This window comes from Sceloporus occidentalis, unplaced genomic scaffold (assembly GCF_023333645.1).
Source record: "Sceloporus occidentalis isolate IW3139 unplaced genomic scaffold, rSceOcc1.0.p SCAF_4, whole genome shotgun sequence".
NCBI classification, from domain to species: Eukaryota; Metazoa; Chordata; class Lepidosauria; order Squamata; family Phrynosomatidae; genus Sceloporus; species Sceloporus occidentalis.
Window position 1 is genome coordinate 147,745,262 of NW_028316984.1, and position 122,612 is coordinate 147,867,873.

The 122,612-nt window shown below is 40.1% G+C and overlaps 2 protein-coding genes across 5 annotated transcripts; one reads left to right on the plus strand and one right to left on the minus strand.

Moving 5' to 3' along the window:
• Positions 1 to 58,422: 58,422 nt before the first annotated feature.
• SRP14 (signal recognition particle 14) lies at positions 58,423 to 64,638 on the plus strand. Its single transcript, XM_089521971.1, has 5 exons — positions 58,423 to 58,541; positions 60,912 to 60,984; positions 63,651 to 63,763; positions 64,113 to 64,145; positions 64,255 to 64,638. The coding sequence occupies exons 1-5, from the start codon at positions 58,518 to 58,520 to the stop codon at positions 64,339 to 64,341; spliced, it is 330 nt and encodes a 109-aa protein (XP_089378097.1). The 5' UTR covers positions 58,423 to 58,517; the 3' UTR covers positions 64,342 to 64,638.
• A 433-nt stretch (positions 64,639 to 65,071) lies between these two features.
• On the minus strand, positions 65,072 to 120,772 carry EIF2AK4 (eukaryotic translation initiation factor 2 alpha kinase 4). Of its 4 annotated transcripts, XM_089521972.1 has the most exons (39): positions 120,525 to 120,772; positions 111,460 to 111,575; positions 111,040 to 111,142; positions 108,899 to 109,072; positions 107,735 to 107,815; positions 105,261 to 105,403; positions 104,008 to 104,123; positions 102,989 to 103,146; positions 101,878 to 102,413; positions 100,660 to 100,769; positions 98,148 to 98,305; positions 96,469 to 96,896; positions 95,128 to 95,197; positions 93,116 to 93,199; positions 91,957 to 92,079; positions 90,162 to 90,266; positions 89,118 to 89,178; positions 87,685 to 87,764; positions 86,279 to 86,380; positions 85,748 to 85,798; positions 85,142 to 85,378; positions 83,660 to 83,735; positions 83,062 to 83,183; positions 82,308 to 82,357; positions 80,697 to 80,865; positions 78,977 to 79,093; positions 77,133 to 77,198; positions 75,283 to 75,453; positions 74,582 to 74,716; positions 74,388 to 74,495; positions 73,785 to 73,913; positions 72,943 to 73,029; positions 71,597 to 71,709; positions 70,944 to 71,002; positions 70,107 to 70,204; positions 68,418 to 68,486; positions 67,399 to 67,443; positions 66,603 to 66,721; positions 65,072 to 65,390 (listed from the first exon to the last, which is right to left on the minus strand). In XM_089521972.1, the coding sequence occupies exons 1-39, from the start codon at positions 120,660 to 120,662 to the stop codon at positions 65,327 to 65,329; spliced, it is 4,971 nt and encodes a 1,656-aa protein (XP_089378098.1). In that variant the 5' UTR covers positions 120,663 to 120,772; the 3' UTR covers positions 65,072 to 65,326. The 4 variants fall into 4 exon arrangements, with proteins under 4 accessions (XP_089378098.1, XP_089378101.1, XP_089378099.1 ...); XM_089521975.1 differs by lacking the exon at positions 93,116 to 93,199; XM_089521973.1 differs by lacking the exon at positions 77,133 to 77,198.
• Between the last annotated feature and the right edge of the window lie 1,840 nt (positions 120,773 to 122,612).

Here is a 122,612-nt window from a genome sequence, read left to right on the forward strand (position 1 = left end):
ATTTCAATTTCTTCATTGTCTAGCTTGAATTTGTGTATTTCTTCTGTGGTCATTATTTTTGTTTTCTTTATGTTCAGCATCAGACCTGCTTTTGCACTTTCATCTTTGACCTTCTTTATTAACTGTTTCAATTCCGAATGTCTTCTGCTAATGATATGGTGTTGTCTGCACATCTTAGATTGTTAATGCTGCTTCCTCCTATATTAACTACTCCTTTTTTCTGATTCTAATTCTGCTTTTCTTATTATATTTTCAGCATACATATAAGTTAAACAAGTAGGGTGATTGGATGCAGCCTTGCCTGATCCCTTTGTCTATTGGGAACCACTCTGTTTCCCCAAATTCTGTTCTTACGGTGGCCTCTGGTCCTAAGTACAGATTCATCATCAGGACTATCAGATGTAGTGGCATTCCCAGTGTCTTTGATTGTGTTCCATAGCTTTTCATGTTTTGCTGTAGTCTATGAAACAGATGCTGGTTTTGTGGAGGAATTCTTTGGTGTGCTCCATTAGCCATCGTATGTTTGCAATGTGGTCCCTAGTGCTCCTTGCTTTTCTGAAACCTACTTGTACCTCTGGGATTTCTCTCTCCATGTATGTTTGGAGTCTACACTGCAGAATTTTGAGCATTATTTTGCTTGTGTATGAGATTAGTGCTATTTGTCCTATAGTTGCTGCACTCTTTTGTATCTCCTTTCTTGTGAATTGGTATGTATTGAGCATTTTCCAGTCTGTTGGCCACCCAAATTCTAAGAAGTGGAGTGGAATTTGCAATAAAGGAAATGGGAAAAAATAAATCACCAGGAACAGATGGTATTCCAATTGAAATGCTACAGTGCCTACAGACAGATGCAACTTAGTTGCTAACTGAATATGCCAACAAATATGCTCTCAACTTTAGAGAAAGACAGTAGCAACCCTCCTCTAACTAAATCTCACCAAATACAAAATACAAACCCTATGATAGGTTTGCCATAAGTCAGAATTGACTTGAAGGCACACAACAACAAGAATAAACTTGATTAAGAGTTCTGGATAACTTGAAAGATTAGGCTGAAACCACAGGATTCTTTAAATGTATGGTTAATTTGTGTGGAAAGGCAGTTAACAGTTTATTGACCCAAGAACATCCCAAGACATTTTGTTGTCAGAGAGAGCAGCAAATGACACTCTCAAGTTATTTTGGCATATGAGGTAGAAAGATCCGACAAGTACCTCTGAAAGTAAAACTATAACAATGACAGGATGAATAATTAATAATTTGCTTCCCTTTAAAATCTGGTGCTTAAAATTTGTCTAATGTTAGTACTGGCCTGGTGTGTGTTTCAGTGACTGCCATGCAACCCACTGAACAACAATGACAAGTTTCCAATGAAAAATGACAAGAGCAACACACAATGATAAGAAAACTCTTAATTCTGAAAAACAAAATGGGGACTCATTACAGTTTGCTCATATGTCCATTTTCTCTGCAATTTCTATAGATCAGTGTAAAAGTACATGTGGATATACAAGAAGTAAATTTGCACAGCTGGAATTCACAACCTGCAGTACATGGCCCATTACACGATGGATATATTTACTTGTCAAACAGCAAGTGTACAATCCAATAAAAACCAAGTGGTGGATAATTCCTCCAACTATTCCCTCCAAGTTTGCCTATTAACCCACTGCCTTCTCACTGTTTGGTTAAGAAGTGTTACTGCTAATCATTCACAAAATGAGACCCAATGGGGCAAACTGTGGTCTATGTGAAGGGCCATGGGTTTCTCAGAACAAAACCAGAGGACACAACATACCTACCGTTTTGTTTGCCACCACAGAGGGCTTTTCCCTTGCCAGACTCCTGGGACGAAGGTGAGTTTACAGTGCAGTGCATGCTAATCTAGTTACTGTTTAACCTTATTATTACCTCATCTTCCAGGGGCTCCTTCTAAGCATAACAAACTGATGACAGGCTCCTGATAGTTCAGAGGAGATGGGGCCCAGGCCTGAGGCGATGATGAACATAACTCCCCTTCCCCCTGTGTTTTGATTTTCTGCTCAGTTACTCCAGAGCTTTGGCTGGGCATGACCTCTGGCTGCTTTTTTCCGTAATTACCAGCTCCTGCCAGATTTACTGTGGAAGTTAATGTCTGTTCCAGCCAAGTCAACCCTTGCTGTTACACGACACATCAAGACAGTAACCCCTTCATGACAAGGCAAACAGATGGCAGAAAGAAAGGGCATCAGCTATTGGTGGGGTGGAGAGAGACTGAAGGAAGCTGTGATGCCATTCCAGGAAGCCACTGGCCAACTGCTGACATTTCTCTAAAAAGATTTCGCAGAGCAGATGCATTTGGCACAATCTTGCCCAAAGATTTTCTAATCCTGAACAGCACTACTTCTGAATGCTGATAAGTAAGGACAAAAGTCTCTTGTGTATTAAATCTCTGGATTCTTTTTCTTCCAGCCACAGGATTGTAATATTTTTTTCCTGGCGTTCCAAATGTTTCTCAGACACTTGTCTTCTAGCCAGCACAAATCCATGTTGGTTTATCCTCCAAAAATAGCCAACTAAAAAGTCCAGGCAGCTGGCTTCCCAACATAATTTAATATACAGGATTCTTGAACTTTCTCATGTTGCTTTTGCTTTTCTTGACAATGACACAGGGATTGTCACCACCTTTGCACCAACATATTGTGGGAATGCACAACCTGAAAACTCTCCACTTTTTTTCAAGACTGTTTTATTAAGTCAAGTCAGTTGGAATGAGGGAACAGTGAAGACCTGTGGCATTTTTATGATATCTGTATATTGTCATACTCACCCAGTTCTCTCAATAGTAATTTCAGGGGCATAACAGTTACTGTGTTTGGTTTTCTTTGAAAGGCAGTTGCTGGAGGTTCATCAATGTTTTATAATATTTGTCTTTATTTACAAATGTATTGGTTGTGCATAGGTAAAGAGACACAGCTTAAATATGTTGACACCAAAAGTCCACTGCTTTCCATAGGAGGAAAATGCTGCTCTCCAAATTGTCATTCCAGCCAATTTTAGCTGTTTTGTATTTTTGTGATTTCTCTTCCTTAAGAGTCAAACGGGAGCCTATGGTTTTCTTTCTAAATAGGGACCTAATTGCATGATCTTTTGTGGGAGGGGATAGAGATAGGCTTTGTTTCCTTTCAGTTATTTCATGAGACTTAAGGAAAATAGTCTAGCAGTTAGTTCCCATGGAAACACATTGCCAGACTGTTAGTACACTTTTGTCAAGTCCAGGCTTTGGATCTGATGTTGCCCATTGGCAAGACAAACCAGTTGCCCTCTTTACAGAACTCTGATAAGAAACCCATGACTATATTTATAAATATACTGGTTGAATAGAGAAATAGGAGGTAACCATTCACTATGGCTAGCTGTTTTGAGTGTAATAATGTAATTCTGATATGCATACATACTATTTATTTATTCATGCTGTACTGTTTTTTAATGTTGTAAGCCACCCTGAGTCCTAGCCTTGGGAGAAGGGTAGGATATAAATAAATAAACAAATAAACAAACAATACACACATACATAAGGTAGGACCATAGGCAAGAAGTGCTTGTCTTCCAAGCATTAGTGTCCCCAAAATGATTTTCAGCCAACCAGATCCAGTATTAGAGATTTTTCACTACCTCACTGGATAAATACATTATAGATTCTCTCTTGTCTGTGCTTTGGGCTTCATTTCTAGGAAAAGCTACATTACAGAAAAGGAGGCTGTTTTTAGACATGTGATGAAGAAGCCACTGCTCAACCTCTTTGTTTGGAAAATTATAGGATAGTTTCAAATATGTCATTTTCAGCTTATCAGATTCATGTGCTTTTAAATCCATTTAAGTACAGTTTAAGGCCAAGGTCTGAGCTGAAAACTGTCTTTGTTGTCCTGAATGACAGTTTTTATTGGGGGAGAGCAAGAAAAAGTATGACCCTTTTACTTCTCTATGTTCTTTTTATCTGGTTTGATGGCACTGTATACCATGTATACAGTTGGAGTAAAGGGGAACTACTTTGCAGTGGTCTTGCTCCTCTCACATTTGGTTGTTATTGTTGTTTTTCCTTTTCCTTTTAGAAAGCTTATCTGCAGCTCAGAAATTATCTTGTGGAATATGATAGCATTTTATTGATAGCCATGCTTGTTTGTTGTTAACTGCCCTCAAGTCGACAATGACTCATGGTGACACTATGGATGAGACATCTCCAAGACTCCCTGTCCCATGCTACATCAATACCCATGCTACATTAACATAAAGCTGTGGGGAGGAATATAAACATAAATTCAGGGAGTGTCCCCACCCAACATACCCATGATGGTGGTAGGACCAAGGGAAAGTCCTCTCCTGAAGATCTTAAGATATAGGCAGATAGTCTACATCCCAACCATGTGAGGCTATACGGGGGCTTTTCATAGGCGCGTTACAGACGAGCCTAAGAGGCGCCGTCTTCGCGCCGCGATTACGCGCGAGGGGAGGTGCTTCCAGATGCGCCTTGCCCCTCGCGCGTAACCGATACATCAAGATAGCGGCGCCCTATACAGATGGGTACCGCCATCTTGACGTAGCGGACGCTCTGCATCCGCACGTCCAAACCCAGAAGAGACGTTGCGAGTGCGCGCTTTGGCACTTGCGACGTCTCTTCCGGGTTGCCAGAAGGAGCGCGATTTTCGCGCTCCTTTTGTGCAGCACGGAGGAGTCGCGCGGTTTGGCTGCTGCGGCTCCTCCACGCTGCAACCGGCAGCGGCCTGAGATCGCCCCTTTTGGGCGGTCTGTAACGGGCCATAGTCATCATTTTGAATTATGCCTGGAAACATCCCAATAGCCAGTGAAGCTGTTGCAACTAGGGAATTATATGTTTCCTGTGATCAACCCCAGTCAGCATTTTGGACCCAGTGAAGATTCTGAACTGCTTCCAAAGGCAGCCCTATGCAGCATGCATTACAGTAATCCAAGCTGAATGCAATCAAGGCATGTGTCATCACAGGTAGATTTGACATTTCCAGAAATGGGAGCAGCTGGCACATTAGTATTAGTTGTGCAAATGCACTTCTGGTCACTGTCAAAGCCTGGCATAGGTCTGACTCAGACCTATGTCAATCAACTTTATGTGCATGTAGCATGAGTCCAAGAGTCTGCCAAAGCTGCTAAACTATGCTTTCATGGCGAATGTAAACCATCTCATGTAAACTGAATCCTTATTCCCGTATCTGCCTTTCAGATGAGCAGGAGCACCTCCATCATGTCTAGATTAAACTTCAGTTTGTTCATCATCGTCCATCCAGTTCATTATTGACAACAGACACTTGTTTAGTATTGAAATAGCTTCCTGGTAATTACATGGAAAGCAGAGACAAAGTTGGGTGTTGTCAGCATACTAGTGGCATTCACAGATCTACTTGCCCAGACCTCCAACCTTCTGCCCAAGGCACAGAGTACAGGGGTAGGGGTAGTTATGATCCCGATTCCGACTTAGCATGCTCAGTGAGTGCATTTTCCTGAAGTTAGTAAGGTTTGAAAGAAAATTTAATACAGCAACAACCTTGGGTCCCACTTGTTGGATAACAATTTCCATTATCCATAACGAGTGATAAGAGATTATGGAAGCAGTAGTCCAATAATATCTCCAAACAAAAAAATGAGAGTTGCTGGTATAAATCTTCATTATGAATTTCTTATTAGGCTGGAAATGTGAATCTGAAATAATATCTTTCTTCCACATATAGTCCATCAATCAGCCAGTTTGTCATAATTTATTACTGTCCATAGACCCAAACTTTAAGCATGTAATGGCATGTTCTAAAGAAAAGTATGATTAGTTTTCAGAGAGATAGCTGTGTTACTCTATTTCAGTACAAAGAGAAGAAAGACTAACCACTTTATTACAGCATAAGCTTTTATGGACTCCAGTCCATTTACTCAGAAGGAACCAAAGCTTCTGATGAAAAGCTTATGCTGAGATAAATGGTTATTTCATTATTATTTATCTTAATGGCACTATACAACTTCTTCCTTTTTTCACACTGTTGGACAACTGCCTATCTATTTTCCAAAACTCTTAATTCTCATGGGTTGAATACTTTTAAATCTTTACATAAATATATAAATTGTAACAATGTAGAAACTTGGAACCAAGGATTATTTTGGTCCTCCAGCTTAGAATTCCTGTTTTTATAAGAAACTTCAAATACTTACCCACATATGTGTGTGTGCACGCACATGGGAGGGTAAAACTACTAGGCCTTTTCAGTAACAGAACCTTAATTATGGATTTTTTCTCTCTCTCAAAGTGGCATATCTAGCGCCCAATGCCGTCAACAGTGGGGATCCTGCACTGGTTGTCACCTGGTGTGGGGGGCAGGACTATTAAGGATGGGACTTCCGGGTGGGATTTCCAGTGGGACTTCTGGGGCTGGGGAAATGACCATGCAGACTGGGCTGGGGAAATATCACGTGGGCTGGAGAGGTGCCCGTGCAGGCTGTAGAAGATTAGAATTTTTCTTATAAAATTTTCTTTATAAAGATTACCTTTTACCCAGTTTTCACTTCAACCACATGAAACTATGCATATGTAAATGCACTGAGGTTGTGCATATGATATTGTAATTTAAAGGTAAAATTTTAATTTTGCTAGTTGTTTTATACCACTTTTCATGATATGCAGGAATTATGGTTAATGAGTAACAGTAGTACAAAAACTGTTCCAAAAATTTTGTATGGTGTGGTAAGGGAGGAGGTCAACGGGGGAGGGGGGAGGTGACACCATGAGTTACCGCACCGGGTGACACCATCCCTAATGACGCCACTGGTAGCACCAACCCTGTTATCTTATCCTCAGGCAAAATGTGAATTAGTGAGTACTGCTGAGTTCATTCATCAAAGAGATAAAGTGTAACTGTACACTAATGGAATTATGTGACAATTTTGCTCGGGAGAATTGCAACACCATACAACTGAATATGCAGAGAAATGTGAAATGCTCTACAGTACTGTGCAGTGCACAACTGCTTATATGCAATGCACAATGTACAATGTCCATCTACATATGCAGTGGCTCCACATCTACAATGGCACTAGATGAGCCTATGTGTATCTGCACCCTTTAGCTGTGTACTGCTATTCCACATCAGACCAAAATGTCCCGACACTTCTTTAGGGGAACTTAACACATGTATAAGTCACAAACATAATGACAACCCACACGCTATCTATTCTGTTGCATTTAAATGGTGCTGTTCTCATTTGTGCTCATGTACATATGATTCTATGTTGATGATCTTGTACAAAATTGGGATTGTATATGATTTTATTATACACTATCTTGACAGTTCTACTGAAGAAAGACTAAACAGTTGCAATTGAGGTTTACTAGTGTTTTCTGCCTTCCTCTAGTAAGAAACAGGACTTCTTAAAGTAACTTGTTTCTTTTAGTACAAAATATATTTGAGTCCCAGAGAATCTAATAACAACTAGCCATATTAACATTAACAACCTACAACAAGGCTTTATCTTTCTATCATGCCTCTGAATAGCAGAGGGCCCCATCCTACAAATCTTTGCCATACCAACGTTCCTTACATTTTACAACACAAACAAGTATTTTGCAAATGGTAAAGGAGAGTTGCTGGACTTAAAACTGAATCTTAAATAAGAAACTCCACTCTTCTGAATGAGATTATCAGTCTATCTAACCAAGTGCTGTTATCTATAACTGGTCGTGTCTTTCCAAGTTTTTAGGCAGGATTCATTCCAAAGCCCATTTGGACATCCCTGGAATTTTCTCATGCAAGTACAACCAGGCCAACCCTCCTTGGCTTCCAAAATCATATGGAATCAGGTGTGTTCAGGAGGATATGATGACACTGAGTTATACTCAATGTCTTAGGAAGTTCCTCTTCTGCAAAACCATTCTATACATATAGACTGGAATCCTGCATGGCTGAACATAGTACAGTAGTTCCACATGCAGAGCTATGCTACACTGAACCATTTACCACCCCAGACTCTAATACTCGGGATATGCTCTGATACATTTATCACTTTAGATATTATTTGATGCAACATTACAAGTGCTAGCATGAGCAAACATGGTATATGATGACTCACTGGACATAGAGGGTGTGCATGGCACATAGCCACAACCATGTGGAATGTGTGAGAGGAAACTTACAAGAAAGAGCACAGTCATGTGCACAGTGCACAAAGTCCATGAAGTATCATCAATCAAAATCATATATTCTCATTCTTCCAAACATTCAAAGAAAATATTCAGTTTGGAAACCTTCTCAGTTTTCATCAGAGATAATCATATCTTTGGGTTTCCCACAGAACTGTTATGGGTTAAGAGAATAAATGCATGTGTGTTGTTTGCCTTCAAGTCGTTTCTGACTTATGGTGACCCTAAGGTGAACCTATCACAGGGTTTTCTAGGCAAGTTTCTTCAGAGGGGTTTTTGCCATTGCCATCCTCTGAGGCTGAAAGAGTGTGACTTGCCCAAGGTCACCCAGTGAGTATACATGGTGAGCTGGGATTCGAGCCCTGGCCTCCAGAGTCATAGTCCAACTTTCAAACAGTGACAGTGGCAGCAATCACTACAGTTCCTGTGTGCTACAGTTGTGGCAGCTTGCCCCCCCCCCACCTGTTATCCTCAGGCTTTTGTCTGAGTCCTTTGTTCCTGTTCCCTCCTGAAACTTGCATATTCAAGCCTTCTAGCTTGAGTCTTCATTCAACCAACCCTCACTTTCCACTATTCCCTTCAAATTATCTGCATTTTGTTAGCTCTATATGCTATCATTTGAATGTGTTATCTTAGTATGTATGCTATTTTCTATTTTTCTTAATAAGCGTATGTGTAGTTCCTCATACCTGGGTTCTCTATAGTGAGTACTGGTTTACTGGTAATACACTACTGGTATACTGGTAATCAGGTGCCTGATTTTGCAGATCATGTTAGCCCCCTCTCCCATAGGCAAGTTGAGTTCTTTCCCCAAATTAATTCAGATAGATTGCAACGGCTAGTCAAAACTCTACTACCTCTCCCCCTCATTTAGGGTAACAAGACTTACTGTGGAGTTGCTGAAGTCCCATCCCATGGCCATTCCATGCCTGGTGGAGAGTGGAGGGGTCACAGAAGAATCTATCTATGTTCCCATAGCCAGGAAAAAGCAAGTATATCAACTGCTGAGGTCTGCCAGGGTCCTTGAGATGTGTCAGGGCTTATATAATCATTTTGCACCTGTCTACAGGAACATAGCCAAGCACATCTCCCATCTCCACTCCCCTGCTTTCCACCAGGCACTGAACAGCTACATTAGGTCAGGGGTAGGTGGCTTTGAGTGCTACAGAGAAATGAAGGGAATACAGTCCAAAAACAGGCTTAAGCAGGCGTAAAGTTAATGTATGTTTATGTATACCACTACCAAGATACCACACATACAGTGGATCTCTTCCCACAACAGCCTATTGTATCACTTGAAAAACTATTCCTCTTTATGTCAAGAGACCCTCAGGAAGGCATCTGATTATGTTCAAATCAGATGTGGAAAAATTGGGAAAGTCCCTGTTCCTGTTCATGTGCAAAGCACTTTGTGTGTATGTCCATACCTCTTTGATTTTTTAAAACACACACACACAAGTTGTCCATGCTGCCACATCACATAAAGCTTTCTGGATGATTCTGGGCCTTAGCATTAGCTATGCTGTATCCCACACTAGTTAATAAAATGAAAAGGATCTTGCAAAGGCAACCAGCTGTTGGCACTTGGGTTCTGTTCCAAATTTTATTTGGTGAGCGTATAAAGAGCCCAGCCACAAGGTTAAAAATGTATATCAGAATTAAAGACCTTTGCAAGTTTATGATGTTCATTTTTGATCCATACTCACATTCAGATGTTGATTTGAGAAATATATTCACTTTGGTTTTCTTATGGTGACTGTTGTAAACAGAGCAGGCAACTTATGTTGGAGGCACTAAACATGATTTAAGTGATTCCTGTCTGGGAATCAAGCCAAGCAGCAACTCCTTCTGTTTGCAGTGGGGGTTTCTGCCCTGCTTGTGGCTTTAAAAACACAAACACACACACAGAGAGACTTGACTTACAAAACTCTGAAAGACTATCCTATGAGAGTTTTTGCATCTCTCTCCCAAACAAGCTGCAACTCCAGATGGACAGTTGGCCAGTGCTCCTTTTGATGTTGCTTTTATCTTCCATGCAGCTTTCTCTTTCATTCTCTCCCTCCTCCTTTTTGCCTCAGGCAGTGTTCCATCAGGGTCTCTTGGGAGCTTTGTCTTTCATATGTATTTAAAAAGAATTACAAGGCTGGTCCAATGGCTCCATAGCTTGACCTTTCACCCTTCCTAATTATGAAGGGCCATAAAGTGGAGGTGGTAACAAGGCAAGTTTCTAGGACAGATCACAGATTTGGACACAGATTGAGTTTCTGGGGATTTCGTTGGCCCAAAACAGGCATTGTTTTTCATTGCCTTTATATTGGAATTATCACAAGTCACTAATATACTGTAAATGACGCCTGTATAATGAAAGGTCAGGAAAGCTACAAACTCTTCCCTGGCTATTTTCAAGAACTAGCATTCATATTGTGCCCTGTCTAGACTCTTGAAGTAGCTGGTGTAATTACCTATTTGACTGCAATCAAAACACCTGGAATTCTGTCATTCTAATAAAAGTAGAAGGCCCAGAAATCTAAGAATCAGAGCAGATAGACAGATATATAAAGAGAGATAGATAGATTTGTTGTTGTGTGCTTTCAAGATGTTGCTGACTTATGGCAAGCCTAATTAAAATCTTTCATGAGGTTTCCTTGGCAATATTAGTTTGCCTTTGCCAGAGAAAACAGAGATACTTGCGATAGGTACCTCAAGTCCAGGGATGGAGATTTGTCAACTTGTCCTGGACAGGGTCACACTTCCCCTAAAGGATGAAGTTCACAGTTTGGGAGTACTCCTGGATCCATCTCTGCAGTTGTCATCTCAAATAGATGTGATGGCCAGGAGTGTTTGGTATCATCTGCGGTTGATACGCCAACTGCGTCCCTACCTGGACCGAAATAACCTGGAAGCAGTGGTACTTGCACTGGTAATCTCTGTAATGTACTCTACATGGGGCTACCCTTGTACCAAGTTCAGAAGCTTCAATTGGTCCAAAATGCGGCAGCCAGATAAGTCCCCGGCACATCTAGGTTTGACCATATAACACCAGTGTTAAAATCACTTCTAGCTGCCAATTAGCTTCTGGGCACCGTTGGTCATTACCTTTAAAGCCCTACATGGCTCGGGCCCGAGTTACTTGCGGGAACGCGTCTGCCTACACATTTTGCCCCGCACTCTCAGAACATCAGGGAAGTACTTATTGGAACATCATAATGCTAGGTTCTGCCTGCCTGAAAGAAGAAAAGCCCTCCTTCCGACCACCATCTTGAGAGGGAGAGAGGCCTGGCCTGAAAGACTAAGAGCCCTCCTTCTGACCACCATCTTGAGGGGGAGAGAGGCCTGTCATGTTTTATTTTGAGTTTGTATTGTACTTCCTGTTGTACACCGCTTTAATCTAATTTGGAAAAGCGGTATATAAATAAACATTATTATTATTATTATTATTATTATTATTATTATTATTATTATTATTAGGTTAATAACTTCCCATAGGGCGTTTACAGCTGCAGTTCCAAACTTATGGAATAGTCTACCGGAAGAGATCTGTCTTATCAATACCTTAGAGACCTTTAAGAAGACACTCAAAACGGATCTCCTCCAGCGGACTTATCCATCGGACTCCGTATAAAAGATTATGATGATGTTCCACTCTTGACTGTGATTATTGGCTACTGTTGAACTGTTTTTTAGAGAACTAATAGGGATCTGGTAAATTCAGTATTAGTGTTTTATTTATTGTATTTATATTATTTTATAGATGTAATCCCACCTCGATCCTTGGGAGAGGCGGGAAATATAAATAAACAGATAGATAGATGGATAGATGGATAGATGGATAGATAGATAGATAGATAGATAGATAGATAGATAGATAGATAGGACAATAATATACATATACACATATATTTAATGTGTGTCATTGGCATGTTGTTTTTCATTTTATTTCTGCTCTTTCATTATTTATCATTAAAGCAAACAGCAGTTACACAACTGTAGAGTGATTTGATCCTAAATGGTAGATCATGATGTAATCCCAGAATAGCAAGCCATTAGCTCTCCAGACACTGTAGACGACATCTTCCATAATTCTCCTACCACTGACCATGCTGCGCAGGGTTGTTAGAAGTTGTAGAATTAAACATCTCAAAAATGTTTTGTTCTAAAGAAAAATACATTAAGTGTACACTGTCACTTGAAGCAGTGGCATCATTAGGAGGGTGCGGGGATTGCAGACCACCCCAGGTGCCACACCAGAAGAAGTGTGACACCTGACCAAGCACACCTCCCCTCCCTGCCATGCACCATTCCATTCACAAGTAGAGTGGTATATGGCAGAGTAGGAGAGTGCACACATACACACCCCTCCCTGCTACACACCATTCTATTCACGAGTAGAGCAGCACACTGCAGCGAGGGAGAGTGCACACATTCTGCTCCCTGCCATGTACCATTCTACTCATGAGTAAAGTGGTGCATGGCAATGATGTGAGGGGTGTGCCCTTTTGGCCCTACCCCCAAAGTCCCGTCCCCTGCACCAGGTGACACCTTGGACAGTGGCTCCACTGACTTCAGTGATAACCAATACTTGTGCAGACTTCCACAAAGGGAGTTCATACATAATCAATCAATGGAAGCAATATTTCTATCACACAAGCAAGTAGCACCATCCACCTGGTCCAGCTACACAAGGCAAAGAATGGAAAAAGTATAATACCGTTGGCCAAACACATTTGCAGCTTTGACTTTTGCAGATTTATTTATGATTTTTATTAACATATTATGTCTAGGAATCTCTAGGTCCTCCAGGGCAACTCTGCCAGAGGTTAACTGCAGAGCTGTGTTGGAAAACCTAGAAGTTCCTAAAGAAAAGACTTCTCTAGGCATTTGTAGGTCCTCCAGCATGATTCTATGATCAACCTCTGGCAGACGTTGACCATAATTGAACTGGAGGATCTGGAGATTCCTAGAGAGGTGTTCTATAAGGTAAAAAGTATTGTGGTTTTTTTAATTTGCATTTTTTCCACATTCATGGGGGGGGGGGTCCTTCACCACTAACCGGAGTGATGTGGAGAGACCACTGTATATCCTGCCATATTATGAGCAGAGACATTGAGAGAAATAGAATTCAAAGATATAGCCATGTTAGTCTGTAGAATCTGTTGTAGAGAGATCTTGTAGCACCTTTGAGACTGAAAGAAATTGGCAGCATGAGCTTTCGTAGGCAAGTCTACTTCCTCAGACGCATTTGGTGGAGTGGTAAGCCAGGGACAGACCTGTATATGCCCTTGGTATGTGGTTAAAGTGAAAATTTGGTAAAATGTGATGTTTTTAGAGAAAAAATTATAAGAATAGTTTTTTTAAAAAAATAAATTAAAAAGCTTTAAATTTTAAATTTATTTTTTTAAAAAAACCTGGGGCCTCTTATTTCTTCTCCCACTGAGCCTCACTCCACTCACACCACCTCTTCAGTGTTTTAAAGGGACACAGGTAAATGTCACAGGCCATTTCTGGCCAAAGGTAGATGTTAAAGTGGTGGTGTCACCCTACCCCCTAAGGGTGCCACCTGGTGTGGCCCACACATCCATAGTGATGCCCCTGTGGTGTCCCTTATGTGAATCGTCAGGACAAGGCAGACAATGTTAACATTTTAGTCCATGTTGTGGTCCCCAGTAAAAACTAGAGCCTCAAGTGGCTACATATATAGAAGACACAAGAAGACAGGTGCGTCCATTTCTGTTGCAATGTGTAACTAATTTGACCCTGTCTTTCTGCCAAGTGCTATTTCATGTTCTCTTGACCCATTCACAAAGCCCTGTTTTTGTTACACTGAACTGTGGACTCCATTTACTCTGTATACCTAAGATAAAGCACCTGCTACTGTTTACATATTCACTTATATCCTGAAATGAAGCAGAGACTCAAGATCCGCTTGTTAAGCAGGGTCTCTTTTATTTGCTGTATCTTCCTATTAATTTCTTACAGACTTTAAAACACACTCAGAGATAGCAATGAAATAACCTTGTGTAGCAAAATCCAATACACACTTATATGAGTGTAATAAGTCCTGCTGTGGAGCAATTCCTGAAGACTGCAGCTAAGAGGAACAGGTGGGCTTGCATCATCCCCTCAGAAGCCAGTTCTGTCAAACTGATTTGTTTTTCAAAATCAGATTTTGCTGTGTGTATCAGGAGGTTTTAATAAGTATCTTAGCTGAAGACACTTTCTATAGCACTGTTTCCCTTATTCAAAACCTGTTATGTATTAATTTTTGCAATTTATTTTATTCCAACCTTTAGGATACAAATCTTTATAAGGCAGCTTACAAGTAATGTCAAAATACATCAATATCATGGCAAGAAAAAATAACATGGATCACTTTCACACTATGCAGTTATGATTATGATTCCACTTTAAATGCCACCTGTGGAATCCTGGGCTTTGTGGTTTGGTGAAGCTCTAGAGCAGCAGTTCCCAACCTGTGGCTCGCGACCCCTTTGGGGGTTGAACAACCCTTTCACAGGGGTCGCCTAAGACCATTGGAAAACACATATTTTTAATTACAGTTATGCAGTAGCAACAAAAATAATTTTATGGTTGGGGGTCACCACAATATGAGGAACTGTATTAAAGGGTCATGGCATTAGGAAGGTTGAGAACCACTGCTCTAGAGCTCTCTAGCTGAAAATTCTAAATGTGTGTGTATGTCTGCCTGTCTGTCTCTGTGTATTTTCAAGTCACCTTTCAACTTATCCCAAACCCAGGGTGTCCAAAGACATGAGCAGATGGATTCAGGTGCAGGAAGGAGCCAAATAAATTTGCTTTCACCCTGGATGAGGCAGCACTCCTCTTAAAGGCACAAGTGCATAACAGATAGACACTTGAAGGTGGTCCAGAAACTATATCTAATTTGGAATGCTGTAGCCAAACTGTTGGTAGGATCAAAAAGAAGGGATCCTATCATCCTGATTCTGGGGAACTACACTGGCAGACAGTCACCCAGTGAATCTAATTCAAAATCTTGTTTGAACTTATTAATATTTAAAGCACTAAACTGTTTGAAAACCAAGTACCAGAGGGAGTACATCCCCTTCAATCAATTGACATATATATTCTGACCAGGACTAGATGCCTTACTCATTCTCATGCTAACAGCAGAGTCTGTGAAGATGACAACATGAGACAAGGTATTATCTGTGGTGGCACCCCATCTATGGATTTCTTTCCAGGGATGAATAGATCTGCCTTCCCAATCCAACCACTATAACAGCACGTGATTACACTTTTTCAGGCTTTGAGACTCAGATATACAGGGTGTTTGGTGTGGCCCTAGATATTTTTGCTGCCACTGTTTCAAATCAATAAATAAGCATACCAAAGGCATTTGGTTTTAAACACAACACAGTTTAAGGGCCCAGGGATTATTATTGTTAGATATCTTAGCCAAAGGGTTACTCAATAGCTGAACAAAGACTAAATACTATGAATGTGAGTCATCTTATTAAAATGATGCGGAGCTGCCTTTAGTATTTGACTTTTCAATGTGACTGAGGGGGTTAAACACAACTTGCTTTTTAGACAGGATCTGGCTGTATTATATCTGTGGACAATATTTTGATAAGAGTAGAGAAGTGCACTTTATGGAAACTGCTTAACCCACAAAACCTCTTCTCTGTGATGACAGTGGTTTTGTTACCACAGCAATAGGTCTCTAGGCAGCCTTCGTGCTGTAGTGTCATGTCACAAACTCTCTATTTACAGTTTTACTGCCTCTCATCTCCACTGTAGAATCACAGACGCAGCTGCTGGCAGAAGAAACCACACACCACAGATCTGCAGGTGTGCCTGGCCCCTGTGGGAAAGAATATTAACCATTTCCTGTTAAATGGAACGGACACAAAAACCCTAAGAACAGACAATCTCTGTGCAGTTCTAGCTTGAAGTTGTAAGGGGTGATTCTCATGAGCAGCAATGGCCAACTTCCTAATTCTTAGAGGCCCCTCTAGCCTGTTCTCTTAACACACTACACTGTTATAGCAGTACTTTCCACTTTAACTGTCGTGGCAACACACTGCATGAGATTTGCAGTTTAGGGAATAGCACTTTACAATCTTCAGCTAGAAAGATCTTTTTTTCTGTCCCCTGGATTAACTTTTGTAGGGTTTGTTAGAAAACAGAAAATAGCTTTAACGGAATTCATGCAACTACTGGTGTCAATATTTCCCATTCCAGACCAGCCTGTAAATGTTTTAGATTATGGTGAAGACAGCTTAGAATTGGAAAGGCACACATTCATAAACCACTGCAACACTGAAGCTCACCTGGCGACCTTTGGCTAGCCATATCTCAGCCTAATGTAACTTAAAGGACTGTTATGAGGATAACTGGAACAGGGGTGACGTATACTACCCAAGAGCCTTGGAAGTAAGACAGGGTAAACACTTAGCTAGTTGACTGAATACCTGAAAATTTCTCTATGCATGCCCACAAGCTCACTACTCTGGCCCTATTGACTGGCATAATTATATTGGTAGCACAAGAAGAGGGCCTGCTAGCAATGGAATGGCAGTGAGATGTCAGTGAAAGCCATCACTGCCAGGAAGCCCATTTTATTTCCTGCAAGGGACGTCTTTCGCTGCAGTTCTCCCAAGCCATTACACTCTGGGACAAAAATAAAAATTAAAAAAAACCCTTACATCAACAAGATTCCAGTCTTAGTTTGGACATTATGAACATGAGAACAATTGAAAATATTCGGGTGCCTGAATCTAGTAGCCATGTATTTTAACCTGGTAAAGGGTGAGAAGAAAGGAAGATGGTGGCTTTTGTTTACAGAGGGAGTAGAATGAAGGCATTGCCCTCTCCAAATATTAATTCTGCCCCTTCCTTGCAAAATTTTCATGTCTAATAAGGTAGTGGTTTTAAATTGCAGTCGAGCATTTAGAAATAAAGTTTAGGCATCCAAACAAAAAGATTAGACAAAGCTATCAAAAGAATGTGAACCCAGCAAATAGAGTTCTAGGTGTGAATGATTTTTCAGAGACTTAGGACTTTATCACACCAGGTTGCTAAGGTGTCACAACTGTGTTAGTGTAGGAAACTGAAACATACCGATTTGGGGACAGTTATTTTTGTACAGCTCTTCAAAAGTGCCATGGTGCTGCTATAGTACTGGGCTGTGCCTTCTGCATCCTGGCCTTTATAAACTTACCTTCTTTCTCTGTGCCCTTCCCAGCATGCCTTTTGGTCTATTTTTTAAAAGTTATTATTTTCAATTGCTCAGTCACAGGTATTGAGTTTCACTTTGATATTGTCGTTTTAACTGTTATCTATTTTTAGGGATTTTACATTTTTAACTTGTTATATTAATGTGGTATTTTAATTGTGTTTTAAAATTGTAGTGTTTTCTTGTCATTGTTGTTTATAATCATCTTTTGTGATCTGCCTTGGGTCCAATTTGAGAGAAAGTTTGCATACAAATAAAATAAATATGCAATAAATAAATAATCATGACCACTTGCACCACATGACCGCCTGCATATCACAACTGCAGTGGCAGAAACTTATCACTCATGAATCAATAGTGGAAAAACAACACAACTGGGAGGCATTGACAGATCTTGCCTGTCAGTGAAAAGGAGTGCTTCAGGAATGGACAGAAGATGAATGAGTTGCAGGAGAGACATGAGGCTCTGTGATATGATATGGCTATAGACACTGGTATCCTGCTGTACATATTTCTGCTCTGGCAGCCTCATGTGATGAAATCCTCAGTTTCTGTAATGCTAGAAATCTTGGGACTGGAGGAAAATATCATTGGCAGAATTCCTATTGGTAAGGCAATGTCTTCTTTTTGCCCTCCATCATTGCTACACCCCTATTTTGTCACATTGTGCCCCAAAGAGGAAAAAAACAGATCCAAGAGTCATCTAAGTTTCAATTTGCTTTCATATAATGAGAGAATCAAAGAATTATAGCATCTTAGAGCTGGAACTAACCATGAGGGCCATCTAGTTCAACTCCTGTCATGCAGGAAAACATAGGCGCGTTACAGACCACCGAAAAGCGGCGGCCTGCACCCGCCCCTTTCCCTGCCGGATCGGGGCCTCAGTGGCCAGAGCGGCAGCCGCTGAGACCCCAATCCGCTGTTTTCCAGGCTGCAGGAAAGCGGCAAAAGGCCCCTTCCCCAAGGCCTGGAAAGGGGTGTCCTTGGGGCTTCAAGCCCCAAGGACACCCCGCGGTGGCGGGGAGGAGGAGAAAGGGGCCGCTTGGCCCCTTTCTCCTCTGCGTCACTGGGCACAGCCATCTGAAGGCTGCGCCCAGCAATGCAAACAGCAAAAGGAGCTCCGTTTCAGAGCTCCTTTTGTGGCCAGGGAAGGGGCGTACTATGTGTCCTGGCGCGGCGTGACGACGTCACGTCCGCGCCACCCCGTATAGAGGTGGCGCGGTCGTGATGTCGTAATGGCGGCGGCCGTGTGGAACGGCCGCCGCCATTTTGTGCACGCTCTGCACGTGCTAGGGTTGGGGGCGTCTGGAAAGGACGCCCCTTTCTAACCCTAGCACGCGCAGAGCACGCACTTTAAGGCCCATCTGTAACGGGCCATAATTAAAGCACCCCTGAAAGATGCCCATCAAAACTCTGTTTAAAAACCTCCAAAGATGGAATTCACTGTCAAACAGCTCTTACAGTAAAAAAGTTCTTTCCAATGTTTAGGCAGAATCTCTTGTAATTTGAATCCATTGGTCCTTTTTAAAAATCATTTTTATTAAACTTCTACATTTACTAAAATTTAAATGCAACATATAAAAACACACTAAAATATGTATCAACAAAATACAAATAAAAACACTAAGTACACCCATTTAGCCTTGATTGTATTATTAGCTGGATTATCCACAAGCCCACAGGTCTTCGTTCCTTTTCACCTGGGAACCTTACCTAGTGTTCCTAAAGGTTATCATGACCTCTCAAGAATATGCTAGTTCAAAAATGAAAAATAAAAACATGAGGACCCCAAATACAGTGCGGGGGATGCAGGGTGCATTGACATATATCCCCTTCATTATTTCCCCAAAGGTTAGTCAGGGGTTTCCAAACCTTCAAAAAAGTTATTGACTTTTCTCTAATCAAAAGAGAAAATAGTTTCCTTCATTTTTAACAGCCATTCTTCTCAGATAAGCAAATTCTTACTCTTCCATTTCTGAACATACAATAATCTTACTGCAGTGATCATATGCTAAAGAATTATTCTATGATTCATACTAACTCACCTTATATGTTAAAAACATTAGCTACCTTTAAAACACATAGAGCCAATTTATCACAATTTACAAACCCTTTCCCTATATATACTATAATCAGGAGGCATTTTTATATAATAATTTCTTTTTTGTCAAATCCAACATCTAGCATCTACTAATGAAAAGCCATGCATACCTGCCCTTTACATTTATCCTTTATCAATATTTAAATTTACTGTTTTTTTTTCTCTCAGATTTCAACCAATATAGAAACTGAACATAAAGCATCCAAGCCAGAAAGTCTAGAATGGGTTGTTGTTGTTGTAATGATGATCCTAAGACAAGCTTATAATGGGGCTTTCTGAGGCTGAGTGTGTGCAGCTCACCCAAGATCACCCAGTGGGATTTGATGGCCAAGTGGGGAAATGAACCGTGATCTCCAGAGTCATACTCCAATGCTCAAACCACTACACCATGCTGCTTCTCAGCTGCTGGCTCTCACCTGCTGGGTTGGGTGCAATCTCCTATAAATGCCCTTCCTCTTAATTTTGTGCGCTCTGTCCCCTTCTCCATCATCTTCATGGACAGAGTGCTCCCAGTCACCACATCTCTCCATGTTTATAATTCTTCTAACCTCTGAGTTCAAAATCTCTTCTCTGATGTAAAGGCCTTTACTTTGGACAAATCTTTCCAAATCCACACTCTTCCCTCTAATGTTAACTCCCATGATCTCAAAAGGTTTCTCCAAATCCTTTTTGAAATTCCAACATGGTGGTGGGGATGGTGGTGGCAGGGAGGTAGCCGAGGGGGGGGGTGTTCTTGGGGTCCGCCCCCCCTTCCATTAGAAAAATGAATGGTGCATGCTGCTGCGCTGCTGTATTCAAGCCCCAATATAATGGTGGCACTTAGTCTGGACCCCCCCCCCCTTCCTAAAATCCTGGCTACGTCCCTGGTGGTGGTGCTGCTGCTTCTTCTTCCTCTTCCTCTCCTCCTTCTCCTTTCTCTGAAAATAAAAAGTCAGCCCAAATATTTTCTATCTCAGAAACTATTATTGTAGATTGGACTTCCATCTTTTCCAGATCCTCATCCTTCTGGCTGGATTCTCCAATGGTGTTCATCGCATTTTCTTCTGAAATACTGCCTCTCCACCATTCCCATTTTACCAGCGTCTGGTTTATCTTGTCTCTCATCAATTTCAGTATTATCTTCTGCTACATTACTTGACCTGACAGATTTTCCAAACCTTCCTCTGAGTATACCTCCTCAATTTCTTTAAGCATTGGCATCTTCAATTTCCCAATATCCAGAACTTTTTTAAATTGTCAGAGTGTCCATCCAAACAGTTCATTTAGCCACTGGGTGGCAGTGATTCTCCATAAAAAGTTTTTTGCCTGTGATTTTTCTGATGTCCACTAGATGATAGCAATTCTTCTGGTATCCCACTAGATCAGGCCAGTACAACATATGGCCTACAGGCCACAAGTGGACCACCAAACTATTTCCTGCAGTCTGCATCTTCAAGCTCACCCCAAGCATCCTCCACTGTTCGGCCTTCTCCCAAGAAAAAACCTGGGCTGTAGAGGAGGAGGATGGGAGAATACTCACCCCCAAGCTGCCTCCACAGACCAGCGTTATCCTGAGGAGATGGCTGGGCTGTGGAGGATTGGGGGCACACATTCACCTGTCCTCCTCAGCGCATCCATCTCCTCAGGACAAAGCTGGGCTGTGGAGTAATGGCATCACTAGGGTTAGTGTCAGCCAGTGTGAAAGGGGGAGGGGCAAACTGCCTTACCCTCCCTCCAGCCCAGCCAGACTCTGCCTCCCCCAAAGACCATTGGAGTCCCACATGGCTGTTGCAGTGTGGGACTGCAAAGGCATCTCCACCCCCGCAGCCCCTCGGAGTCCCACATGGCCACTGCTGCACAGGATTACACCCCCACCTGCATGCCATGGCCCCTGATTTTTCCCCTTGGCCAGAAATTGCACTGGTGTCATCCCTGGGAGCCAAGGCTCACCCAGAAGTGTCCATTAACCATTTTTTCTTGCCTGGAAGTCATCATCTCGATCCGCTGGTTTGTCTTCTAGTGTCTGAAGCAGCAGAAAAGAAACTTGCTACATCTTCTACATGACATTCCTTCAGATGTTTAAATATAGTTATCATGTCACTTCTCAGTCTTCTCTCCTCCAGACTAAACAAACCCAGCTCCCTCAGTAGTTCCTCATAAGGTTTGATTTCCAGACCTTTGATCATTTTTGCTGCCCTTTTCTGGACACATTCCACCTTGTTGTTATCCTGCTTGAATTTTGGTGATCAGAACTGGATACAGACTTCAGGTGAGGTCTGACCAAGGCAGATTAGAGTGGGACAGATACTTCCCTTGATCTGAACCTATGCTCCTGTTGATGCATCATAGAATCTCATTGGCTTTTTAGGGTGCTTCATCCATCATAATGTCTCTACTTACTGTTCTAGACATGGCACTTATTATCTGTCTCAGTATGTTCCGAATCTTGATCTGAAGTTTTTAGATTTACATAAAAAATGATGAGAAGGAAGGAAGTCAGGTGGTTTGATGGAAGTGGGATGGTTCTGTGAAAGGAGGACAGGAAATCAGGATAGTTACAACAGACTCAGGGGTGAAAATAATCCAGGATGAATCTGGGTTGAATCTGTTGTTCACACGCATCCTGAATGCACCTGAATAAATTGGGGGGGGGGGGGGGGAATGCTGTCAAAAACCCACTTAATCTAGGATAATTGATAATGGATTTCCCCCCGAGTTCTTAAAAAAGATCTGCATCATTGGCAGTGTGAATAACTGATGTGAATAGGCCCGAATAGGCCCAGGATAAAACAATGCATGCTTTGACTGTGTGCCAAATGCATTTGCATTGTTGATTCCATCTTTATTTGAATGCTTGCATGTGTGAGCAATCAAACTCTCAGAGATGCACATCGATGTGGACTATAGTGTGAATAACAAACTTGGAATTTATGAGTGAGATTATTTGCATCATCATGCTAAAAGCAACAATATCTGATGGGGTGGTTTCTTTTTCCTCCCCATCTCCTTTTCCTTTTGTGCTGATTCTTTTAAAACATTTTTTAAAAAGATTACAACAAAATCCAAAATGCATAAAGATGGTAAGCCTAAAAGAAGGGACTGTTGTTTTGCTTTTAATTGTATAAGCCACTGTGAGAGGCTTTCCAACTGCAGAGGGAATATAGTTGCTATAAATCAAATTTAAAAAATGATTATAGGTCCACCTGAAAAGACGTGGGATAACTGTTCCCTTCCTCCCTAGTTGGAGCACTTCTTATGTAAATAAGAATGAGCTGAAAGTCTTCATATACATTTTGTGCAGAGTTTTACATGTGTTTGACAACTGTGTATAAACACTTCATTGACCCACTCTAATTTGTTTATTCAGTATATAATTTGTTGGAATTGGAAGCTCTGCCTGTTTCATCTGGTTTCATTAGCTGTCTGTCCAAGAGGGAGAAATGGAGCAGGTGAACCTTTCTGTGGCTTGGAGACAAAGTTCTACCCAAAGAGTTACCTGCTGAATTTCTGCCTGTTAGGCTGTGGCAACTATAAAGGGCCTGGAGACCTCCAGGGAAAAAGAAGAAGAGTTGGCAACACCGAACTGGCCTTTCCTCTGAAGGTGAAGTAATGGTTTGCATTCAGAATATGGCTTAGTGTGGTAACTGATATATAAAGATATTTTCAGTAAATGGGTTGTGTTTATGCTTTGTTGACAAACTATTTACTTAACTGAAACTATTCAGGATTCTAATTTGGGCTCGTAGGCTTGGGAAATGGTATTGATGACACATGCAGGCAAACTATATGCCTTGGGTCTATTTGTTGACTAAGCTGGGCCTGGCTGTAAGTCACTGGTTGCAGTGGATATTTCTGTCTTTTTGAGATGAATATCACAGAAACATCTGACAATAAAAGACCAGTAAAAACTGGCTGAGAACTCTAACAAGAGAAGAGATAGCCTGTCAAACAATAAATCCACTATAAATCAGGAGGAGCTACAAAAGTGGAAGAGCATCGCAGCAAACACTGCTTGGAAAAACCTTGCTCAGTTGAGGAATTCTGGAAGCTGCCCTTTAAAAGTAACAAATAACCAACAAATAACCTGCCCCAGTTTTTTAAACAGGCTGGGAAAATAGAAATGTCTTTATCTAGTACCAAAAAGACATAGGAATAGGCCTCAGATGAGCATCCCTTGGTATAGTATTTTAAAGACTGAATGCCACAGCTAAAAAAGAGGCAGCAACCACTTTTGTTAGTACCCACGCTGCAAATGCATTTCTGATGATATTGACTGCAGAGGCAGGTTGATTTGGGAAAGGGTTATTTCACTTTTTTCCTTTATCATATAGTGATTTCAAAAAATCGTAGAGTTGGAAGAGACCACAAGGGCCACCGAGTCCAACACCTTGTCATAATTTAATAGTGAGTACTACTTTGAATTATCTGTTGAAGTGGATTAGCAGCAAGTATCTGGCAAATTCTCTATTAATAACCAAGCAGCTGTATTTTGGAGGAAATCAAGAAACTGGAAACTGTGGTCTTCCCAATGTACTTAAATTCTAGTTCCAATTGATCATAGCCAGTCTGACCAGTGCTATGGTATAATAGGAATAATGGTTCATCAATGAAGAATATCGCACAGCGTTCTGAGAACGTTCTGGGAACCCAATGGCAACGGAACGCATCACAGTTTACTGCACGTATGTGTTCCCATCGGGTTCCCAGAATGTTCCCAATGTGTTCCACATGCGTTCCAGGGTGGGGACGGATTAGATGTGTTCCCAGCGAGCTGTAACATTCTCAGAACGTTCCATAAGAAGTCCGTGCAGTATTCTTATCTGTTCCCAATTCCGTTCTCTCATTCCTCTGTCTCCTGATTGGCTGAAACAATGCCCTTCTCTTTAGTCCTCCAAAGTCCTAGTGCGTGCAAAAATGTTTATTGCTTTCCCAGGTATGATGCGGCACCCTCTTTGACAAAAGTAACATAGGTTTTATCCTATTTTCTACAAACATATGTCAGCATATGATGCCCCAACGTTTTATAGGGGCTTGCCTTCCCTCCCTCCCAAGGGAATCTTCGGGCTCCCTTCAGAGGGAAGACAAGCTCCGGCGGGGCTTGCCTTCCTTCCCTCCCAAGGGAATCCTCGGACTCCCTTCGGAGGGAAGACAAGCTCCGGCGGGGCTTGCCTTCCTTCCCTCCCAAGGGAATCTTCGGACTCCCTTCGGAGGGAAGACAAGCTCCGGCGGGGCTTGCCTTCCTTCCCTCCCAAGGGAATCTTCGGACTCCCTTCGGAGGGAAGACAAGCTCCGGCGGGGCTTGCCTTCCTTCCCTCCCAAGGGAATCCTCGGACTCCCTTCGGAGGGAAGACAAGCTCTGGCGGGCTTGCCTTCCTTCCCTCCCAAGGGAATCCTCGGACTCCCTTCGGAGGGAAGACAAGCTCTGGAAGGGCTTGCCTTCCTTCCCTCCCAAGGGAATCCTCGGACTCCCTTTGGAGGGAAGACAAGCTCTGGCAGGGCTTGCCTTCCTTCCCTCCCAAGGGAATCTTCGGACTCCCTTCGGAAGGAAGACAATCTCCGGCAGGGCTTGGCTTCCTTCCCTCCCAAGGGAATTCTCCCAAGGGACTCTGTATGTGTCTGCTTTCTGCACACACAGACACTCAAATATATATATATACTTATACAAACACAAATTATATATAAAATGGCTAATGTGTGCATATATATGTGTGGGTGTGGGTGTTCTCTGCACACTCACAAACACACACACACATATTTATATAGATAGAATTCATAACAGCAACTTTTACAAGTCCAATGTTAGCAAAGTTATATGGAGTCAAAACACCCACAGAGTGGAGACGTCATCATTACACAGTCCTCAAAACGAAATATGCATGCGCTACAGCAAAACGTTATGGGAACGTTCTCAAGAAAAAGGGATGCACTGTGCGGTAAAATGCATTCCCGTTACATTCCCATCATGTTCTACTTTCTTGAATGCTATAATACCCGTTCCCAGAACGTTCCCTGAATGTGCCATCTCATAACGTTATGAGAACGATATGCGATAATCTTCAATATCTGGATGGCTAAAAATGCTCACCTCTAGATTAAATGAGATTCTCAAGAAGCCTCCAAAGGCAGCCCCACATATAACAGTATTGCATCATCTAATGTCAAAGCTACCAAAGCAGTTACAGATCTGAGGCTCATGCTTTAATTATTCTATTCTCACATATGAAGACAGACAATTCCTGTAATTTTCTTGTTATTAATTGCCTTTGAGTAGGCTTCCACTCATGGCAACCCCCTGCCCTAAGGTGCTCTATTCAGGTCCTGCAGGTTTAGGTTGTGGCCTCCTTAATTGAGTCGATCCATGTAATATGCTGCTTTTCTGTTTTTCTGCTACCCTCCACCTTTCCTAGCATTATTGTTTTTTTCTAGTCAGTGTGTCTTCTCATTATGTGGCTGAAGTATGACAGTCTCAACATAATCATCTTGGCTTCAAGGAGAAGTTCAGACTTCATCTGTTCTTGGACCCATCTTGTTTTGTTTTGTTTTTAACTTTTTTTGGCCATTCTCAGGATCTTCAGCACTCTTCTCTAGCACCACATCTCAGTTTAGCTGCTTTTCTTTCTATCTGCTTTCTTCACTATTCAGCTCTCACATCCATACATGGTGATGGGGGAATACAATGACTACCCCATTAAAAATGAATATTTCTGCAAAGAAATACATGGGAAGTGGGTTGTAGGAAAATAGTAGATTTTGGGTGCAAAATGCAAGTTTTTAGTTGAAGAGACCCTGTTCCTAGAGACACTAGCATCTTTAGTGATATTTATCTTAATGACGTTGTCTACAGCCCATTGCTGCTGTATCTACCAAGTATGGTTAGGGTGTCCTTTTTTATTGACAGGGAAAACCCATCAATAGCTCACAATCATGCGGCAGTCCCATGACTCCTGAAGTGCAAAATGTTGCTTCAAGTGACAGTCATGTGATTCCACAGTCTCTTCCTCTATCCTGTCCTCCCTCGCTATTCCTAAGCAGTCTGATTAGCACCTTTTTCTGTTTCTTTTTTTAAAAAATCCTTAATTTTCATCACCAGAAGTGCAAAGTTGCATTAAAAAAGTAAAATGTAAAATAAAATCAAATAAAACAGAAGGCATGCTAAGTAGAGCATAGGGCAGGAAGGCAGAGTGAGGAAGAGAGTGCAATGGCAATACTAGCCCCAGTCACACAGTTGTGAAGAGGTGCAAAAATGACTTCTCAGGAAACTAGTATATTTGTGTTTTCATTGATTTGCACGATCATAGTGACAACAGGGCTTTTATGATAAAGTTCTAATTGAGCAAAGTAAGTTATAGCAGAAACCTAGCCTGAAGAAGAAGTAGCACCCTCCCTCCATACCATTTATCATGGGAGGATATCATTTGTCATGGGAGGACAGGAGGCTCTCAATTTCGAAAGAGAAGATAGCGAGGTCAATTCGAAAATTCACGCAATTACGTGATTACTTATCACACCTTAAATTTGCTGTAAATGGCATTCCCGAATGCAACCCAGATGCTGTGCAAAGTAAGCCATCACATCAGTGGGTTCTTAACTGCGAATTGGTACCCTTGCGCATGTTCAGTGAGACTCCAGATGACTGGAGCATAGCACATTTAGGCAAGTGAGAGAGAGGAACTAAGGAACCCCACAATCTACAAAAGAGGTTGGGGGGTGGCGGGAAGAATGGTTGAAAGAACATGCTCTATTAACGTTAAAACGAGCATATATTCACTCTTGTCACATTCAAATGTGAATATAATGGTTATGCGATGGCTCCCTGTCCATGCCTCTTAATTAGCAGGCAGCAGCCCCCCTGCCTCAGCAATGCTGAAGGACAAGCGGAAGCAAAATTGAAGCAGAATTGCAGTGTGGCTTCAGGGGAACACCCCCTTCCGGATTGGGGGGGGGGGAGCCAGAACCAAAGGAGACATGCACATCACACCAAACAACAGTGCACTGAGTGCAAAGTTGCCTAGGAATAGGTTTTGTGACTTTGCTAGTTCACCAAATTTACTTAACTGTAGATTGATGTGTGATTGCATTCAGAGTGCGTTCGGACTGCCAGAGATCGCGTGAAAATAAAATTCTCAATTTTTAATTCTCCACCTCTATATCTATAGTAGCTCTCTTTCCTCAATTTTGCTGAAAATAATCCAAGAATAAATTCCAATCTTCCAAGAATTTGGAAGATTCCTTGATTGTTTTAATGGTATTTTATTTTATTATGGTTGCTTTGGGAGGGAAGGAACAATACGTATTTTAATTATATTATTTTATATTGTGTTTTATCCCTGCTATAAGCCACCTCAATCGCAAGGGAGAGGCAGGATAAAAATAAAATGTATTATTATTATTATTATTATTATTATTATTATTATTTTATATTGTATTTTATTCCTGCTGTAAACTGCCTCAATCCCAAGGGAGAGGTGGGATAAAAATACAATTTATTATTATTGTTATTATTATTTATTTATTTTATATTGTGTTTTATCCCTGCTGTAAACCGCCGCAATCCTGATGCTAGAGAATTCTGGGAACTGTAGCTTTGTGATATATTTAGGCTTCTCCTACAATTCCCAGGATTCCCTAGCATTGAGCCAGGGCAGTTAAAGTGATGACAAACAGGAATATTTCTACAGTGCAGATGCATCCTAGGGCTGCTGGGATTTACAGTCGAACAATATCAGGAGGACTGCATGAGTCCTGCCCCTGGCCTAACAGATGACTCCTATCATCTAAATTAAAAGGTGGTAACGGCAGATATCTGAGTTTTGCCCAGGACTTTGATGGCTGGCCAACTACAGCAAGGGCAATGCCTATTGAAACACCAAAACTTATTAAGTTTTTCATTTCGTCCGCTATCACAGAAATAGGAAAGTGCTGGAAAACTGGAATCTTACAGATACCTGGTGGAAAAGAATTTAGGATATATGGTTGCTGGAAAAGCAATCATACAACACCAGGTTCTGAAATGGAAAAAAAGAACAACATCTTTCAAGGGTTATCTTTATTGAATATGTTAACAACAACTTACAACACTTGAGACCTCCACCTCATCAAGCTATCTTTTGGAAAGACATGCTTAATCTTGACTCTTTGCCTCCTCGAGAATACAAGTTCATCAGCCCACAAGACATTATCCTCTTAATAGAATTGAATACATCTTTCTTTCTTTCTTTCTTTCTTTCTTTCTTTCTTTCTTTCTTTTTGGACATTGTAAACCATGATTATCTATAGAGGTTTTTTCATTAAGACTTTTTCATCTCCTTCTCAGGCCCCATTCCTACTGGGCATATAAAGCGACGTATATCGCTGCGAGTCTGTATTTCCAAATCATATTCTAATCAGGTCAATCGTACCCATTACAAAAAGGAGCAAACAGACTCGGTTTTCCTGACCCATGTTCTCATTCCCCTTGATATTTCTCCGTTGTATTTTGACACGTTTTTTTGTTCCCCGTTCCCACTGCCTTTCTGGAACCATTTTTTTAAAGCTGTCAATCAAGCGCTTAGGCGATTAGACGTCACAGTGACATCTAATTCCCCCTTCTTCTTCTTCAAAAAAAAATAAAGTTTTACACACTCAAGTATTTATTGTTATTATTATTATTATTATTATTTGCAAAGAGAGGGAGAGAAGGATGGCTCTGTGGGGAATTTGAAGAGAAAAAAAGTTGAGGGGTTGGATAGTTACATAAAGAGAGAGGGAGTTGTATTTCTTAGTGTTCCTCTCATTAATTTTTAGGGGGGTTCGTAGGCAGCCTAAGGCCCTTTTATTACAGTTGAGAGCCTCGGCATTTTCCAAGGCAGAAAGAGGCGCCCAATGGTGTTCCTCAGGTCCAGCATTCCTGCCTCAGGAGGATTTAGGGGAAGGCATTTTCTTCCCAGTAAGCCCCCACAAAGCTGAGAAGATCCTGAGTGAGGAGGCTCCTGGCCTCCATATGTCTCCTCCTGAGCAGGGGGATCCTTCTCCTTCAAACCACCCCAAAATGCAGCAGCCAGCCACCCCTTTTCTGTCTCAAAAAAGGAAACAAGGCTGGATGCAGGAGCCACATTCAGGGTTTTGGTTTTTTTCCCTCTTTCTCTTTTTCCTTTCCGCTCACAAAACGTTTTCACCAGACTCCTTTTCTCCATATCTCTTCTCTTCTTTCCTTTCTTTCCCCCTCCCTCTCCAAAAAAACCAGTTTAACTTTCTTCTTTTTTTAAAAAAAAAAAACTTTTACACACCACCGGGGAAAGGCTACGTGAATGGGGCAAAATGGCACCCGGAATGCCAGGAAAGAGAACAAAGCTGGTGACAACCCCCGGGACAGCCCCTTGAACATTGCTCCTCCCCCGATTTGGGCACCCTTGTTGTTCCCATTAGTTTGCCACGGATACAGCACAGCAGCTGCACAGAAAACCTCTGGAAAAGTGGTGACAGGATAACCCAGGTTATCCACCACTGATTCGGGTTTTAGCTAGAGAAAGCGATCAAAGTTGGATCGAACATGGATTCAAATGTGAACGATTTTCCTTAAACAAGGATCGAACACACGATCAATTGGGAACCATGTTCCTATAATCCAATTCTTGATTCGATTTATAGTCCAATGGGAATGGGGCCTTAGTTAAGTACACTATTAAGTTAAGTATACTAACTCTTAACTAAGTACCTGATCTAGGATCTTGGCCATTGATCAACAGTATGTTCAAGATTGACTGAAGCTGGAGGGGGTTGGACTGGATGGCCCGTGCGGTCTCTTCCAACTCTATGATTCTATGATTCTATGTATTTTGGGACTTCAATTCTGCTGACTAGGGCTGGTGGTCAAAAAGATGTGAAGGCTCATAGTCAACTATCCTGGACTAAAGAAAATATGTCTCGACATACACATGATTAACTAATAAGATGCACTACCACAGCAGGTGAAGATGGTGTCCAGATTTATCAAAAATACTCATGGAGTACAGATCTAACAAGAGCCACGAGTATGTGTTGTCCCAATACTCAAGATTTGCAAATCTCTCAAACATGGGGACAAATCAGAATCAGTGTGGTGTGGTGGTTTGAGTTTTAGATTAGGGCTACAGCAGACCAGAATATGAATCCCCTCTCAGCCATGGAAACCCACTGGGTGACCTTAGGCAAGTCACATTCTCTCATCCTTAAAGAAAGGCAATGTCAAATCCTCTCTGAACAAATCTTGCTAAGAAAACTCTGTGATTGAGTGGTAGGTCAGAATTGACTTGAAACCACACAACAGCAACAGCAACAACAACAACAACAACAACAACAACAACAAATGAGGACAAATAAAGGAAGCTTTCCTGCCATGCTCATTTTTAGAGCAGCTTGCTGGCCATAGGACACAGCACATTGGACTACCATGAGGTTCAGTGAGGAATCTGTGCCAAGATGCTGTGTGATTATAACTCTTACCATCTTTGATCATGCTGGCTGGGACTGATGGGTCTTGGAATCCAATAACATCTCATTGGGACACAGATGCTTTATCCCTAGATTAAGTAGTCTGTTCTAGCCCAGTGTATAAAGAAATTTGAAACTTGCAATTATGGAAGATGAAGTCCAATAACAAACTTTTCCAAGCTTTGATGTAGCTGCAGAATCCTAATATTCTGGTGTCAGTGAATAAACCAAAACACTGCAGCATGAAATTTGGGCTTGTATTTCTTCTTTGTCTTTTAGTTACCTTAAACAACCCTACCCAACCCAGTGACCTCCAGATGTGTTGAACTCCCACTTCCATCAGCCCCAGCTAACAAAACCACATTAGCTGGGAATAAAAGGAGTTGTAGTCTCATACATTTGTGTTGGAGATGGTTTGGAAAAAGCTGTTTGAAAACAACAAAAGGCACACATGCACCCCTGCAAAAAAAAATAATGGTGAAATAAAGTAAAGTATAAACTAATCCACACACAAACATTGTACAAGAGCAGTTGCCCCAATCTCTCAGCTGCATGCTTTCCTCTCCTCTGCTCTTTCACCTTCCTGTAACACTAAACTCCCCCAAAATTGAGAACTTATTCTCTCTCTCTCTCTCTCTCTTTAAGAGGGGCTGCACTCTATGCCCAGCTGTTGACTTGCCTGAAGGTGAGACCTCTGCTTAAATTCATAGTTCCAGCTGTCAAAAGCAAAGAAAAGCAGCTTTTCCTTGGCGGCTCTCTGCTTTGGGTAGATTTTGACATCTTCCTCAGTCAGCAGAATTTAATCAGCAATGAATACCCACACAGCCTCTCAGCTCCACCACAGCTCAGGAGGGAGGGGTGGTGGGGAAGGTGGAGGATGGGGACACACTCTCACGGAAGGTGGAGGGGGGAGAAGACCCTACATGTCTAAAGGCACGTGCTTCCGGGGCCTGTAGGGAAATCTCAAATCTAGCTCTGGCAGCTCAAGGCAATCCCATGATGCTTTTTGATTAAGGAATTGCTGCCCCCATTATGCACTGACTTAGACTCCCAGTAGATAACAGAAGGCCTGTGTCTTTTGCAGGCAGTTCACTGTGCCTCCATTAACTGCCTCCAAATGCTCATGAAATAATGTTTTGAATTTGCAGATGCTGTGTTAGTGATGACATATTTCTTTTTAATACTGTATATACTTGACTCTAAGTTGAGGAATTTGTGCACAAAAATTGGCCCAAAAACACATGGTCGATGTATACACAGGTCAATAAATGACAACCGAGCTGAGGACGAGAAGGAAGGGTGGGGTATCGCCCCTAAAGCCTCCCCTGAAGCCTGGCTGTCTTCCAAGGAAACAGCAAAGAGGAGGAGGAGGAGGGGCATCAAGCCTTTTTTCCAGCCCAGCTGTCTAAGTTTTACCCTCGACTTATCCACAGGTCATGGCCAAATCCATAATTTTGGCCCCAAACCCTGACCTTGACTTATATATGAGGTCAACTTATACTCAAATATATATGGTAATGTTAGCAAAAACATTCTAATGCAGAGTTAGTAAGGTGCAGCCTTAGACTATGGATGTTATCACACCAGCCTGGTGTCCCACCATAATCATGCTAGTTTAAGAATGGAAGCATACTGGTTTGGCATAATTTATTATCACACTTTTCCCCACAATAGCACTTTGGCAATCCATGGCCACTCACACCATTTGAATGTCTGAAAAATGGAACTACAGAGGAAAGAATCTATTGCATAAAGGCAGTAATGGAACAGTAGTGAGATTGACAGTCTGTTTACGGGTTTTGCCCATCAATGCAAAGATGCACAACAATAACAAATTGAATGCAAGGCAGTAGTAGGACAGGCACAACATCACATGATAAGTACCAGCCAAAGATGTTTTTATTCTGTTAAAATTCTGCTTTTTAACCTCATGTGATAAAGTCCTTAGTGTGCCTTCAAGATGCTCCATGACTTTCATAATGTGACTCCATGACTTTCATAATGTTTTCTTAGGCATGCACAGTTTTGTGCAATCATAGTTGGTCCAACATAAAGGTATTGCTGGCCTATGGATTTTGGATATTGTTCAATTATTCAGCTTTAGTGTGTCCTTGAGCTATTTTTAATAAGTTGGATTGGATGAAGAGATCTGCAGACCACTTGGCATTTCTTTATCAATGCTGGAAAGCAAGTCTAGTACATAATTAACAAGCTGATATGCACTGACACATTGCAGTATGCCCCAGAAATACAGACTACCCTGAAGATCTGTATATTCAGTCTAATATTGTTTTTCTGTAGCATGCACAAAGAAAGCCAGTCTAGTGATGCTAACTCCTCTTAAAGCTCATAGGCCATCAATTAAGTACAGCAAAATATACAGTAATGACTTATATTTTGGTTCCTCCTATGCTGCTGCTCTGGAGGCACCAGAGAGAAAAATTCAGGTGGCTAGGTTGGGGAGAAAGTATATTTCTAGGTCGATGTCTTGTTCCAGAACTACAGGTCTCTCCAAGGGTTCTTTCAGTACTAGACTCTGAAACATGTTACTGCTACAACATAAGCTTTATTGGGCACAAATGATGCAGCAGTGACTGAGCTGCATCCCACATTAGGATGTGCCCTAGAATTCTAGGATGTGTCCTAGAATCCTAAGGATTGGAGCGCAGCTTTGGTGCAGCTTCTAGCCTCTTAAGATGCATGTCTCATTTAAACAGCATACTTCCAAAGTGACCCGAAGCAGCTTTATTTTGGCCTGTGTTCGGGCCCTACAAAATGCAATGTCAATTTTAAAAATTAAACAAACAAATCAAAGGACTGCAAAAAAGGTCTGAGGCTCTACTTTATCCACCCTTGGCCTACCCAGATGCTAATAAATGAATACATTTGTATGTATGAAAGATACTCTTTGAGTAATGAATTACGTTTTTAAAATGGGAAGGAAGGGAGCTTCTTATTGGAGATGGGGATTTGCTTGCCTATTCTCTGGTGTTACCTCCTAGCAGCAATTTTCTGCCAGCACCCAAGTCTTGGCATGAATAATCACCATAATGTCAAGTGAAAGCCAGCTCCATCTTGTTCATAATTCACACCATCTTTACTAGTGCTCTACATGTGCGCACATGAAACACACACACATGCACACACCAGACAAGTGCAGACAGCAGATTGCTGAATACACAGAGCAGATGCAAGCAATAAGGTTCCCCTTCTTGCCAGAGCTCCAGACAAACACTTCATAAAAGAATCTAGCCACTCTGCTCCCAGAAACCAGTGTTCATAATGCAAACACTGTTGCAAATGGGTGTACCACATTGAGCATGAAGTGTGAAAGACGTTTTTGGATGTATCACAATGAGTGTGAAGTGCGAAAGATTTTTCAGCTCAGTGGTGAAAGATGACAGATAATCTACCATCAGTTCATAAGGTGCTTGTCCTTGAGACATCTGTTCACACCTCTTGTTAACTAGTTATATGTATAAGTATTTCATGGCTAAGGCACTATTCATTTGGGAAAAGGCTTTAGTATGTGTCTTGCATGCAAAAGGTCCATGGTTTAATTCCTACCGGGGAGCTCAGAGGTGCCTCTATCAGAAGCAGATAACTGTGGACAGTCAATGTAGGCAACAATGAGCTAGAGGGATCAAGGATCTAAGTTGCATAGTGTTCAATGCTTTCTGTGCACAATTCCAGAGAAGAAAAAAAGTCTCTGAAAGTCCCTGGTTTTGTTTCTGTACAAACTGATGCTGTTTAGGAAATCCACTTGACATTTTCTTCATCCCAAATTATTTCCTGCTCCTAGCATTATCAAGGACTTTTCATTCCTACTTCCCATTCCGTTTAAATTAACTCAATATTTTCCAAAATTATATTTATCTCAATGTGGCTGTTTGTATTATCTTGAAACTAGCTAGGATGGTCATTTCTAGTAAGCACCACTATTGTTTCCAGGACACAGAGATCAACCAAGGGAAAAGGGAATGTTTGCCTCAAAACAAATAGCCACTACTCTCCCACTCTGTTTTGGTTTTCTTTTCTTGTCTTTTCTTTTCTCAAAATGATTCTAATGTTTAACTATTCTAAGATTTCTAAATCACTTTAGCATGTTGATCATAACTCCTGAATAATAATAAAGAAGGCTGAGTAGAAGTTGGTGAAGATCAATTTCTGAAACCTTGTGTAAGTCTAGATGTGACACATGACCAATGGGAGGGGAAGGAGGAAGAACACAAGAGAAGAGGGAGGAAAATCCAGGATATTTCAAGAAAGAATTTGGATGTAAACCTGGCAATATGCAGATAAAATCAAAAGATCCCATCCCAGGAAACTCTTGATACTTCCTGAATGAATCCAATATTTCATTTAGATATACTGCATCAACTGCTATCTAATTTCATATACTACTACCTTTTGGTGTGAAGCAACTAATCTACACAAAAGGACATTGAGAAACTGGAGCATGTCCAAAGGAGGGCGACTAAAGTAGTGAAGGGTCTGGAAACCATGTCCTATGAGGAACAACTTAGGGAGCTGGGGATGTTTAGCCTGGAGAAGAGAAGGTTAAGAGGTGATATGATAGCCCTGTTTAAATATTTGAAGGGATGTCATGTTGAGGAGGGAGCAAGCTTGTTTTCTGCTGCTCCAGAGACTAGAATGCGGAACAATGGATGCAAACTTCAGGAAAAGAGATTCCACCTCAACATTAGGAGGAACTTCCTGACAGTAAGGGCTGTTCGACAGTGGAACAAACTGCTCCGGAGTGTAGTGGAGTCTCCTTCCGTAGAGGTCTTCAAACAGAGACTGGATGGCCATCTGTCGGGGATGCTTTGATTGTGATTTCCTGCACGGCAGGGGGTTGGACTGGATGGCCCTTGTGGTCTCTTCCAACTCTACGATTCTATGATTCTATGATTCTTGCAAAAATGCTACATGAATCATAACAGGCATAGACCATCATGTAATTTAATTTCCTTGTAGTCAGGGTCAAACTATATAAGACAGGGCAGCCGAACGGCTTGATTTATATTCCTACCCCATTCTCATATTAATTTGGGTGTATAGTGTCATTTTTAAACATAAAATGGCAAATGGATTAGTGGGGGACACAACCACACCTGCACAGAATTCTATTTATGTCAAGTAATTTCCTCCCAGCTGCAGGACTGGAAGTGAGCCAGGCTGGAGAGAGAATGGCTGAACTACTAAAAGTAAAGCATAGTTAGGAATGGCAGAGAGTTGGTGGTTTCATTGCCCACATCTGCTGTTCCATTTTCTTGACTTTAGTCCTTCTACCCCAGTGCTCCCCAGATGGTCTGCATGATCTGACTGGGAATGATGAGCTACGTAGCACAGCCCAACCGGGGAGCCCCAGGTTGGAGAAGGCTTTTTGGCAGTAACTGTTTAGTGATTGGACAGTAAATGTTCAAACAGTCAGCAGGGAGCATCTCCCCCAATTTGCTGCATTATGATTTTAACTAGAGATGCCAAGGATCGGCTCCTGCTCATACAAAATGAGCATTCTCTCATGAGTTTTACCTCCATCTTTGATGAAGTACAAGTCGATGTGCAGCCAGACTACATGTTCCTCCTTAAAATCCTTGAGTTAAAAAGCTGGCATATATAGGCTGAACCATTTTGGATATATTTTATAAAGTTTAACATATTAAAAGTTGTATATTGGAAGAAGGACCATGTCTTCCCATATAAACCTGTGTTTTGAGATCTTCTGGGCAGGCCCACCACCCTCACAGGAGCACAGGACAGACCCTTCTCAGTGGCTGCTCTCAGGTGCTGGAACTCCCTACCCAGGATGGCTAGAGTGGCACCCACCTTACGATCTTTCCACAGGCAGGTGCAGACTTTTTTTTTTGTCTTGAGAGGCCTTGGGTGAATGATTGCTAAAGGAAAAGGGAACTTGCAGAGTGTTCTGGATTTTCTACTTGCTGTTTGATTTTCAATGTTTTTTTTTTTAATGCTTGTCTTTATACCCTGCCATTCCTCTGGGACAGGATCTAAGGCAACTGGATCCCATATGAATTTTGAGTTTTTATATAATGTGGCTTTTAGCTACGTTTGCTTTAAGTGTTGTAAGTTGCCCTGAGTCCCAAAATGGGGGAAAGGCAGAATATAAATAAATAAATTGTGATGTCCTGCCAGGACTGATTGAAACTTTCCCCTGCATTTTCTTTAATTTTGGTTCACGCCATAGTATGTTTAGTGTAGAAAAGTTCTTTGTATTAGTTGTGGGAGGAGCTGTAGGATTCCCCTGCATTATTTCCAGGTTTGGTTTGCCCTTTCCCAGCATGCTCTGTTATAGCTGGAAGCTTTTAGTTGGGAGCAGTCTTTGCTGTGAGCAGGCAGAGAGCTGTCTTTTTGGTGGCAAACAGGCCCAAACAGCCAGAAAGGGCATTTCTTACAATTTAGCCATTTCAGTTACCAGGCGTTAGCCATTTCAGTTACCAGATCTCAGCCAAATTAGTTACCAACAACAAGTGAATAAAGAATTCAGGAGCTGAAAGACCCTGCACCAGTTCCATTGAGTGAGGAGAGCAAACTAACATCAGACCCAGAAAGATGACATCTGGAAGATTGCTGAAACTGTAAAGTACCTTTTGTTTAGAGCTGGGGAGGAGAAAACTCTTTATTTTGTCCTTTAAACTAAATTTCCCCCCTTTTGAACTTTACATTCAGCTTCAGAGCCTTTTTTGGGTAGAAGAGTTTGATCTCACCAGGGTACCAGCGTTGCACACCCAAACCTGCCACCACCTTTAGTTGGGTGTCTTCACATAAACGGAGGGGGAAATATCTTTTTAAAAACTATAAAGCTGCATGTCAGATAATCTGACATTCCAGTGCTTATGATTACAATACCATTGTCCAAGAATTTTGGAGCTTTGGTGACATAGGCACGGCACAGACTGCCCCAAAAGGGCAGTCTGCTGGTGGCCTTTTTTCCTCCAGAGGGACGCCACAGCCACCAGACTGCGCAGCATCTATCTGGAGTAAAAAAAAACCGGAAAAAACAGTTTCTTTTTATGCTGCCAGGTGGCGCACTCGTTACGTAAGCGATGTGCAGATGCTGATCATCACTTATGTCAAAATGGCGGCACCCGTATGGACGGGACACTGCCATTACTATGCCGCCGTGCCGTGCTAGGGTTAGGGACCGTGCGGTTGGTGCATGGTCCCTAACCCTAAAATCAGCATCAGCACAGTGCATTTGGCTCGTCTGACCTGGCCTAAGCTGATGGTGCTCCTGACAGTTGCAGATTAACTGACAAATGGCAACAGACCTGCAAACACTACAAATAAAGAGAGAGGAGTAGAAGAACCATCCTTGTTTCACCAGAAGTTTTATCCAAATACACTGTGCATTTAAAAATGATGTGGCACACAGTCAAAGGTGCATTCCAGTTGAATATATTAAATATCTAACAAGAATAATTTTCATGTCATATTCCAATGTATCATCAATTAATTTTTCAACAACCAGCAATCTAACAGCCCTACAAATAATTCAGTCTTTCAGTGGGTGGATTGCTTTTGTTGTTGGTTCTGCATGCCTATACTAGAACTAGGAAATAGAACCTTTTTGGCTACAGCTCCCAGAATCCCAAAGCCGGCATGTAGAGGTTGCCATCTTGTTCTTCTCAATCCTGCTCTGTATCAAGACATGAGAGAAAAACCACCACTTGTAGATAAACAGGGAGGAATATTGTTATCATTCTACAGGACTTGATAATTCTACTGTGCATGAACAATTCCCTTGAAAAGAGGCAGACACAAACAAAAAACATGTGCTCCAACTCCTTATTCAGCACCTTGTAGGTCTCACTTTCCCACAACTGTATCTATTTTATTTTTTTTACAAAAAATGAATTAATCAAGCTCTCAGTCCCTGCAGGAATATCACGTGTAGCTTGTACAGGTCACGAAAAACTAGTTTTATTTCCTACTTGGTGATCAGCAGAGAGAGATGGAAAACTCTGAGGAAGTGATACTCAGTGTCACTCACATTCCTGCTAATGTTTGGTGGCCTTTTGTTTTTAAATATGTTCATTATAGACAAATACAGTGAAAATACAGGAATTTTGTTATCAATCTGACCACAATATTCAATACGTTTGTTGTTCAGCAAATGACACAAAATGCGGCTGCCCAACTGTGCGGGCCGGCTGCTTTGCCGCCGGGAGCCGGCGCAGCTCCCTGGCCCCAACTTCCTGGTTGGGGCCGTCCTCCGCCCTGATTGGTGGGCTGGCGGAAGGGCACACCCCTTCCGCCTGCGCTGCTCTGTAGGGGCGGAGGAAGCCTCTATGGTGAGGCTTCAGTCCTCCAGGGCAGCTCATTGGTTGGGCTGACCTGGAGGAGGAGCCTCACCATGGGGTGAGGAGACGGGGCCTTGGCCTATTTAAGGCCCATGCGGCCAGGCCCCACAGCCATTTTCAGCTCGGCTCTCCCACCCACCCTCCACTTGGGTGCTTGGGGTTTTCTGTCACAACTTGGGGCGGCAGCATAGGCCAGGATCTGGTTGGTTTGGTTACCAGGGCTATGGAGCACTGGTTTGGGAGTCAATAGGGACTGGGGGCGAGCTGGGCATGCGTTGTGGTCATTGCGGGCGCCACAACATGGTTAAGCCACTCGGTGACTAGGGGCTTGGAGAACAAGAGAGCACCTGGTGTGATGGTGGCTAGTTGGAGTTCCTTAGCCCCTAGGTCATCCCAATGCCTGGCGGTCACCAGGTATGCTGCTTATCGATTAACCGTGGGGTTATTCAATGCTTCAGATCCTGACCTTATGCTTTGTGCCAACCCTTATGTTCTGGTTTGCTGTTGCTAATAAATTTGTGGCCTTTCATCCAACTTGGCTTCATGTGGTTTTTAGCGCCGGCCTCCCAGGCAAATAAATCTGGAGAGCTGTATTACCAAATTTGCATCAGAATTCATCACATAACTGAGAGCACAATCCCCCTGTAACATTAAGAAAGTACCAGCAACATATATAGTTCATTTTTCATTTTTATTCTTTATTTCTCTCTTCACGAAAAGGGAAAGTTGCATGCACCTGTCCAGGAAATATCTTCACTACACCCTGCACTTCCATTGGTTGACATATACAGGTAGTATCTGAGGCCATGTCTAGACATGAGCTGTCTTTCACATTATATCCTTACTTTCTGGATTTTGTTGTTGTTGCTGGCAGAACTGTAATGTATCATCCACACATTTTATTCTTTTATGTTTTACTGCAGAGAAACCCACCGTTTCCTGTCTGTGCCACCAGACAAATTAGAAGAGTGTTATTGTGTGCCTTCAAGTTCTTTCTGACTTATGGTGACCCTAAGGCAAACTTGTCATGGGGTTTTCTTGGCAAGATTTGTTCCGAGGGGGGTTGTCTTTGCTTTCCTCTGAGACCAAGTGAGTGTGACTTGTCCAAGGTCCCTCAGTGGTTTTCCATGGCTGGCTGGGAATTCAGACCCTGGTCACCAGAGTCATAGTCCAACACCAAAACCACAACACCATCCTGGGTCAGGTTAGAATAATAGAACCACAGAATTGGAATGGATCACTCAGGCCCGGTACAGATGGGCCAAAAGCAGCATGACAGTGCCGATACTAGGGTTCGGCAGCAATCACACGCTCCTGAACCCTAGTTCGTATGGGCGCTGCCATTTTGATGTGATGCGTACCAATGATGTGTCTTGTGCGATGCGTCCAAACAGCATGGCACACAAAACACATCACCGTGACACCTCAGGGCACAAATGGTGCTTTGGCAGCGTCACAGGAAAGAACTCCATTTCAGAGCTCCTTTGTGGTGCAGATTGTTGTCACAGCCATGCGGTTGCCGCAGCAATGATCTGGAGGGGAAAGGGACAGCCTCTAACCTCTCCTTAAAGACCTCCAAAAAAAGAGAGCCCACCAGACACTGAGGCAGTTTATTCCACTGTCAAACAATTCTTACAGTCAAAAAGTTCTTCCTAATGTTTAGGAGGATCTCTTTTCTTGTAGTTTGAATGCACTGGTTCATGTCCTCTCTGGAGCAGCAGAAACAAGCTGGCTCCAACTTCTACTTGATATCTCCCCAATTAATCAAATATTACCATCATAATTACCTCTTGGTCTTCTCTTGTCAAAGCTAAACATACTCAACTCCCTAAATTGTTCCTCATAGGTCTTGGTTTCCAGACCTTTAATTTCTTAGTTGCCTTTCTTTGAACACATTCAATGACTGTCAGCCACTGCCATGGGAGCCATCTCTCCATACCAACTGTAAGAGGAAAATGCTTAAAGCAACAGCCCATTTGGGGAGAATTGTGTTTCTAATCATCTGATGAGATTGCCCTAAGATATGACTGGGCAAACCAAGGCTTTCCAATGCTGAATTTGCACCTTCAACCCTTCTAGACTCTCCAGACTAGCCTTTTTTTCCCCACTTTTCCAAAGTGAATTGCATTTCCTAGCAGCCCCTGGGAACAACAATTTACTTTTTAATACCTTGTGGCAGGTTAATATGAGGTTCAAAACAAGAAGTAGATAAAGCCCTGCAGCATAAAGAACTTATTAGTTTGCTTCTGGCTGTTTCCAGGCTTGAGATAACCAAGAACTGGAAAACTGGAAAGTTGAATATTGTGGGATGGTGCACTAGACTCTGGGACTTGTGGTTAATGGAGAAAATGGCAGATAATAACAACAGAGCGAGAGGCTTACACTGTGGATTGACCTTTCATAAGATTTGGCACCCATTTATTGAATACATCCAGCAAGATTTAGTCTCTAGACCCCCCCCCCCAATTTTAGCTAAAATTTTATGGAAAGATGTCTTTCAGGATCCCTTAATATACCTTTTATCTATAATTGTCAGGGCCTTATCTGGGTTACTGTCTTTATTTATTGTTGTTTTGGTGTACTGTTTGTTGTCATGTTTTGTTTTAGAATGTATTAATACATTTTAATTTAAAAAAAAACAAGGAGTAGATGGGCAATATTTTGGGCAATCCATGTAGCCCCCAGGAGGTCTCCAGGGCAGAAATTTGGCCACATGCTCTGAACCACCCCCCACCCCCCATTTAAGAGAAAAAAGAAAAATTGACAAAAGGGAGGTTAAAATATAGGCTGATTGCTAAAGGATGACACTGTCATCTGACTGTCCTGTGAGATTACAGTTCTGAACTGTGACCATTCCTCACCATCGGGAAGCAACCTAGATCATAAACTGTAAATGAAAACACGAAAAGTCAGCATGCTTACTTGAAAGTGCATCCGTATCCCAAGAACTCAGAGAAAAAATGTCTTGAGTCCTGTCTGTATGTGTGTGTTGTGCCTGAAAGTTAGTGGGAAACAAAGAATAAGATTCAAGTTTCTGGGAACCAGAAGGGTATTTGTTCTATCCATTAGTCATTTATTCTGTCCTACTTTCTGTGTCTGTCTCCAGAGTTGCACACTGCTGCTTCCATACTGATTCCATGCCCTTGAAGAGGTCTGATAGCCCCATCTGTTCCCAGCAAGAAATCAGACCATGACCTACTTGCATTTTATTTATTTATTTATTTTATTTTTTTGCTTTCTACACTTCTAATATATGAGTCAACTCACACTAGAAAAGATGGAGAGACTTAACACTCAGAGTAGAATTGTAATGTCTAGTGGGGAAAAATATTTAAAGATGACATTCCTGGACCCAATTCCTATAATAGTAGCAGCAGCGGCAGCAAGATCTTGGGAGGAAAGTTGCATTTTTCATTCTTTCAACAACAAACATAATGATTTGATAGAATACTGCAGTCCTCCAGCAGCAGGTATTCCCTAGCGGTGTTTTTTGAGCTTTCCACCTTCTATAGCAGCTGAAATTTTAGACAGAACATTTCCAAACCCGGCTGTTTCAGTGGCCAAGGTCAGCCTGACATCTGTCATCAGAGAGTTGACAGTTTTTGCTAATATCCCCATCCCTTTAGTTGGCCAATATTTGCCAGGAGTGAAAGTGTGTGCTTCACTCTGTGCTAAATGGAAAACCACTTGACCTCTGTAAGGGTTTTTGGGTCTTGTCCCAAGCAGCTTTCAGCTATAGCCTATGCTACAGGCCCCCTTTGTCACTTAGGCAGAGGCCAGGCATTAGATCTGCTAATCTCCTTCAGATTTAAGAGGCTCTCGGCTGCTAGGATTTCTATGCCAAAAGATAACTTTACAATCCTGATAATAAGGCACTCAGTGATACTTAAATGTCTGCTGCTGCCTGAGCTTGCACGAACAGCTCTAGTCTGACAAGCTTTTTGTTTAATATGGAAAATCAATAGCTGACCTTTCAGAGGCAGGAGAACAAAACCCAAATACCTTTACCCAAAGATGGCTGAGTGCAACTGCCAATCTGGCATTAGAGTTGGAGAAAAGATACAAGGGGTCTCTCAAAGGAGAAGGTTTGTGCCTGCAGTAATAAGCAGCTGCATATGATACCGTAAAATTAATGATGTCTGATTCATTTAAGAGGAGAGCAGGCCCTATGATGAAGTAAAGTGAGGCAGTTGCCGCAGGCAGGAGATTTTGCGTGTCACTAAAGGACAACAAATTCTTAGCTGTTTTAATTTGTTATTATGGTTCTTATATTGCCAAGGATAGAGAGAAGAGCTTGTGGGTTTCAAAATAAAGGGGCATCCTAATTTGGGTGGGTTGATGAGTGTCACTTGCAGCACATGTGAGGCCAGCTAGGTTTACAGGTCAAACTAGACATCAAGGGGAATGTGCATTCTTTGTGATTAACCCTTTTTCCCCCTCTCAAAATTTCCTTAGAGGGAAATGTTTTAGTAATCAGAACTGCAAGTTAAGTCCATGTTTACTTTCCAATGACTAAGCCGAGACCGAAGCATGATTAACTACAGAAAACATAAATGAAGACAATGACATGTTGTGATAAATAGCCTTCTTTCTCCATTTGAGGGAGCACCTATTCTAAATACATGCTAAATGTATCATCTCGTTTGACCCTGAAATATCATGTTCAAAGGTTTTTGTGTGTAGGGGGTGGACACATGAGTCTGAATGAGTACTCCAATACTGATGTGCACATCAAAGATTAAAAAGAGACATTTTTAAAGAAAAATCATAGATTTTTCTTCAGACTAGTTGAGCAGAGATATCCAGCAAGCTGAGTAGAGCTTTAACGTGACAAATAGAGAAAGGACCTTTTCAGTAGTGGCATCTGATGTGGAACATGCCTTCCTCAATGAAGCCCACCTTGTGCCTTCCTTACCACATTGTTTTGGTACCAGTGCTGGACTACAACTCTGGAGACCAGTATTCAATTCCAAGCTTGGCCATGAAACCACTGGTGACCTTTGACAAGTCAAATGATCTCTGCCTCAGGAAAAGGCAACGGCAAACATCCTCTGAAAAAATCTTGTCAAGAAAAACCCATGATAGGTTTGCCCTAGGTCTCCATGAGCCAGAAATGACTTGAAGGCACACAACAGCAACAGTAATGCAGCTGAAGACTTTTTAATTTTTGCAGGGATTTTAAGAACAATTCAAATGCTTGCACGTCTCCCCGTGCTCTTATTCTGCTGGGGAATTTAGTTTGGTTTGATATGATGTAATGATTTATTCTCTGCAACCAGTTTTGTCTTGGTTTATCCCTCAGTTATTGCAGGGGCAGCTGCTGAAACCTCCCCCCACCCCCAATTCCCCCAAATTAAAAAAAGAACATTTTTGGTCAATCCTCACCATACAAAAGACCCACAAAACATGTACCAACTCCCAGAAGCCCACACATACACAGACCCATAGGGAATCCCCACAATACCTCTATTGTCATTTGTCCCCTTCCCAAGATGACAATCAGAGGTGACACAATATCATTTCCCGTTGCCACTTGGGAAGTGAAATAGAAGCATTTTGAGGCATTTTGGTGTATGACCCACATGGTGGGTCTGGGAAAGGAAAAATTGTCCCCCTCCCAGAGGTGCTCCCCACAATTTCCATATATTGTTGTATTTCATATTTTTTAACACATGATGTGCCTCCCATCTTGGTTAGTGGGTAGTTTAAAAGTACAATAAATCAGCCAATGAACTAGTAAACTGGGAGCCAGGAGCAGCTCATAGATGTTGTTCCAGGGATGGAGAATCCATTCTCCTTTTTACACGTGCTTCTTCTGCCTTTGCTCCTAGTTCTTCAGGAGTTGCCCTGGTACCATATCTCTTGTTACCATAAGGTCCAACACCAGGTACACCTTAGGAGAAGGAGCTATAAAACTGAAAGTTGATCCATGCTGTATCTGCACTGCAAAATTAATCCAGGTTGATACCACTTTAATTGCCATGACTCAATGCTATGGGATTCTCAGACTTGTAGTTTGTTGTGGCATCAGAGGAGACTAAATATGTCATAAAACTACAGATCCCAGATTGCCATAGCATTGACCCATGACAGTTAAATTGGTATCAACCTGGGTTATTTCTGCAGTGCAGATGCAGCCACACACACACACCATTGGCAACAGCTCTACAAGTGGCTCTTGCCTGAAGCTTCCTATTTGGGCACATTGGATAGTGCCACCTTCTAATGTAGGCATATATATTTTCCTCTGTGCCAAAGTGAGTGTGCAAGCTTTTCATTGCACATGTTAAGTCAGATCTGCCTCTCACTCGTGGCAAGGAGCTATTAGAGGAAGGTCATGAAGTCCAGCGTTAGGGCAGGTTGTTCGACTAAATGAGCCCTGCTGGTTCGTACTACCAGGCATTCTATTTTTCTATAAGTACTGCATATACTAATGTGTATGTCTAGAAATTTTAGTCAAAGAATTGATCCAAAAAACATGGGTTGACTTATCCACAGGTCAGTATAAATATTGTACTTCAACTCTTTTGTAAGTTGGTAAAATGAATATCCAGCTTGTTGGGGGCAATTGGCTAACACATTGTAAACTGCTTAGAGAGTGCCTAGCATTATAAAGTGATATGGAAATGTAAGTGCTATTGCTATTATCAAAAAGGAAGCATCCTCTTCTCTGAGTAGAGAAAGGTGAGAGCTTATTCCATCCCAGGAGAACCTATAATAAACACCAACCCCCTTTAATCTTTCTGCCATGGCATCATTTCTAGCCTTTTTGGATGTCAGGCAGGAAAATGATAGCAACGGCATTTCTTTGGTGGTTTTCCTCAAAGGACAGCCAAGAGGAATCTGGCTTTGAAAGATCTGAATAAAACATTTGTGAAAATTTGTCAGCTTTACTGGGTTAAAATCAGGCAAAGTTATCACATCAACTGATGCAGTGGCTTAGTGGTTAAGATGCCAGTTTTGATGATAGGAAAGTTGGCAGTTTGTGGCCCAAATGCTGCATGATGGGATGAGATCTTGTCCCTAGTCCCAGCTTCTGCCAACCTAGCAGTTCAAAAGCATGCAAATGCAAGTAGATAGATAGGTACCACTTCTCAGTGGGAAGGTAACAGCATTCAGCGCAGTATGCTGGCCACATGACCACCAGAGTAGTCCTCAGACAACGCTCACTCTTCGGCTTAGTAACAGAGGTGAGCACCACCCCATACGGTCATTTACAATTAGACACTGATGCCAAGAGACTATCTTACCTTTGCCATATCACATTAAAGTTAAAGACTATAATCACTGCTAATGTAGTCATAATTTTCTTTGTTTTGCCTTTACATCCTTTTTGACATGTCTGCATTTTTTAGAGCCTACCACACCTGGTCTCTTCCCTAATACATGACACAGCCACCATTTACTGTGGTTCCCTCCTAATAATAATAATAATAATAATAATAACTATTATTATTATTATTTATGTTTCCCTGCCTCTCCCGGTGGATCGAAGCGGGGTTACAGACTAAATAAAAACATAGAGTGTTTACATAAAAAAATTCAATTAAAAGGAGCTAAAAACAATAAAATATCCAACATCATACAATAACAATAGCATCATACAATAACAAGGCAGGGATCATATCCATCCAGCCTTTCAGGTGAACATAAAGAATTATGCCTACTGGAATTTTGTAAGTTTTTTTTCCTTTGCTTCATCCTTTACATTCTTTGTTACAGTATATGCCCCTAAGTTTTACCCTCATCCACGGGTCATATCAAAATCCATAATTTTTGTCCCAAACCTGCCCTCGACTTACACATGAGGTCGATTTATAGTCAAGTATATACTTTATATTGTAAGGGACACAAAGTTGATGGACTGTGCAGGCCCATTAGTCAACATGAAAGGTAGGTTAATGACTAATGAAAATAGGAGCATAGAAGAACTCAGTGCCTTTTTCCCTCCTCACATTGCTTTAAAATTGCAACCAGATGTTGAGTTCTTAGACAATAATAACAAAACTGAAACACATTACAAACAGGATAGGTACTACTCAAACTATATGATATGTAAGATCCAGTCAGCAGGGTATGATGAAAAGGTATATGTGATCCAGTTTGTAGCTTATGATGAAATTCATCCCATGACTGTAAACGAACTTAGATGTTTCCAGAGGTATCTCATTTTTAATATTTTGAGATCTCAGGGAACAGAGGTGAAATCCTTGAGAAGTGGGAAAGAGTTTAATAGAACAGCCATTATTAAGAAAAAGTGCTAGGAGTACCCAGAAACGGCAATCCATTGAATGTGAATCTTGCATAGATGCCAAAACTGAAATTAATTAAAAAAAAAAAAACAATAACCAAGCAATTACAGTGGCCTCTCACCATCTGCAGGTCTGAGCATCTGCAGATGGCAAACCTCGTTGTTCCCAATGGTGGTGCATGCATGTGGCCATATTAGTGACTGTACTCATGTTGCACCGCCATTGGGGACAACAGGACTTTGGTTCCCGTGTTTTTTCTTCTCTTTGGGGAGGTCCAGAATGGATTTCCTGTGGATATGAAAGGCTGACTGTAATTTCTAAAGGATTGAAGATGCCAGAGTGCCCAATATGAGAAGTAGTTTGTAAAGAACAAATTGGTTCAAACCAAATTTCTAATGGACAGAAGTTTCATGCCACCCAATTTCATTCAAGTTTCCACTGACAAAGAGATTAGGGGAAAGCTAGCTAGATATGTTTATTCGTTACAGTTTCATCTAAAGCTAGGACAAGTTACCTTTTTGGACTATAACTTCAGAATCCTCAGCCAGCATAGAGGATTCTGGGAACTGCAGTCGAAAGAAGTAACTTTTCAAAACTCTATTTGTTCTATATTTTTCTTTCCAAAACCTGCTGTAATTTATCATCACAACCATCATATGTAGTTTTTTGTGAGTTACAGTGATTTGTCCAGGGCTATCAAGTGAGTTCCATGGCTGAATGGGGCTTCTGAATTCAGATCCCATTGATCTACATCCACCATTCTGACTATTCTCTCCACACTTGTAAATTCAGGTGTTATTAAGGTAGAATATTATGGATTGAAAAATCAAGGAATTTTCACCTAGGAAGCTCACTTAGGGTATACATTAATTTTCACCTTAATTTACCAGAAGGTAGGTTACCTTGCATTTTTTTTCCAGCCTGAGGTAAGAACATGCATTAAAACCCACAAGGTAAGTTACCATTCAGTGTTAGTATGGTACATTTGTAAGTATGTGCCCAAGTCATATATGAACTTACCCATATTTTAAATTATATGCAATGAAATGGGAAAACTGCTGAACATATGTCTTTGGGATGTTAGAAATGTCAGAACTGAAAATAATGGCTTGTTCATAGTGCCCAAAGCCTATCCCAGATTTCATTTGTTGTTATTGCTGTCAAGTCAACTTAGATTTATGGCAATCCTTTGACCTCTAAAAGCTCCCGCCATTAACTAACCTGGACAGGTCCTGCAACGTCAAGACCATGGCTTCCTTGATTTAGTTAATCCACTGTAGTGCAGTCTTTTTCTTTTTCTACTGCATTCTAGCAGCTCATTTCAAATTACTAAACTTTATATTTTGTGTCATATTCTTTTGTATGACTATTTAATAATAATAATAATAATAATAATAATAATAATTTGTTTTATTTTTATACCGCTATTCCAAAGATCATAGCGGTGAACAGCAAGTAAGCTAATTAGCAAGTAAGCTAATTTAGATGTAACACTGACACGCATCTGTGGTTCTTTATGTATGGAATTAATTTAACACAGTTATACCATTTTATAGCTTATCTCAGTTCTAAGGCAGTATACTATTTAAAATTTAAAATTTGTTGTTGTTGTTGATTTTATTTATATCTCCCCCTTCCGCCAAAACCAGGATTCAAATTGGCTTGCAAATTAAAATAAACACAAGACAGTTAAATAATACAAAATTGATATTAAAATAGAATTAAAGAATTGAAACTAATAAAAACATACAATTAACAATTATAAAAAGCAATTTTAAGAACAATGTGGGCCCTTCAATAGTTTAAACCCTTCAGCTGAGCTAAACTGCAACAGCAGAATAAAATTTCCAGGATTTTCTTTATACATGTTTTTACCTCATGCTGAAAACTTATACTCCAGGCAGGCCTCTTTAGGGACAGTCATGTTTCTGCACAAGTTTTTAAAAATGCAGTTAGACAAGATAAAAATAAAAGAGGCTTTTAGTAAAATGGTAGTATGAACATGGGCATAAGAATACAGAACTGTGGCGTTTGGAAGGACTTTGGAGGTTGATGCAGCTCTAGAGAATTCAAGTAGAATAATGAAATCTAGGGCAGCAGTGACAATTTTCAGATCAGTTGTACTAAGTGGTGAACTATGTTGAGCAAAGTTTATTTTATTTAAATATTTCCATGGCATCATTCTGTAGAGTTTGATAAATTACCTTCAGCATTGCTGAAAACATAAATCCCAAAAGCAAGTTGGTTTGGGAATACAGGATGAACTGGAGGGTCACCATGAAAGGAGGATGCCATATAGAATCCAATTATTATTTCCAATTAGAGTATACCCAATTGGAGTTAGAACCAATTGGATTTAGTATCTATTGGATTTATAGACTCGATTTTGTTGCTACTGTTGTGTGTCTTCAAGACAACTCCAATTTATGATGACCCTATCGTATGGTTTTCTTAGCAAGATTTATTCAGAGGAGGGTTTTCATTGCCTTCCTGTAAATCTAAGAGTGTGTGACTTCTTGACCATCCTGTGAATGATTCAGTGGCTCTCCTCCAGTTGGGAGTAGCAATTGGATTTCCTTTAGAGAGTCCAGATGATTCAGTGGGAGTGGTGGCAAAGTAAAAAAGGTTCTCAAGGGCATCTCGTGTTCCAGTCTAAAATGTAAAAAGAAACCCATCAGCAGAGGGGTCCGAGGAGACCTCTGAAGGAGAAGGGGAATGATCCTTTCCCAACTTCTGGGCAGCTGGGCATGATGATTCAAGATAAAACTGTTTCATGACAGGCGGGTGGACTGAGGAAAACTGTCCAGACATCTGTTTTATTCTGCAGGTTTTTTTTTAAAAAGGGATATGAGGAGGTTGTAAAGTTGATGTTTATAAACTAGAGCTCAGGAAAAAAAAGTGATCTTGGATAGCCTCCTCTTGGGCAAGGCCACTGATCTGAAGCCAGCAGCCTTGGGTGTGAGACATGCTGTCCTTGGCACAGCCTGTTCCTTCTCTTTGTCATGTCATTTTAACCTAATCCCAATCAATTCAGAAAGTATCAAAAACTCTGGACTTTAATGCGCCTGCACAGATGAATGTTCTCATTCCCCAGTAATGCAACACTGTCTCCATTTCTGATGGGTGCTTAAAACACAATCATGATTTCTGGAGAGGAGCCAAGGATCACTAGTATTATTTATAGTGTTGTTGTAATTCCTTAAGTATGATGTTTTTTAAATATTAAATTTACTATTTTACTCCCAGAGGTGGGGTTTTAACTCTTTTTTACTTGATGTGGATTTTAGAACTTGTATCTATGTAATGTTTCAGTATATCTAAAAGTAAAGCTGCTTGAGTCCCATTTTGGGAGAAGGTCAGGGTATAAATCAATAGTAATAAGAGAGTATAATAAAAGATTCACGGTTGATTTGCTCTAAGACCTATTTATGTGTCCATTTAGCAGCCCACAGTATCTATAGAACCCTTTTAGCATCACATTTCAATCAGTTGATTCTCTTCTTATCCACTTTCTTCACTGTCCAGCTTTCATAGCCATACATAGAAATGGAAATCTGATGGCATTGACTATCCAGTGTTCAATTATATATCTTGAGACTTTGGATCTTGTCAGTTTCTTCATAGCTGACCTTCCAAGTCCTAGTCTTTTTTCTGATTTCTTGACTTCCACCTCCAATTTGTGATTGATGACTGAACCAAGGTATTGATTTCTAAAGGCAAAGATGCCAGGGTGCCCAATATGAGACACTGATTTGAAAAGAACAGATTGGTTCAAACTAAACTTCTAGTGGACAGCAGTGTCATGCCTCCTGATTTATGTTTCCATTGAAAAAAAGATTATGAACAAATCACAGAATGCAGATGTGCTTAACAGATATATTTGTAATTAAAGTTTAGAGAAGTTACTTTTTGGATTACAGCTCCCAGAATTCTTCAACCAGCATGGGGAATTCTGGGAAATGCTGTCCAAAGAAGTACTTTCTAAAACTCTTGTTTCTATCCTATCTTTCTTTCAAAAGACCTATAATTTACCACCACAACTATCCTGTGGAGTCATTTTAGGTGAGTTATAGTGATTTGCTATGGGCAAATCATTTACACCCAAATTTCAAATACACAAAACCTTTAAATTTACATACCGAAAATTTTATTTTGCTTCAGCTATAAAACTAACCAGTGTCCATAGCACTGAAAAACAAACACTCTCTTAACTGTCCTGTATACAGCTGAATGCCAAACTTTGCAAAATTTATTTATTTATGGTATTTATACCCCGCCCTTCAGCCCTAAAGGCTATCAGAGCGGCTTACAATTATTATGTTTAATTAGACGGTTCCCTGCCCTCAGGTTTACAATCTAAAAAGACACGACGCAAAAGCAGGGGATGGTGGTGGGAAAGGGGATGAGGTCCAGTGGTTCTTCTCTCCCTCTGAGGCCTGGACCAAGGCAGATGGACTGGAGGGAGGGCTCTTCTTCTTCAGGCTAGCCCTGGTGGAGCTGGGCCTGCCTGTTCACTCCCTCACAGGCCGAAGGGTGACAGTTATCATGGAGGGAGGGCTCTAGAGAAATCTGAAGATGCCAGCCACAGATGCTGGCGAAATGTCAGGAATAAACCCCTATAGAACATGGCCACATAGCCCGAAAAACCCACAAAAAACGACTGATATTTTCATTGGCAAAAAGTTCCCATTCAGTCCAATGCAACCCCTCCCCTGAAAATGAGAGGTACAGTGGGACTGATCCAGATCCTTCTTCCTCATATCTGGAATTTAGCTTTTAAAAATAATTGGAGGAATTGCTGATTTTGTGACTGACATCTCATGAAGTTTGGTCCTCAGAAATTATTATGCCTTGACTTTGCTCTAACCCGTTTTAGTTTGTTTATAATAAAGCCTTGTTCCTGAATGATCAAAGAACATTGCTCAAATGAGTCATCAGCTGTGAACCATTATCTATTAAATCATCTAAATTTTCCTGGCTTGGGAACAATGATGTCTACAGCTATCACAGTCTGCCTATTTTATATGTTGCCATTCAAAAAGGATCCACAGAATACTTTTTTTCTGCTTCAGGTGCAGTTCAGCAAATTGTCAGTTTCTGCTACTATTGTGCTCTTTTTCTTTAATTGTCAGTTATTTCTAGAAACTTGCAGACTGTTCGTGTGTAACATTTTTTGCTATAGACAGATTAACACTACTGTCTGAAGTATATCTTACTGTAACATAAGAACAGCATTTGGGTGTACACTTGTCACTCCACATTCACTGAAGTTAGGGACACGGAAAGAGCTGGCAATGCCACCTCTGAATTTTCTGTACCCAAGAAAACTGTATGAAATTCAACAGGCAACATGAAAGCACACACACACACACACTGATTGATCTGGGTCTATTTCTCTTCCTTTGACTGGCAATGGCTCTAATCAGTGCATATCAGCCTGCCCAGCATTGTATTATATTTCCTACAGTATTTCCTCTTCTCTTTCTGTCCATGCCTCATAAACTTGTGTTTCTACAAACATTTCAAGTGAATGAATTCAAACAAAGGAACTTTGACTGTATCAAAGATTTTCTGGTTAGAATGACCTAGAAATGCTCATTGCTAATTTTCATGGTGCTATTTCCTGGCTTCAGTTTCTGGTATCCAGCCCAGTGACCCACAAAGCTTTTGATATAGGCTTGCCAACTTTTATTTTGCTTTCTTTTTCTTTTCTTTTCTTTTTGCAAGGCCTTTATAATACCTGATGGCAAGGAGAGATCCAACAAGTAAACTTTTTCCTACTCATTGTGCATGTCAGGGAAAGCTCCCACTGATATATTTCCAGCTTCCACACAGCTGTTAAAACCACAAGAGCCCTGGAGGAAAACAATAATTGGCACCCTATTTTAAGAACAGCAAGAAGAGTCTTACTTGTGAATCAGAAGCAAGAATCCTGCCATTGTGCTATTGGTGTTAACAGTAGCCGCAGAAAGGAAAAGGTCATGAGCACAGTGGCCCTGAAGGAAGTGAGGCACTGGAGAAAGAGGAGAGTGGTGGAGCCTCCTTCTTTGGAGGTATTTAAACAGAGGCTGGATGGCCATCTGTTGGGGATGCTTTGATTGTAAGTCCATGCATAGCAGGAGGTTGGACTGGATGGCCCTTGAGGTCTCTTCCAACTCTATGATTCTACAAGGATGCTCAGAGCCAGTAGGGTTTGCCTGCGTTCCCTTGCCTCCACTGTGTTACTCTGGAAAAAAAGTGAAATGGTTAGCACAGTGCAAGAATGGGATTCAAATCATGCTAAGAGCAGTCACATCAGCTAAGCCCTGACACTCCCAACACCATCACTTTTATTTTCCTGTATGATTTTTAAAAGAGCCAGCATGGTTTAGTAGTTTGAATGTTCAGCTAGGACTCCAGGAGATGAGGGTTTCAATCCCTACTCAGCCACGGAAACCCAGTGGGTGATTGTGGGGAAGTCACACACTCAGCCTATGAGGAAAGCAAAAGCAATACTTCTCTGAATGAATTTTTCCATGTTACGCCACCATGAAATGGTCACCATGTCAGAGTTGACTTGTAGGCATTAACAGTAATCTTTGCCTGACAAAGAAGCCACCGAGCTTTGAAAACATTGATAAAAAGGTTGAACTAGATGGCCCTTGGGGACCCTGCCAACTTTATGATTCTTTGATTTTAATGAATTTTGGAGTTCTTGGTTGGTTATCACTATAATGTGTATTCTGGATTTTGTAGTATCAATTAACTCTATGGTTTGCCTTGCTTTACTTAACATTTAACATAAGAAATTGTTAAATTACACAATTAAGTAATTAATAATAATTAAGACAATGGGCTCCCTCACCTATCCCCAAAGAAAATAATGTCTTTAACAAAGTCTCTTTAACAATATCTCTGGTTTGGATAACCGTTTAATTATCTGGCAGTTACAAACATATTAATGGCATGATGAATAATGTCCAGAGGATGATAGGGAGGGCAGTCTATAAAATTTGATCTGAAATAAATGCATCATTCTATTTTTAATGTTCTTGTTTAGACAATGTCAAACATGATGGCTGGTTGTCATTATGCCTCATATGACAACCAGCCTCATATGACAATGTGGTATTAAGTTTTACAAAGTTGGTTTGAGTTACTACAGAAAGCCAGCTGATGCTATTAAATGTTTTTTACTTGCCTTTCAGAGCAGAGAATTAATTTCTTGTTTCTCTGTGCAGCCACAGTGCCGCCTCCTGTTGCAATGGCAAAATGCAAGCAGATTTGCATTCAAGGGTCCCTGCCAGAAAGAAGGGGAACATGCATCAATCTCACTAATCTCACATGGTGAAAAACTTTGGCAGGAAATACATTGCTTTCCCTATCTGTCAATGTTTTGCTCTTTCCTTCCTTCCTTCCTTCCTTCCTTCCTTCCTTCTTTCTTTCTTTCTTTCTTTCTTTCTTCATTTTATGACTCCCCCGCCCCCAGGTGCAAATGTGAGCTCTGAAATCAGCTCACCTTAAAGAACAATAGAAGCAACAAAAACACCAAATGACAATAAAAGACTAAAAACAGCAGCAGACAAACAGAAGAAGACAGCAGCAATTTATCGGTTAAAAACAGATAAATGGTGAAAAGGGCTGGGTGGGTAACAGGGTAACTTCTTTGTTACAACAGCGCTACTGGCTGCCTATCTGTTTTCTGGCAGAATCCAAGGTGCTGGTGATGACCTATACAGCCCTACACAGACTAGGGTATTTGGAGGACCTTACTGGCCTCTGTGAACCTGCCCATGTTTGAAATCTTCTGGGGATGCCCTTCTCTCTCTCTCTCTCTCTCACACACACCACCCTCACAGGCACTTTTTTTGAAAAACAGGAGGAGGCCTTCTCAGTGGCTGCACCCAGGCTCTGGAACTGGTACCCTCCTTATTGTCTTTCTGCAAACAAGTAAAACCCTTTTCATTGCGGCAGGCATTTGGAGTTAGATTTTTCTGGGGAAAGAGGCCTTGCATAATGTGCTGGACTTTTATTTGTTGTTGTTTTCTTAATTTGTTCTAACTGGTTTTAATTTTATGGTGGCTTAATTAGTTTTTAACATTTGCACAGTGTTAATTTTAAACTATGTTTAATTGTAGTAAGCTGCCTCAAGTCCCAAACTGGGAAAAAGGAGAGACAAACAGACAGACAGACAGAAATTGTGTAGTGTGAAAAGGTCCCTGGAGTGGACAGAGTTGAAAAATAAAGGAAGTTTTTGAAGAGAAAGTTGTCTTTATTACAGAGAACTGTTCTCTGTAAAGAGCAAAGTCTTCAGGTCAATGCCCAAATCTAAGGCTGCATCTGCACTGCAGAAATAATCCAGTTTGACTCCACTTTAACTGCCATGGAGCAAAGCTATGGAATTCTGAGAATGGTAATTCTTCAGATGCTCAGAATTCCATAGCTTTGAGCCATGGCAGTTAAAGTGAGGCCAAACCAGATTAATAGGAGAGGCTTACAACTCTTACATCACAGTTGCGGCACTTTCATAGTTGGGAGAAAGTAAATCTTTGGGTGTCATGGCTCAAACTCATATTATCCTGGCTCCCATTTTATAGTGTATGTGCAAATAAGTCACTGGCATGAATACTGTGGTTAAGTTTTGAGGACATATTTATACCTTAAAATTAGCCCAAAACTATTTAGCCGCCAATACTGGTTCTGGAGCACGCAGCATCCGCATGCTCCAGAACCCCAGCACGTGATGGCAGCAGCATCATGGTGGCATGCAGTCCACATGGACGCCACCATGATGATGCAAATGATGCATACCATACAGATGTCACTGCGCGTTGCTTACGTCACGAGTGCATCAATGGCGCACTCCTAAAGCCCACGCGGCATCAGAAAAAGAACCCAGTTTTTCCAGGTTCTTTTTGGGGCGGAGGGATGCTGTGCAGCATCCCTCTGGGGGAAAACCGGACACCTCCAGCCCGCCCTGATGGGGAGGTATGTACAGAGCCAAAGGCTGAATGGCTTGTCTCAGTAATCTACAATGGGATTGCTTTTGATAAAACCATCAACCAGTTTATCAAAAGCAACAATGGGATCAGGATGGCCTTGAAAAGGGTAAATGGAGAAGATGGGCTGGAGTCACAGCAGGGGTAGGCAGAGAGGTTGGCTTACTGCTTTAGATGCAAGAGCTCCTTTGTCTCAGGTTTCCTGAGGAAATGCCAAGTGTTTTGGGGAAGAATGAATCACTTTAGATTTGATAGTTTTGCTTATATGGATTCCACATGCTTAGGGAAGCAATTCCTTTTTGCTTGGGAACCTGACCTTGTTATTCTTCCTGAAAGGTCATCAATCTCTCAAAAACATCTATCGCCAAATATGAGATATCAAAATATGAAGACCCCAAAATGCAGTGCAGGGTATGCAGGGGTGCATAGCACTAGCTGGGCAATTATTTTTTCCCTAGAACAAACACTACAACTCCCATCAGCTAAACTACCAAGTTTAGGAGAATATGTCACACACTGTTTAACAGTCTAATTTTCAATCCAAAATTGATATAGATTATATGCATTACCAATAAGAAAAGGAAAAGAATGTCAGTAATTAAAACAACAGCAAACCATTACCTATGACAGGATTTGTCAGACTCTTGACACAGACTGTCAGTGTTGGATTTGCAATAAACAATGCAGTAAAGCTTAACTTGGGAAGGAATGTGATTCTGCTGTAGTTGATCCTACTGTTGTAACTGTGTGTGCTTAAGTACAACAGGCAAGGTAAACAGCTGCCTCCAGAATCACTTAATGACTTTGTTATAGTAATATTTTATTAATTTTATAATCTCGTGTGTAGTTTTAGACTGTGCGCCATAAGCAGGCTTTTGTTACTATTTTGGATTGTTGTTCTCTCTCCTTCGTAAAGTGCTATGTAAACTTATGGCACTATACAAATAAACATAATAATAATAATAATAATAATAATATTGTCATATAGGAATTGCGATTTACGAGTAATGTTAGTGCACAAATAAAAAGGCACGACTAAGGATCCTGTATGGTGTGAAATGGGAGGAGGTCAATGGAGGGGGGTGACATCCTGAGTTCCTGCACCGGGTGACGCCAACTCTAGTGATGCCGCTGCCACAACAAGCAAAGGATTATGGAATGGCCTGTCAGAAGAGATCCGGAATATCACCAATCTTGGCGGCTTTCAAAGGGCCGTCAGTCGGATCCCTTCCAACATGCCTTCCCTGAATAATTCACCCGGTTGGCCATCAGACAGGAGACCATCACAGAGAACACCCTAACTGCCCATCCCTCTGACTGGCTTGACTGTGTGGTTACTTTTAATTTTAATTCTTTTTAATTATTTTGATTCTAGTGATTGTTTAATTTTTATTTTATGATAGCACAGTTGGGGGAGGGAGGGAATTAATTGAAAGTGCTTTAACCCTATGCTGTATTTTACAGTATATTGTGTTTTAACTGATATTGTACATAAATAGTGTATATATAACATTAAAGAAATTTAAGTATTATATTGACTTAAAGAACATTATTATTATTACGACTACTATTATTATTATTTTGTAAATTCTTCTTCTCCTCCTCCTTCTTCTTTCTCCTCCTCTTCCTTTTTCTCCTCCTCATCTTCATCTTCTTCTCCCTCTTCTTTCTCCTCTTCATCTTCATCTCCTTATTTCTCCTGCTCCTTCTCCTCTTTTCTTCTTCTCCTCCTTCTCTTCTTTCTCCTCCTCTTCTTCTTTCTCCTTTTCTCTTCCTTCTCCTTCTCCTCTTCTTCTTTTTCTCTTCCTCCTTCTCCTGTGGCGGCAGCAGCAGCAGCAGCGTGTAATTGCCTGCAGTGCTCCCTGGCGCCCTTGAGGGGGCAGCAAAGAGCAGGATGGGATGAGGCGTGTACTCTCTATGGCAAACTCTATGGCCTCCCAAAGAGTTCCGTTTCCGGTGTGGCCGGACGTTGGTTTCCCGGCCTGTGACGACGAGGCCTGTGCCAGAAGCGAAGGGAAGGCGAGGGAACCATGGTGCTGCTGGAGAGCGAGCAGGTGCCGCGGGCGGCCCTCCTTCTGGGTCCCTTCGCCTTTGTGGTTCCTCTGGGCGAGGGAGGGAGGCAGGGAGGCACTGGAGAGAGAATGCGCTTTTACACCAATTTAACTGCCATGGCTCAGTGCTAGGGAACCCTGGGAATTGTAGTTTTATCGTGGCACTTGAGCTCTCTCTGAGCGACAGTTTCCAGAGATCCCTGGCACTGGGTCAGTTAAAAGCTGGGGTCAGATGGAGTGTGCGTTTAGCTTCAGCCCTATGGGAATTTGGGATTTGTAGTTTGGGGATAGATTGGAAAGACATAGCCTTTGGCTGTTAGAAAGCCAGTCTGGGAAAGGTCTTGTTGCAGGGTCTTTGTGTGGGTTTGGGGGCTAAGTGGCCGTGTTCTGGAAGAGCTTTGCCAGCCACAGATGGAGGTGAAACGTCAGGATAAACTCTTCTAGGACACGGCCACATGGCTCCAAAACCCACACTAAAACCATGAAAGCCTTTGACTTCTCAGATCTTGTTGCACCTTGACTGGGAGAAAGAAGTAGCCTCCATTTTGAGCATGACCAAGAAGCGTGGATTTATACTTATGTGTTTTTGCCTTTTCTTTGGTCATGTCCTACGTTTTTCTTGAATGTCCTACATCTTGGCGGCGCCTTGTCCTCCTTCCTGGTCTGTTCAGGCCAAGCCTGGTCCTGTATTGAGATGCTTCGCTTTCTATGTGGAATGGTTCATATTCTCCCCACTTGATCTGAGCATTTAGGTCTACAAGTTTAATCCTAAGTGTATATGGTGTTGGAGAGCTGGTTAACTGATGCATATATTCATTCCCTAACCAGTAGTTACCATCAAGTGAGCCAAATCCATATTTGTAGTCCTGCCATGTCCTATCAAAATCTACAGTGCTGTTGGCTGTAATATGCTGAATTCCTGTCCAGCCACCGTCTTGCATATTACAGTATACGCCAATGGGCTCCTTCGCTGGCTGAATGACATAAAGACCGTCTTTGGCATTTTCTTCAGACTGTTTGAAAACCTTACCGCAGTCCCTCCTTGGATACACTGTGAATAGTGGGGAAGAAAGACCCATGGCATCATATTTTGTTTGGAGTGGAAAATCCAGAGTCACCATAAGTCTAAAGCGACTAGAAGACATGAGACAAAGCCCAAAGCTTATGGACATCTAAGGAAGTAGGGTCACATCTATTTGGCTCAGGACTCTAAAAGATATCCGCTCTCCAGGTGATGATGGGAGTTGTGGTGCCTCAGCCTCAGCCATTATAGGCAACAGTGAGGGATTATGAGGGTTTTGCAAGTTGTCTGTTAACACAAAAGACAGCTTTTCCCTGTAATAACTCACTTGTTTCACAGGTGAAAGAAAGTGCTCTCCACTCTCATGAGAGCTTTCATTAAACTATTTTAAGCAGCTAGGCAGCTAGCATAAAGCCTAAACTGGTTTCTTTGCACACATGTGAACATAGCAGATGTTACAGGAAGAAAGGTGGAAGTTGTAAAGCTGAAAATCCTGGCCTCAATTCTATGATTTGAGTTCTGTGGCAATAACTTTGTACTCCCAGCAGATCTTTTGGTGTCATGTTGATATTATTTTGAGGGGCTGCTGAACACTTTGTACCCCTTCATGGCATTTATTTAAAGCTAATGACTTGGAGAGTTTTAAGAAACAACCCCCTCCCCCCATTAATATACCTCTTGATGCATGAAGCCAGACATTTTGGTCCACATAATGCTTAAGCCATTCAGCATTATACTGGTTCAAATCTTACCTGGAGCTTTAACTCAGCACCTTACTGTGTTTGTACATTCATCCACATCTTCATAAACCATGGCTGTATGCTCCTCCACACTCTTTATCCTTATGTACTGGCTTTGGCAAACAAATTCTGGCTTGCATTTACTTTGGAATACCCTGTTCTGTCCAAAAGCAGGGTTAATGTTGGTGAACAAAGCAGAATAGTAAGCCAAATGTAGAATCATAGAGTTGGAAGAGACCACAAGGGCTATTTACTCCAACCCCCCTGCCATGCAGGAATACACTATCACAACCAGAGCCTGGTTATTATTCTGCTTTGTTAACAGATATTAATCCAGAGTTCCCAGAATTTGAATATAATAGGACATTTGGCTTGAAGCATGTCAAGTTCACCAAATTGAAGAGAAGCAAGGAAGGAGTCTGCAGCAAAGAGCTACAGAGCTTATTCACATTATTATTTGAACTGTGGTCCAGATTTGAACATGGCTGTTGTGAGAAGGCTGTCATTAAAATCTATTTGGAAATGGGTTGTTTGCTAGCTGAAATTGGACAAAAACTGAAACTTAAGTTTTTCTGTGACAATTTTAATTGGAATTGATTTCCTTTGTTACAGTTTTTGACAGAGCTAACAAGGCTTTTTCAGAAGTGCAGAACCACAGGCAGTGTCTATATAACACTCAAGAAATGTAAGTATCATATTGACTTAAAGAACATTCATCAAATATGTCTGTTTAATGTACTTCTTTTTTCACCATTATCCATTTTAAAAAAGCAAAAAGTATGGATGGTGAGTTTTCTAAGCCATCTGAACTGCAGTTTACTGAAACGTGTTCTGAACATGATCAACTGCTTCTGTAATCTTACTAATGAAGTAAGCGGCAATTTATGATGTAATTAATGGCTTTAGAAACACAATCTTTGCGGTTCCTTTTTGTGTCTGGCCAAGTTAGATGACAGCTTCCTCTTTTTAAAAAACAACATGAGAATATTCAAAACTCTTAGTGTCTAGAATTGATTATCCAATTCTTATCAGTGTCACTTTTACCATATAGATTGTATTACGTAAATGGGGAACTGACCCTCCAGAAGAGAGATGATTACAACTCTCATGATGATTGGCCATGGGAGGGGAGTCACACATTCTCCACTCTTGATATTCTGCATGTGTGGGAATCATGCATCCCTCCAGATATTGTCAAACCTGCAGCTCTCAGCAATCCTCATCATTGACTGGATTGGCTAAAGAGTTGCACTCCAATAGTATCTGGAGGACCACATGATTCACACAGATGCATATATCCTGCCCCATCCCAAACATTTTATCTGCCCCAAAGCTCAGGACAGAAATGGAGGAAGATGTAAAACTGATGAAACCATTTAGTTAATCAGTGTAACTACCTGCCTTCACCTAGGGCTCCAAAACGTATCTAAATAGAATCTTTAAAGTGGGCTCAGGGAGGACAGTGTGGTGATATGGGGCTTTGAATTAAATTTTGTTGTGAGAAAATTAAGATGAAACATTGAGAATCAGTGTGGTAAAGTTGTTTGAAGACTAAGGGAACCTCCTCTAAACAAATCTTGTGAAGAAACCCCCATTATAAGTTGACTTTAGGGTTGCCATAAGTTGGAAATAACTTGCAGGTAATCAACAAGTGAGGTATAGTATATGTAATAAGATAAGGATCTGTTGGGGGGGGGTGAGAGTATGGGATGTTTGGGAGTGGCTGCTGAATGTTTGAAGAGGTTTTAAAAGTCTGACATGATAGAGATGGTGAATGTTTTAGAGACCAAGTGCAACACAAAACCCACTATTTATTTCAAAGTGCCATGTCCCTCTGGCTGTCTAGTAACAAACTCTGGCAAACTCTGTACTAAGTGCCAACTCTGGCACTTGTGTCATAGGTTCACCACCACTGGCTAAGGAATACCAGAGAGAGATGTGAGTTAGCTTAAGGTCAATCAGGATTTGAAATTGTTAAGTAATATTTAATGTATGTTGAACTTGTTTAACCCCCCCCCCCCCATTTTACATATGTACCTCTAAAAGTGCTGCAGTAGTGTTATTTGTGTCGCTTGAGCTCAGTGTCTGTTGAGGAAGCAGTGGTTCAAGGATGGTGATATCCAGTGGTGGGACTATATAAATAAAACCTTGCACCAGAATCACCAGGGCATTTAGAAGGTCCTTACATTTGACCCATACTAGTGAGAGAGCTGAAGATCCTCACATTTGTGGACAGTCCTCATATGCAGCCCTGCATGAACCACAGCTCCTAGCATTCTGTGCCATGGGTAATGATAACTAGTGCATATGAGATTAGTAGCCCAGTAATATTTGGAGAGGTGCACTTATCCCACCAACTCCTGGTTTACTTGATTTAAAGGTTCCTGATTAGAGAAAGCATGGCTCTGAGTAGCTTTTAGCAAGCTCACATTCAAGAAAGAAAAGAAAGGAGTTGTTGTAATGTGACATTATGCGGGGGAGGGGTTCTTAGAAGTTTCTTGCCTTCAGTTCTCAGGGGCTAAACTGATGAGCAGAATACCATGGACCCATCCCGTGGTATCATGCCTGCTGTTTCCTTCTATGACAGTCCTTGGGTTGGTACCGTGAGAGGCAGGTGTTTACATGCCTGCCTACCATGGATCTGCTGGTTCCACAGGCCTTTTGCCTGTTGCATCCTTTCTGGAGGTCCCCGCTCAGCCTGTAAGGGTTGAAACAGGGTACCTAGCTGCACCTATGTGCCCAGGTGCCCTCTTCCTATGTCACAGCCAGTGGCAGGGGCCTTCATAGAGGATGCAACAGTGGCAACAAGTAAGGGGCATATGGGCCTGCCTGGTCTGCCGGCTGTCAGTAGAGTTTCAGAGAAACTCCACTGCAAACAGCCAGTCATTTTTGATCAGATTAAGGGCCTTTTGGGCCAAGATCAGACTAGATCCATATCCAGCCTGCATCATCTGCAGATGACAATGCCAGACCTGGGGGATCACATGACTTTTGGTCCATGTGGACAAGGCTTGTCAGGTTGATTGGAAAACCAATGAGTTCTCCAGTTTTATGCCTGACTGACAAGAATGAGGACATAGCAGTAGCTTACATAATTATGTGCAGACCTTTGTTTTTTTCCTAGCAAGAGAAATGCTTTTGATTCTGAGCTAGTTATCAAAGGGTGTGTTATGACTTGGGGGGGGGGGGGGGGAAGAGATTATGTTTATTCGCCTTCATTGAATACATGAACTTGTTATTTTAAAAAAAACCAGCATTTTAATCTGAGTCCAGTTTAACAAAGCAAATAAGCAGTGTAACAAATGTCTCTCAACTGGCATGTTCTAAATTCGCTTCATTTGTTTAATATAGATGACGGTCGAACAAGACCCATCCCACGAAAGGGCCATATTGAGGGTTTCGAGCCTGTAGACAATAAATGTCTTCTCAGAGCAACAGACGGGAAGAAAAAGATAAGCACAGTGGTAAGTATCATACTCTGATGAATGAGAACGTCTTCACTTAGTTGAGATCTAACAAAGGGTAGCAAAGTAGATGGAAATGGTCACAAGTGAGATTATTTGTATAAATTATTCTGAGAGTGTACAGTTTTCAGGTCTTTTTTTTATTCAAATACTTTCAACAGCAGTTTTCCACATCCTCCTGGCATGGCCTTTAAATATTTTAAGATACAGCATATTAATATACCATATTAAGATGCAGCATGTTATTAAAACATATTAAGGTGATTGTTAAAAATATAATTTCTAGCTCATTCAGTGGAAGGCTTAATAGTCAAGTAATCTTTTTTTTAATAATGCTGTTTTCTTGTAGGTGAGTTCAAAGGAAGTTAACAAATTTCAGATGGTAAGTTTATATCTGGTGAACTTCAATTTTAGAACATTTTAATGGATTAACTTCAGATTACCATTAATTTTATGGTGTTACCTAAAAAGGATGTATTTCTTGGTTGCAGGCTTATTCAAATTTACTGAGAGCTAATATGGATGGTTTAAAGAAGAAAGATAAGAAGAGCAAAAGTAAGAAGAGCAAAGCTACCTAAGGACAGAACACCAGGTTTCTTCCTATTGGGGACCCAAATTGTAGCCCACAGCACTGTACTTTTCTTCATGTCACCACTTATAATTTGAGTTCATTTCCAGCCGAGGACTGGAATGTAGGCATCTTGTTAAATGGAAAATGTTTTATGGATTGTGGTTGCAGAAATAAATATGCAGAATATATATATTGCAGTTCCTGAATATTTTTTGTTAGTTCATTTGGTTTTGATTAAGAATATGTTTTTGGGGAAGCCTATTGTTTGGAAACTAATACAAAAATAAAGAATTTTTGAAATGTCTTTATTTATGCTGATGTTTTGAACCCAACTGAAAGAACTTCTCTCTTCAAAGATTTTTATGAAGAGTTATATTTCTCAGATACACAGTAGAGTCTCGATTATCCTTCCTTCAGTCATCTGACGTTCCGGATTATCCAGCATCCCATGCTTCTTCGTGGGCACGCTCATGTGTGGCGCGCTCACAAAACATGGGACATCAGATAACAACGCGCCACCATTGGGAACAAAAGTCCCTCGCCTTCCTTTCTTCCCTCCATCACTCCCTCGTTCCCTCCCCGTATCCTTCCCTGCAATAAATGCCTTTCAAGCAAAACGGGGGGGGGGGGGGCATGTTGTGGGTGAGAAAAAAACTATTTTGTACTCTGTTTGCTGACTCTTTCAGAATCAAACACTTCCAACTATGGATCTTGGTTTAAGCAATGACAAATGCAAAGAAGGGACCAGAATAAGACTTTATTTTACATATGTATAAAAAAGGGTACTGTACAATATATTTTATAAAGATTTACAATTTAGGGAATACAGAGAGAGGCACAGAAGCCAGAGCCCAGTCTTGCGTTTGCCACCAGCACTTCAAACTTTTTGCAGTACAAGAATGTGGAAATGTATCTTCATATTGACTTAGCTAGAATCATGTATTTGGCTCCAGCCAATATTCCACCACACTCACTTTTATTTCTTTAACTATCTATAACGAAAATATAATTTTGTAGTAGTCATCTCGGTAACTGTAGAGGACAAGTACAGGAACTCTGTTAAACAGAAAGAAACAGACAACATTAGAAATACTTTAGGCATTTAGAATATTTTATAGCTAGGGCAATCTGCGTAGTTCTTACAGAGAAGGCAGACTCTTTCAATTAGCTGATAGACAGGTTGCACTCCTTCAGAGACTGATTCTGACCAATCAGGGTGCTACATGAATTATATGAAGCAACCATTCACTTGTATGGATGCATTGTAAGCTATCTACCACCAAAAAGGTCTCTTTTTTAATGTGTAGGGAGGTTTGTGTTTCTTCACATTTCCATGGATCCCAGACTACAGTTTTACTAAACCCAGTATAACAATGATGGTGAACCTTTTAGAGACTGAGTGTCCAAACTCAAAGGCATTCCTGCACCAGGTCTTACCTGGTGCTAGGGAGAACATCCGGGGGGTAGGACTTCTGCCTTCTGGGGACAGAACTTCCGCATTCCAGAAGCATGACTTCCTGGGAATAGCTGACGGCCCGGGAGGGAAGGAGAAAGAGGAGGAACAGGTGTATGCCTGTTCCTACTCTTCCCCAACCCTCCCGTCTCTACATGCCCTCAGAAATGGCTTCGCATGCCAGAGAGGGCACACATGCCATAGGTTCGCCATCATAACATAAAAGATGCCACTAAGAACTGAATAAGCCCTTAGATCAGGGGTGGGTAAAATGTGGTCTGCATGTGTCCCCCTTGGGGTCCAAATTATTGCTTAAGAATGTCCTCAAACACACTTTGTGCAGAGAGACATCTCTACTATGTCTGGAGCCCCCTCCCCCCCAGGCCAAAAACAATTCTTGGGGAATTTTCAAGAAACATTTTATTGCAAAATGTTCACCAGAGCCTGTAGGGTGCATTTCCACCACATTTTCAACCCCCTGGACCTATTTAAGCTATACTCTTCCCTAAGCTCCCTAACTACCACAGACGGACCCTGGAGAGGCCTTTTTTGAAATGCAAAACATGCCCATAGAGGCATTTGGGGACTAAAAATGTTTAAATTTTTTTTTTCAGGAGCAGGTGTAGCCCTCAAAAATTTCCTGGGGGTTGCCTCCCTAATCTTCCAAAATTTCCCACTATGTGGATAAGTGTAGCCCCACTCAAGGGTGTTCCTTGAAATGATAGATCATTTATGCTGTCTATCCTTTCTTGAAATTTGAAAAATAACAACAAAGGTTCCATAGGAATAGCTATGTTATGCATTTATGCTCTCACCTTTTTTCAATTTTGATATTGTAGATTTCATCACAAACTAATTTAAGATACCGTTGCTTTGGTAATCGTGACATCAGTTGTTTCACAGTTGTATAGAAGGTCTGCTCATCTGCATCATACTGAAAAGGGAAAAGAAGTATTAAAGTAAATATTCTGTTGTGGAGTTTGTTTCTTCAAGCAGTGCCTGAGTGCACAGAGTCTGAATCTGTTCCAACAGACATTCTGGAGACTGAAAGACAAGTAAGAGGGAATAAGTGGCCAGAATCCTGTTGGAGACTTACATGTGCATCAGTGGATTTACATCCATGGGAATTAGAAAGTGACCAATGCACACCAGGGTCAATGTGAATGCATCAGGGCACCAGTTAGGGAGTGCTAATGCTCATCAGGACATGTGTCCCTATTTCTTAGCAATTCACTAACCGTTCCTTAGCACCTCTATTATGTAGCTAAGTATATGTAAAGTTACATATCGTAAACAGAGATGATTCCAGATACTGTTATCACCCACAACCTTTCTGTGCTATTACACTTTTTACAATGCAGCCCTTTACATGTCTATTCAAAAACAAACCTCATTGGGTTTACCCAGGTAAATGAATATGGTATTTCAAATTTAAAGATGCTTGGAAAATCTGCTTTAAAAGAAGCACCGATTAGTTTCTAAGGAAGTACCATCTTGCCCCAGTAAATACATTTTTGTTGCTAGCTCTAGCATCTTACAAGCCTGTTTATTTAAAACAAAACTAGTTATATGGATTGCATTAGCAATTGGACTAGAAATTGATCATTTTACCTCTAATGATAAAAAGTGTATTATGGTTTCTTTGGGCAGATCTACCTGAAAAACAAAACACAGAGTATTAAGCCATGCCATCTCAATTGTAGATATGTTTGAGAAGCAAATGTGTCACTATCTGAACCACTTAAGAAATACTTTTGGGTTTTGGAGTATTTTGGTTTTCAGCATTTCAGATAAGGGAGAATCAACCTGTAAATGCAAAGTCCATAAATGGAACATATGTAAAGTAGAAAAGGAAAACAAAGAGTCACATTCCCACTCCAGGTTTTTGTATATTCATAGTCAAAATGAAAATGTACAGGTCTTCCGCTTTCCTCCATATCTCCTGCACCATGACCCTTTATTTGTGTTGTTATCAATGCAGGGGTAGCAGATGGTACTTTCAGTATTCCTTAGAACATGTTGAAGGCTTTAAATGTCAAATCAACAGCAAGCAGTAATAGACTTTTAAAAAAGTAAATCAGAATCCACACATTTATACCCACACTTTCTCTTAGTGAAGTGGGTTCCATACTTGAACAAAAATTAAGAATTTAGAAATATTTTCTTCTGGACAGTATAATCCAGTTAAAGAACACACATCTTCCTGCTCTGGAGAGCAGTTACATTCCATATTTCTGAACAAGTTACCATATACTACTTGATTCAGAAAGAATTGAGCCACCTTGAATCCCATTTTGGGAGAAAGAGAGATATAAATCCTGTAAATAACTAGAGAGACAGCATGGCATAGTGGTTTAAGTATTGGACTACAACTCTGGAGACCAGGGTTCCACCCTCAGCTTGGCCATGGAAACCCACTGGGTCACACTATCTCAGCCTCAGGGGAAGGCAATGGCAAACTTTCTCTGAAGAAATCTTACCAAGAAAAACCCATGATAAGTTCATCTTAGAGTTGACATAAGTCAACTTGAACTCACACAACAACAACAATAACAACAACAACATAATTATGTCAACTCCAGCTACCCAACCCTTCTATTTAATTTGGTCTTTAAAGCAAAAAAACTTACTGCTAAAATTTCAACTTCACTTGTCTTCAGTTGCAGAGTAGCAAAGCAGGTTTGGAGTTTAGTTTGCACCTGAAAATTACGTTTCGGTTCAAAATAATAAAAGATGAAAATTTGTTTTCGGATTAAAAGAAGAATAAGTAATGCTAACATATTACAAACTCTCAGTTTCTCCCCCTATGAATCATTCACACATTACAGAAAGATTTTATAGAAAAATCTACATGAAAATTCATGTTAGACTAAACAGAATACTGTTAGTGACATATGTGTGCCTAATTTAGATGATGATGAGCAATGATCTATTCACTAATTCCCTCTGCAGTGGCCAAACCCTATACCCAAGGGAGAAACTTTGTCTGCAAAACTACAAATGGGATGGGCATTGCCTGGTTGCCTCCCTGTTCTACCCATGCCCACTAAATGGTGCAGGAGCTCCATTGAGGTCTGAATAACTGTGCGTGCATGGAGGGGCATAAAGCTCCATGTGCAGTGCATTATGCTCTGCATGCTTTGGTCTACGTTTGTGACCATAATGACTAGGTGTGCAAGATTTGTCTACACATTACAATCTATACACGGGTTTTATGATAATACTACACGGTATATTTTTTCATATAGAATTTTATGTGTTTGAACATGGATCTAGTATGATAACCAGTCTAGATTAGGGGAAAAAATCTTGGCAGCTCTGTGAAGAATTGTATTTAATTGAAAAAGGAGCACATGAAGAGAAATCAACAACAGTAGTAATTCTGTAGGTTAAAATAATTTAATTCCCTTGATTACATCTATTCTGAAGCCATTAAAACACTGAATGATTTGCAAACCACTTAATTTAAACTGTGAATGTCAGACAGGATGATACCCTTGTTTGTGAATTAGAATCATGAAAACTTTAACCATCAAAGGTTTCAACACTAAAATCAGGGATGGGGGATAAGGTTTCTATATGTTTTTGATCTAACCATTCCTGTTAGCCAGCACAGCCAATGATGAGTGATAATGAGAACTGCCATGGAGAAACATCTGGAGGGCCATAGTGGCTCAGTCCCATGAGTTAAGGGTGTAACAATAAATCTTGATCACCTTAACTAGTTGGAAAAGTGAGACAAGTGACATGAATGGCTTGTAGGTAACTTCTCTCCCCATAAAATATCCCCGTACAGAAGCTACAATCCAACTTTAGTTGCCTGAAGGAGGAAAACCCATGGACTGAGAAGGCAAACAGCTCTAATGAGATGGGACATTTAAAGTAACACCATCAGCAAAATCAATGGGCTCAGCAAAATCAATGGGCCTCTCAATCATCTCTTCTCCGAGGAAGAGCTGTAATTCAGTTTCAGACCATGTGTTTTGTGTGAAGAACATTCAGTCCTCAACTATCTCCAGAGAAGGCCCAGAAAAATTCTGACTGAAACATTGGACAGCCACCAAGACTCAGTGTATACCAGGGCTAGGGAGTACACAGTCCTCCCAAATGTTGAACTGCAACTTCTAATCAACATAGCTAACAGTGTGGAATAGTGGGCACTCCACTCCAACAACATCTCGAGGGCCATGTGGTCTGATTCAGTTTATGGGAGGTTCTTATGATCCCTACCATCTCCCCACATGTACACTATTTCTGAGTCAAACTATTATAAGCATAATACAATGTAGTTACAGAAAGCAGAGCTGTGACCATAATACCTGAATTTCATAACGTCGTCTAGCACTTGCAGACAACTTCTCAGGTGGAACGATACAGATATTTGGCATTGTTATAGCTCCGTGTGATTCAAATAAGCCTAAAACAGTATAATGATTTAGTTAGAAAGTGTTCTCTCTCCCACCCACCCCTTTTCCATATAAAGAGCTAATATTTAAAACTACAGACCTTAGTGACAAATCTCTACTAAAATGCATGCAAGTGTGTAATGTTTACTAGACAGAGATGTAGGTTTTCCAGAAAAGAGGAAGTGGGGAAAAATTAAGTGCCTTAAATAATGATATCTGATTTAGCATGTCTGGCTTCAATGTTAATAGTCAAACACATTCAAAACTTATTGGAATATTTGTAATAACGTAAAGAGAATAGGATATATTTCCGTTATATTTAACAAAAAATGACTACACTCGAAGGAACATTTTTTCAAGGATATGTAAGTATTTCACTAAAGGATGACTATAAGTCTGACTACAGGCAACATCACATTTTGTCTTGACTACTTGTATCTGGGACTGATTGAAAATCCAGAGTTTTGGCAAAATACAAACAAGTTTAGCAGTACATTCATTTTTTTGCCCATTCTTCTGAACATTAGGGTTTGTTAATGCTTATCTCCTTAAAATAACTACAAATTCATGTCCTATCTTTACACTATCTGACTAATAATAGCTGAAACAACAATGAATAAACTTGCATGTATGTGTGTGGAATTTTTTCCACTGAAAAATACAGGATTTGAAAATTTTCTGTACAGAATTTTCTGCCCCATATCTATGCTCCTAATTTATTGCAAATCTAGCACTCTGGTTGTCATGTACCTGAAGTACTAGAAAATGATCCTTTCAGATTTTGTACCGGCAGATTATCAGACGTTTCTCTAAAATAAACACACACAAAAAAATTAAAACAAACAAACAAAATTCAAAAGGATAAATGTTAAGGGTGGGGGGGGGATCCTTACTTTGATTATTGATTATACAGAATTCAGATGTGTGATGTCTACCTCAGAATTTCCTGATATTTAATTTCCCAGAATCATCTGCTGAAAGTGGATGCCAGCTGCCAGTAATGCAGAACAAACCCACAAACATCTGACTGCCACACTGCCTCTAGTTCAGCATACAGAACCTGGTTCACACATCTAACCAGCTACATTCTGGGAGCCCTGATATAACTAAGTTTAAAACAAATGTCATGGGTATTCAATTGATCTGCACTAATCTTAAGAAATATTAAAACATGACAGTAAACTCAGGCTGGCATCCTGTTCAGTCTTAACAATGGTGCATGTGAGGTGTATGACATGAATTTTTGAATTCACATTTATTGTCATTGCACCACTGCAAAGACCAAAATCTACCTGAGGATCTAGGCAGTCCCATTACAATGGAAGAACACTGGTTGGAACTTAACCTTTACAACAAAATATAATTAGTATTCTATTGGCTAAGTTAATTTAAGCATAGCTTACCTGTTACTTCTTTCATCACAGAATTTGGTCCTCAGTTTCTGGACTAGATGATCAACTAGATCAGACTCCAAAATTCTTTTTTCTGTCTGTCTTTCCTTCTCAAATGATTTCACCTGCAAAACCATAAACTGAGTGTTTGAACTATCCTTATATTGCTACTTTAAAAAAAAAAGCACTGATAAAATTTAAAAAATAGGAGATGAACTCAGACTGTGAAGTCGAAGGCTTTCATGGCCAGTATCCATAGTTTTTGTGGGTTTTTTGGGCTATGTGGCTATGTTCTAGAAAAGTTTCTTACTGACATTTCGCCAGCATCTCTGAGATACCAGCCACAGATGCTGGCAAAACGTCAGGAAGAAACTCTTCTAGAACATGGCCACATAGCCTGAAAAACCCACAAAAAACTATCAAATTAGACTATTTTTTAAAAGATAGCAAACATAATCTCAACAATTAACATTCATGTGATAAATAAGAAAATTAATGTGATGTCTGTGACTAGAAGTGGCAACCCACTTTTCTGTGATCAGAGTATTGCACAATACTCCTTAATACATTTTCTTTTCTACATGTACTGGACAGATGGAACAGAAAGGACTTTGTCTTGCAGTGCTGTTTACATTCAACCCCTCTCTCTCTTTATGTCTCTCTCACATACCCCCCCAAAAGACAGAATGTAAAATCCTTCACCAACTTAAAAAACAAACTTAAAAACAAAAATTACCACTGTGCACTGGCTTAGAACCAGAGCATCCCTTAATAAATACCTCCTCCCAATTTCCACCAACTCCCTCCACACACTAACACACTGTTGCAGTTACATACCTCACCCTTCCAGAGAATTCCCTCATCGGTGATTTTTTTAGAGGAACTGGGGGCTTAAGTGGGATACTGAGGGTGGGGTAGAATTCCACTGCATAGCTTAGAGCCATCCTTACTGGTCTTCACCCATTTTACAAAAATACATTTTAGACATCTATGCATCCTATTTGTTTAAAAAAAGTTGCTTTTTTTAAAAAAAAACCTGCACGTTTAATGATATTTATTCATTCGATACAGTGCTCCCCTCCCTTACACAGGGGATCTGTTCTAGGCCCCCCATGTAAGGGGAAAATCGCGTATGCTCGTGCCTCATTGAAAATGGGGCGCGTGCACATTACATTCTCCTGCGGCTTCAGCATATGCTAAAAGCCATGGAATTGAAGCCTGCGTATGGCACTGTACATTACATCCCAGCTGCCTTCCATCACACAAAGCTGGACCACGCTTTGACAAAATACTGCAACAGTTCAAAATGGGAACAATCAAAGCAGGGCTTGAAGAGAAATGCAGCCCAGACACGTTACCTTCACATGATTTCCTTCTTTATCAGAGATGAGGGCTACATAGATGATCCCAGAACACCTGCAGTATTCCTGTAATTCTTCCTGGGACTAAAACAATTATAAATTAGACAAAGCAAAATATAATAATTTAGTTCTTTTACATCACTGTCCATTTTCTAAAAAAGGACAAGAAAGTCACACAGAAAGCCAGTGTGGACTTGAATTCAGAAGAGGTGACTTCAAATGTCTGCTCATCACAAAACCTACTTTGGTCAGTTGCTATCCTTCATCCTGACCTACTTTCCAAGGATTGTTGCAGGGGTATGGAGAGAACCACATACACCACCCAGACTTTTCAGGAGGAAGGGAAGATTTATGAAATTCACTTTTCAAAAGACAGATAATATATACAGGATAAGGTTGGAGGCTCCACCATTGTATTAAGCAATCCATTCTGCTACTACCGCCTGCTCTCCACAACATCAGTTTTAAGTAGCAGGCAGGCTGACTACTATTATTTCATCCTTTACTTGGCAGGGCAAGTAAGTAGGCAGATAGGTAAGATAGTAAGACAGCACATGTCTTTTGGCCACCTCTAGTGAGTTTCCATTGAAAACAATGGAGGCTGTCTATGTGGGGGGAAACAGGCATTACTCAAGGTATCCTGGCAACTGAGACACAGATTCCAGGTTTTCTCCTAAAAAGGGTTAATTAATGTTAACAATTTTCTATCCTCTAAAGATACCCCATATTTGCCATACGATGGGGGATTCCTCACTTTGCCTAAAGGCTGCCCTACCCCAGACTTTAGAAAATGCTAAATTAAGTCTAGGAACAATATAGGAACCAGAGAAAAGACTTACCTGGGACCAGTCATACATAATTTCAGCTGCAATCCCCGCAGCCCAGAGTTTCTGAACAATGTTGATAGATCTTGTCATTGATGTCTGGCCAACACTAACCACTAACAGATCACAAGAACTCACTGTAAGCTGGAAGATAAGTAAGAACAACAGATTAGAATGTTTCAGTAACTGCCTCATTCAGTGTTTCTAAAAATTATGAAACTGGAACAGAAAGAATCTTGGCCAGCGCATCCTCTTGGTCACTCAATGTTGTACATATTGCTGGTCAATAATGATAAAGAATTCTTGCAGTCACACAAAATATGTGTCTAAACAAATGTTACTGTGGAAGGAGATGGACTCTACACAACGATATGAAATGGAGTCTAGATTTCTATTTTATTACTTTGAATGAGCCATGTGTTCTACTTCCCATTAATATTTGTATTATTTTTACTATGATGACAAAAATAATGAGTAAAACAAGAACACACTTAATGTTACATGATCTTTTTTCATTTATTTTAGAAAGTCTAAGAGAGGTTTGCATTCATCTTTGCAGTTTCTTACTGAAATTACTTGAAGTAACATCAACTATGTAAAGCAGAAAGACAAACGTACAGGTTCTTCCATATTCAAAACTGCTGAACTTATTCTGTCTATAGCTATGCTGACACCAACAGCTGAAGGTACTGGACCAACTGTTTGTGGGCCTCTGAATTGTGGAATCTGAAGAAACAAAAAGCAGAGGTACATTAGAAATATATCAACACATGATTTTTCATTATATAAAAACTATGTATTTTTGTACTCACCAGATGATCATACCTGCCACCAGCAGCAAGAATGTCAGTTACCATTCTTTGTCTACGTTTAACATATGCAATAAACTGAAATATAATACCATTGTGCTGCTGTATTTTATAAACTAGCCCCAGATTTATGGATACCTGTAAGATAAAATGCTTAGTTTATTTATAGTCTTTTTCACAGATAACAGCTGAGCAAAATATTTAGAGATACCCAAAGAAAACACATACTAAAACAAAAGCATATTACAACTCCCTATTTAAAGCATGATCCCAAAAAACCCATAATATCTGCCACTCTTGGCTCACACTTCACCTACTTCTATAGTTATCTGGCAATCCTAAAATTATCATTTCAAGCGGCAAACAATTCAATGGATCCAAACACATTAGTCAAATTCAAGCGTCTACATCTATTGTGTAATAAAAGTATCATCCCTCAGGCTTCCCAACATTACTTCTCAATATAAATGCACAAGATGATCTTCAGCTTTAAATATCATACAGAACCCGAAGTTGATAGCTTGTAAATCTTATAAATTTGCACAATATAGTAATTTTGCAAATTTATAAGATTTACAAGCTACAGCATCAACTTCTGTTTTCTGCATGATATTTAAAGCTGAAGATCATCTTGTGCAGTTATTCAGTAATTTGAGCCATAAACACTACTAATGTAGTGGTATAACCCATTCCATTTTACAAACCTGAAATTTTATGCCAAGTTTCTTTAACAAACCCATTGTTTCTTCAAGCTCTTTCATGCCAAGTTTCACCAATGCAGTGACCCCCGTTTTTTGCTTTAACATTGTGTTTAACAGTGGGGTTAGATCTTGCAGTTCTCCTTTTTGCTCAATAAATCTATAGAGTCGAACAAGCTGAAAAGTAAGGAACAAATATATAGCGCATTATTTATGAACTAGTGCAAGTTGAAGAGCCGAACTCAAAGAAAAGCCATAAGAGTAAGTTTTATTTGTTTCAGAAATAAAAAAGTTCAAAGCAACTAAGTTTCTAAATATTAGTCTTGTAGCAAAAGCAACAAGGAATCCCATAGCATCTCAGATTGTTATATCATGAGCTTTTGTGGACTGCAGTCCACTTCATAAGATGAATGAGCTGTTGTCCAAAATTTCAGTCACACATGACAAGCAACATAAATGACTATGCTATCTATGTACCCTTCTCCTTCAGAATGGTGTGCTCTATTTGTAAGTTGTGTATGCTTTTGAATGATTTTGTACTATTTATACCATTTATCAGCTAGGGTTTTCATCTGATTTTCTTTAAAATTGTCTTTTAACTTTCATTGTCATGTTTTAGCTGTTTCTGACCTTACTTTTTGTGAGCCAATTTGAGTCCCACACCAAGAGAAATGTAGTATATAAATTCAATGTATGTATTAATGCATGTGTGCATGCATGATCACTCCAAAATTATGGAATGACCTGCCAGAGGAGATCTGTTGTATTACTACCTTAGATGCTTTTAAGAAAGCTATTAAAGCGGATCTCTTCCAGCGGGCCTTTCCCATCTGATTCTATATAAGCAGTCTACCCACCTAGCCTCCCCTATTGCTGCCATTGGTCCCTGTCCTCTTCCTTAGAAAATATCTTCTTGCCAAATTTTACCCGTATTTTAAGAAATTCGCTTGGAATGTTTTTTAACCTAGTTTATTGTTTAATCACTTTTATATATTGTTTATGTTTTTATGATGGGGGGAGAGTTGGGATATGGGGTTGTTTCTTTGATTGTAATTTTAACTGTATCATGTTTTATCTTTATACTATTGGAATCTGCTTTGATTCCTTGCGAAAAAGCGGAATATAAATAAATTTGATGACGACGACGACAATAACAATGATGTCTGATTGCTAGAGAAGGGCTGGATTGAAGCTTGCTCAGCCAAATCAAAAGGAAGGGTTTTTTCCTTTTGCTTTCCACCCAACCATAAAATGGCTTGTTTGCTGGTTCAAGTTCTAGAAGGGAGAAATCTGGGCTTCATTGTTTTCTCATCTCCTGCTTATCATTTACAAGATACACAATGTCAATCAGTACTCAGGAGTGAAAACAGGATCAGCCTCTCAACAGGGCATCAAAAATACAAGAAATTGATGTTTTTATATCTATAAAAATATCTTCAGTTTCTTTATTACTTTGCAATTGGCTACTCAAATATTGTAGCTGTTCTTTTCCATTACAACTGAAATAATTTAAGAAAAGGAGGTGAGGCTTGGGGGGAGAGGAGCAGAATATAATGGAGCACTGGAAACTTCTACTCAGTTCCTTATTTTGGTTTCCTGAAGTGCTTAGCATTAAAGAAAAAATGCCATCAATAGCAATATGCCTTGCTTTTAACCAGGAGAATACAAGGTAAAAGACCAGTAATTTTTCACAAAATAGTGACCTCCTGTTGAAAACCTATGCTAGTGTGTATGAAGTTTAAAAGCTACATACATTAGGTTTACTTGTTAACTTTTCTGGAAAATGCTCAAGTTTAAAGAGGAACACATAAATGCATCTATAAATTAACCAAGTAAGAGACTTTGAAATTACTTACACTGTTTGATGACAGAGAAATATTGCAGAACTTAGCTTCCACTTCTCTTTTAGTTAGTTTTTCAGTCTGCAGCAAAATAAATGATCACTATAGACATATTCCCCTATTCCCAGCTTAATTTTAAAAAGCCATCCTAAGAGAGTTAAAATGTGGCAATTAAATTTCCATCTAATCACCCATAGCTATTTAAAATTCATATCATCAGGGAGATTTGAGGTAAGCATTGGATCTAGAATAATCAGTATACCAATTATGCACAACAATTACATATTTTCTGCCCTTTGAGACCTGGCACTCCTCTCTGTCCTTGGAAGAATGCTTGAAAGCAGTCTCACAGTTTCACATAAGATTTGAACTAAACAGAGTCCAATTTTCTTTATCTTAAAGTAAATGTTGTATTAGCTCCCACCTCTATCATGATGGTACTTTCTTCCCTCCCCTTTACTGCTTTTTCCATCACCCAAGAACAGTTCCAGCGTGTTTTCCAACTCAATCAAGTATCTTTTGGGGAAGTGGGGGGATACTCCTATTCCAGTTCTACTGAGTGATAGAGTTCTGTCACAGGAATGCCCCCATGATGTCTACTTAAGAAAAAAAATATTTACATTTGTGTAAGAATATAGATGTGGTCAAATAGTCATTACAAGAATGGTAATGCAGGGCACATAGGCAACAATCAACCTGTATGTAAATTCAGTGTATGTCTGTGGCAGGTGATCCAGCAATATTTTGTGCGCGTCTCCCTACCCTGATCACAGCATCTAGGAAGAACTACTACTGCCTCAATGCAGTTGGATGGTTAACCCAATATACACCTTAAAATTGTCCACTGTTGCTTGAACCTGTTACTCAAGTCCTAGGGTTTATCTGCACTGCAGAATGAATACAGTTTGACACTGCTTTTACTGCCATGGCTCAATACTATGGAATCCTGGGATTTGTATTTTTGTGATTTCTCTGATAGAGAGCTCTGGTACCATAGCAAACAAAAGATAAGAAAATGGGTATAAGAAAAAGCAGCTGCAACAGGAAGACAAGTTTTCTTCTTGTTCTCTTTTATACTTTTTGCTGACTGTATTTACTCTCTGGCCTTAGTTTGCCCTTTTTGTTGTTATTGAGAAAAGGCTGTTTTTAAAATGGATTAATTTTCCAGTGTGTGGTCATCCAGACTGAATATTTCAGAAAGAGATGCCAGCCACAGATGCTGGTGAAACGTCAGAAAGAAACTCTTCTAGAACATGGCCACATAGCCCGAAAACTCCACAAAAACTAATTCTACCTATTCTTTACATGATTTTTCAGAAGCCTGCCCCTTGAAACAGAGCTATGTCAGTCTTTTTTCCTGAACTTTTAGGTTGAACATTTAGCTGAGAACACAGATACCTGGATGGCTAGTTGAAAGGCAACTGTGGCATTCTATAAAAGGCCAAATGTGGCCAATTTTGCATTGTGTAAATCTTGCGCATAACAGACAATTTCATCTGCCTCTTTAACCCAACCTGTTCTAACTATGACATTTTCTCTGAAGCTCATTGATTTTCTTTTGATTTTTGGTATACTATTCCTTCATTGAAGAGATTTGGTTCCTTGTTTTTCTGCTGTGATTTAAATATATTGTTAAATTAAATGCACTGAGACTATTCTCAAGATATTTCTGTTTATATACTACAGCAATAGAGAACCTAGTTTCAGAACTCTTGTCCTTTTCACCTCTTCTCTTTCAACCTGCTGAACTCTTTCAGCCTTTTAAATATAAGAAATGGTTCTGCTGCAATAATCTGTGTACCCTATCTATCTCTTCTATAACAAATCAAATAGGGTTTTTTTTACAGCTGTTGACTTACCACAGCATCATAGAGAATGGTGTAAACTTGATTAAGTTTATCTTCAGGGATTCCACAATGCACAAGGATAGCTTTCAGTAAGGCAGTGTGATTCAAGAAGATACTGTAGTTTCTTTCCTAATAAGAAAAGAGTTTGGATTTTATTTCTATTACTTTTTTTAATGACAACACATTTCAACGATCAACTGTTTTCTAATGCTTACTTCTTTCTACTACATCACTGTGTCTTCTCTAGGGATGGAATAAATATTTAGAAATATTCAAACTATGGTTGAAAAACATATTCTTGAGTGTTGAGAAACCATGATGGGAAGAATCCTGGACTGAAGAGAATCTTCACTGTTTAGGATTTATTCTGCACAAAATTCACAGTTGGTTGTTTGGCACAGAAAACATTATTTTCTGTGCAGGAAACAGTGTTTTCTGTGCAGAAAACATTATTTCTGCAAAGAAGTATTACTTTATGTGAAGAAAATGCTCTTTGTTCAGCACAGAGCAACCACATGCAAATTTTCAGCAAATACAAATTAAATTGTGAACAGACATTGAAAACTGGGCAGTTTTCAAAGACTTCCTTGCAGTGGCTGGAAACCTGCTGAAATTATTCATTCGTTCTTTCAAGAAGAAATTTAGTGAATAATTACATCCCTATTCTTGTCACATGAACCATTGAATCCACTGAAACGTGAAAAGTCTTATTTGAAATGGCACTTTGTCTTATAAAGAACTGTGTCCAGCTTATAAAGAAATGTAACATTCATTCCATGAGCCCAAAGACTTCTTTTTCTTCTTTCAACAATCTGTCTGGCAAACTGCTTTTGAACTATGGTATTTGGATGATGGTGGCCTAGTATTAAATGAAAACAAATTTTAAAGATAATGTGCAAATGTATAAGACAAACAAATGGGTCCTAGAACAGATCAAACCAGATCTCTGCCTGGAAGCCAAAATGATGAAAATGAGGCTGTCATATCATGAGAAGGCATGACTCACCTGAAAAGACAATAATGCCAGGAAAGGTTGAGGGCACTAGAAAGAGAGGAAGACTTGCACACCATATGGCTAGACTCAATTAGGAAGGTCAGAAAAACGAATCTACAAAACTTAAGCAAAGCAGCAGAGGTTGGGGGGGGGGGGGGGCTTGGACATATCCATAGGGTCACCATGAGTTGGGGCCAACTGGAGGGCAGTTAGCAACAACAAGCAGCTCCTGACACGCTAGCTAATTATTCAAGTTGATACTCACAATATAATTTTTTTTTAGAATCATGTTTGTGCTAAGTGAGAAATCCCGCATATTTGATGTTGATAGTTGAGGAAGTCAAGATGGTGCATTGGTTTGTCACTGCTGCCAGAAAGAAGCTCTGGTTCCCCTTGGAGGCACAACATTGCAAAGGCTTCTGCCCAGGCATGTTGTCAGATGTTCTTTGCCAGCAGCTGTTGGTGAGAAGCCCTTGACTGTGTCTTTGGGGGATTTTCTAGATAGGCTGGCCCACTCTAGACCTATCAGCTATACTGGCCTTGGAACTGATGTAGTGAAAGACAAAAAAATGTCTGCTGCATAATGATTTGGTGGATCTACTGCTCTGGTATTCCCTAGTCACACTATTTATAACACCACTTGACATGAATGGGGAGAGCAGGGGCTAGTTCTTTTATATATTTTTTTAAAAGTGCTAATTACAAGTTTCAGAAAGAATGAAAAAGAAAAATACTTGCCTGTAACACAGGAAATTCTTGGATTATTTCAGAAATTGTGTAAATTGTTTCCGCAATTGGTAAAAAACTGTTGCCAGCAGGAGTGATGATATCAAACGCACATTCTAAGAGCTCTCGTGGGTGACATCGGTCTAATTTTCGAGGCCTGAAAACCCTCTCAATGCAGTATCTAGAGAGGGGAAATATGAACACTTAAAATATAAATCCATTATTTATTTACTGATTACACTAGGCTAGACATCTCTACTAGACATAGGTGCATGTATGCCAGTTCTGCTACTACAAGTGGCTTGCAAAATTCTAAATTCTTAATGGTTTCATGATAATGACCATGTTGGCCATGCTGACTGAGGGATTATGAAAGGTCCAATCCAAAAAAATAACTCTTGTAAACTCGGCATCTTATATGAGAAGTGGTAAACCTGACAGGCACCAGTTACCAAGTGCCCCATCCAGCTCAGCCAACTGTCAGACATGAAAGTAGACCTAGGGTGTCCTAGAATTTGTAGTTTAGTAAGGCACCAAGCCTCTCTGACAGGCCAGGGTGAATACCTCACCAAAGTACTAATCCCAGGATTCCACAGGATGCAGCAAGGGTGCATCTACACCACACCTGTACAACTTGACCATAGGCTAAACTTTTGGGGGGGCTGCAGCTAGGTTTTAATTAATTATTATTCAATAATAACTAATAAATATTAATTAATTATTAATATTAATTTCACCCTCCTCCTCTGCTTGGCCCTCTCCTTGGGAGTAGGCCAAGCAGTGGAAGACTCTTGTTGGGTGAGCATTAGCCTGTCCTCCTCCTCCTCCTCCTCCTCCACCCACTCTCTCCTCAGGAGAAAGCTGGGCTGCAGAGGAAGTTTGAGGAGCATTACTGGAGGGATTAGCTGGCCATTAGCAACCAGCTACCACTAGAAATCATTCCACATCCTCACAGGCCATTGGAAACCCTTTAGCAGCCTGCAAGCCGTATGTTGTCCAGGCCTAATCTACTGTAGAAATAACACCATTTCACACCACTTTAACTGCTATGGCTCCATCCTACAGAATCCTGGGATCTCTAGTTTGGTGAGGCACTAGCACTTTTTGACAGAGGAGGATAAAGACTTTGTAAAACCACAAATCCCAGGGTACCAAAGGAAGGAGTTATTTAAAGTGACGTCTGACTGCATTATTTCTACAATGTAGATGCATCCTATAATGAGGGACTTAATATACTTAAAAACATACAAAAGATCAACATTAAAATAAAATAAAGCTATTAACAATATTAAAATAATTTAAAGTATACACTTAAAAATGATAAAGAACAGTTAAAAACAGTATAACAACATGAAATCCAGTGACATCTGGAGGGCCAGATACTTTCCACCCATGCCTTAAATAATATCTTTCTAGGTCCTATAATTTGAGATATTTATTGTAAATGGAGATACCTGAAAGAGGGAACTACACAACGCAGAACATATGCTCATCCAGTGAGCTTTGGCCTTTTCCTCAAGTCAGTTTTTATTTTTTAAAAGGTACAAAATATAAACATGTAGGTACCACTGCATAATCAAGTCTTCAAAAAAGAGGAATATAATTCCTGGATGGCTGACTTACCTTTTCAAGTTTGTTATGTTATTTCTAGCTACAAATCTTGCAAAAGGAATCTGAAAAATATGAAAGATTTAAAAAACAGGGTATAAATGGAAATTAAATAAATTAAATAAAATGACTTTTATCTATTATTTCCTAGTAAACATAGTGCCCTGTTTAAAATAAAGGAAAACAAGGTCTCAGTTTATATATTTAAACACCATCCAGGAACATGCAAGTGGGCTTCCAGTTACATAGGTGAGCTGATCCCTTGACTTCTTCTATCTGCGATCTCTATCAACTTCAGTGGATGTATGCTTTTCCCATCTAAGGAAAGTCTATGCATACTGAAGCCATCTCTCAAAGTGGAATATTTCTGTTGCCAGCACTAAGAAGAGGAATCTTCATTGTTATCTCCAACCAGTGATTGGTAATAATAGCTGTGATCCCCAAATTCCCACGGACTGGAGAAAACAGCAGAATTTCCACACACACTCCTCTTTCCCTTCCAACAAGGAAGGCCTGGATCAGAAGGTGGGCTTTACCCAAGACTCAAAGGGGGTACCTGCATTACTAAGTGTCAGGGGTTTCCCTCCAGTGTTTTGAGGCATCTATCTGCCAGTAAAGTGCAGATATATGAATTTTGAGATGGTGCAACTGTGTAAAAGCCTATATCACATGCCCACCTGAATTTCTTGATCAGACCCTACGTGAAAATGGAAAGAAGAAAGACTAGACAGGAAATATTAAGATCTTTAAAGACAATATTTGTACTCACCCTAAGATCATATGGAAGCATCACCAGCATTCCACTGTGATCCATCAAATATGAAACTTCACTGTGTTCATACAGTTTTCTGTTCCTGGGCATTAGCAAAGGTGTATGCAATTTGATGGCTCCTGTTCAAAGCAGGTTGAAATCCTATTAATTCCACAGTACAAGTAGGAAAGCAGTATTTAAGGAGGAAATTTCAGGAATCCAATATATTTCATATATTCTTAGCTTTCATGAAACAAATAATTGTATCCATGACTTGGTTAACAGTTTCTATATGAGAAATACTACTTGTCTTTGCAATTGTTGCAGTCATTATTTATTTGATATCAACTTTGCATTATTTCCCGGAATTGCCAACTTTGTCCAAAATCAAACTGTTGAGTGGGAATTGGGGACCACAACAGACAATGTGTGGTACTGATCTTTGAAAGATAAAAAAATTATTCAACTATTTACTCACTTACAAAAATAAGAATAAAAGTCAAATTTTTAAGATTATCAATGTATCTGCAAGCCATCAGTCCACCTTTTATGAGGTAGAAAACAAATGATGGGTTGAAATACGAACCAGAGCAAATTAATCTAATCATGTGCCTACCATGTCTTTTAAAAATCCGGCTGATTGTCTCACATACATGCTGCTGAATCTTGGCTGTCCGAACTGAAAAGCTACCCTAAATAGAAAAATAGACTATAAGTAATAGTCATACTCAACACAGGAAACATTCTATGCACAACCATCAAGTATGAAAATGCCTCTGCCACCACATTGTGGGGAAATAATATGGTACTTACATTCCACAAACAAAATGGAGAAATAATGTTAAGATTAGCAAATCTCTTATTTTCTGTTAATATCTGCAATGTAGGTATGCAGTCTGCTTGCGCTGTGTTGTGTTTTATGCCAATTGTTCAAATCATAACTATTTAAGGCATTTTCAACAATGTAATGCTTAGGTTAAAAAAAACAGACAATTCAGCTTTACGAGTATTTCACAGATGAAAAGAAAGCAGTAAATTAATAAAATGATTTTTGAAAAAAATATGTAAATTATGAAGCGCAAAGTATTTTCACAAAAAAGAAGTTCCTTGTTTACCATAGAGGTTGCTAACAGAAACTACATGTAGCACTTCTCTCTTGTCCTTCTGGCTTAATTTGGGAAATCAATGTGCAGCAAAGTTGACATCCATAATACTGATATTAGCAGAAACTACTAACTAGTTTTTACATACTGTGTATCCAGTCTTTCATTTCTATATAATTGGATCCAATAATCCAGCATGAATCTTTGATCTCATACAAAACGAATATGTAAGTGACTTCCACTGATTTACTCCTGTCATTGCAACCCTTCACAACACATCAAATATGGTTCCAGAGTCCCACAGAGATGGAGGGAAGAAACCTCCAGAAGGACTTAGGGCTCTGTAATCTATATAAAAGGCATGCTATTCCTGGAGGTTTCAGGATGCCAGGAAAAAAGAGACTCTGGGGTGTTTGGGGACCACAAAGACAGTCTTGGCAGGTGTATGTGTGAATGTAATCAAGGGGCCAGAATTAATCCACTCTACTCCCATTATCCATTGAGTTGTTATTAGGAAGCAAGTCTGTCTTTTGTGGCAGCTTGAAGATTTAATCAATTTTTATCTGGCACAGTTTCTCGAACCGCAATCTACCTCACTAGGGAAATGGAATCTACAGAGGTTTATGCTCTCAAGCCCCACTTGCTAGTCTTGTTCGTGCTATAAGATTATACTGTTCTTCCTGCAGCACAGCACCTCTCCTCCACATAATTCCCTGTGCAATTGTCAGTGGTGTGAGGCATTGCAAAACAAATAGAAGCAGGAAGTTTATTCACACACATATTGTCCTCTAGAGTCTGCACAAACAAATTTGCACTATTAGACAAAAGCATTCAGATCATTGTTAAATCCAAAGCTATTCAAAGTAAATTGGATTGCAGCGTAGCACATTGTTAGATGGGATGCCTTGATTGCTGAGCAAGTTATAAGTGTCCAGATTCAAACAGCTGCTATGATTGTAAGATTTTTTAAAAAAAAATATTATTATAAAACAAACCTTCAGGACATCACTATCATATGTATAATCTATTGCAGGAGAAATTCGCTGTGAGAATATCTGGCTCATCATTGTCCGGTAAGCTTTTCCATCTACATTTGCTAAAGTGTGATGAAGTACTTCATGAAGTTCAGACTCCTCCATCTGAGGAGGTGGAAGATGTTCACTTTTTAAAAGCTCCACAGCAGTTGGTCGTTTTGAAGGATCATGGTTCAACAGCCAGGTAATAACCAATTTCTAAAAACCAAGCCAAAATATGCAGACCTAGTTTAACCATGCAAGATTTTTCTTTTACAAAATAAAATTATTTACAACTTTTAGTTTAATTTTAACATCAGTATATTACAGGTGGCATGTGCTCCAAAGAATAGGATAAATTAATCTTTCAGAAACATGTTAATGAAATCTACAGGCTGCAGATGATTCAATTAAATCTTTTAAATATATACTTCCATGTTAGGAATCTATTTTTTTTCTGCTTCTGAATGTTCTTTTCTTTTGTTTCAGGTGTCACATAGTAATTTCTTAGGCACATTTTAATTTGAAGCAAGGATGGGAAAATAATGATTACATTTCTATACAGAATAATTGCTAAAATATGAATACCTGCTTTGCATTTTTCATTTCATCAAAGTCTTTTGGAAATTCAATAGATGGCTGAGAATAAAATAAAAAAGAATTAGTCATGGACAAAGTTATAGAAGATGCACATTCCAAAAGCCAGAATGTTTTTGGCTTTTGTAACAATAATTTTGAGATTCTTAAAACCAATCACCAGCCGTATTTCCATTCTTTTCCCAGGTTTTGCAAAAAGGAGTTTTGGTCACTGGTCAAGTGCTAAAATTGTGTACTATATTTAGTCTTTTTCAAGAAAATTTTAAATTATAATAGAAAATATTACATAATAACAGAAAATAATATATGTACTCTAAACACTTTTATTAGTGTCTTATGGTTGCAAAAAAGGTCAACTGTAAGATCTGATCTAGGTGGTTTTATATACAAAGGTATTTGTGTATGAGCTATTGAATCCATAAACAAATCTAAACAAAATAAACCTTCCAGAACTGCTGATTTGAAAATGTGTTCTGTTACCAAACAATATATCACAAGTGATCATATCACTTTTATACATACAAGCCTTAATTGACTGAGAATGAAGATCCTTTCTGATGCGGTAGTCAATGGATGGTAGGACATTTCAAAGAATATTATCCCCAAACTGAAGAGGTCCACTTTCTAGAAGAAGAATGAGGGAAGAAGTAAATGTTGTTGCAAAAAATAAAAGTGCTTTATTTGACAGTTTTCCTAACTTTCCAGAAATACTGATAGGAGTTTAAGCATGTTTTGTGACTCATGTTTAGATTATATTCTGAATTCTTAAGATTGCAAGTGTAATACTGTGTGCTTGCAGACACACTGAAGTGGCATTTTGCAGCAACTTCTATTACATTTTTGTATATTGCCAGTGCTTGAAGGAGAGGTGAGATCCAAGGACACCACATGCAAGACGGGGGCGGGTTATAGACTGCCCATTTGGGGTGGTCTGGACCCGCCCCTTTCCCCGGAGTATCGGGGCTTCAGTGGCTACACCGGCAGCCGCTGAGGCCCCGATCCGCCGCTTTTCGGGCTGCGGGGAAGCAGCAAAACGCCGCTTCCCCACAGCCTGAAAAGGGGTGTCCTTGGGGAGGGGTGTCCTTGGCCCCTTTCTCCCTTGCTTCGCTGGGCGCAGCCGTCTGAAGGCTGCGCCCAGCGAAGCAAACCGGCGCCGCAGACCAGGAAGGAGCTCCGAAACGGATTGCTGCGGATTGAGGACGTCACGTCCACGCCGCCCCGTCTAGAAGCGGCGCGGCCGTGACGTCCTCATGGCGGCGGCCATATGGAAGGGCCGCCACCGTTTAGTGCATGACGGGCACGCACTAGGGTTAGGGCAGTGCAGAAGCACCGCCCTTTTGTAATCCTAGTGCGTGCTCGTCACGCACTAAAGTGCCGGTGTGTAACCGGCCTGAGATTCTGGAAAGTGATTTTCAGGAATGACTTTTCAATCAGTACTGAGATGTCAGCAGCAGAAATGTGTAACACAAACTCCACACACAAACCAAAGTGTTTTCCACTTGTTCATAAGAATCTTTTGATACAATGCAGAGAGGTAACTCTAAAAATCCCACTCAGACAAGAGTGCATGATGGCAGTGGTGTCCCTAGGGTGGGTGTCACCCAGTGCGGTCAATATGGGGAGTTGAGAATTTGGGGGGAGGGACTTCTGGGGCAGGACTTCTGGCAGACTTCCAGAGCACGCAGGGGCACATGTGCGCAACTGGACATGCCCCCGCACTTCCCCAGGGAGTAGCCACTATCCTGGGGGGCATGTGCACAGCCCCAAAGAGGGCGGGGGAGAAGCCCTGGAGAGGGTCAGGGACTGACCCGGTGTTACCCCCCCTCTTCTGGAGTGTCACTTGATGCGTTCCACACACACTGTCCAGAGACGCTACTGCATGATAGCAGTTTCACTGAGAGGCATTTGATTTCCCAAGGAACTTTTACCTGATTGTAAGTAGACTTAGTATTTCCTTGGACCTCTGGACTCACATAAAGAGCAGTACCAATCATTCCTGTTAAGTTACCTGTTAATAATAAAGTTTAGTTATCAAGTATTTGTGGAAAACATTGGGAAAACAGAGGTAAAACTATGCACTTTATAGCATTTTATATTGAAAAGTGAATTATTTGGTTAGCTTGTTTTGTAGGCATTTGCCCAACTGGTGATATTTCTCAAAATACACAACAAAGCACATTTTCCCCATCTTCTTTACATATCTTAAGCTGTAAAGATCTGTTTTATTCCTGTCTACAGTGTAATCAAAAATACACTGATCTGCCATGATGTTTCATTAGAATTCAGGAAGTCATTACTCAATATTCTCTGCGCCACAACACTTTATATTCAAGTCTCATATCACCCTCTTACCAATGAAGGTGTTAGATGAAGATGTTGCTTTGCTTCTTACTACTAAAAGTCAATTCAGCTTAGGCTGCCAACTACTTCTTTATAAGAAGCAACAGTCAGAAAGCTGAAGTAACTGAGGCAATATTCTTCTCAAATGCTAGGAATGCTCATAGAACTCAGTTGTTAAGGACTAAGAGGTCCTTGAAAATATTCTGATTTAAATAGAGCTTGAGGTACACTGCAGTTGTCTGGACAACCTGCAAACAGAACATATTGTAATTTTTTTTAAAAAATCTGGATACACAGAGACAGTTTGGAGGTAGATTTGAGCTGGTACAGCCAGAATTAGAAGATATGGTAGCTTGAGAAATCCTGCTAAAGGAGATAGTCAAGTGTAGTTTTATTTTCAGTAGGTAAGAACACAGGATGTCACAGGAATCCTACCCTGCTGATATAGCTAGTAAAACAAAACTGGAGAAAAAACAATGGACCAAACAAGAGGAAAAGAGATTTCAGCTCAATAGTGGGAAGAACTTCTTGACAATAAGAGCTGTTTGACACTGGAATGTGTGGTGGAGTCTCCTTCTTTGGAAGTTTTTGAACAGAGGCTGAATGGCCATGTGTTGGGGGTGCTTTGATTGTATATTCCTGCATGGCAGGGGGTTTGACTGGATGGTCCTTGTGGTCTCTTCCAACTCTATGATTCAAAGCAGACAATAGTGTGTGACACCCTAATGTATAGAGGCAGTTGATGGATTCACTACCATTCAAAATAGGTGAGATGTTTGAATCTCTAGGGCAAAATATAGCACAAGAGGTATGACAGATTGGAGTTCCTTAATAAATACAGGAACTGTTGAATACCAGTAACATTAGGGCTCACCACGAATTAAGATGTTGATTGTGGTCAATGTGGCTAAGTGATGGATGAGTCCTGATTTTGGATTCTGAAGGAAATCATCTTACTACAGGAAGATTCTTTGAAAACTGCTCTGTAGCAGAAGGTATAAATAAGCTCATTTATACCTACCAGAAGGATCATTGTTATCCAAATGATCATCTGAAATTCCTTCTCCTTGTTTGGTGTCTGCCTGAAAAAGAAATCCCAGTAAACCTGATTACATGCACCACAAGTTTCATGTATCTGATGGTTCAAAATTTTAAATGTTCCAGAATCTATGCAATAAATGGCATACCAGTCATGGATGAGTCAGTATATCTCAGCCTAATCTACCTTATTATTTATTGTTAACCACCATCTCGACCCATGGTGACTCTGTGGATGAGAAATCTCCAAGACCACTGCACTGCTCAGTTCCTGCAAACTCATACTTGTGACTTCTTTAATAGAATCCATTAATCTAGCATGTGGCCTCCTTTCTTTCAGCTACCCTCCACCTTTCCTAGCATTATTGTTTTTTCCAATGAGTCGTGCCCTCTCATGATGTGTTCAAAGTACGACAGCCTCAGTTTTGTCATCTTAGATTTCTGGCTTGATCTATTATAGGACTTAACTGTTTGTCTTCTTGGCTGTCTCTTATCTTCCTTCTTTACTGTCCAGCTCTCACATCCATACAAGGCTTGTATGATTCTAACTTTTGTGTTGCATTCTTTCATAGCTGTAAATCTACAGCACTATATAAATAAAGTTTAATAATAATAGCTGTCCTACTTATGAAAATACTATTATTTTATCTGGCAATTATAATTCCAAAATTGTTTGGATTATATATTTTAGGGTTAGATTTTCCTTAAGATGCTAGACTGGACCTCTTTTTGGTTTCCTTCTTCTTGCAGGCAAAAACCTTTTTATCAGACAAGCTTTTGGCAGTCAACTAGTTGTTGCAGAAGGGTAATTTAACAAAGTGTGTTTGTGCTGTATTCTCACTATTGCGTTTTAAACGCTTTTACACTTTTTAAAATTAGTGTAGTTTTTAACAGGATATTATTAACTCTTTTTTAAAAAACTATTATCAAATTTTTTTTAAAAAAACTGATCCTTTAAAGTATGTGCTAAGAGTCACCTTAGCTCTCATGGTGGATGAAAGGTGGAATAGTAAACAAGCAAACTTACTGCATATGCTGGATGATCTGTTGCCAAACCAAAGTCACCAATTTTCACATGATCTCCGGAATCTAAAAAAATGTTGACAGGTTTCAGATCTCGGTGAATCATACCCTATTAATAAAATAATACAAAGTTTTACATGTGAGAATTAGCATGTACATAGATCACACTTCAAAACACGGTTTGGGCCTATGGAACACAAGTCTTTTCACTCATTAAGACCTTCAGGGGAGGCTTTTGTACAGGTTCTAATGGTGGTGGAAGTATTGCCCTTTTCACAGAGGACCTTTGGTATGGCTGTGGACCTGCCTGGCAGCAGAATCCTCCCTTTCTCACTTTTTCTTGTTCCCGACAGCTTTTGGCCTGCTTGTTCTAACAGCTGTCTGCTCTCTTCTCTGAGATATGTGATGTACTTGATTCTACTGCTGTAAGCAATTTTATTTATTCACCTTAATAAATAATGTATTACATGGAGGATGGCAAAGACCATATGTAGAATTCAAATATAGTTCCAGAAACTCAAATCAGTATTACTGCTCAATATGAATAATATGGTTAAAGCAAAGGTAAAAAAAAAATCTTGCAAAGAATTTTAGGACATGAGAGCAAGCATAAAACAACTGCTTTTTCTTCTTTATCCACAACAAATTTAGCAACAGCACATGACATACATAACAGACTGGATCTAAACAAACCTTAGTGAGTTGGAGACCACTTCTACTTTAATTGTATCTGTATCTGTTTGTGTATTTGTACTTGGTATTTTTAAGATGTTGTACACCGCCCTGATTATATAGAAGGGCAGTATATAAATAAAATTTTTATTATTTATTTATTTATTTATTTATTACTTATTTTGACAACAATCTGTTGAGCAACATGAAAGGTCACAATCCAAAGGAAGGTGTCCAAAAAAAAAAAAACCTCTGTGTGTATGAAACTTCCCAATGTTCTCTCAGTGTTGAATGCTGGCCAGTATTTAGAACACTGATGCTCTTAAACACAAAACACGTGTGATGGGATCCTAACCCTGCCAATCTGCACTGTAGCCTTCTATCTATGGAAGGCTTTTAACCCAGTGCAGTGATCACGCAGGTGGAAATTGTGGGTAAAAGTGAGTTTTGCCTATGGCACAAGCAGTCATAAAGCATGATTGGCTCAGAAAGCCTGGCTCTATGGAAGGACATCCTGCCCCAGGCCAGATATTGGGCTTCCTGCAGGAGAGGTTGCTTTCCAGACAGCTCATATGCAGTACACCTCACTTGGCAGCATAGGTACGTTCCAGACAGGCCCTTTGGGGCGCCGTCGTTATGCGTGAGGGGCAGCGCTTCCTGACGTGTCTTGCTCCTTACACGTAACAAGGGCGTCAAAATGGTGGTGCCCTATACAGATGGGCACTGCCATTTTGACGTGACGGACGCCTAGCGTCCACACATCTTGGCACCCTTGTGATGCCACAAGGGCACCATTGGCGCCTTGCGGCATCACAACGGCGTCAGAAGAAGAACCCTTTTGGGCAGTCTGTAAAGCGCCATAGTTCTTAAACAATAATATAATTGGTAAAATGAACCCGGTAGTGGACAAAATGTCCACTGGGGAAATCTAAATCCAAGGCCATCATCATTCAGCCCTGAAGTTCACTGTGATTTTGAACCTGTTACTCTCTTTCAGCCTCTAATATCTTAAAGTCTGTTGCAAGAACAAAATAATGGAGGGAAGGGGGAGATAAAAGTATAATTAATTAATAAATAAGACCCATGGGAACATGATTTCAAGAATGTTTGCCAAAAACATCACTAACCTTTTCATGAATGTAAGTTAATCCATCCAAAATTTCCCGGAAAAGCCTCCAAACACGATTGGCATCTTCATACAAGCCTTGGTCAATGGTGTCTCTTAGAGTACTCTTTTCGCAATATTCCATCTTCAGATGCAAGAGGAAGAAACAGTTGAAAAAGATCTAACTGCACCCTCTTTGTTGGCATGTTTAGTGTTGAACAAATTCCTTATAATAAAGCTGTAAAAGTTTTAACACATATAAAACATATTATACTATTGAGACTATCCTTCCTACTGGCATGTGGTATTTTAGTATTTGTTATTAAATAGCATTTTATATTCTGAATGTCAGACAATCAGACTTGAAAAGGGATCAGGTAACTACTGTATAAATAAAAGTTTTAAGATTCATTGAAAAATCAGCCACTGTTATGCCCTGCTTCCAGAACATGGACCTGGACTCTGACTCAGAGACTGAAGCAGCAGACCTGCTATGACCTGCTGCTGAAACAGAACAGATGGATGTTCCAGAGCAACATGTCTCAGAGACAGACTAGAGTGCAGAGTACAGTACCAACTCTGGCAGAGAGTCCTGTCCATTCAGATACAGAAGACCACTTACCTCTACCTAACTTCATCGAGTAGAGACAACAAAGGAATTGAGGAGGTCTGAAGATTTATAGGAAGCAGCAGTTAATTAAGCAGCTGCTGCATTGGGCTGTTGATCTATAAATTCCCAGCCCTGCCCTCCAGATGTTTTAGGTTATCTGATGTACTTGGTTTCCATTGTGTTCTTGAACTCTGTGCATGACCTGGACTATGTTTGCTGATTCAGGATGTTGTGTACCTGACTTGGACTTTGCTAAACTCTGTTTGGGACTTAAGGCTTGTATTTACTAAAGTAAAGTAACTGCTGAACAGTAAGATGCTCATTAGTTGCTGGCTATCAGCTGTGCAGCAATCAGTTTTTGGCTGTGAAGTTGAAACCCACAAAAAACTATAGTCTTTGGCTGCTTGTCCGGACTGCCTTTAGGACACCCACCTTCAAATAAATATTAGATACAGACTTTTTTTTCTTTTACAGTTTTGTTTTACATTCCTCCTTACTCTAGAAACTTGAGATGAGCATGCTTTGTAACTATGCAGCTCTCTGAAACCAAGTATGTCAAATAATTTCTAACCTGAATGTACAGATAATGCACTGTATGAATAACTGCTATTCCATTTTCTTCACTATGACTGTCTTTTGCCTTGCAGTCTTCATCCTGTGTCAGAGAAAAACAGACGTACAAGGATAAAATGGAAGCAAATATACAATTGTGTACTAAACATGTTTTTGGTGCATATAGAGTTCTGAATAAATATGTATTTTATTTTATGGTAATGAGAAAGAGATCATTTTATTGCCAAATATCTGGTTTTTGGATAATCTGAATACTAGGCAATGCTGGGAAGGGAGCTCAAGAGCATCACATGCAGGAACAGTGGGGTTTTTTTTTTCTAATCCAGAAGGGAATCTTGGTTGAATATTTTTATTGAGAACTCATAACTAGAATTCAATCATAAGACTTCCTGACCAAATTTTCCAATGAGAAATAAAACCACAAAACCATATACAGCAGATTGGGGAAGGTGTAACCCACAGGTAAAATGTTAACCCACCCACCAGACAACTTTTGAAGCTCCCTTGGGTTTGTGAATTTTTTAAAAATGCCTATTTTTATGTTTTACATGTCAAACAACAACAAAAACAACAATAATATTTATTTTTAGCCTGCCTCTCCCTATGGATCGAGGTGGGTTACAGTAAAAAAATAGTAAAATACATAATACAGTAAATTGTAAAATATCACAATCCCCCCACCCACCACCAATATAAAATATAACATTTAGTTACAATTAAAAAACAATAAAGATACAAGTTCATGTTAAAATCAGTTAAAAGTTAAAAGATAGGCAGACAATAAAAATAGATATGGGCAGACAGGGTGGTCTTATTATTTTGGGAGATCAGTCAGTCAGGGAAGGCTTGCTGGAAGAGATCCGTCTTGACTGCCTTCTTGAAGGTGTCAAGGGTGGTAATCTGATGGATCTCCTCCATTCCACAGTTTTGCAGTGGCTGGGAAACAGTAGTCAGCCTGGTCTTTTTTGGTTGTAGCAGATTCTTCCCAGAGGACCTGAGAGAGCAGGGTGGATTGTATGGAAGGAGGAGCTCTCGCAAGTAAGCTGGACCCAAGCCATGTAGGGCTTTAAAGGTAACAACCAACACCTTGTACCACACCCAGAAGGTGATTGGCAGCCAGTGAAGGAATTTTAAATGGAGAAGAGAAGGTTAAGAGGTGATATGATAGCCCTGTTTAAAAACTTGAAGGGATGTCACATAGAGGAGGGAGCTAGCTTGTTTTCTGCTGCTCCAGAGACTAGAACCCGGAGCATGGATGCAAACTACAGGAAAAGAGATTCCACCTCAATATTAGGAGGAACTTCCTGACAGTAAGGGCTGTTCAACAGTGAAACACACTTCCTCTGAGTGTAGTGGAGTCTCCTTCCTTAGAGGTCTTTAAACAGAGGCTGGATGGCCATCTGTCAGGTATGCTTTGAGATTTCCTGCATAGCAGGGGGCTGGACTGGATGGCCCTTGCGATCTCTTCCAACTCTATGATTCTATGATTCATATAAGTAGGTTGTAAATGGTATAAACTGTCAATCAAGCACCTAAGCAGAATACAGTCACCCCACCTAATGCGTGGATCTGAGATCCATGTCCCTGAATATATGTGGAGGGGTGATCTTCACTACTTGTAATGGGGCACGTACCATTCAAGCCTATGGGCTTGAATAAGCATGAGCCTCCAATTTTGAAGGGGAAGGGGATCCAGAATGAGCCAGCTGTATTACATTTCTCACTAGTGCAACAATCACCAAGGTTTGATATGTATGCTAATTGTGACTGGCCAACTGGCCAATGTGTCAACCCTAAAACCTCTGAATAGTACACTAGGCTTATCTTATCTCTGTGCCTGGCTACATTTTTGTTCATTAAGTAGGGAATGAAATGACTGCCAAACTCAGGATACTACACTGACTCACTGTGCTTCAAGAGACGCAGCACATGAACATCAAATAGTCAGCTTACAAGTTTGTGAGAGGAGAGTTAAATACACACTTCCATAGCAACTTCTTTGATATTTACCATCATATGATTTTTACTGTTGTCTTCTTCATTATCAAAAATGATATCACTTTCAGAGTCTGCTGCTGGCCTAAATTAACAAATACAAATGGAAAAATTAAAAGTCTTTTCAAACAAACTGTGTCCCATCAAAATCTGCACTCCAGTGGAAGCTTATGTAGAGAAGCCCAATAATAGGCCACTGGAACTGAAATTTTCACTCAGCTAAAATAAAATTTAATTGTGCTACATATTTATTTATTTCAATATATATATATATATATATATATATATATATATGTGGGATGCGGGCTCAAGTGGTTAAGACACTGACTCTGTTGATTGCAAGATCGGCAGGCCCAGGTGCTGCATGATGAGGTGAGCTCCCATCACTATACCCAGCTTCTGCCAACCTAGTGGTTTGGAAGCATGCAAATGCAAGTAAACAAATAGGTACCACTCCGATGGGAAGGTAAACAGTGTTCTGTGCAATCATGCTGACCACATGATCACAGAGCAGTCTCTGACAATGCTGGCTCTTTGGCTTATTAACGGAGATGAGCACTGCCCCTACGGTTGGGTACAACTTGACAACCTTGTCAATGGAGAATACCTACACACACACACACACACACACACACACACACACACTTGTTATTATAATTTAAATAAATGTTGCAGTTCTGGTTTTAACTACTTAATAAACCATTCTGAGATACAAGATACATATTACAAATGATATTTTATAAATGTGCTGTTGTAATGTGTCATCAGGTCAACTCCGCCTTATGGTGACCTTATCCTAGGGTTTTCTTGGCAAGGCTCCTTCAAAGGAGATTTGTCACTGTCTTCCTCTGTGGCTGAGAGTGTATGCCTCAGTGGATTTCCATGGTTGAGTAGGGATTTGAACCTTAGTCTCCTAGAGTCCTAGTCCAACACTCAAACCATTACACCACACTGGCTCTCAGTATACAGTTTAAAATTAAAAATCTGAAAGAAATTTTAAATGTTTTCCTTACTGTAGTTTTAAGCACAACATCTGAGAATACTCTTATCTGTAGTTGTGACTAAAGGTGGCATTTGTGGCCAAAACATCAAATATCTTCTATATATCTAACTTTTCTTGAACTTGATGTCATTGTCCTTTTTGCTTAGGAGTACTATAAATACTAATAGACCTCAAAGACAGCATGCGAGATGATTCAAAGCGATGGGGGAGTGACATCAAAAATAATCTCACTTGCCCCTTGCAGCGCTGGAAGTCACCAGGGAATTGTAGTCCCTTCTGCAAATTTACATCTAGTCCATTCACAATTGCCCCAAGAGAGGGGTGAGAAACAAATACCTTACATTCCTACTCACAAGAATGATTGTGAAAACACTCCTCCACCTTCTTCTTCATCATCATCGTCATCATCACTGGATTCTTGATCTGCTCCACTGAACCTAGCGCTTGATGATTTCTCACAAGAGGTGCTCCACTCAACTGAACTGGTCAGAACTGGAGGAGGGGCATTTGCTTCTATGTCATCCATCGACTCCTCCTCACCCTTCTCATTCTGAGCCAGCTTCTCAGCAACTTTCTTCCTTTCTGTGCTTTCTGATGCTGAAGTGTCAAGCAAAGGCCTCTCATGTTTCTCTATCCATGCATTATAATATCGCACAATATTCTCATGGTTCAGACGTGACAGTAGCGTCACTTCCCCTTTAATTCTTCGAAACTGCTTGCTTGTGGGATTTATGTGAATTCGCTTTACCGCATAACAGCAGCCATCCAATTTGTTCTGGACCTATTCATTGACAGTATTACCAGATAGAGATTTCAGGGGGTGGGAAAAATTATGTAGACCCTTTTATTCTAGGCATCGCCTCATCATCTCTCCCCCAAGAAAGCTCTGAGTAGTTTTTGGAAGGAGAATAGCCCTCTACACCCCATCCCCACTGCTGCCTACAGTGTGCTGCACTTTGTTCTGTGGGGGAATCCAGATGAGACAAAAATTATGATATGTGCCTGAGAGTATACTACTGTTAACTCATTTAAATTTGAAATTCATATGATGCACATCAGCATCTGAAGTTACTGGGTACCACTCTCATTGACTAATGTCATTAGCAGCACTGTTCCCTTTTCCAGTAGTTGCTTATTTGGAGTGAATTTTGCCATCCTACTCCTATTCTTCCCCTCCTGTATTAGTGTAATTCTGCCTCACTAGAAAAGTCCTTGCTCCACCCTCATCCTCTCTGCCACATTATTGGCCACATTTTTGGGCCAACATAGGTGCATGCAAATGTTCATGTCATGGGAACCATCATGGATATCTCGCTTGCTCTCCTATCCTTTTTAAAGCTTCTTATGGTGAAGATCTGCTGTTGGGATTAGGCTTCTGTTTGTTTGCCAGAATCAAGAGTTTGCATATACAGTACACATTCCACTCATTAGTGCTTACTACTAAGTAAATACTCCCACCAAGAATAAGACTAAAATTGCAACTCTTCTATTCATCAACTTGGGGATAAGTCCCATTGAAGCCAGCTGGGCTTACTTCTGAGCAGACCTATATGACATTATACTATATAAAGCTTCAAAGGATTAGGAACCATTGAAAAAAAGAGCATTCAAAAGTGAAATGGAGGAAAGAAAGGTCCCCCCCCCACATAAGAAGATTTTTATCAGTCTAGTAATGCTTCATTGCGGATCTCATGATGATTTGCCATATTCACAGTATCACTGTTATTTGGGATATGAAAACATTACTACATAGGATTATTCACACTTCTAGCTACTAATATACAAACTGAAAGAATATGTGAAAGGATTCCAAGGCAGAAAAGAGAAGTAATGCTTCTATACTAATTTAACAAGAAACAGTGTGATTGGAGGAAAGGTTGCTCATGCATTTGCTATAATGGGAAATATTTGTGTGGAATCTCCTTCTGCAGTGATGTAACCTGAGCAGTATGACTGCTACCTTTAATATGTTTAATGAACACACAAACTGTAGATGGAATGAAATTAGATTCATACTGGGTGCTGCACATACCTTGATGACAGCTCCAAAAGCCCCTTTACCCAGCAGTTGCAATTCTTCAAACTCATTGTAATAGCGGGAAAATTGTCTCTGTGTTTCTGTGACAAAGAAGTTGCCAGCAATCTGACTGCTGGGAATAACAGTTTCAATATCATCTATTCCTGTGGAATCTGAAAACAGAAAAGTGATATTGTAAAAGGAAAGTTCAAAGAAGCAATCCAGTGACAACAATAAAGAGTTGATGTGACACACAATATGGTAGATTAAGGCTTTCTGTTGAAATGCAGGTCTATTCTTTTCAACATGCGGTGCTTGAAACCCAGTCATTACCAAATAATGTTGGTATATGTCTCCAGCCACTTCAGCTACATACAAGAGACAATTCAGAGCTGGCTCATGAAAAGAAATGTTAAGAACAGAGGTTTGCATGTCATAGCCACCACAACTATTTGGAAAAACTTATGTAATCTGTACAGTTGTATTAAAACTGAAGGTCTAGCAGAAGCATATCTAAGGTCTAACAGCAGCAACATTCCCTGGCTAAATGGGCTTTTGCCCTGTATTCATCCAAATTTTCAAATTAGTCAAACAAAAAGCAGGAAGGATATCCCCAAAACAGAAGGCATCAAGTATAATTCATTTTTTAAAAAAAGGATCATAAGACAAATCCCATATATAGTGTACCTGCGTCATACACAGGCGCACCACACCCAGCTTCAGCTTATGCTGAAAGCTGTGCACCAGTAGTGGCAATGGTGCGCGCACCCATGGAGCACCCACCGCATGCACAAGCCCCATATTTTCAATGGGGCTCAAGCATTCGCAGTGTTTCCCTTATGGGGAGGGGGGGGTTCTGGAACAGATCCCCTACGTAAGGGAAGAGTCCACTGTAATGATTGGTGTTTGGGTACCTTTAGCACCTATGTGCATCATTAGCGATCATAAACTACCACTTTTGAAGAACTGAGTTTCTGTGCACCTTTAAGACAATAAAAAAACTGCATAAAAAGACTATGAGCTTGCATGGGTTCCTCCTTCTTTAGTTGCTAAAGTGGATGAATGGGCAATACTTGAGGCTTTTATTTACATGTGTATATTTTGATTCTTATTTAAATATTCATTTTTTTAATGACCTGTCCCTTCAGCCTCACCTTTTGCCTTTTGGTACACTTTAAAGCTGCCTTCACAGCAGGCTTAAGTGTGTCAGAGAGTGCATGTGTGCATGTACTGTGCAAGAGTGACAACATTAAGAGATACACTTGTTAAATTTGCAAAAAATTGCAAATTGTTTGCTAAGAAACATTTTCTGCATGAAAAGCTTGAAATAAAAATCATCTTATGATTCAGCTCCATCAATGCTTTTTTTTCATTTCTATTAATTAAAACTAAAAAAAAAATACCCAGTTTCATAAAGATTAGCCTCCCTTGGTGTTCTTTTTCTCTCCCCCACTCCTTCTCTTGTCTTTTCTGCTTCTTCTCTCCCCCACTGGTATTTCTTTCTCTCCATTACAATTTTCATTCAGACTCTCTCTCTGGTCATGCTCCTACCCCTCACCTCATTATCTCACTCTACCTCCAAAGAGTTTATAGATTTTGGGACCCCAGCCTTGCAATGGGACGTTCCATGTGGAACTGTCCACAACCTCTCTGGAGAAATAATATTCTTGACCCAACTGCAGTAATCTTTTGGTTAGGGAAGTCTGCCACTTAAAGACTGAAGATGATACGGCAGGATTCAGGCAGGCATTGACTAAAATTAATCTGCTTAAACAAAATAACTATAAAGTGCACACCTCAGGGTCAATAGCTATGTTTCAGCGATCTAGGTTCCACAGTCTTAGAACTATGACAGAGATAGATATAGAAACATACAATAATATATAACAAAAGCGAGAGTAAAGAATTATGATTGTGTATACCGTATATACTTGATTTTAAGTCAACCTCATGTATAAGTCTAGAAAATTGAGGGTAGGTTTTGGGGGCAAAATTATGGATTTTGATATGCCCCATGGATAAGTTAAAGGTAAAACTTAGGGCCACATAAGAAAGGATCTAAAGGATGAAGCAAAAGAAAGCAATGCCAAAGAACTTGCAAAATTCCAGAAGGCATAACTGTTTGTACTCATTCTAAAAGCTGGATTGATGAGAGACTAGAGGAAGGTCAGTGCTTCCAGGATAGATTATACTTTACTTTTCACCAATGCACGGTTCCTTTTTTAAAATAAGAGTTAAAGTACAGTACTAACATTGACCCATGGATAAGTTGATCTCTGTTTTTAGGATCAATTTTTGACTAAAATTTCTAGACTTATACATGAGTATATAGAGTAATTAAAATTCTTGCAAACAAAACATTCAAATAAAAAAGAAACCATACCAAATTAGGTTCTAAAGAATCTTGGCAACTGTCTTATAACCTGACAACATTTATATAATTACATATGAAGTTTTTAGGCAATATAGCACTTTATTTTCAAGTTCTATAACCCCCTAGCATATTAGAAATCTTTGAATTATTTACCATCTGGACTTTCTTCCATTGCAGGCATTTTCATTGGTGGTGGGTTTATAAATCTGTGGTGTAATAACTGTTGGGTGCTCCACCTTTCTTTGTCTTCCAAGCAAACACTCCTGAACATAATACAAAACAGTACAGATTTTATTTGGCATTTTAGCTGAAATGGTATTTTGGCTGTTACTGCAAAACCAAATTTCAGACTCTCAATTAAAATTCTAACACTATGCAGTGAGTGTAACATCCTCATGGGCCAACTTCTGCTAGTATAATATGCAGATTGCAATATCAAAATTAAGGCAGCAGTACACTGGAAACTGCCAAGTTAGACAAAAAAAAAAGTCAAAGTGTATTACCTGTTTTAGACAGCAACCCAATCTTATGTTTTTCACCTTAAGTCAACTTACCCCATCAATTTCATAGTCAAGGAATGATCAGAGCTGATTTTGCCAATTACTTCCTCTGAAATTAGCCTCAAGAATACAACCCCTCCCCCAAAGTTACTGTGTACACTAGTGTATATATCAGTACAAATGCATAAAGTAGGAACTTTAAAGAACTAAGAGGAATGGTTGATCACCCTACTATTTTTTTCTAAGATCACATAAATTCTATCAAAGACCTGGACAATAAGAAGAGTCCTTTTATTGCAGCAGTGTAAAAAAGCAGCCTAAAGAAATCTAAAAGCACAAATAGCAGATGTTTAAAAGTAAAGACAGAAGTGATGTGGCCTGTAGCCATATGGCTGTTTTTATGGCATCTGAAGTCCACCAGGGCAAATTTATTTTTTGCATACCTGAAGTATTTTCAAATCTCCCCATGAGAAAACTGTACACCTTGCTTTAGTAATCCTTTTTTAAAATGAATTTTTCATTACTTTTTGTTTTATTTAAAAAGTGTGGCCTCTGGGAGATCCTAGGACAGGAGAAATGGCCCCCAGAAACCCAGAACTTGCATATCCCTGCTATGAATTATTTGCTAAAGCTCCTATTGCTAAAGCAGCAATAACTGATTTCAAAATAACTTGCCTCTTCAATTATCTTGCAACTCTGCTGTGAAACCTTCCAAGAAATTGATCCTGATCACCTAAGCATTTCCTTTAGCTTGTCATCTCTTCATTCAACTTCAACATTACTATTGGATTTAAAAGATCTTGAATTATGAGTATTATTACAAAACATTTATATGGTACAAGGAGAAAAAAATAATTAGATATTTACATACTTTTTCAAAAAGTCTTGAAAATCAGCAGGCAAATCATTTGGAATTATGACTGGGTATTCCTTAGTTTCTTGCCCCTGACTGAGAGCAAGCAGTATCAAACCCAATCGCCACACATCTCCCTTTTTCCCCGGTTTGTTCGGCAGGGCATCATCGCTAAATCGAACCTTGGTTTGTTCGAAAACATCTTCCTTACAGATATCTGCCAAGCGCTTGGAAATACTGTAGTCTGTCAGTTTGAGATTGCCTTCCACATCAATTAGTATGCTGGACATACTCAGAAACTTGTGTACCACTGAATTATTGTGTAGATAGTCAAGAGCTGACAAAAGCTGGGTTGCATAATTGCGTAGTTGATCCACAGGAAGGGGAATCTCTTTCTCCAAATACATTGAAAGGCTGGATCCACTGATGTGTTCTACCAAAATGTCCACCACAATTGAGTCACTGTGCTCTTTAAAGCTCATAGATAAATAACGGACTATGTTGGGGTGGTTTAACTTAATCAAAGAATTGAATTCTGCCTCTGCTCCCTGAATCTGTTCAAAAGAAACAAAGTATTAGTGAGTATAGGTCCAAATAACACATAGGTATCACCCCATGTCTTCCATTCCAGACACCTGAACTTACACTGTTTTGATCTGTTTTATCCACTATCCAGCCCTAGTGATTCAAGAGGCTATACTTTTAATTAATAAATAAATGTGTCAAAGTTCTTCCCATTCAGTTTTGAAAATGTATTAACAAGTGCTTCAGGGTTTTTTTTAAGTCCTTAGTAGGCATGTTCTACCAAAGCAATCAGCCTTTTCATTATTCTGAAGCTATCCATACAAATTTCTAGGTTTGTTTCCCTAAATCCAATTATTAGTCCTACTAAATTAATGAAAACATGAGATGTAAAAACTTATGAAAGCTTTATGGATTCAGTGAGTATATTCCTGGTGGGATAAACAATTGGATTTAGGCCACTGTTTGGATTAGCATCATTTTCATACAGAACTTATCAAGTACCTGAATTTCCATTAGTATTCAGCATCCAAGAGTACTCGTATTTCACCATGTGAATTTAAAATTCTGTTAAGACCAAATAAAAGATGCACACAAGCGCTGTTACCTGTTTTTTGCATTTTTCAACTTTTTCTTTTTCTTGACTTGTAAGAAATTTCCCCATTTTCTTTTGCCACTGAAGTACCCATTCATACACTAGGACAAAATTGCCAGTACACATCTCCAAAGCATTATAAACTGATTTACCAAGTTGCTCATCCTTGTCTGTATACAGAAAGAGGGATAAAGATATCAGCTATGAATACAGGCAATGTTGCAGATGTCAAGATCACTATGAAAAGATAATTTGTTTCTTTCAAGTCATCCCAATATACCTTTTTGAGCATACAGAGGATGGGGCGTGTTCAATTTTTGTAAGCTATTCAACAATAATTCCATTGGCAGATATAAGCAAATGTTTTAAAGTATCTTGTACTTAAATTGCCAGTACATATGAGAGATCTTAATGTTCACAGGCCATAAACACAAAGAAGAAAAGAAGAGCTCATAAGTACATGAAAGCAAGCTGCTCACAATGCTGAAGCTTTGCTGAATTTAACTGAAAAGGTTTCTACTGCAGAACAGACAAACCATTATTCAGTCTTTAAATGTGGTTTCTTTTTAACAGCACAAACTACTAAAATAAGTAGCACTGCTGCAATTCAGGATCTTTCTCCTGCGTGCATACCAGTTTTTGGATGTTTGTCATGTATTTGCCAACTGGAGAAAGATCATCACAGATCCACTGCTTTAATTTAGTGGTAAGTGAGAAGCATATTCTCTGTAAAGCACCTACACATTAGGATTTGGAAATTAGGCATATCTGGAAAGTGTACACATACCTTTAACAGTCTCAATAAAGGCAAGAATAGAAGAATGCTTTGAACTATCATGTAAGATTCTGATTAAAGAATCAGACTTTCTACCCTCCTTTCCTATTATTCACATGCCCTTTCACTGATCAGGACAGCTTTCACTCTCTATGTGTTTCAGTAAAATAAAAATAGCTTTCATTGCTCCTTCATCTCTTAGTGAAAAAATAAGAGATGCTAAAAAATTCTGATATCTAGCAATCACTCCACTTACCTATACATTTTCCTTTGTGTACTTTAAGCTGACCAGTAGCACTAGTATTGAAATGCAGAATTTCATATGTTCCAGGGGAATCTTCACTACTACAAGAAGAATGCTGGCGCTCTCTCCTAGAATGTAAAGATCAGTAAGTATTTTGTTTTGAGATGTTTATAAGTAAACAATAAAGTTCTGTTCACTACAGGTGACAATGCAAGTCAGAGATGGGAGATACGTAGCCCTATAGATGTTGCTGGATTGCAACTTCCATCTCCTCTCATCACTGGCTATACTGGCTAGTGCTTATGTGAGTTGCAGTTAGCAGCTTCTGAAAAGTCACATGTTCCCAACTCTTTGGCCTAAATACCTCTACAAGTATGCTCTTTTAATGATATGGCTCAGTGGGGATTTGAACCCTGGTCGCCAGAGTCATAGCCCAACATTCAAACCACTATACCACATTAGTTTACAACAGGAAAATACCCACTGATATACAGTGTGCCTGCGTCCACGACGGGAAATGGCACGCGCGCTACGCCATACGCCATGCACGAGCCCCATTATTTTCAATGGGGCTCGAGCATACGTACAATTTGCCTTATGCTGAGAAGTCTGGAATGGATCCTCGCGTAAGGCAAGGACGCACTGTACTTAGCATTTAATTAAAACCTTATAAAATTTAGTGAGCACAATTTTTTACCTTTGAAGACTGCAGTTCAAACTTTTGTGCCCTCAGTAAAAACCCACTCTATTTTAAAGTTCAAATGAACAGACTAACATTGTATCTGTAATGCTGGCTTACAAGGTTCACATCTCCTATGTACACTTGCAAGAATTTTATTTTTTCCTTTAGTGCCAGAAACAACAGTGCTGTACAAAAGTAGAGAAAATGTATTTATATTTAAACATAAATATATTTATGTTTATACATCTTAATATCTGGTAACTATATATGTGTGCCCTTTGTCTATATGTTGAGACATAGGCCTGTTACAGACTGCCAAAATAAAGCTGCTTCGGGTCTCTTTGGAGGTATGCTATTTAAATGATGCATGGGTCCTAAGAGTCCAGAGGTCACGCCAAAGCCACACTCCATTCCTAAGCGCTGAAGTGCAGCTTCCGGATTCTTAGGATGCATGCAGCATTTAAACAGCATACCTCCAAAGAGACCCGAAGCAGCTTTATTTTGGCAGTCTGTAACAGGCCATAGGCTCATACCATTTTACTAAAAAAAAATCCAGACTTTTCAAAGGAAGAACAATACATACTTTGAACGCCCTGTGGAATGTGCACGATATTTATTGTTCCCTCCATGTTCTGTAGCACCACCATTTAAAGTTATTTTGTTCCCTGTACCATCTCTATTAGCAGAAATATCTTGATTTGTCAAAGCAGCACTTCCCAAACGCTCCTGGAAAGACAAAATGGAGGGGAGCGAGGAGGAGAAAGCTGAACAGACTCTTGAGTGCACCCTAACTGGAACACTGCTTCTAAGGTTGAGGGAAAGGCCATGCAGGGACTGGTCAGCACCTACTTTAAGTATTATTATTTTCTTGCAGTATTGTTAGTCATATCAGGAGAAACAAAGAACCCCAGTCACTATGAACTTTTACTTGAAACAGCTGATGTAGCACGTTATTCCTGTATTGTTCTTTGTCCATGTAAACTAAAAACTAGTACATCAAAGCATGTAAATATACCTAGAGGTATGAAGACCCAGGAAAAACAAAAGAATTCAGATAAAAAACCTGGCTTTTCCATGTCCCTTTTAAAAACTGAATTATGGAATATTTCTTTTAGAATGATGAATAAAATGTTTAAGACACAGTGTTCACACATTTACTGCACCAAAATCAATTTCAAAAACTCTAAAAGAGGAACACTTTTCATTTAAGATTATGTACAGCGGACCATTGTTATACACTTGGGGTTGGTTTCAAGATCTGCTCAAGTCCCATTATATATAATGACATAGCAAAATGGTGTCCCTTATAAAAAATGGAAAATCAAGGTTTGATATATGAAATTTATACTTTTTTTGAACATTTTCAAACTGTGGATGCTTGAATCCATGTATAAAAAATCCATGTATAAGAAGGGACAACTGTAGTTATGAGATCATTACAATTCTTGGTCTTGGTTTCCATTTCTCATTTCTTTATATGGCAATGAATGTATTATGAGTATATCTGCTTAATACAATGGAAAACTAGTATTTCCTATGTTTTACTGATGTCAATGATTGCTTCTACATTTTTATTTATTTATTTATTTTGCAGGGGTGGGGTGTTTCCCTGTTCCTCTAACTGGCAAAACTAAACAAGGTCCTTACTGTTCAGGACCTTGGAATTCCCTTTGTAATAAAATTAAATTTTAAAAGCAAATTCAATTCAAATTATATTCTGAAGAAACAGTACAGTGTGCCTGCGGCATACATGGCTTTCAGCTTATGCTGAAGCCATGCTATAATAAAAAGAATGGCGCATGCAGCCATGGTACAGGCCCCATTGTTTTCAATGGGGCTAGAGCATACTAGGTTTTTGCCTTACGTGGGGGTGGGGGTGGTCCGGAATGGGTACCCCATGTAAGGGAAGGTCCCACTGTACTTTTAATATATCAAGCATGATAATTTTATGCCAAACCATTTTAATGAATAAAAGTATTCAGAGGAAGCCAGGATGGGTGTAGCAGCAATTCCCCCCTCTCAATAGCAGCCTCTGCTCCATTTTCCAATTGACTTTCTCAGCTCATATAAACAGTCAGGAGTGAACAAGCTATAAGACTAGTCAATGTCTTATTACAAGGAATCAGAATGCCAATGTGTCGAAAAAATACAACTTCGGGATTTCTGTTTTAAAAGCCTTTCCTAAACCACACTATACTACACAATTACTGTCTAGTGATCAAGATTCCATTTACAAGAATTCATGCAACTGTTTCCTTCTCTCCACAGATCAGAACAAAGCCACAGAGGGGGAAGGGTTTGCAAAATCATGGATTCAGTTCTCTGCTTCATTGTGCTAACACATGTAACTTAAGAATGTAAATGACAATTTAAAATAATTTAACTTCATTTACTTTAAATGGAAATTTAATATATACTTAATAGTTACATTTCCCTTCTAACACAAATAAATTGTGTTAAAGGCTCTTTACCCCAGGACCTGAGTGAAACCTGCTGATCCATATCTGCACGAGCAGAAATAGGCCCAATCCTGCATCAGACGATGTGAAGTTGGGGGGGGGGGATGTGCAAACCCCTGAATAAATTAATCATATCTATTAACTTTCCCATCTCTTAACATATACATGAATCCACTGGGAGAGGTTGCCTAGAAATCTGGTCTGATGATACCTAACTCAATTTCTCCTTTCTACCAAATTCATGAAAGCTATTTCAATTCAAAACCAGTGGTCTGGCATTGGTAGTGGACTACTAGATAGGGGCAAACTACTTGAAGATTAACTTAGACATAACAGAGATGTTCCTAATGATCTGAAATGTAGATGAGGGAATAGGAATTCAACATGGTGCATCAAGTTCACAGTTTGGGGATAATTCAGAATTCTGCCCTAAGCCTGGATGCTCAGAGTTTTGCTTTGGGTAGGTGTACAATTGGCCCATCACTGTTATAGAAGCTTGGGCATATTTTCTAGTAAGATATGTGTTGTAAAAGGAGTGGAGAAACTAGTGATGCTATACTGTTACACTCTAGCATCACATTTTTAAAAAAAAAAATACCTGTTTTGCTATTTCTTTCCTTTTTCTTTCTTCTTTCTTTTCTTCTTCCCTTCTCTGAATCTCATCAAGTATTTCCTGTTGCTGAAACAGATATTACTACAATGAATGGTCTCTAATCTTATTTCAGTAAACATTTAAATGGAGATACTCTTGGGCAAGTTACATTTTCTCAGGGGAAGGTAAAGGCAAAAAGCACACTCGAACAACACAAATCTTAGGCTGCATCTGCACTGCAGAAATAATCCAGTTTGACACCACTTTAACTGCCATGGCTCATTGCTTTGTAATTCTGGCAACTGTAAACTGTTGTGACACCAGAGCTGTTTGACAGAAAAGGCTAAATTTGTAATGAAACTAGAGTTCCCAGAATTCCATAGCAATGATCCATGGCAGTTAAAGTGGTGTTAATCGGAATTATTTCTGCAGTATGGATGCCGCCTTAGACAATTAAACGTATTGCTCTGCTGACTGAAGGTGATAGAAAAAATATACTCCAAGACAGCAGAGCTTCATGCCTAGGGAAAAAAAATGATAAGAAGAAAAGTACTAAGTCAAGAATTCAGACAACATTTAGAAGCTTAGGTAACATTTACTCTTCTCTACGTAAGCAGAGAGGAATAAAGCAAGCACAATTTGAATTATCTTGCAGACTAGAGGTGCATCCACACTGAAAAAATAATGTAGACTGACACCATTTTAATTTCTGCAGCTTCATCCTATGGAATCCTGGGATTTGGAGTCGTACAAGTTCTTTAGCTTTCTCTGTCAGAGTTCTGATGTCTTACAAAACTAAAAACCCCAGGATTCTGTAAGGTGGAGTCATGTCAGTTAAAGTGCTGTCAAACTGCATTATTTCTATAGTGCAGATGCACCCTAGGAGGCCATGATTTATTTTAAAAATGAACAGTACCACTACCTACTATGCTTTGAATCTTAGTGGAGACTGAAACTGCCTGAGATTGAACCTCAGATGTAAAGTGGGAGAGTGGTCAGGAAAGAGAACAAGCGCACTGTACACAAATGAAAGAAACCTACTGGATGACAGACTACACATTAAATCCATATTTTGATTTCAAGTGTAGAAGTCATTCAGGACATCAGATATGGGATAGCTTAGGTGTAAAGAAAAAGTAAGTGGGGAAGAGATATAGTAAATCTTCTCACCATCTGCTCTTCTTTTCTCTTAAGGTCTTGGATTCGCTGCTGTTCTTCCTGAGCTAGCCTTTCTTGTTCTTTTTGTTGATTCTTCAGCATTTCTTCATGGAAAGATTTTAATGGTGGCTTATTGTAGTCACTAAGAAATGACTGTGTATAAGCTGCCAGTTCAAATATCATCACCTGAGAGGGCAGGCAAAGGCAAAATTAGAAAAGCATTTACAACAAACGTTAACCTTAACTGCACTTGTGTAAGTATAGTGGGCCCTTGGTATCCACTGGAGTTTGGTTCCAGAGCTCCTCATAGATACCAAGATCTGTGGATACGGAGGGCCAACTATACTAGTGATTTCAGCGGAACTCAACTATTTTTAATTTATTGTTTTTCAGCTGACCAGACAGATTAGTATCCATTTCTGTCAAACCCAGTTTCAGCAACTTTTTGTTGTTGTTTTTTAGTACTGGAAATCCAGAAAGGCTGTGCTGAATGAATATTTTTCCACTGAAAATAGAACTGCATAAGAAATATGCTAGCATTACATTTATACGACTCTAACCAATGCTGATAAAAAATAAATAGCAGTTTGTTTCAGAATGAGAAAAGCACATATTTTTTCCTTAAAAAAATTAATAATCTTCACTTGACAACATTCAGAAATACCCACAGAACACTGCTAATGCAGTTCTATGACAATATTAATTAAAAAATGATAACCTAAACATTATTAACACAAATGGAGAAATTTATCACACATTCAATTGAATTTCTTACAATCTCCCCTGTGAATTACATGTGAATGCCAGGTTTTGTTCATTTAAATACAGTATCAAGCCTAAGAATAGTTAATCAAATTTATCAAGCAGAAGGTCAATGTTATTGCTCATTTCTGATGAAAGTAGTATAATCAGAACTGCTATTGTTGTAGATATTAATATCCCATTATCCTTCTCAAGGCCAAATTGCAGCTGTAACTATAGAAAACCACTTTGGTCTTTGTCAGCTTCAAAAATATGGATGGTTAGGTAACACAGTATTCAGCTCATTGAAGTTGGAAGTAGCACTGAGCTGCCATAATTCATTGCACCTTTAGCAATAAAGTAATTTAACAAAACAGATGGAATCCAGATGGCAGTTATAGAAAAGATGTTTTCCACATGTTTTAGCATTATTCTAGAATGGGGTTCTCATGTTTTCATCCTTAAGGTACATTGAAAAACGTAATTAGATGTCCAACAGTCACAAAATTGCATCGCAAAAATGTTTGGAATCACCTGATAACAACTATAGATATCATGTACTATCAATATCTAATCCCTACTTGCAAATTGCTAAATGTGCTGCTGCAGAACCTTCCTTTTGCCAGAATTCCATATTTTAGCTTTCCTTGGATTACATACAAAGAGCATCTCTACAGCAGAATGTAGAACAGTTACAATTCCCTAAAAATCTAGAGAATTCTAGTAGTTGTAAATGCTAGATTATTTCTTTCATTTCTTCCTATTTCCATCCTTACAATCACTTCCCCATATAAAAGCTTCCCTCACATCCTCTCTGGTCCAGCTTTTTATTATTTATTATTCTATGTTCCACTTTTGTCCTAATACTAGGGCGCAGGGTAGCTTAGAAGAGGGCAAAAAGCAGATCAACTAAGAGCTTAATTTATGATATTAGAATTAACACCACAATATGTCATTTATTAAAAATATTAATTCTTATTCTTAAAATTAACAATTATGCTTGTATCTCTTTTTGATTTCCACCAAAGCTCCTTCTGGTCTCTCTCAGAGAAAATCCTCACTGCTACTTCCTCCTGAATGTCTCCATTTGTTTCTCAAATGATTTCAGGCACACACACGGCTCCTCAATGCCATTGTCAAATACTAAGGTTTGTTTTGTTTTGTTTTTTGAAGCAAAGTTGGCTGCCAGCACAGGCAAAATGCCTCTCTTGTGAGGAATCAAGAAAAGAGACCCTTGGTGTAAAGTTCACAGTATACAGGACCAACTACTAGATGTTGCTTATTTTTTCAGTAGCGAACATGTCTTCAGTATCCTGGTAGATGAAACTTACTCCCACGGCTTGTTTCACTTTAAAAACATTGTTTATACTGATAATGTTGTTCGCTATCTAAGGCAAAATTAATATGCTTACCTCTCCACAACGTTCTCTTGCTAATTCCTCCAGCTGGGATTTTAATGAGTTGATGTTTTCATGTGACAAGCCCTTTGCATTTTTAAGCTCAATTTCTGGAACACTAGTGGGGAGAAAAGAACCAAAACATCTAATATTTGCAAATGTCTGGGTATGTTATATAGTAAACCACATCTAGTAACCAACTCTATTCTGTCATCCATCCAGCCTTTACTATGAGCACAAACATGCCAGCTGGAATTTTTTAAGTTTTTTGGCATTATTTTGTTTTGCTTCATCCTTTAGATTCTGTGTTGCATGCCCCTAGGTTTTACCCTTGACTTATGCACTGGTGATGTCAAAATCCTTAATTTTGGCCCCCAAACTTGCCCTCGACTTATACATGAAGTGGATTTATAGTCAAGTATATACGGTACTCACATATCAGGGTATGTTTGGGGACACTTGACCCACAAGTCAACTCTTGCATAGACTTCATGATCACCTGTCAAGCCCTGAGGTCGCAAAACCAGATTGATTTCTGGAGACTGTCTCACCTGAAAGGGAGAAAATCAGGGATTCAAAACTCCGTTGAGAGAAGCAGCAATTGGCGACTGAAAGGCTCAAGTAAGCAGAGGCTTCCATCTGTTTCCCAACACAGACAGTATCCACACTGCAGAAATAATCCAGTTTGACACTGCTTTAAGTGCCATGCCTCAGTGCTATGGAATGCTGGGAACTGTAGTTTGTTGTGGTACCTGAGCTCTCTGACAGAGAAGGCTAAATGTCTCACAAAACTACAAATCTCAGGGTTCCATAGCATTGAGTCATGAAAGTGAAAGTGGTGTCAAACCAAATTATTTTTCAAGTGCAGATGCAGCCTAGGGCCCTTTCAATCACAGTTCTGTTTCACTGCTGTGGAAACATCCTAAGGAATCCTAGTGTTTGTACTTTGGAGGGTTACTGGCGCTCTCTGGATGAGATTACTAAATGCCTCTCCCTATACTGCAAATCCCAGAATGCCACAGGGCGGAGCCATGGCAGTTAAAGTGGAGTACAACATTATAACTGTGTAATCCAGTGGTACTCAAACTTTTTACCCTTGGGACACACCTTTATATCTACATGCAGATGTTGTGCCCCCCCAACGTAGTATATGAATAAAAATATTTAGTGTATGTGTTATCATTTGCACATTCTTTTTTTCATATTTTTACATTTTATAAGGAAATAACATTATTTCAATAAGAAAAGTTTTATTTAAGTAAATTCAATATCCAAATTTCACACATTAAAAAGTTTAGGAAAAGGAGGAAGACAAGGGATCAGGGCCTCCAAGTCTTGTGCCCTCTTTGAACAACTCACTCACGCCTCCCAGGGTCCCACCCCACCATTTGAGAACCACTTGGGTAATCTGAAAAGGCCTCAAGTTTCACCATTGCTTTTAGGCACTTCAGCCGCATTCTTCAACACAGGCAGAAGGCTAGGCTTATATACACAAAACACAATCTGAATTTTTGAGATTCTTCTATCTAATGCATTCTTTAAAGATGACAAGCCACCACACAGGGCCAAAATTGGAAGGAGATGATAGACTATGGAAGCATCTGTTTAACTACCTCCCTTCCTGCTGTTTGACCACCATAGAACTACTTATCATGTACAGTCTGTCTGGAAGACATAGACTGCACATGATCTCTTCCCTTTACAACATGAATAACTTGGACACAGTTCTCATTTTTAAAAATTATCTTAGCCTTTTGCCTATGCCAGGTGAACCAAATATCATAAAGGTATATAAAGAAGGTAATTCCTCTACTAAGCCTCTGTCACTGTTAACACTGAGGGGGAAGGAGTTGAAGAGCTTTTAGAGAAAAATTATGGCTGGCTTATTGCACAATGCCCATGCTACTGGCACTTCAGTATTTTTCCAGTGCAAAATATTCTCATAAAATGTTTACAGAGCAGGAAATTCAGGTGGTTTACAGTAAAAAAATGTCAAAAAGTAGCTTTCTCCTGAAGTAATATGAGGAAGAATGTGAAAGGGGTTTCCATTGAGGCAGATTGTTTTTTAGAAGGAAAATCCTCCCACACTGGTAAGACTAAATGGCAACTGCAAGAGAAGGTCCCCCTATGAGGAAGTCCACAGGTTGTTATTTGGGGTATGTACTCTTGAGGGCACTTGATCTGTTTTGTGAGAGTGAAAGATATTCACACAGAATAGTTGTATGTATGCAAAAAGATGCTATAATACAAGTGGGGGAAAAAAAAGTCCCTATACAGAGTACTGTATACAATTAGCTGTCACTAGACAAGAAAACTTGCCCCCCCCCCCAAAAAAAACCCCGTGATAGGTTTGTTCACTTTAGGGGCACCAGAAGTCGAAAACGACTTGAAGGTACACAACAACAATGATAACATGACAAGAAAAATATTCCAAACAGATTGTTTTCTTTCTGGACCACGGTAATAGTTTTTTTAAAAAAATTAATATTATCTCCATGGTTCTCACTCTATATTTAACACTTTGGTCTGGGAGCTCCTTCATAGTGCATAGTTGTAGCACAATAATTCTCCCTATAGTGCCATGACCGCTTCCTACAGAATCCTGAGAGTTGTAGTTTGGCAAGGTATTAGAACTCTTTGGTTGAGAAGTCTAAATACTCCACCCTAAACAGAAAATCTAAGAATTTGATATGATGTCACCATGACAGTTCAAGTGAAATCATACTGCTACAACTGTGTAGTGTGAAAGGACACAGCACTGGGAATTGTGAGGCTCTGCAGATGTTGTGCAGTACTAGCCGACATAGTCTTGATGAACACTGAGATATGAAGCCTTACAATTTCCATTCTGACACAAGTGATCCTGCTGAACTTGGTTTCCATTTAGTACAGTGATGACAGCTAGAGTGATCAAATAAATGGTACACCTGTAATTTCTAAGATGGAGTTAGAAATCAAGGTTGAGACACAAAAATGCTATGGATGTGCTGTGAAAGAGTTAAATCCTCTCACTGTCTTAAAGCATGGAAACAGACAATTGTTTAATTTTAGGGACTTGGGGGTTACATGACAGAGCCATCATTGCCTATAGTACAGAATTTCTTGTGCCACATCATCTTCTCTGATCTATCAAATCTTTCATGAACTACAAATGTGCAAAAACCTGTTTGCCTGGAGATTATAGACTAGAGTTCTGGTACAGAATAAACACACACACCGAAAGTAATGGGGCAGCAATGGTTATGAGTTATAATTCATAACAACCTCAGCTATGAAAACAATTCTCTCCAGCCATAATGATGTAGATGGCAGGAAACATGAATAATACAAATAAAATGAAATAGCCCACAGCGGCTTATTCTTCTGTAATGTAATTACCACGTGGAGAACTGCTTCCAGTCAGAAATACATATACAATGAATACACAATAGGCACTGAACACTACCCACTACTGATGTTTACTCAGAGTATCAGTAGTAAATTGAATCCCACAAGTATTTAAAGAGATGCAAATAAAGTCTAGCAATAGTGTACATGAGTTTAAGTTACAGTAAATTAAATATTTATTAGAGAAAAGATACAGAATCTGCTAGAGATTAATTACTTCCCTGTGGTATCCAAATTATGAAATTACAGGACATAATGATTAACTAGGAGCTAGAAAGATAAACCACCCATGTTTGAGAAGAACAAAAATCTCATTGTTGCTGCAAGATTCTAGTTAATAGTTTCAGACTATTACTTCCCAAACCACCTTCAATGATGGCTTGTAGGCTTTATCAAAAGCTCATGTATACTATCATTTCTTCAGGTTAGCTAGCATTTTATTTCTAATCAACATGCAGACTGTCCAAACCAATCCTTTTACATTTTTAAAGCTCCCTTTTAAAAACTTAAAACATTTCCTTAATGTCTAGCTCGTTTTTTTCACTGTCCATTTCAGAACCACTCTATTATTTTTCTTTTATTTATTCAGCTACCATACTAATTCAACATTTTGAGCGCTCGGCCCAATTAATAACATTGCACAGTGTGAGAGATATTTCAAATGAACAAAAACCTGATACTCTTCTGCCTTAAGATAACTGGGGTGTGGACTGACACGTGTTACTTGCACAGATTAATTTAAAGTTCTTGCCAAAGAAAACAGCAAAATCATCCTCAACTAATTAAATAATTCCAACTCTGTAGGATCTCACAGTAAGTGAGAGTCAAATCACCACAGTATTAAGGCTAGACTATTCTTTTAATGCAAACACCCCGCCCCATATTGTTGAACTACAACTCCTGTTAACCTTAGGTGGCACAGCCAATGGTAAGGAATGCTGGGGGCCACAAGATTCCTAACCCTCTTATTTAAGCCACATGATTCCCAAGCCTTTTTAATGGAGCAATGTCCCAAAGTGCCTCTTTTCCCCTTCCGAGTAAACAGTAGCTATTCATGGACAAAAGAGGAGGAGGTCATTGTCTCCTCCCAAGCACTTCAGCCACTGAGAATCCTATATGCAATTCTGATTAGCCTCTCTTCACCTACATAGTTCTGAATTTCATGTATTTCTTGATGATGCTACTGTAACAGAACCTTTCAAACAGCATTTCCTATGGATAAGCACATAATTTTAAACAACATTACCCATGTGTAGAGTTTAAAATAAAGGTTAAAATTCACTATGACTACTACATCACTTAATGGGCTGTACTATCAACAAGCAAAACTCATGAAAGGCGTTATGGTACATTTGTAGTGTCTTGTGGCAACTTTCTTTTTTAAAGGAAAGAAAAAATTTGCCTTTCTTCCTAACTGGTCTCCAATGCAAACTGTCTCAAGAGTATAAGTTACTCTTTACTGGAATGAAACCTGCGACATTTTTCCCCTGTTTCAGTCAGAAGCACAACTTTGTTGAGGTTTTCATATACATTTAAAGCCAGACAACTGAAGACTTTAAAAATGTTCATTCCTAGAAAAGATTTACCTAATTATAGGTTCCAAATTATTTTTCTTAAATACACTATTTCCTTTCCTGGAAGAGGAAAACAGGTTCTGATTACTTCCATACAACAGTTAAATTCTAAAGTATTTTAAAGAAATTGGACGTAAGAGACAAAAGGATTTCTTTTCTTTACTGGATGCAATGTGATCTTCTGGCACACATACAGATGCAGTTTAATAGCCTGGAGTGTATATCCAAGGAAATCATTAGCAGATTATGTTAAACAGCAGAGGTAAAGGAAAACTGTAGGAAAACTGTATCAAGTGTCACTCACAAATGTCTTGGTGCTACTGCAGTCTTTGGGGAAAACTATTGTGAAAATAATCCTACTAATTATGCTTAATGTAACAATATGCAAAAGAAGTTGTAGGTGTTAATTTTAGCACACACAAGATGCTCCACAATTTAGCAGCTACACTTGGGAAAAACAAAAAAGGGCAATTCCCTTTGATACTAATTATCTCACTTGCTCACTTTGGGAGAAAGCAAATGATGCCTTGTAATAATTGCACACTTGTGTATTTCAGCCTAAATTTAGAAGACAGAAAGAAGATGTTAGGTCATGTATACTAAACAAGTTCAGTTTAAATTAGCATTCTAAAATCCATTCTGCAATATGAGTGGCCCTGAAACATACTCGTTATCCTTGAGTTTCTGTAGGATCTGTAGTTTAACACAACAGGATGAGAGTGACAAGGTGGTGTGGGTCTTCCTATATCAAAACCTCTACAGCTGTATCAGTAAGAAATCTTTGTGAAGATTATTCTTTTGTGTATTGATTTAGCCACAGAGGCTCCATCTTCCAGGACTTCAGTAGCATTTAAACATTTAATACAGTAAAGGTTTCTACTAATGTTGTAAATTATGGAATATATAGGTTCCAAAACCAGTTGTGATCGTTTGCACAATTTGCATTTGACCAAACTGAAAGCAGCCCACTAAGCCCAAAGGACTCCATTTGTGTTGCTTGCCTGGACAACAAATACTTATATATTTTAAGGTGCTTGATGGCTGAGGGAAAACATTAAACAGATTAAATCTTGCTTTCTACCTTGTGAAGATGGGAAGGAGAAGGATGAGCTGAGCTAGCCAAAGGGAGGTTGGTTTTGTAGTTCAAGAAGTGGTAGGGAGGGATAAGGTAAGTCTCTTTCACTGTAGTTAGGCTATATCTCAAAGGAGCAGGTGAAACCACCTCTGAGTATTTCTTGCCTAAGAAAATTCTGAAATTCATGGGGTTGTCCTAAGTAGACAGGGGACTTGAAGGCACAAACATACACAGAACAGATGACATACCAATAGAATTGCTAAAATCCACAGATTCAATTACAGTTCTATCTAAAATCTGCCAACAAAGAAAGAAAACAAAGCAGTGGCCCACACACTGGAAAATATGAATGTACAATCCTATGCAAAAGAGAGGATATACAAAAGATTGGGAAGGGCAGCTATGAAAGAAATGGACAACATCCTAAAGAGCAAAGACATAATCCTGATCATTGAAGTCAGAATTTTTGAAGCCATTGTATTACCCATCATCATGTGCAGATGTGAGAACTGGACAATGAAGAAAGCCGACAGACAGAAAATAAAGTCTTTTGAGATGTGGTGGTGTTAGAAGAGTGCTGAGGACACTATGGACAGCCAAGAATACAAATAAACAAGTTCTCGAACAGATCAAGTCCAAACTCCCCCTGGAAGCCAGGATGACCAAATTGAATCTGTTGTATATTGGCCACATCATGAGAAGGCATAAATCATTAGAAAAAGCAATAATGCTAGGTAAGGCAGAGGGAAACAGAAAGAGAGGAAGGCCACATGTCAGAAGGACAGACTCAAGTGAGAGGTCACAGGCCTTAGGCTGCAGGACCTGAGCAAAACAGTAGAGGGCAGGGGGTCTTGGAGGCGTTTCATCCACAGGATCGCCATGAGCCGAGGTCGACTCGAGGGCAGTTAATAACACAGACAGTGCTCTCATCCACCCCTAAACTTCTTTCCCTTTTCTCTTCTCTCAACTTTTCTTTTTGTTTGTTTCCTTGTTTTGTTTTTTTCCTGCTATTTTGCTTGCTAAAGACCTCCACCCTTCATTATTTCTGCCCCTCCATCAGGATGCTTTCCAGGCAACCAGAGTCTTTGTTCCCCTTTTGCATTGTTCTTGAAGGGGCTGTTATGAACAGAAAGGGAACAAAACATTCCCTCCGTTATTTTCTGTCTCTTCTGTTCAAGAGAGCAGTGCCTGCAATCTACGCTCTTCATTTCCAGCTCTCTCTGGCTACAACCTACACCTGAGTATTTTCGGAAGGGGTGGAAGCGGAGAATCTCTGGCTAGGGAGAGAAATCTTACCATAAATTCAAAACTGTTTCTAGTTATGGTGGGCACATGCTTATGTTCAATGAACCTCTGCTGCCAGTGAGTCAGATTCAGATGCTCTGACAAAGTTTGACCTTTAGTAGGACTGAGGGACTGGTTCAGGAATTAGTCCATGGTTTCCTTAATGTAAAAATAAATAAATCAATGCATCAGTGATTTGGAGAATGTTTACTCAGTGATTTAGGGATTGTGACGTTTATTCAGTTTATTTTGTCACAGGTTATTTTTTTTGGGGGGGGGGGTACTAAAAATGTCTTGCAGAATACTACTAATCAATAGGACTTGCCAAGAACATTCCTAAGTATTTTTGAATGACTTCTTCTTTGAATTTCCGAATCATGTATCAACTGTAATGTCCAATCAGGGACTACCTAGTCTTAACCGAAAACAAACTTCCGAACTCTAAACTGGGAAAGGACATTGAGAGTTATCTGGTCCAACCCACTTCTGATGCAGAACATCTACACCCAGAGTATCCTTGGTGGCTATTTATCTCTGTTTAAAAACTTCCAAAGGAGAATCCACCAGTTTTTGAGATTATTCAAAGTCTGTCTTAAGGCCATCATAAGTTCTCCGTAATAGCTGAAATCTCCTTGTAATTTGAACTCATCCGTTCAGGTTCTTCCCTTGAGAAATCAAACTTGCTTCATCATTTGCACGTTAGCCCTTCGGTTATTTGAAGATGGCTATCATTATCACTTTGCATGTTCTTTACTCCAGGCTAAATCTACTCAGCCTGCTCAGTTGTTTCTCATAGTTTATCACACAGGAGGCAAAACGCCCAGAAGCTGTGGATAGATGGGAATTAAATCCAGGAATATCCCACAAAAGTGGGATTGTTTTCAGATGATGTCCCCCAACATCACCATGATCCCGCATTTATGAAGTGGGCAAAATGCGCTGCTTTCTACTTTTGGGATTTTCGGGATAGTGTTTGGTTCCCAGACTTTTTACCACCTTCGCTGTCCTCCTCCAGACATTTTCCAGCCTGTCACACTCCTCCTTACGCTGCTACACTATTCCCACTATGTCTTCCACTCTGTTCTTCTTAAGGTGGGGTTGTTTGCTTTTGTTCCCAGTCACCTTTCAGCACTTTTTAAAATTCGCTCTGCGGTTTCCATCTTTATATTGGCTAGTTATTGTGTGCCTTCAAGTTGTTTCCAACTTTAATTTGATAATCTGAAACAGAGGGAGACAGAGACAGGAGAAACTGCAAGAAACTTCCTCATATCGCTCATATTCGGGAACTGCCCTCCTCTGGACCTTTTCCAGCTTGTCAAACTCCTCCTTAAACTGCTTTTTCCACTCTTCTCTTTCGTGAACTTGTGCTAGTCTCAGCAGCTGTATAACAAATAAAAGAAAGGGGCTGCCTTGCAAGACTTTGCCAATGTTTATACTTGCAATAACGCTGTGTACACTGTATATATGAGAGCCAGCATGGAGTAGTGGATGGAGCATTGGACTATGGAGTTTATCACATGTGAGGAATTTCTCTCGAATAAAAAGAAAGTGGGTCCAGAACACATTCACGTGAATTCGCTAGTTCAGTGAATTTACGTGAATTCGAATTGCGTTTGAACTGGCTTCCCATTGCCTGAAATTGCGTGTGGTAGTCTATCGCGCAGGGTGACCAGGTGTCCTCACCACAAAGGAGGATGAGGCGCCATAAAATGTAGGACCTGTTGACATAAAACTGAGGATCTTCCAAAATAAAAGCTGAAAACACTCCTAGAAATATACAAACCCATGCTGCTTTGCCATGCTCCAGATGGAGGGCATTTGGGGACTCAGAAGCCTGAAATGTAGGACATGATCATGATCAAAGCTTAGGGCATAGAAATATAAACCCATGCTGCTTAGTCCTGCTCCAGATGGGGGATGGCTTCTGGGCTGCATCCATACTGGGGAAATAAACCGGTTTGGCACAGCTTTAACTTGTTGTCTAGCTCTTTGCTATGGAATTCTGGGAGTTGGAGTTTGTTGTGGGGCTACAACTCCAACTCCCAGAATTCCATAGCCCTGAGCCAGACAGAGTTCAAGCGGTCCCAAACCGTGTTATTCGCTCAGTGTGGACGCACCCCTGGCCACCCTCCCTGTGTCTCTGAGCGGAGAAGGCCTACTAAGGAATCCACCGGCCTTACCTTCCAGGCCCTGCTTCCGAGGCGCAAGTCTTGGAAGTCCTGCCCGTAGATGGACTCCAGCACTTGGAGCTCGTTCTCCTGGCGGAGCTGGTAGCTCTCCGGCTGCTCGGAGGAGGAGGACGGGGACTGGGCCCACATGCCGCCTAGCTAGGCCATGCCAGCGCCAGCGGAAGAAGGAGGAGAAGAAGCGGGAAGGCCTCGGCGCCCTCTTGGCGGAGGCCTCTCTCTGCCTTGCCGCCTGCAGGGCCCACCCGAGAGAGAGAGAGAGAGAGAGAGAGAGACCGGTGCTGCCCCCTGGCGACGGCGAGAGGGATAGGCGGCTGACTCTGGGACCTTAGTTAAGGCCTACCACACGCCCCTTCCTCCTCCTACTCCTCCTCCTCTCTCTCTCTCTCAGTTAAAGCAGTCTCAAACTGGATTATTTCTGCACTGTGTTATGGACTCTGTCAGAAAGAGCTCTAGTGCCATATTAAACTACAATTCCCAGGATTCCATAGTACTGAGACAGTCTCAACCTGGATTATTTCTGCAGTGTGTTTTGGGCCAATGTCTTTTGACTAGTTTCTCTACACAGAGACAGCACTTCCACACGGCAGAAGTAAAGTGGTTTGGCACCACTCCACGGCGCCATCCTTGGGATTTGTAGTTTGGCAAGGTGTTCAGCTGGTCTGTCAGAGAGCGATCTGGCGCCTTGTGGAACTGCAGATCCCAGGATGTAAAGGGATCTTGCAGCACTTTCGAGATTGACTGAAAGCTCATACTAGCAACTTTTCTCTTATAGGAGTCTCAAACAGGGTGACCAGATGTCCTCCTTTTTCCAGGGTGTGTCCTACATTTCAACCTTCTGTCCCAGAGCAATGCCAACACATCCTCCATTTTGAGCATGACTAGGAAGCACAAATTAAAACTTGCACTAGAGGTCTTAGCTGTTATTTGGTGGTGTCCTACATTTTTCTCGATTGTCCTACATTTTACAGTGTCTTGTCCTCCTTTGCGATTATGGCATCTGGTCACCCTGGTCTCAAAGGTGTTTCAAGATCCCTTTGCATAGTGATTTTCCAGACTTGACAGGGGATATGTCTTATGAATTCTACAGATCCCAGGATACTGAAGGACGGTGGCCATCAAAGCAAACTGCATTATTTCTACAATGGAGATGCTCCCAGGGATGCCATAAAGTCAGGCTGCATCCAGAGAATCAGCAACAGTGTGCACATTCTGTCAGACAGAGTCATGGCAGTTCAAACAGTGTCAAACTGCATTATTACTGCAGTGCAGATACACCTACACACTCTCACCTCTAAAAGATGTCAATGCCCTTTTCTGCCCGAAGGGTGATGTTTGGGAACAGTGGTGTCTAAGGGGCTCAACAGACCACTCCAATAAAGCAGCATCCCACCATCCCTTTCCTCGCTGGATTGGGGCTGCAGCAACCATGTGCCGTGGCTCCGATCTGGTGCTTTGCTGGCACTAAAAGAAATGGCAAAATGTCGCTTCCTTTAGTGCCAGCAAAAAGGCGCCCTTGCTGCCATGGTGGCAGCTTTTTAGTGCCCTTTGGCGCAGCGTTTCTGAGCACCGTGCCAAAGAAGCACCATGATGTCCCCACTCTGCCCCAAGGCCAGCGTTAAAACCCAGTCTGTTTAGCCTTTAAATCCAAAAATTGTCCTGGGGGAGGGATGCCTAAAAATGTGCAGAGGCATATCCTGTGAAGAGAGGTCCAATTTCTAGAGAATTTAGGAGGGGTGTACATTGTCTACTATATTAGGCTTTCTCAAATAGAGTTCCCTGGAACCTTAGCAGTTTATCAGACAAGGGAAATTGGAAGTATAATCCAATGGCAATCTGAACACAATCATGGGGTTTAATGTTATTGTGTGATAGACTACCACACGCAATTTTGGCCAATGGGAAGTCAGTCCGAACGCAATCATGGGGTTTCACGTTATTGTGTGAGAGGTGATCACACACAATTTTGGGCAATGGCAAGCTATTTTCAGGTAATGGGAAGTCAGTTCTAATGCAATTCGAATTCATGTAAATTCGCTGAACTAGTGAATTCACGTGAATGCGTTCTGGCCCCACTTTCTT

What these genes read in the sequence shown, in the direction of transcription:
- SRP14 (XM_089521971.1), top strand. Translation starts at nt 58,518, where the DNA reads ATGGTGCTGCTGGAGAGCGAGCAG. An exon ending in TGCTGCTGGAGAGCGAGCAG is followed by an intron (nt 58,542 to 60,911) that starts GTGCCGCGGGCG and finishes CCTTTGTTACAG; the next exon opens with TTTTTGACAGAGCTAACAAG. An exon ending in AGAAAAAGATAAGCACAGTG is followed by an intron (nt 63,764 to 64,112) that starts GTAAGTATCATA and finishes GTTTTCTTGTAG; the next exon opens with GTGAGTTCAAAGGAAGTTAA.
- EIF2AK4 (XM_089521972.1), bottom strand. Translation starts at nt 120,662, where the DNA reads ATGTGGGCCCAGTCCCCGTCCTCCTCCTCCGAGCAGCCGGAGAGCTAC. An exon ending in CCCCAAACATACCCTGATAT is followed by an intron (nt 111,143 to 111,459) that starts GTGAGTACCGTA and finishes TCTCCCCACTAG; the next exon opens with TGTTCCAGAAATTGAGCTTA. An exon ending in AAATGAAAAATGCAAAGCAG is followed by an intron (nt 85,379 to 85,747) that starts GTATTCATATTT and finishes CTTGGTTTTTAG; the next exon opens with AAATTGGTTATTACCTGGCT.